This window comes from Coregonus clupeaformis, chromosome 5, assembly GCF_020615455.1.
Source record: "Coregonus clupeaformis isolate EN_2021a chromosome 5, ASM2061545v1, whole genome shotgun sequence".
Taxonomy (NCBI): domain Eukaryota; kingdom Metazoa; phylum Chordata; class Actinopteri; order Salmoniformes; family Salmonidae; genus Coregonus; species Coregonus clupeaformis.
In genome coordinates this window covers 33,660,334-33,804,512 of record NC_059196.1, presented here as the reverse complement: position 1 = coordinate 33,804,512, position 144,179 = coordinate 33,660,334, and the positions used below count along the sequence as shown (strand labels likewise).

The following is a 144,179-nucleotide window of genomic DNA, read 5'->3' as shown; positions in this document are numbered from 1 at the left end:
CGTTGCTGCCATGGCTACCATAACCACTGGAGCCCATGTTGTGGACCGGCTGTAGGAGGAAAAGTGTTGTTATAGAAACACACAGAGGATAGTGGCATGTGAGAAATAATGTGAATTGTAAGGTGTGTGTGTGTGTGTGTGTGTGTGTCTGTGTGTGCTGACCTGCAGCAGCAGCCTGTGGATCTGCTCAGGGATCTCCTGGATGTCAGAGTCCATTAAATTCCCCTCTGTGACGGCAGGAACTGCAAACACGTCTTCATTTACTGGACCCCTGAAACATCAGATACACAATGTCTAATTACATTTCATAAACACTGATGCATAACTGACACTCCAGTGATGCCTCACTGGCCTGATATATTTTTTATGTGTCACTACCGACCATTTGAGTGTGTGTGTGACTCACATGCAGACTTTGTGCCTGCCGATGACAAAGGAGACCTTGCGGCTCCAGGGTTTGACGAAGCTGGACCAGCTGGTATCTATAGTGACATACTCGCCGTTCCGCGCACAGAACCGGATAGAGTGGTCAAAAGGCTGGCCCATGTACTGCAGAACTGTTAGATAGACAGACAGAAAGAGAGAGAGAGCGGGTGTAGGAGTGTGTAATTGGATGCTTTCTACCTCTGTATGTTTTTGGCTACATAATAGGGTTGGGTCAATTTATTTTCAACTCTTATTTAAATAGACTCCAGTCCTTCTCCTCTTAAATGTGCTGCTCGGTCATTCACACATTGAGTCTAGACTTACTTTAGTTATATAGTGTATCTGTTTTGAAAGTAATCCTAATCAATCAATCAGATCGGTCTGAATCAAAGAGAGTCTCACTCTTGCGGTGGGTGGCCAGCATGAGTGGCCGGTCACTGGGGTGAAGGTGCAGCAGAACAAGGGTTCCGATCAGGTCCTGGGGGTGGTACGCCAATAATGGAACAGCCCTGATGGAGACACCAGATGTTACGGTTAAATGATCACAAACAACATCCGTACACATTATTACAGAGATCAAGAACAGAGACACTAGAAGTTAAAGATGCACATCAGCCTCACACCCAAACAGATGGGGTGTTGTGAATGACTGTTTATGACTGTTCCTCTCTTAACCAGCTTCACCTGGAATGCTTTTCCAACAGTCTTGAAGGAGTTCCCACATATGCTGAGCACTTGTTGGCTGCTTTTCCTTCACTCTGCGGTCCGACTCATCCCAAACCATCTCAATTGGGTTGAGGTCGGGTGATTGTGGAGGCCAGGTCATCTGATGCAGCACTCCATCATTTACATTACATTTAAGTTATTTAGCAGACGCTCTTACAAATTGGTCCATCACTCTCCTTCTTGGTCAAATAGCCCTTACACAGCCTGAAGGTGTGTTAGGTCATTGTCCTGTTGAAAAACAAATGATAGTCCCACTAAGCGCAAACCAGATGGGATGGCGTATCACTGCAGAATGCTGTGGTAACCATGCTAAGTGTGGCTTGAAATCAAAATAAATCACTGACAGTGTCACCAGCAAAGCACCACCACACCATCACACTTCCTCCTCTATGCTTCACGGTGGGAACCACACATGCAGAGATCATCCGTTCACCTACTCTGCGTCTCACAAATTTGGACTCATCAGACCAAAGGACAGATTTCCACTGGTCTAATGTCCATTGCTCGTGTTTCTTGGCCCAAGCAAGTCTCTTCTTCTTATTGGTGTCCTTTAGTAGTGGTTTCTTTGCTGCAATTCGACCATGAAGGCCTGATTCACGCAGTCTCCTCTGAACAGTTGATGTTGAGATGTGTCTGTTACTTGAACTCTGTGAAGCATTTATTTGGGCTGCAATTTCTGAGGCTGGTAACTCTAATGAACTTATCCTCTGCAGCAGAGGTAACTCTGGGTCTTCCTTTCCTGTGGCGGTCCTCATGAGAGCCAGTTTTATCATAGCGCTTGATGGTTTTTGCGACTGTACTTGAAGAAACTTTAAAAGTTATTGAAATGTTTCCGCATTGACTGACCTTCATGTCTTAAAGTAATGATGGACTGTCATTTCTCTTTGCTTATTTGAGCTGTTCTTGCCATAATATGGACTTGGTCTTTTACCAAATAGGTATATCTTCTGTATACCAACCCTACCTTGTCACAACACAACTGATTGGCTCAATACATTAAGAAGGAAAGAAATTCCACAAATTAACTTTTAACAAGGCACACCTGTTAATTGAAATGCATTCCAGGTGACTACCTCATGAAGCTGGTTGAGGGAATGCCAAGAGTGTGCAAAGCTGTCATCAAGGCAAAGGGTGGCTACTTTGAAGAATCTCAAATATAAAATATATTTTGATTTGTTGAACACTTTTTTGGTTACTACATGATTCCTTATGTGTTATTTCATAGTTTTGATGTTTCACTATTATTCTACAATGTAGAAAATAGTAAAAATAAAGAAAAACCCTGGAATGAGTAGGTGTGTCCAAACTTTTGACTGGTACTGTATATATATACACACATACATACATACACACACACCAACGCTACCTCCCCCTGTTCAACACTAAATTGCTTCTTTACATCACACAGAGCACCTTAGTAGAGTCCCTGACCACTAGGTGGTGATAAAAGTCCAAAGCTGACTCCCTCATCCCCCTTCACATCCCTCCTCTCTCCATACCACTCTAATTCCCCCACCCGTGTCTGTCTCCCTCTCCCCCCTCCTCTGAGTCAGACTGTTAGAGCAGGAAACCATCGATCATAGTTCTATCTACATCTCACTCACCTGATGCGGCAGAAGAAGGATTTTTCCAGCATGTACTCTGTGGAAGACGATTCTGAGAGAGAGAGAGAGAGAGAGAGAGAGAGAGAGAGAGAGAGAGAGAGAGAGAGAGAGAGAGAGAGAGAGAGAGAGAGAGAGAGAGAGAGAGAGAGAGAGAGAGAGAGAGAGAGGATGAATATATATCCAATCAGCCAGATGAATCCAGTTGAGTGTATTTCAAACAGCCTACCTGCTGCTCATCAATATCCACAGGATATGAGTGTAGATGTGATTCCTCATGCGTATGCGTGTGTACTGTAGTAACTGCTTGTATCGTTGAGTGCGTAGAAGGGAAGAGATACAGTTGAAGTCGGAAGTTTACATACACCTTAGCCAAATACATTTCAACTCAGTTTTTCACAATTCCTGACATTTAATCTTAGTAAAAATTCCCTGTCTTAGGTCAGTTAGGATCACCACTTATTTTTATTTTAAGAATGTGAAATGTCAGAATAACAGCAGAGAGAATGATTTATTTCAGCTTTTTTTCTTTCATCACATCCCCAGTGGGTCAGAAGTTTACATACACTCAATTAGTATTTGGTAGCATTGCCATGAATTGTTTAACTTGGGTCAAACGTTTCGGGTAGACTTCCACAAGCTTCCCACAATAAGTTGGGTGAAGTTTGGCCCATTCCTCCTGACAGAGCTGGTGTAAATGAGTCAGGTTTGTAGGCCTCCTTGCTCACACACGCCTTTTCAGTTCTGCCCACACATTTTCTATAGGATTGAGGTCAGGGCTTTGTGATGGCCACCCCAATACCTTGACTTTGTTGTCCTTAAGCCATTTTGCCACAACTTTGGAAGTATGCTTGGGGTCATTGTCCATTTGGAAGACCCATTTGCGATCAAGATTTAACTTCCTGACTGATGTCTTGAGATGTTGCTTAAATATATCCACATAATTTTCCTTCCTCATGATGCCATCTATTTTGTGAAGTGCACCAGTCCCTCCTGCAGCAAAGCACCCCCACAGCATGATGTTGCCACCCCCGTGCTTCACGGTTGGGATGGTGTTCTTCGGCTTGAAAGCTACCCCCTTTTTCCTCCAAACATAACAATGGTCATTATCGCCAAACAGTTATATTTTTGTTTCATCAGACCAGAGGACATTTCTCCAAAAAGTACGATTTCTGTCCCCATGTGCTGTATGCAAACCGTAGTCTTGCTTTTTTATGGCGGTTTTGGAGCAGTGGCTTCTTCCTTGCTGAGCGGCCTTTCAGGTTATGTCGATATAGGACTTGTTTTACTGTGGATATAGATACTTTTGTACCTGTTTCCTCCAGCATCTTCACAGGGTCCTTTGCTGTTGTTCTGGGATTGATTTGCACTTTTTGCACCAAAGTACGTTCATCTCTAGGAGACAGAACGCATCTCCTTCCTGAGTGGTATGACGGCTGCGTGGTTCCATGGTGTTTATACTTGCGTACCATTGTTTGTACAGATGAACGTGGTACCTTCAGGCGTTTGGAAATTGCTCCCAAGGATGAACCAGACTTGTGGAGGTCTACAATTTTCTTTCTGAGGTCTTGGCTGATTTCTTTTGATTTTCCCATGATGTCAAGCAAAGAGGCACTGAGTTTGAAGGTAGGCCTTGAAATATATCCACAGGTACACCTCCAATTGACTCAAATGATGTCAATTAGCCTATCAAAAGCTTCTAAAGCCAAGACATCATTTTCTGAAATGTTCCAAGCTGTTTAAAGGCACAGTCAACGTAGTGTATGTAAACTTCTGACCCACTGGAATTGTGATACAGTGAATTATAAGTGAAATAATCTGTTTGTAAACAATTGTTGGAAAAATTACTTGTGTCATGCACAAAGTAGATGTCCTAAGCGACTTGCCAAAACTATAGTTGTTTAACAAGAAATTTGTGGAGTGGTTGAAAAACGAGTTTTAATGACTCCAACCTAAGTGTATGTAAACTTCCGACTTCAACTGTACGTCTGCGTGAGTAGAAGGGTGATAGGTACCTGTTCCAGTACACATGCTCCAGGAGGGCAGGCGGTAGGGTGTGGTGAAGCTGTAGAACACACTGACATCCTGAGGGGTCAGGAACTCTACAAACTTAGCGTCGGTGAACCCCTCCCGTTGGCAATGCAAGATGGTTGCCGCCTGGTCCGAGATGTACACTATCTTCCCTGTGATGAGAAAGACAGCCACGGCAAAAATATCCTATTGGACAAAACAAAAACATATTAAAGATCAAATAAAATCAAATGTATTGGTCACATACACATGGTTAGCAGATGTTATTGCGAGTGTAGCGAAATGCTTGTGCTTCTAGTTCCGACAGTGCAACAATATCTAGCAAGTAATATCTAACAGTTCTACAACAAAAACCTAATACACAAAAATCTAAGTAAAGGAATGGAATAAGGATATACAGTGGGGAAAAAAAGTATTTAGTCAGCCACCAATTATGCAAGTTCTCCCACTTAAAAAGATGAGAGAGGCCTGTAATTTTCATCATAGGTACACGTCAACTATGACAGACAAAATGAGAAAAAAAATTCCAGAAAATCACATTGTAGGATTTTTTATGAATTTATTTGCAAATTATGGTGGAAAATAAGTATTTGGTCAATAACAAAAGTTTCTCAATACTTTGTTATATACCCTTTGTTGGCAATGACACAGGTCAAACGTTTTCTGTAAGTCTTCACAAGGTTTTCACACACTGTTGCTGGTATTTTGACCCATTCCTCCATGCAGATCTCCTCTAGAGCAGTGATGTTTTGGGGCTGTCGCTGAGCAACACAGACTTTCAACTCCCTCCAAAGATTTTCTATGGGGTTGAGATCTGGAGACTGGCTAGGCCACTCCAGGACCTTGAAATGCTTCTTACGAAGCCACTCCTTCGTTGCCCGGGCGGTGTGTTTGGGATCATTGTCATGCTGAAAGACCCAGCCACGATTCATCTTCAATGCCCTTGCTGATGGAAGGAGGTTTTCACTCAAAATCTCACGATACATGGCCCCATTCATTCTTTCCTTTACACGGATCAGTCGTCCTGGTCCCTTTGCAGAAAAACAGCCCCAAAGCATGATGTTTCCACCCCCATGCTTCACAGTAGGTATGGTGTTCTTTGGATGCAACTCAGCATTCTTTGTCCTCCAAACACGACGAGTTGAGTTTTTACCAAAAAGTTCTATTTTGGTTTCATCTGACCATATGACATTCTCCCAATCCTCTCCTGGATCATCCAAATGCACTCTAGCAAACTTCAGACGGGCCTGGACATGTACTGGCTTAAGCAGGGGGACACGTCTTGTACTGCAGGATTTGAGTCCCTGGCGGCGTAGTGTGTTACTGATGGTAGGCTTTGTTACTTTGGTCCCAGCTCTCTGCAGGTCATTCACTAGGTCCCCCCGTGTGGTTCTGGGATTTATGCTCACCGTTCTTGTGATCATTTTGACCCCACGGGGTGAGATCTTGCGTGGAGCCCCAGATCGAGGGAGATTATCAGTGGTCTTGTATGTCTTCCATTTCCTAATAATTGCTCCCACAGTTGATTTCTTCAAACCAAGCTGCTTACCTATTGCAGATTCAGTCTTCCCAGCCTGGTGCAGGTCTACAATTTTGTTTCTGGTGTCCTTTGACAGCTCTTTGGTCTTGGCCATAGTGGAGTTTGGAGTGTGACTGTTTGAGGTTGTGGACAGGTGTCTTTTTTACTGATAACAAGTTCAAACAGGTGCCATTAATACAGGTAACGAGTGGAGGACAGAGGAGCCTCTTAAAGAAGAAGTTACAGGTCTGTGAGAGCCAGAAATCTTGCTTGTTTGTAGGTGACCAAATACTTATTTTCCACCATAATTTGCAAATAAATTCATTAAAAATCCTACAATGTGATTTTCTGGATTTTTTTTTCTCAATTTGTCTGTCATAGTTGACGTGTACCTATGATGAAAATTACAGGCCTCTCTAATTTTTTTAAGTGGGAGAACTTGCACAATTGGTGGCTGACTAAATACTTTTTTTCCCCACTGTATAAATATATGGATGAGCAATGTCATTATCATTATCAGAGTGGCATAGTCTAAGATGCAATAGATAGTATAGAATACAGTATATACATATGAGATGTGTAATGCAAAATATGTAAACATTAAAGTGGCATTATTAAAGTGACTAGTGTTCCATTTATTAAAGTGGCCAGTGATTTTCAAGTCTGTATGTAGGCAGCAGCCTCTCTGTGCTAGTGATGGCTGTTTAACAGTCTGATGGCCTTGAGATAGAAGCTGTTTTTCAGTCTCTCGGTCCCAGCTTTGATGCACCTGTACTGTCCTCGCCTTCTGGATGATAGCGGGGTGAACAGGCAGTGGCTCGGGTGATAGTTGTCCTTGATTATCTATTTGGCCTTCCTGTGACATCGGGTGTTGTAGGTGTCCTGGAGGGCAGGTAGTTTGCCCCCGGTGATGCGTTGTGCAGACCGCACCACCCTCTGGAGAGCCCTGCGGTTGTGGGTTGTGCAGTTGCCGTACCAGGCGGTGATACAGCCCAACAGGATTCTCCATATTGTGCATCTGTAAAAGTTTGTGAGGGTTTTAGGTGACAGGCCAAATTTCTTCAGCCTCCTGAGGTTGAAGAGGTACTGTTGCTCCTTCTTCACCACACTGTCTGTGTGGGTGGACCATTTCAGTTTGTCAGTGATATGTACGCCGAGGAACTTAAAACTTTCCAAGTTCTCATTTTACATTTACATTTTAGTCATTTAGCAGACGCTCTTATCCAGAGCGACTTACAGTTAGTCAGTGCATAAATTTTCATACTGGCCCCCCGTGGGAAACGAACCCACAACCCTGGCGTTGCAAGCGCCATGCTCTACCAACTGAGCTACAGGGGACTATTCTCCACTGCTGTCCCGTCGATGTGGATAGGGGGGTACTCCCTCTGCTGTTTCCTGAAGTCCACAATCATCTCCTTTGTTTTTTTGACGTTGAGTGAGAGGTTATTTTTCTGACACCACACTCCGAGAGCCCTCACCTCCTCCCTGTAGGCTGTCTCATCGTTGTTGGTAATCAAGCCTACTACTGTTTTGTCGTCTGCAAACTTGATGATTGAGTTGGAGGCGTGCATGGCAACGATTGAGAATCAATTTAAAAATATCCTGAACCTGGTCATAACATTGCATTCATTGTACTGTAATTGTAAAAATGTGCTATTGGCAAAAAAAACACCCAGTCACCCAGTAAAATACTACTTGAGTAAAAGTCTAAAAGTATTTGGTTTTAAATATACTTAAGTATCAAAAGTAAATGTAGCTGCTAAAATATACTGAAGTATCAAAAGTAAAAGTAAAAGTACAAATAATTAAACATTCCTTATATTAAGCAAACCAGGCACAATTTTCTTTATTTATTTATTTACGGCAAGGCACTTAACCCTATTTTCTCTGGATAAGAGCGTCTGCTAAATGACTAAAACGTAAATGTAAAATGTTAACCTCAGACGTTATTTTCTGCGTTTATCCCAAACCCTATTCTTTCCACATCAATTTTCCCCATAGGAATGGCTGCACAAACCAGAGGTAACTTAATTATTTCCGCTTCCTGTTCACCCAGAGATGGGCGTCAACTTCCCATTGTAAAGGAACTTCCTCTGCTATGTGGTCCCTTCCTGAACCCCTTCTGTTCTGTCAGACCATGTCGACAGACCATCTTTGCATTTGATGAATCAATTACCCAACTAGCTCAGTGAGAGGTACCTGGTAAACCACCTCTGTTTACTCCACTGCCAAGCTTGCAGATGTTCTGTGATAAAGTTATAGCGTCATCATCATCGCCATGGATACGGGTGCCAGAGAGAGGCGATTACACAACAGCTGACCTTCCATCTCTTCAGTCCAATAAGCCAAGACGGAGAAACCACAGTTACATCAGTTGCTCCAGCGGTACTGAACAGATCATTATGACATCCTTGACCAAAAAGATACAATGTATCTGCAAAATTGTCTATTGTAGAAAAAATTGTGGCTTGAACCAATCACATAAGAGCCCTGTGAGACGTGCCTATGATAAGAGGTACTGCCATGACCAGCCAGGGGACACAGCTATATGCACAATTGTCTGTTGCATAACATATTGTAGCCCAAACCAATCACATAAGACCCCTATGAGATCACAGGTACCGCCATGACCAGCCAGGGGACACAGCTACAGCCTTCGTATGATGGACATCTCTGTTCCTGGAGAGAAGTAGTGGTGGGGCCCCTGCTCTTCTCTGTGTCTGGTGCTCTCTAATGGAATACAACAATGACTTAGTCACTGCAAAATGACCCTCCATTACCAGCAGAACACCTCACTGCACTACCTCGAATTACCTAACAAAGCATACTTCCATTATATATCAGGGTATTTCCACCCGTGGAGGTGGTGGGGAGACACTAGTGATGAAAAAAAATATATATATAGATACAATTACATATCGCAATATTATATTTGGAAGATATTATATCAATATTTGGTAGCGATACTATAGGTAGAGTTAGCTAGCACTAGTCGGCTGTACCGGCACCAAAACTCTGGTATTTTTCATCTTATAGCTTGTTCTCCATCTTCTTTTTAAATAGTGAGCCAACATCTTTTCAGCCCTTTTATTTCCCTGTCTAATCAAAACTCATTTTCTCATGCTCTCGTCTCTCTGCAGCAGACATGGTGAGCAATATGTTTGGAACATCAAATCGTGATAATATCGGATCGTATGGTCCCTAGCAATTTCCAGCCCTAGGATACATTATATTAACCATAATGCACTGGGACAGCAAGAACTCACTTCTTGTTGCTCCCAGATGACTCCATCAGGGCAGAGTCTTTTGCAGAACTGCCGTTGGAGCTGCCCACTGACTCGTTGCCATGGGACTCGTTGCCATGGGACTCATTGCCGTGAGACTCGTTACAGTGGGATTCGGTCCCGCTCCCGGAGCCGCCCATCTCCACGTCCTCGTGCAGCTCTGTGTGCGGTCGCTTCCTGTCGTTGTGGGGCGAGCCGGGAGAGGTCGATTGATCGTGGCTGCTGTCACTCCCCTCGGAAGCCAATCCCAGCTCAGGTTCTAGTTCGGCCCTGCCCTCTCCCCCGAAGCCGGCCATGTAGTGCAGTTGGGACATTGATCCACAGGGGGAGCCACCCTCCTCTTCGGTCCTCTGGAGAATCAGCCAGAAAGGTATTAAAATGGTCCTGATCAGGAAAACCAGAGCTGTCATCAGGAGAATCAGTCAGAAAGGCATTAAAATGGCCCTGATCAGGAAAACTAGAGGTGTCATCAGGAGAATCAGTCAGCAAGGAATTAAAATGGCCCTGATCAGAAAAACTCAATACATACACAGTCGAAGCCTCAGTCTACCCTTGAAGGCCATTGAAGAGTCTAAGGGGCCTGGTCTTTCCAGGCTAGGAAAAGATGATATACTGTTTGCTTATTCAATGTTTATTTTATTACCATTCCCTGCCCTTTCCAACCAGACTAAGTCTCAGACCGGGTTCGATCCAGTTCAACCATTTCTAAAGAGAGGTCCTAAAGGTGAGACAAGATCTATCCTGTTACATACACACTAACACACATATACATCACCCACGCACTCTCACACACATTTCCGAGACTTCATTTGAATGTGAAATATGACATAGCTAGCTGCATGAAGAGAATTCTGGTCTGACATTCAGTTTAATTACCCCAACCTTACATTACATACATTAACCAGCTAGACATTAGAGCATACGTAGATGCCGGTATAACAATAGACCTTTGAAACATTACAAAACAGAGAAACATAAAACACCTTCCAAAACACAATACAACTGGGAAATCTCAGACTTCAGTGAGTTCAAGACAACTGGGAACTCTGAAAGAAATGAGCTCCGACTGGGAAAAAAACTTTTTGAACGGTCATCCAACTCGGAATTCCAAGTCGGGAACTCGGGCCTCTTTCTAGAGCTCCAACCTAAAGATCACTGACGTCATGATTCTACCTTGTTTTTTTCAGAGTTCCCAGTTGTCTTAAAAGCACCATAAATCCAGAGAATGCCAGACTTTGATGACAACGTTTGATGACAAATGCCACCTTCCTGTTCAAGTGAGCACAGCACAACAAGGTGAGTCCAAAAATGTATTGTATGCTGCTGCATAAATGATGTAATATGCCAGGGAAATATGTATACTGTAGCTAAGAAAGTAATACTAAGTGTATGTTGTGTAGTAAGCTGTTAGTAGCCCATGTGCCTCACCCTAATAATTTGGTCCCTTTCCAACCACATAACTTAGCCTACTATTCTGACTTGGTGGTGCACATGTAGCCTATAGCCTGTTTTAGAGAAATGTAATCATATAATATTGTAAGAGCTTTCATTGTCTGCTTATATGCCCCCTTCATTTATCCTACGGTTCTGACTTGGTGTACAGGGAGAACACTATAAGAACGGCCCATGTTCTCAATTCTGTCGCTGTACATTTCAAAAGTGCTGAACAAATAGTTATATTGACTACGTCTGTCCTAGCTCGCTCATTATTGTCTTAATCAAAATTAGTTTGTACATTTGTTTAAGCAAGTCAGCCATATCAGCTTTTTAACAAAGGCGGTAAATGAGGCTGAATGAACTGTTTCGGTGCCAGACAAGGCTCCGCTGGTTAGCCAGATGTGTAGCAGTGGTAAGGTGTTGGGACTCTGCTGTTGGGACTCTGCTGTTGGGACAGCTTTAATTAGGCCCTAACAGCACAGTTTGTCACCGTTATAGTGCAATTATTGTATTGTTTAGTGTTGTGTTGTGGCTTTGCTGGCATGCATCTTGCTTTATTGCTTAGGAGTGACAGACAGAGTGACAACAGAGGAGCACAAGGAGACGCAAAGACAAACAGTGACACACAGAGGTCAACAAGGAGAAGCACAGACAGACAGACGGACAGCTAGAGACAGTAGAGAAGATGCAGCAATAGGGCTGTTGCAGTGACCGTATTACCGCCACACCGGCGGTCACGAGTCATGAAGGCAGTAAAATTACATGTGACCGTTTAGTCACGGTAATTAGGCTTCTCCAAGCTCTGATGCTGCTGATGGTCATTAGCAGCCTACCAAACTTGCTAACTGCCTGGTACTCAGCACTCTATTGTCCCTCTAATCACTCTGACATCAATGGAAATGTAATCGAAAATCTAATCAAACACTTCATGACAGCCCATGAGCTCATGTTGCGCAACATTTCTATAGGCTATGCAATTGCACGAGAAAAAACAGAGTGATGGCCTCTATTAAAAAGAGGAGGATCCCATCAGCTTTCTATAGGCTAGTCCTACTATATTTATTTCTCAACTTTCCTAATATTAAGCACATTGCTTCTCTTTACAACAGGAGTATAGCCTACCTGGCTGGCATGAAAATGAACCACGGGAAAAGCGTCCTCCATTCGCTATTTAAGTGCATAGATGACATGTATTTTTTCCCGCTGCCCCTGTTTCGAGACAGGTGCATGATAACGGTCCATTCTAAATCAAAACAAATTTATTATTAGTATATGTAAAAACAAGATTAAATCAAGAATAGTCTGAAGGGTGACAATATTTGCCTATCACTTGTGAATTATATATTATCACTTGTGAATGATGCCCAGCATAAGGCAAGAAACAATGCCTTTTTTTGTGACTTTTTCTAATCATAGTCGCACACCTCATGTAGCCTAGCCCATAGGCCTATATGTTTTAATAAGGTTCGTATCACAACTAAAGTGGCCAAATAATTTCTTAAAATTAAGCACAATCTGCTTTACAAGAGGTGTAGAGCCTAACTGGCATACATAAGCAGCGCGTGAGTTTCAAGTTTGGGGAAAATAATGCACCTTCATAATAAAAGCATCACATGCATAATCGCATTTTGCGGTCACTTTTGATAATGGTCTTTTCCCGCTAATGGAACATTCGTGCTTATAGCCTAAGCCATGTGCACATTGCTGCGCTTATAATGTGAAGAAATAGCCGAATAGTTTATCAACATTTTAAGCTAAACGTTCTGATCGTTTTTTTGATGCTAGTGGTTGTATTAATGTGGGATCTATTGCACCCCACAACTGTCCCAGACTATATTTGGGATATTTATTTCTTGCACAGAGTAGAATAGGTCAACTTTTGTACTATGGGGGATAGTAGATTGACAAAGGCTAGTGCTTTTGCTGTTCGTTAGACCTACTCATCTTGTTGGCTGACGGAAAGTAAATGTGGTCAGTTCTTCCAATATCTTCAATATGCACCTCGGAATTGGATAAGGATGCGTGCAGTTGCGTCCCCGATGTGTCTGTCTTCACTTGTAGCCTGTGAGAAAGACTGATCATGTGATGGAGAGCCATGTGAGTGAGAGGTGCTTCGGAGCGCACAGCACTCAGGGAGAAGGGCACAACGCAGCACTCCGGGCCAAGGGCACAATGGACACAAAAGGCATGGATTTTTTTAGGGTGCATTATAGGCACACAAAGGGAATGCCGCTGCGAAATTCGAGGCATTATCAAGTGCTTTTCAAATTGTGAATGAGAGACTGATGAAGTGTGTACAGCCTGCGCAAAAAAAACAAAGCAGAGCTCATGCCTTTCAAGCGAGTTTTTTATAAATCTTCATTAGAGTCGCATCATGCAGCCTTACAATGTATTAAAAATCAAAACATATAGCCCAACGTTTGTAGAACAACTAAAGTTACATGAATAACTCTAAATTAAGCATATAGGAGTACCTATTTCTTTGTTAACAGTTCAACACAGAATAGCCGCATGTGCGCGCTGCCTCAAATTGTTAAGAGAAAATATCCTTTCTATTTTATTCAGCTTTGTTCAATTGTATTCTTCATACTATAAAACAATATAAAATAATGCCATGGAATTCTAAGCAAATCTTGTTTGCTAAATGAACTAGTGTAGCCCACAGCCATTTGGCATAGCCAGATCAGGACCTAACATAAGGACCACTCAGAGTATGCTATTCCGTTCTTCTGAAATACATGAGTATTGTTGGTTATGACATTTATTTTTCCGTTAAACATGTATTTTTAAAAAGTAATAGAAAACCAACCTGTGCCCTCCAAAATAATGCAATATCCTTTTCTGAATATATCTTTACTCCTATTTGTGGACAAGTCCGACACATTTAATTATTTTAGCATCTACTATTCCTCAGTGAACGTCAGGCAGACGATGTGACACACTGCACTACGATTATTCCTCGGTTTACTTCTTCTTGGCCAAGTACTGGTGTCGAATCCTCGAGCTCAAAGCGTGACCTGAATTCAGACTCCTCCCCTGCATCTCCCATGCCTCTCCATCATTGGCTGCAAGCTCAGGGTTTCCATGGAAAACATTACGGTAAGACATCAATTTGATGTCATTGATCCAAAACACCAAGACTGACATAAAATAGTCAGCCTCTGTACGTGGAATCCCATGTTGCGTCATGCGTGCCAGTTTGGTAACAACTGGAGTAACTAGCAGAGTGTAACAGGCTAAGGTGATGCTCCATTAGCTGTTACAGGATAGGTACTGTTTGGCGTAGCAGAGAGTTTTTGACCAAACTTAACTTGGCCAGCCAAACATGCAGGCTATCTTCTAAAATGTCCAAGTCCAGTTGCAGGTCGTTCATTTCAATTTAGAAAATGCTCCGTTATTAAAATAAATACATGTTTTTCTCCATGAAGTAATCAAACAATGTGCATCTTGTCTATTTCAAATCTTCTCTCATTGATTGCGGCACCCCAAAGTGCCGCATGTCATGATGACACTCACCCGTCTCGATCAATGATAGAAGATTTGAAATAGACAAGATGGTGACAAGATGGGCTCCCGAGTGGCGCAGCATGCTAAGGCAATGCATCTATCCTTCCAGGCTGTATCACAACCGGCCGTGATTGGGAGTCCCATAGGGCGGCGCACAATTGGCCCAGCGTCGTCCGGGTTTGGCCGGTGTAGGCCGTCATTGTAAATAAGAATTTGTTCTTAACTGACTTGCCTAGTTAAACAAAGGTTAAAAAAAATACACATTGTTGGATTACTTAATGGAGCAAAACATTTAGAATCATAGAGAAGCAACTGGATACAGACATTTTAGAATATTAATGTTTGGCTGAATCGAGAACGAAGATATCAACAAGTTAAGGTTGGTAAAAAATTATCTGTGCTATGTCCAACAGGACCTATCCTGTAACGGCTAATGGAGCATCATATTAGCCCGTTACAATCTGCTAGCTATAACTGGAGATGGTCCAAAACAACAGTCAGTGGTGAAATAACAAATTGAAAAGTGTAAATTGTCACTAAAGTACTGATCAGACTACAATAGGTGATATAACTCAGCTTACATTTCACTTTAGTGGTCGATCATTAACTAGTTACTTTTATTTTACAGAAGTTCTACAATGTTGCTACAATGAGATGTCCATGGTAGCCTACAATGAAAACACTATAAAAAAAAGGGCTTACTTTGAGGTTTCTAAATTAACCTCATACAGGGCCGGCCCTAGATTTTTGGGGTGAGATTTGGTTTGGGGGCCCCCCACCTCGAGGGTAAAACATTTTAGTAGTCCCCATCTTGACTGCGAAGAGAAAATGTTGCAGTTATAAAGCAAGTTTGATGTAAATCTACACATTTTGCCATGTTGGGGAAAGAAACATTTGCAGTTTTACAGCCAATTTCCTGCAATTCTACATATCTTGCCAAAAAGTGGAGATAATCTTTAGCAGTTTTAAAGCGAATTTCCTGCAATTCTACACATTTTGCCATGTTAATATGATATCTGATTGAGAGTGACAAACACAATCAATGGGGTCCCCCTAGAGGTCAGGGCCCCTACGCAATTGCCTTTCATAGCCGGTCGATAATTAAACCATGATTAGATAAGTTTAGATAGCTGGCTAGACTAATGTACCAATCTAAAATGTTAGCTGACATGGGCTAATTGAGTGACTGTCAGTGTCTGGACATAACAAGAGAAAAACTGCTGATGCACAACCAAATTTTGAAATTGCACCTTGTGTATTCTACTATTCTAACTGTCAACAGTAAGTTGAGACCCAGACTGAGTTCTTAAAAAATTAAATAAATGTGTGACCGTTTATGTCGCTTATTCCCTGCCTGCATCATCACAGCCTGCACTTTAACAAAAGGCTACTGTCCATCACAAACACAATACACACCCACACTATGACATATCCTTTTCTCTGAGTGTCCTGTACCCAGAGACCGAGTGGACCTAGACCCCAGAGACCGAGTGGACCTAGACCCCAGAGACCGAGTGGACCTAGACCCCAGAGACCGGGTGGACCTAGACCCCAGAGACCGAGTGGACCTAGACCCCAGAGACCGAGAGGTGAGTCACTGCAGAAGAACAACTAGATGGTGGGTGTACTTAGTGACGGAAGTACTTAGTGACAGAACATATTTATTTAACCAGAAATCCTCACCATTTAAAGCACACTCCAATATGACTGTACCATGTTCTATTTATCTTAGATATGTGACCATCTAACCATGGGAACATTTATGGAAATACAGTGGGGAAAAAAAGTATTTAGTCAGCCACCAATTGTGCAAGTTCTCCCACTTAAAAAGATGAGAGAGGCCTGTAATTTTCATCATAGGTACACGTCAACTATGACAGACAAATTGAGAGAGAAAAAAATCCGGAAAATCACATTGTAGGATTTTTAATGAATTTATTTGCAAATTATGGTGGAAAATAAGTATTTGGTCACCTACAAACAAGCAAGATTTCTGGCTCTCACAGACCTGTAACTTCTTCTTTAAGAGGCTCCTCTGTCCTCCACTCGTTACCTGTATTAATGGCACCTGTTTGAACTTGTTATCAGTATAAAAGACACCTGTCCACAACCTCAAACAGTCACACTCCAAACTCCACTATGGCCAAGACCAAAGAGCTGTCAAAGGACACCAGAAACAAAATTGTAGACCTGCACCAGGCTGGGAAGACTGAATCTGCAATAGGTAAGCAGCTTGGTTTGAAGAAATCAACTGTGGGAGCAATTATTAGGAAATGGAAGACATACAAGACCACTGATAATCTCCCTCGATCTGGGGCTCCACGCAAGATCTCACCCCGTGGGGTCAAAATGATCACAAGAACGGTGAGCAAAAATCCCAGAACCACACGGGGGGACCTAGTGAATGACCTGCAGAGAGCTGGGACCAAAGTAACAAAGCCTACCATCAGTAACACACTACGCCGCCAGGGACTCAAATCCTGCAGTGCCAGACGTGTCCCCAGTACATGTCCAGGCCCGTCTGAAGTTTGCTAGAGTGCATTTGGATGATCCAGAAGAGGATTGGGAGAATGTCATATGGTCAGATGAAACCAAAATAGAACTTTTTGGTAAAAACTCAACTCGTTGTGTTTGGAGGACAAAGAATGCTGAGTTGCATCCAAAGAACACCATACCTACTGTGAAGCATGGGGGTGGAAACATCATGCTTTGGGGCTGTTTTTCTGCAAAGGGACCAGGACGACTGATCCGTGTAAAGGAAAGAATGAATGGGGCCATGTATCGTGAGATTTTGAGTGAAAACCTCCTTCCATCAGCAAGGGCATTGAAGATGAAACATGGCTGGGTCTTTCAGCATGACAATGATCCCAAACACACCGCCCGGGCAACGAAGGAGTGGCTTCGTAAGAAGCATTTCAAGGTCCTGGAGTGGCCTAGCCAGTCTCCAGATCTCAACCCCATAGAAAATCTTTGGAGGGAGTTGAAAGTCCGTGTTGTCCAGCGACAGCCCCAAAACATCACTGCTCTTGAGGAGATCTGCATGGAGGAATGGGCCAAAATACCAGCAACAGTGTGTGAAAACCTTGTGAAGACTTACAGAAAACGTTTGACCTGTGTCATTGCCAACAAAGGGTATATAACAAAGTATTGAGAAACTTTTGTTATTGACCAAATACTTATTTTCCACCATAATTTGCAAATAAATTCATTAAAAATCCTACAATGTGATTTTCTGGATTTTTTTTCTCATTTTGTCTGTCATAGTTGACGTGTACCTATGATGAAAATTACAGGCCTCTCTCATCTTTTTAAGTGGGAGAACTTGCACAATTGGTGGCTGACTAAATACTTTTTTTCCCCACTGTATATGATTAAGCAATGCATATCCATGCAATATGTTAAATAAAATCAGTGGTTAAATTATATATATTGAACTAAAATATAAACGCAACATGCAACATTTTCAAAGATTTTACTGAGTTACAGTTCATATAAGGAAATCAGTCAATTGAAATTAATTAATTAGGCCCTAATCTATGGATTTAACGACTGGGAATACAGATATGTACAGTTGAAGTCGGAAGGTTACATACACTTAGGTTGGAGTCATTAAAACTTGTTTTTTAACCACTCCACAAATTTCTTGCTAACAAACTATAGTTTTGGCAAGTCGGTTAGGACATCTACTTTGTGCATGACACAAGTAATTTTTCCAACAATTGTTTACAGACAGATTATTTCACTTATAATTCACTGTATCACAATTCCAGTGGGTCAGAAGTTTACATACACTAAGTTGACTGTGCCTTTAAACAGCTTGGAAAATTCCAGAAAATGATGTCATGGCTTTAGAAGCTTCTGATAGGCTAATTTACATAATTTGAGTCAATTGGAGGTGTACCTGTGGATGTATTTCAAGGCCTACCTTCAAACTCAGTGCCTCTTTGCTTGACATCATGGGAAAATCAAAAGAAATCAGCCAAGACCTCAGAAGAAAAATTGTAGACCTCCACAAGTCTTGTTCATCCTTGGGAGCAATTTCCAAATGCCTGAAGGTACCACGTTCATCTGTACAAACAATAGTAAGTATAAACAACATGGGACCACGCAGCCTTCATACAGCTCAGGAAGGAAACGCGTTCTTTCTCCTAGAGATGAACATACTTTTTTTGCGAAAAGTGCAAATCAAATCCCAGAACAACAGCAAAGGACCTTGTGAAGAGGCTGGAGGAAATAGGTACAAAAGTATCTATATCCACAGTAAAACAAGTCCTATATCAACATAACCTGAAAGGCCGCTCAGCAAGGAAGAAGCCACTGCTCCAAAACCGCCATAAAAAAGCCAGACTACGGTTTGCAACTGCACATGGGGATAAAGATCATACTTTTTGGAGAAATGTTCTCTAGTCTGATGAAACACAAATAGAAAAGTTTGGCCATAATGACCATCGTTATGTTTGGAGGAAAAAGGGGGAGCTTGCAAGCTGAAGAACACCATCCCAACCGTGAAGCATGGGGGTGGCAGCATCATGCTGTGGGGGTGCTTTGCTGCAGGAGGGACTGGTGCATTTCACAAAATAGATGGCATCATGAGGAAGGAAAATTATGTGGATATATTTAAGCAACATCTCAAGACATCAGTCAGGAAGTTAAAGCTTGGTCGCAAATGGGTCTTCCAAATGGACAATGACCCCAAGCATACTTCCAAAGTTGTGGCAAAATGGCTTAAGGACAACAAAGTCAAGGTATTGGAGTGGCCATCACAAAGCCCTGACCTCAATCCTATAGAAAGTGTGTGGGCAGAACTGAAAAAGCATGTGCGAGCAAGGAGGCCTACAAACCTGACTCAGTTACACCAGCTCTGTCAGGAGGAATGGGCCAAAATTCACCCAACTTATTGCGGGAAGCTTGTGGAAGGCTACCCGACACGTTTGACCCAAGTTAAACAATTTAAAGGCAATGCTGCCAAATTCTAATTGAGTGTATGTAAACGTCTGACCCACTAGGAATGTGATTAAATAAATAAAAGCTATTATTATTCTGACATTACACATTCTTAAAATAAAGTGGTGATCCTAACTGACCTAAGACAGGGAATTTTTACTAGGATTAAATGTCAGGAATTGTGAAAAACTGAGTTTAAATGTATTTGGCTAAGGTGTATGTAAACTTCCGACTTCAACTGTATGTGTAACTGATAGATACACACACACACAAACACACACTACATGTTAATGTTTGTTTTTATTTGGATTTCATGTAATGGACATGCACAATATAGTCCAAATTGGTGAAGTGAAAAAATAATAATATTTGTTTCAAAAAATTCAAAAAAATAAATAACGGAAAAGTGGTGCGTGCAAATGTATTCACCCCCTTTGCTATGAAGCCCCTAAATAAGATCTGGTGAAACCAATTACCTTCAGAAGTCACATATTTAGGTAAATAAAGTCCACCTGTGTGCAATCTAAGTGTCACATGATCTGTCACATGATCTCAGTATATATACACCTGTTCTGAAAGGCCCCAGAGTCTGCAACACCACTAAGCAAGGGGCACCACCAAGCAAGCGGCACCATGAAGACCAAGGCGCTCTCCAAACAGGTCAGGGACAAAGTTGTGGAGAAGTACAGATCAGGGGTGGGTTATAAAAAAATATCTGAAACTTTGAACATCCCACGGAGCACCATTAAATCCATTATTAAAATATTGAAAGAATATGGCACCACAACAAACCTGCCAAGAGAGGGCCGCCCACCAAAACTCACAGATCAGGTAAGGAAGGCATTAATCAGAGAGGCAACAAAGAGACCAAAGATAACCCTGAAGGAGTTGTAAAGCTCCACAGCGGAGATTGGAGTATCTGTCCATAGGACCACTTTAAGCCGTACACTCCACAGTGCTGGGCTTTACGGAAGAGTGGCCAGAAAAAGCCATTGCTTAAAGAAAAAAATAAGCAAACACGTTTGGTGTTCGCCAAAAGCCATGTGGGAGACTCCCCAAACATATGGAAGAAGGTACTCTGGTCAGATGAGACTAAAATTGAGCTTTTTGGCCATCAAGGAAAACGCTATGTCTGGCGCAAACCCAACACCTCTCATCACCCCGACTGGTCAGAATTGAAGGAATGATGGATGGCGCTAAATACTGGGAAATTCTTGAGGGAAACTTGTTTCAGTCTTCCAGAGATTTGAGACTGGGACGGAGGTTCACCTTCCAGCAGGACAATGACCCTAAGCATATTGCTAAAGCAACACTCGAGTGGTTTAAAAAAGGTGGCTCTACAAAGTATTGACTTTGGGGGGGTAGGCATGTTGTGGAAATCAAATTATACAACCCCCCCCAAAAATCCATTTAAATTCCAGGTTGGAAGGCAACAAAATAGGAAAAATGCCAAGGGGGGTGAATGCTTTCGCAAGCCACTGTATGCAAATTGTAAAGTATTTTGTCTGTAATATCTTTTTCGTTATGTGTCGGACCCCAGTTAGACTAGCTGTTGCCATTGGCGTCAGCTAATAGGGATCCTAATAAATCAAATCAAATCACATGACATCATACACGTGATCTGTGGTTGTGAAGCCGGTTGGACGTACTGAGAAATTCTCTAAAACGACATTGGAGGTGGCTTATGGTAGAGAAATTAACATTCAATTATCTGGCAACAGCTCTGGTGGACATTGCTGCAGTCAGCATGCCAATTGCACGCTCCCTGAAAATTTGAGACATCTGTGGCATTGTGTTGTGTGACAAAACTGCATATAGTGGCCTTTTATTGTCCCCAGCACAAGGTGCACCTGTGTAATGATCATGCTGTTTAATCAGCTTCTTGATATGCCACACCTGTCAGGTGGATGGATTGTCTTTGCAAAGGAGAAATGCTCACTAACAGGGATGTAAATACATTTGTGTATGGAACATTTCTGGGAACTTTTATTTCAGCTCATGAAACATGGGACCATCACTTTACATGTTGCGTTTATATTTTTGTTCAGTGTGGTTGCACAATCTCTCCTATTCTGCATAACTGCAGGCTTCAGAGGTTTCATTGATTAATGGACTTCTGATTGATTAGTCCGTGCCTGGAGCACAGGTGTCAACCATGGCCATGTATGAAGATCACAGTAAAGAGAGCGTTAACCAGGTGTACATGTCATGTTTATAACGTGCGTATAGATGTGTAATGTATGATTTATGAACATGCATATAGGATTTGCCATGATGCGAACTGCTGTCTGAGAGATGAGCTACCCTCACTGGAAGAGGCCTAAATAAGCACCATGGCTCCCTCTGCTGGTCATTCCTGGATGTCATAACACAGCAATAGTTGATACCTGGTCTGTCACACAACTGACTGCTTTCAACCGAAATGTGTCTACTGCATTTAACCCAACTCCTCTGAATCAGAGGTGCGGGGGGCTGCCTTAATTGACATCCACGTCATCTGCGCCTGATGAGCAGTTGTTGTTAGGGGTTAACTGCCTTGCTCAAGGGCAGAACGACAGATATTTACCTTGTCTTCTCAGGGATTCGTTTCAGCAACCTTCCGGTTACTGGCCCAACCATCCTACCCGCCAGGCTACCTGCCGCCGAATAGACAATAGATACTGTTCTATTCCAGTACCCTTAATTGTATAATACCTCAACTTGTGGACCATACCCTTGCACATGTATCAAAAAGGGTATTAGTTGATTGACAAATTGAATTTAGGGCTCTTTTTGAACACTAGATCAAAGCTCCGATAGATCTACCAAATGAATGCCAGCAACACAGGTCAAGTCCCATTTTATTTGTCAGATGCTTCGTAAACAACATGTGTAGACTAACACTAGTGAAATGCTTACTTACGTGTCCTTTTCCAACAATGCAGAGTTACAGATAAAACAATTAAATAAAACATAGAAATAGTGACATGAGGAATGAATACACAGCGAATAATGAATAACAATAACGAGTAAAAAAAGAACATGGCTATATACAGGGGGTACCAGTACCGAGTCGATGTGCAGGTAATTGAAGTAGCTATGTACATAAAGGTAGGGGTAAAGTTACTAGGCAACAGGATAGATAAGACAGTAGCAGCAGCTTATGTGGTGAGTGTGAAAGTGTGAGTGGCAGCAGAATGCATATGTGCGAGTGTTGTGTGTGTGTGGGCGTGGGCGTATGTAGTGCGTCTGTGTTGGGGTGTCAGTGTAAGTATGTGTGAGGGTGTGGGTAGAGTCCAGTGTATGTGCATAGCCAGTGCAAGAAAAGCGTCAATGCAGGTTGTCCGGGTAGCCATTTGATTAGCTATTTAGCAGTCTTGTTTAGCTTGGGGTTAGAAGCTGTTCAGTGTTTCAATATGCTTTGTGTTGTAGTCACGACAGACAAAGATATTTAGTTAAGCAAACTTTACTATGCATGTTGTCAACCAGCACATCCAGTACATGCAGACGGTAAGTAACACTTGGTTTCTGTTTCCTGTGCAACATCAATATGAGTAAAATCAATATTGCTACATGTTCTCTTTATTTTAATTTTATTTTTTACAACAAAGGCAGACTCCACCCAACTTTGGCTTGTAGTCCATGTCTGCAATACACTTGAATGTGAACTGAATGTTTGTTTAATGTCTCGGACTGTCCATTACATTATTATTTATTAATTTTTAATTCACACAAAGTCTTTCAGGTGTATAGGTCTTTGGATGGCCCTACCAGACCTTGTGTGGGGAGTGGTGATTACATCTGGAGGTGCCTGACCTGAGATGTTTGGATCTTCTTGTTGAGGTGCAGCATCCACCTCTAGGTTGTGTTCAGCACCCTGCTGGGCATCAGCTGGTGCTCTGTTTACTGGCTCTGTGCCAGGCTCCTCAACAGTGGGGAAATCCTCCTCTATTTCTCTGCTCTTCCTCAGGTGTCTCCTGTTCCTCCTGAAGACTTGTCTCTGTTCTGTCTTCACCGCGTAGGACCTTTACTCTACTGTGGCCCTCTGCCACCACTGTTTCTGTCCTGTGAGTAGCTGAACTCTCACCCTGTCATCTCGTTGCAGCTCTGTGAGATCCTTAGCAGAGGTGTCGTAGTACTTTGCCTGTCTCTGCTGTCTTTCTTTGAACTTCTCCTGCTGACAGTTTGCCATCACCGGTCCCAGCAGATTTTCACTCATGATCAGTAGTGTCTTTGTACGTCTTCTTATGAGCGCCATTGCAGGGCTGCTGTCTGTTCCTTGTGACAGGGTATTTCTGTGATCCAGCATGGCCAGGTATGGGTCAGCACCTGCTCTCTTTGCTTTTGCCATTAGTCTTTTGGCTGTTTTCACTGCCGATTCCACTTTCCCATTACTTTGCGGGTATCCTGGAGACAATGTTTTGTGTGTAAAGTCCCAAGCCTTGGTGAAACTTCGGAACTCGTCTGAAGAGTACTGAGGGCCATTGTCTGAGTAAAGGATGTCGGGTATCCCATAGCGTGAAAAGGAACCTCATAGTTTTGGAGTCTCATGAGCATGCGTTGTAGTCTTTTTGGTGCGCTGAGGAGAGGCTTTGTCATGATGCTCTCTAGAGGCTTGTGATCTGACTGCACTTCCACAGTTCGTCCATATGTGAATTGGTGTAACCTCTCCATGCCAAACACCACTGCAAGCAGCTCCTTCTCTGTGCATACCCTTTTTCAGTCTCTGTCAGGGCTCTGCTAGCGTATGCTATTGGTCGTCCTCCCTGCATCAAGGCTGCTCCTAACCCACTCTCTGAAGCATCACATTGTAGTAGAAGCTGCTCTGTTGGGTTGTAGTATTTCAGCGCAGGGGTCTGTGCAATGGTATCCCTGATTTTATTGAAAGCCAGCTCATGTCTCTCTGACCACTCCCACAGTGAGTCCTTGTGTGTTATCTGTCGCAGTGGCTCGCAGAGCTCCGTGGTGTGGCTGCAGTACTTGGCTAGGTAGTTTACCATGCTCAGGAAGCGCTGCACCCCCTGCACATCTGTAGACCTAGGCATCTGTCGCAGTGGCTGTCACTTTTCCTGGGTCCACTTTCAACCCCTCTGATGTTAGCAGATGGCCAATGTAGGGCACTTCCTTCAGCCTGAGCTGCAGCTTCTCCGGATTCAGCTTGATATTGAGATTCCTGCATCTGTCCAGGAGCATTCTCAGGTTCTTGTCATGGTCCAGAGTCACTGCTTCCTGCATCTGTCCAGGAGCATTCTCAGGTTCTTGTCATGGTCCAGAGTCACTGCTTCCTGCATCTGTCCAGTAGCATTCTCAGGTTCTTGTCATGGTCCAGAGTCACTGCTTCCTGCATCTGTCCAGGAGCATTCTGAGGTTCTTATCATGGTTCAGAGTCGCTGCTTCATCGTAGTCTCCTTCTCCCACAATCAGGATGTCATCTGCAATGATTTTGACTCCTGGAAGACCTTCCATTGCCTGGTTCAACTTTCTCTGAAAGATCTCTGGGGCTGGACTGATTCCCATTGGCATGCGCAGCCACATGTAGCGTCCCATGGGAGTAGAGAACGTGGTGAAATAGATCAATACACACTCATAGTTTTCCAGACGGTTTCTTCACTACGATCAGGCTGCTAATCCAATCTGGGCTTTTTTCAAACGCTTTTATCATCCTCCTTTTCTCTAGACCACCAAGCTCCTCTCTGGGTGGTTTATATAGTGCTACTGGCACTCTTCTCTCTGGGTGGTTTATATAGTGCTACTGGCACTCTTCTCTCTGGGTGGTTTATATAGTGCTACTGGCACTCTCCTCTCTGGGTGGTTTATATAGTGCTACTGGCACTCTTCTCTCTGGGTGGTTTATATAGTGCTACTGGCACTCTCCTCTCTGGGTGGTTTATATAGTGCTACTGGCACTCTTCTCTCTGGGTGGTTTATATAGTGCTACTGGCACTCTCCTCTCTGGGTGGTTTATATAGTGCTACTGGCACTCTCCTCTCTGGGTGGTTTATATAGTGCTACTGGCACTCTCCTCTCTGGGTGGTTTATATAGTGCTACTGGCACTCTCCTCTCTGGGTGGTTTATATAGTGCTACTGGCACTCTCCTCTCTGGGTGGTTTATATAGTGCTACTGGCACTCTTCTCTCTGGGTGGTTTATATAGTGCTACTGGCACTCTCCTCTCTGGGTGGTTTATATAGTGCTACTGGCACTCTTCTCTCTGGGTGGTTTATATAGTGCTACTGGCACTCTTCTCTCTGGGTGGTTTATATAGTGCTACTGGCACTCTTCTCTCTGGGTGGTTTATATAGTGATACTGGCACTCTCCTCTCTGGGTGGTTTATATAGTGATACTGGCACTCTCCTCTCTGGGTGGTTTATATAGTGCTACTGGCACTCTTCTCTCTGGGTGGTTTATATAGTGATACTGGCACTCTCCTCTCTGGGTGGTTTATATAGTGCTACTGGCACTCTTCTCTCTGGGTGGTTTATATAGTGCTACTGGCACTCTTCTCTCTGGGTGGTTTATATAGTGCTACTGGCACTCTTCTCTCTGGGTGGTTTATATAGTGCTACTGGCACTCTTCTCTCTGGGTGGTTTATATAGTGCTACTGGCACTTCTCTCTGGGTGGTTTATATAGTGATACTGGCACTCTTCTCTCTGGGTGGTTTATATAGTGATACTGGCACTCTTCTCTCTGGGTGGTTTATATAGTGATACTGGGACTCTTCTCTTTGGCAGCTGGACAGGTTCCACTCGCTCATCCACTTCCAGCTTCAGTTTGCTGGGTAAGCATCCACCTCCCTGGAATACTGAGGGGGAAGAGGCACTGTCATGCGCTCTTCACAACTGTGTGGACCATGTTAGTTCCTCAGTGATGTGGACACCGAGGAACTTGAAGCTCTCGAACCGCTCCACTACAGCCCCATGTGGATGGGGGCGTGCTCGCCCCTTCGTTTCCTGTAGTCCACGATCAGCTCCTTCGTCTTGATGACAATGAGGGAGAGGTTGTTGTCCTGGCACCACACTGCCAGGTCTCTGACCTCCTCCCATTGGCTATCATAGACCATAACAGACACACGTTGCACACAGATCTACAGTAGGCAGGAAAACCCTCAATATCACACAAGCCTCCTACTTACGCAGGAGACCAAGATCGAGGGCTCTAACCCCATTACCATTCAATGGTGGTGGACATCGAAAAGGAAATTGGTGGCCAAACGTCACAAACACACATCTTATGGCTTGCGATTATTAGACACCCAGGATCTGCTACTCTGGCTTGATATATTCACTAATGTCAGGGTTTAAGGCCGTCAATGACCTGGTTTGGTATTCACGGATGTCAACACGGTCTGCTCGGACTACAGTCATTCACCTGATTGTCAACTTTGAACAAGGGAAGGACACATAGGACAAAGGTAGACACAAGCCCTCTGAAGATATCTGTGTGATGGGGAAAATGGTCTTATACAGGACTCTGAAGATATCTGTGTGATGGGGAAAATGGTCTTATACAGGACTCTGAAGATATCTGTGTGATGGGGAAAATGGTCTTATACAGGACTTAGGGCCATCAACAACTTGTTTGGCCTTCACTGACATCAAGAGTGACCTACAGCTGTGTTATGACGGTGAATAGAGTACTGAGGAAGATTCAAACAGAGCGATTGGGTTCAACTGGGGTCTTGAGTGGGTCTCCATCATCATTTCCACTGGAAACACAAAGAGCAAGAGAAAATACTAGTTATTTCAACTGCAGACAGAGCATAGGGGACAAACAAAAGATTTGTAGTGTGGGAAGAAAATTCAATAGGGGAGGGAGGGGCTATTTACCCTTCCCCCTTTGAATTCAGAGTTCTTGAAGTAAATAACTATTACCCAAGCTAGATTGCTGGGGAAATGATACAATGGTAATCATTGCATAAATGCTCCATAATTAGCTCCATAATTAGCCATTGCAGTCAAAGACGACAGCACATGTAGTAGTTGAGTCAATGAGTGTTGCTGACTTGGAACAAGACTAAGTCGCTTTGGATAAAAGCGTCTGCTAAATGGCATATTATATTATTATATCACTTCCTTTTCACACTTGCGCGTGCAGTTCTTTTTCAGTTATCATTTTTGACCCAATAAAACAAGCTTGTGTTCAACTGGACAGCTCGCAGACAAACAACAACCTCTCAATCATGGCATTTGCAGGTATTAACAGCTACATAGCACTGTGACCTGCCATCTCCAAATGGAATCCTGTTAGCTGTTGACCCACAACCAAGTTCTATTCAGGATCCATATTCTGGCAATAAGGGTTATGTATGGCATCCCCACCACCACATGACATCAGCAGAGAGGCATGTTGGTCCCCTCCAGCAGAGCAGAGCTGGGCCCGCTCTCACAACCACAGTGGAATTAATCTGCATTCATCAGTGCCCCAGCCACAGGGACCAAATCTGTGCTCGTCATTGTGCCCTGCCAAATTGTTAGGCAAATATACCACATCTAATACACAGACTCGCTGGCACTGCAGTGATTGAACGGGCACACACGCAAACACACACAAAAACGTATTACAAAAGGAAAATGCAGTTAGATGGAAAATAACTTTAATAAAACTCATTTGAAAACAAAAAACAGCAAAACAATAAAAGCCTGTACATTTGACAATATTCAGTGTCTGAGAGACTTAAGAAGGCTAGCGGTGAGAAATACAGCAGCATTACACATTAACCCACAGTGACAACCATTATAGGCTCAGGCATTACGGCCCAAGGGTTCATTTACATAATATACATGTAGACTCCTATACGGATATTGCACAAAATAAAACACAGAGAACCTCATTACAAAACCAGGAAGTAGCTTTGAATCGCAGTGTTAAACCCTCTGCTGGCAAACCCCTCCCACAGGTCCTAAACACCCGCTCATTTTGGCTGATCTAAACATAAAATAAATTAAATAAAAAAAGACACATTTGCACACAAACATTCAATTTCTGAACAGATTATTTAAACAGTAAAAACAAACCTAAAATCGACTGAAGGTTCTCTCTTAGTTTTGGTCCTAAAAGGCATTTTAGTTACATGCTTTGTTTTTCTTATTGAGTTTATTCATTGTGGTTATTGTCATGTGAGCAGTTTGGTGCTTTGAAAGACTAGGTCTGACAACCATAGGCAAGTCTACGTCTAAGACAGAATCTCTATGGGGTAGTGATAATACCTCTATGGGGTAGTGATAATACCTCTATGGGGTAGTGTGGTGATGACGCACCCTTTGTGCCTGTTCTGTTTGTCCAACAACGACCATGATTTGATAAAATGGAACACAGGAATGCTAAATCCACATTCCAAAGCAGGAATACAAAATGAAGTTTTAGAAACATTTTAAGCGCTCTCTTCCTCGTATTTCAAACGGTTCCAGTATTTGATGGTCTAATTCACCCTATTTCTCAAAGGCTGAAGCTGCGCGACCGAATCGAACCGCCCCGCCCACCTGGACGCCTCTTCCCTAGAGCTAAACCACCAAATCAACCGGCGAATGTTAACTCGTCAAATGTTTTCCTACAGTTTTTTTTATTCCAAGTAGGATAGCAGCCTTCATGAGAAATATTATAATATTGGTAACCATCTGGATGTCACCGGGATAGTTTATACAGTGTGGAGCGCATGCACGGGAAATCTGTGTTTCACAACACCAGGACACAGTTTCCTTTGCCCCAGCTTGCTGAGCACAGCTTTTCCAAAGTTCTGCTAACGTTACGGCGAGGGAAATAGCTAGCTAGATACTAGGAGGGGACAGCGGCAGCGGAGTGCGTAAAGTTGAAAAACCTGCACATGCGCATAAAGTTTTGTTTAGCTATCGGGAAGAGAATTTGGATATGCAGCGATTCAGTTTCTCAAAACCTCTCTTCATCGCTCTCTCTGCAGTAGTAAAGTAGTCTGGCACATATACATCTCCGATAGAATAACATCTTAAATGGCAATAAAATTTAAAAAACTAAACAAATACAATCTTCTCGCAGTTTTTAGGCACACTTTCGAGATGAACTGGAGGCCTCGCGAGGACAAGTCCAATAAGACGCACTTCCTCTGGCCATTTGCACGTTTTGCCGTCGTTTTAAGACACTGGGTGAGATGCTTTGGTCCTCAGTCTTTACACACCCACTCTTTACGTGTGCTGTCAATCAAACCGTCTGGTGAGGGGCCTGGAGTGGGTGTGGTCAACCCTGACACAAGGCAGATCAGAAGTCTTGCTGATAGGTGGGTGAAACCACCCCCATCCCCTTCCTCATTGGTTCAGTCTAGTCCAGGCTACAAGGGGGCAGTCCATTCACAACGGGGGGGCTCTGACTCTTACTTAGCAGTGCAAAACTCGCAACCACATTACCCACAAATATGTCACATGATCAGGGAGAGGCAATGGGACTGCTGGACTGGCTGGAGGCACACAGCAGCTTCAAAAGCCAGAGGAAAGGGGTATTTTAAGCCTGTAAGAGCATGTGTGTTTGCTGTGTGTGTGTGTTTAAGATAGTCTTCTAGATTCCCTTCTTTGCGTCCCCAGGCCCAGTCCTGTCTGGTCTGGTCTTCACCCCTTAGCGTCACCTTAGCCCCCTCCATCACGGTTGTCCCAGCCCTGGATAGACCTCAGACCCTCCTGACCTCTGACCTTTAACCCTCCAGCTCCAGGTTGTGCGTCTGTCTGTTCTAGGAGCGGTTGTCTTTGACCACGTTGTGGGCCATCCAGTTGACTTTGGTGGTCCAGCTCTCTCTCAGCGCCTCGTCAAACTTCTGGCGGAACTGTTTCAGTGCCTCGTCGTCAGTCTTCCCCAGGGCCAGAGAGTCCTACAGGGGAGAAGAGGAGGGAGTTGGAGACTTAACAACTATTCTTATCGCAACATAACATCACATACATGATTTTGGACACCGTATCTTTCTGTAGCACATGTGAAGTGGCCAACTATATACTGCGTGGGTCTGTGCGTGGGTCTGTGTGTGTGTGGGTGTGTGTGTGGGTGTGTGTGTGTGTGTGCCTGTCTGTGCGTGGGTCTGTGTGTGTGTGGGTGTGTGTGTGTGGGTGTCTTACCTTTAGGTACTGTATATCCTTGACGGAGGTGAGCTCGGGCAGTCCAGCAGTCAACATGAGAGCAAACAGGGTGATGAAGAGGTTCCCATTCCGCCTCAGAATCAGGTAGGCCTGTTCACAATAATTACGGAAACTAGGGACAACACACACATTCAGTTTACTATACATTCACTCAACTAGCACGTAGACAAATGATAAAAGCTAGGCAACAGATAGTGTTCCCAGGCTGGATCAACTGAGTAGTGAAAGGGGACAGATGCTCACCTGCCAAACTTCTCAGTGTTGCCAGTCTTTCCCTGTTGGATGACGTGGATGAAGTCATGGGTCAGGATGAAGGGGACACGTTCCCTCTTGATGCCAAACTTGGACTTGAAGTTCCCCAGGATATGCCCAAAGTCTATGTGGAAGAGCTGAGAGGCACACACACACACACAGGATGTAAGAAATTGATTCTGAACTCCATAAATGAACCTTAGTGATTTTGCCTGCCGTAGAGGGGAGCACCACCACCCACCTGTCCAGTGCTGCGGACCATGATGTTGTCACTATGGCGGTCACCTATACCCAGGACATAGGTGGCCACGCAATAGCCTGCACATGACAGGGTGAACTCCTCGATTGCCTTCTCCAGAGCATCTCTGCATAGTACACAAACACAAAACAAAGTGTTGGCCAAGTGGGAGCTTTCACTGAGTTTGCACCGCCAAAGCATAGCAACTCACCAACATGTTGCCTGTTATATACATATCTATGAAATAGGTCAGATACACATTTTTTATATTAAACATCCAGAACTTTTGGAAAGTCACATTGAGAAAGAGCCCCGGTGTAAGTGTGGTCTTACCCAGAGTTCTTCTCTTTGAGCCAGTTGAGTAGCGCATCCTTGTTGAAGGCTGCGGCGGCCGCCACGTTGCTGCTGGTCAGCTGGATGTTGGCGATGGTATCCGCCGACGACACCACCTCGATCAGCCCTGATCGGTCTCCAGTTGCTAGGCAACCGTAAGGTACGATTCTGCAGACACGAGGAAAAATGGTTTTCCAATTAATGATCATCAACGCCATTGAGATGCATCCTATTTTCTTCATTATTTTTCCTCCCCGCCCACTCTGTCTCGGCACACGACCAGAATGTACGCATGATTACACTCCAACCACCACATCAGTGGTTTTTTATCCTCACCATCTTCATCATCATCATCATCATCATCCTCTCTGCAGAGTTCCCTCTCCTCTCTGAACTCTTGTCCCTGTAACCTAACGGCCTGCCCCCTAGCTCAACTGTCAAAACAATCCCACACACTGCTCAGCTCCAGATGTGTGTCTGACTGTGTTAAGAGTATGAGAGCGAGCGCTAGTGTGTGTGGATTTGATTAGGATGAGAAGCGGGGTAGTGTGTGTGTGATGCTGGGGGTATGGATGTGGGGGGGTTAGAGGTTAGAGGTCAGGCTAGCAGGGGGTGATTTAGGGTCCCCTCCCCCTCTGTACCCCCCAACACAGCTTCCCCTTCCCTACAGAGAGCAGGAACAAACAAGCCTGACTGACAGAGTCCGCCTGAGGACACACACACACACACACACACCTCTTATCATATTAATATACACACCTAAGGTCCAGATTGGCCTCCTTCCATAGCAGGTCCATCAACCTCAAGATCTGCAGTGTCAACATGTCTTGTCTCAGGTCTGGAGAGAGAAATGAGAGGAACACAATGTCTTTCATTCATCCTTCCAGCTTCAATCACCTTCCATAATACACATCCCTCCATCTTGACCTCACTATTCTTCCCTCTCACTCTCCTCCACTCCCTCTCTCCCCCTGAACTTTAGTGATCTTACATTTCCTCTGTTAGATCCACCTCCTTCCCTCCCTCCCTCCCTTGCCCCTACCCCTCGTACCGTCTCCATTCTTGAAGATGATTCCCAGGGTGTCTCCCCCCAGCAGCTTGTTGTTGTAGACGATCCACAGAGGCTTCATCTTAGAGTCCATGTACCGACACTTCTCCACACTAGAGAAAGAGGGGGAGAAGAAGAGCAAGTGGGTCAAATCAAAATCATCCAACCACATCCACTCCCAGATCACCCTCTCTACTCCCATCTAACCCTCTCCCCCCTGCCCCTTACTTGATTCCAGAGAGCAGGACGCTGGGGTTGAGAGGGGAGTGCAGGTCAGAGAGGGTCTCTGTGTAGCCACTCTGTCTCAGACAGGTCATCATGGCCTCCTTGGTGAGCATGGCCTCCTTGGTCTTACTGCGGGCGTTCTTGATGGTGCCCAGCTTGATCAGCTCGTTCACAGACTTCAGCTTGCTCAGAGCCTCCACCTAGAGGGAGATAGGGGGCGTAATGTTGTTACAACATAGAAGCAACGTGATGTACCCCCAATCCATAAAAATCCTGAACAGCTAATCAAATGGCTACCCGGACTATTTGCATTGTCCCCCCAAGCACCCCCTCTTTTACGCTGCTGCTACTCTCTGTTTATTATCTATGCATAGTCACTTTAACTCTACCTACATGTACATATTACCTCAATTACCTCGACTAACCGGTGCCCCTGCACATTGACTCTGTACTGGTACCCCCTGTAAATAGCCTCCCTACTGTTATTTTACTGCTGCTCTTTCATTATTAGTTTTTTTGTTTTTTTGTTGTCTATTTTTTACTTACCACCTATCTTTCTTAAAACTGCATTGTTGGTTAAGGTCTTGTAAGTATGAAAACGTTTGAAAAATACAATTTGATTTAATAATGAAATAATGATTCAATTATACCACAGATGTATGCGGTATTTATGCACTATAATGCAATTGCCTTCCAAATATGACACGGATGCTATGCATGACAGCATGGTCTTACTGAAACATCCCACAGGAAGGAGAGGGGGGATGGACAGCGGTGGACAGGAAGTGGGAGGAAGCTGCCAGCAGTGCGGATGTCTGGGCTAATACAGTGTAGGTCAGAGGTCAGGGGTTTGAGGTCATGCTGCTGTCATCTGACTTCTTTATAAATAACCCCACTCTGAACTGACAGAGGAACTATAGAATTAGAGGTGTTGACTGAATTAGATGTACTGTAGGGATTAATTCACGGCTTAAGGTTGGAGTCAGGGCGTGTGTGTGTGTGTGTGTGTGTGTTGGGGTCCTACCTGTTTCTTCAGGACCTCAATGTGAGGGATGCTGCCGCGACAGTAGGCCTCCAGGATGAGAGAGAACTGGACGGAGACGGCTGGCATGTGCATCTCTGACCTGCAGGGGGCAGCACAGTCACCCTACAGTTAGTCATACCTAGGGTGGGTTAACGCACTTCACGTCACTGAACTTATAACATTAATAAAATACAGCCTATATCTCTGAAAATGTATTTTTGTTCTTTGCACACATGCTCTTTCTCTCTCATATGTACACACAAACCCTTACACGCACACTGTTGCTCTTTCATGTACACACGGCTCTCTCTCTCACCTGAGATGCCAGAAGAGGAAGTGTCCTATGTTGCGGTTGCACTGGGCTCTGTTCAGCAGGAAGCGGGTGAGCGCACAGTCATAGTAGGGTTCATAACGTAACACCTGGACCAGCTGGAGAAGGTACTGAGACAACTCCTCATCACTGGGGGGAGAGAGAGAGAGAGAGAGAGAGAGAGATGGGGAGAGAGAGAGAGAGAGAGAGAGAGAGAGAGAGAGAGAGAGAGAGAGAGAGAGATGGGGAGAGAGAGAGAGAGAGAGATGGGGAGAGAGAGAGATGGGGAGAGAGAGAGAAAGAGATGGGGAGAGAGAGAGAGAGAGAGAGAGAGAGAGAGAGAGAGAGAGAGAGAGATGGGGAGAGAGAGCGAGGGGTGGTGAGTAAGTAATACAACAGTAAGTGAACTAGGAATAGGTATGTGTGTCTGCGAGTGTGTATAGACTACCTCATATCCTTCAGGCAGCCCACAGCGTACTCTCTGACGTACTGGTCTGGGTAGTTAAAGTCCAGCAGCTCCAAGGCGTCCCTGGGACTCAGCTTGGGCCAGATCTGCAGCAAGGCCTGGAGCTGAGAGACAGAGAGAGAGATATCATTCACTATGCTTTATAACCAATACAGGAGCACATCAGATCTTTGAAGGGGAATGATGAGGGGCATAGTGGTATGGGCTAGGGGTCCATTTAGAATCTGACCATTGAGGCACACTCACAGACAACATTGTCATCAGACTGGATAGAATAGTTTATTGCCCTGGAGAAGGAATTGATTGTGTTAAAAAACACTGTCAATACACAGGCCAGGTTCATGTGGCGCAGTGTGTACCTGGGCCATGTCCTCATGTTTGCTCCACTTGACGGAGAGCAGCAGTTTGGGCAGTGACTGGGGGAAGTTCTCCATGCAGTCGTAGCGTAGTGTCCAGATGAGGTCCTTCTCGTTCTCACACAGCTGGGACAGAGGGTCCCTCTCCATGATCTCCTTCAGCTCAATGTGGAACTTCTTACCGCCTCGGCCCTGTGGGGAAACAGTAGTGGTGGTCAGTCACCACTAGGTGGCAGCACAGGGCAAGGAATTACGTTATGTACAGAGGAGTCGCAAGGGGGCAAAAGGTAGAAGTGACCATTAACCACAGATCTGGAATCAGTGGACACTGCACGTAATCCTATCCCCCATTAGAGGGATAAAAATAGATCTGTACTTGCATGCATGTTTGATTGCTTTATGGATCCACAATGGAACATTGTTAGTCGACACACAGAATAAGAGCCCCCCCCCCCACCCCCCCAAGAGGCATGTTTTGGCAAGCCCTCTGCATTCACATGGTGTTACACACAAATATATATATATATATATACACACATACACACACACATACATATATATATATATATATATATATATATATATATATATATATATATATATATATATATATATATATATATATATATATATATATCCATATATATACAAGTGAGGGAAAAAAAGTGTTTGATCCTGCTGATTTTGTACATTTGCCCACTGACAAAGAATTGATCAGTCTATAATTTTAATGGTAGGTTTATTTGAACTGTGAGAGACAGAATAACAACAAAAAAATCCAGAAAAACGCATGTCAAAATGTTATATATTGATTTGCATTTTAATGAGGGAAATAAGTATTTGACCCCCTCTCAATCAGAAAGATTTCTGGCTCCCAGGTGTCTTTTATACAGGTAACGAGCTGAGATTAGAGCTCACTCTTAAAGGGAGTGCTCTAATCTCAGCTTGTTACCTGTATAAAAGACACCTGTCCACAGAAGCAATCAATCAGATTCCAAACTCTCCACCATGGCCAAGACCAAAGAGCTCTCCAAGGATGTCAGGGACAAGATTGTAGACCTACACAAGGCTGGAATGGGCTACAAGACCATCGCCAAGCAGCTTGGTGAGAAGGTGACAACAGTTGGTGCGATTATTCGCAAATGGAAGAAACACAAAATAACTGTCAATCTCCCTTGGCCTGGGGCTCCATGCAAGATCTCACCTCGTGGAGTTGCAATGATCATGAGAACGGTGAGGAATCAGCCCAGAACTACACAGGAGGATCTTGTCAATGATCTCAAGGCAGCTGGGACCATAGTCACCAAGAAATCAATTGGTAACACAATACAGGACAACTTCACCGCATCAAAGGGACGATGGACGGGGCCATGTACCATCAAATCTTGGGTGAGAACCTCCTTCCCTCAGCCAGGGCATTGAAAATGGGTCGTGGATGGGTATTCCAGCATGACAATGACCCAAAACACACGGCCAAGGCAACAAAGGAGTGGCTCAAGATGAAGCACATTAAGGTCCTGGAGTGGCCTAGCCAGTCTCCAGACCTTAATCCCATAGAAAATCTGTGGAGGGAGCTGAAGGTTCGAGTTGCCAAACATCAGCCTCGAAACCTTAATGACTTGGAGAAGATCTGCAAAGAGGAGTGGGACAAAATCCCTCCTGAGATGTGTGCAAACCTGGTGGCCAACTACAAGAAACGTCTGACCTATGTGAATGCCAACAAGGGTTTTGCCACCAAGTACTAAGTCATGTTTTGCAGAGGGGTCAAATACTTATTTCCCTCATTAAAATGCAAATCAATTTCAAAAAAATTTTTACATGCGTTTTTCTGGATTTTGTTGTTGTTTTCTGTCTCTTCAAATAAACCTACCATTAAAATTATAGACTGATCATTTCTTTGTCAGTGGGCAAACGTACAAAATCAGCAGGGGATCAAATACTTTTCCCCCCCTCACTGTGTGTGTGTGTGTGTATATATATATATATATATATATATATATATATATATATATATATATATATATATATATATATATATATATGTGTGTGTGTGTGTGTGTGTACAGTGTGGAAAAAAAGTATTTAGTCAGCCACCAATTGTGCAAGTTCTCCCACTTAAAAAGATGAGAGAGGCCTGTAATTTTCATCATAGGTACACGTCAACTATGACAGACAAAATGAGAAAAAAAAATCCTGAAAATCACATTGTAGGATTTTTAATGAATTTATTTGCAAATTATGGTGGAAAATAAGTATTTGGTCAATAACAAAAGTTTCTCAATACTTCGTTATATACCCTTTGTTGGCAAAGACACAGGTCAAACATTTTCTGTAAGTCTTCACAAGGTTTTCACACACTGTTGCTGGTATTTTGGCCCATTCCTCCATGCAGATCTCCTCTAGAGCAGTGATGTTTTGGGGCTGTCGCTGGGCAACACGGACTTTCAACTCCCTCCAAAGATTTTCTATGGGGTTGAGATCTGGAGACTGGCTAGGCCACTCCAGGACCTTGAAATGCTTCTTACGAAGCCACTCCTTCGTTGCCCGGGCGGTGTGTTTGGGATCATTGTCATGCTGAAAGACCCAGCCACGTTTCATCTTCAATGCCCTTGCTGATGGAAGGAGGTTTTCACTCAAAATCTCACGATACATGGCCCCATTCATTCTTTCCTTTACACGGATCAGTCGTCCTAGTCCCTTTGCAGAAAAACAGCCCCAAAGCATGATGTTTCCACCCCCCATGCTTCACAGTAGGTATGGTGTTCTTTGGATGCAACTCAGCATTCTTTGTCCTCCAAACACGACGAGTTGAGTTTTTACCAAAAAGTTCTATTTTGGTTTCATCTGACCATATGACATTCTCCCAATCCTCTTCTGGATCATCCAAATGCACTCTAGCAAACTTCAGACGGGCCTGGACATGTACTGGCTTAAGCAGGGGGACACGTCTGGCACTGCAGGATTTGAGTCCCTGGTGGCGTAGTGTGTTACTGATGGTAGGCTTTGTTACTTTGGTCCCAGCTCTCTGCAGGTCATTCACTAGGTCCCCCCGTATGGTTCTGGGATTTTTGCTCACCGTTCTTGTGATCATTTTGACCCCACGGGGTGAGATCTTGCGTGGAGCCCCAGATCGAGGGAGATTATCAGTGGTCTTGTATGTCTTCCATTTCCTAATAATTGCTCCCACAGTTGATTTCTTCAAACCAAGCTGCTTACCTATTGCAGATTCAGTCTTCCCAGCCTGGTGCAGGTCTACAATTTTGTTTCTGGTGTCCTTTGACAGCTCTTTGGTCTTGGCCATAGTGGAGTTTGGAGTGTGACTGTTTGAGGTTGTGGACAGGTGTCTTTTATACTGATAAGTTCAAACAGGTGCCATTAATACAGGTAACGAGTGGAGGACAGAGGAGCCTCTTAAAGAAGAAGTTACAGGTCTGTGAGAGCCAGAAATCTTGCTTGTTTGTAGGTGACCAAATACTTATTTTCCACCATAATTTGCAAATAAATTCATAAAAAATCCTACAATGTGATTTTCTGGAAAAAATATTCTCAATTTGTCTGTCATAGTTGACGTGTACCTATGATGAAAATTACAGGCCTCTCATCTTTTTAAGTGGGAGAACTTGCACAATTGTTGGCTGACTAAATACATTTTTCCCCACTGTATGTATGTATGTATGTATGTATGTATGTATGTATGTATGTATGTATGTATGTATATATGTGTGTATGTATATATATATATATGTGTGTGTGTGTGTGTGTGTGTGTGTGTGTGTATGTGTGAGGAACAGCAGAGCTGATCTTCGCCTCGGAGAGAGACATTGTGACCGTGCACCATCCTGCCAACACCATCCTGGATCAGCATCAGGACTGACTGGGTTGCCCTGGAAACCAGTCACAGCAATATCCTCCCTCCCCTCTGACATTTGGTGTCTGTATTTCTGTCCTAGAAATGCCTGCTGCTCTGGAGTAAAAGGAGCACTTGTGTGTGATGGAAGGAGTGTGCATGTGTGTAAGTGTTTGTGTGTGTCTGTCTGTGTGTGTGTGTGTGTGTGTGTGTGTGTTTGAGTGGTTGGAACTCACGACAGTACCATGGTCGAGCAATCGCTTGACCCGGCGATCTCTGCTGCTTTCTCCAGAATCTGCAGGGGTAGATCACACACATCCATATCAGTGGTAGAAATACTTCATAATTACAACCATGTTTGAATACATCAATGTGTGTGTGTGTGTCCTCACCTTGTCGAAGGGGGGGAATACGATGGGGTGAGGGTTGTAGTCAGGGAGGTGGATGTGGAGTGCTGTAGCGTTCTCAGTGTACGGGTTGGTCTGGATGGTTCCTATGGGGTTCAGCATCTCTTCAAGTTCATCTGGGGAACACACAGAAAAATCACTCATACATGCCACTAACATTTTGTTTCTAAGTATGTAGATGAGTTTCAGATATGTGTGTGTAGGTGTGAGCGTGTATAGGTTAATTCAAGTGCTTGTAAAGTGCATGAGGGTGTTTGTGGGTGCTCACCAGGGAAGGAAGACCAGCTGTGAAGGATGATATCTCCAGTCTTCAGCTGTCCTTTATAGTCAAACACCATGGTGTTCACCCAGGCTATAGGGTAGTGCTGCAGAGAGACAGACAGAGAGAGAGAGGACAGAGATGAATATTAAATGTCTCTGTGTGTATGTGTGTGTGTGTGTGTGTGTGTGTGAGAGAGAGCATGCCTGTGCTTTGTGTGTGTCATACCACTTTGCCGGCCTTGCGGATGGTCTGGTACTTGTTGATGTGGGCATTCTTGGTGGACTTCTGCTTCTTGACCTTGTCCATGATGGCGTAGACGGCGAAGCAGAGGCGGGCCATGCGCGGCAGGTCGCTCACGGCGATGTCGAAGTCTAGCGTGCGGTTCCACACGTGTTCCGAGCGTCCACTGCTCTCGCTGCTCACCGCCGGCTTGCACAGCAGCTCTGTGCCGTGGAACAAGCCTGCACGCACCTGGACCTGGAGGGAGGAGGGGGGGACAAGGGGGTTTAGTTCACCACAATATGGTGATAGTGAGAGCTAACAGTGTTCTACTGCCTATGGGTTATAACTACATCCCAGTGCAAACACCAAAAATTCAACAAAAATTCCAGGTTTGCAAGTTCACGTCATCATCAGTGGTTACCTTGGCGGTCTCCTCAGCGTTCACCTTGCTGCCTTTGATTAGGACGATCTTAAACTGGGTGGACACCTCCCATACACAAGTATGCACTTGCTACAGAGAGAGAGTAGAAGAGTAACAGAGGGAAGAGGAGAGAGAAGGAGAGGAGAGGAACAGAGGGAAGAGGAGAGAGAAGGAGAAGAGGAACAGAGGGAAGAGGAGAGAGAAGGAGAGGAGAGGAACAGAGGGAAGAGGAGAGAGAAGGAGAGGAGAGGAACAGAGGGAAGAGGAGAGAGAAGGAGAGGAGAGGAACAGAGGGAAGAGGAGAGAGAAGGAGAGGAACAGAGGGAAGAGGAGAGAGAAGGAGAGGAGAGGAACAGAGGGAAGAGAAGAGAGAAGGAGAGGAGAGGAACAGAGGGAAGAGAAGAGAGGAGAGGAGAGGAACAGAGGGAAGAGGAGAGAAGGAGAGGAGAGGAACAGAGGGAAGAGGAGAGAGAAGGAGAGGAACAGAGGGAAGAGGAGAGAGAAGGTGAGGAGAGGAACAGAGGGAAGAGAAGAGAGAAGGAGAGGAGAGGAACAAAGGGAAGAGAAGAGAGAAGGAGAGGAGAGGAACAGAGGGAAGAGAAGAGAGAAGGAGAGGAGAGGAACAGAGGGAAGAGGAGAGAGAAGGAGAGGAACAGAGGGAAGACGAGAGAGAAGGAGAGGAGAGGAACAGAGGGAAGAGGAGAGAGAAGGAGAGGAGAGGAACAGAGGGAAGAGAAGAGAGAAGGAGAGGAGAGGAACAGAGGGAAGAGAAGAGAGAAGGAGAGGAGAGGAACAGAGGGAAGAGAAGAGAGAAGGAGAGGAGAGGAACAAAGGGAAGAGAAGAGAGAAGGAGGAGAGAGGAACAGAGGGAAGGAGAGGAACAGAGGAAAGAGGAGAGGAACCGAGGGGGAGGGGGAGGAGGAAGTGAGGGGAGGAAAGAGCGAGGAGAGAAATATTTTCATGAATACGCAAGAGAACATAATTGACTGTAGGAATAACACACACATACACACTGAAGGTTGGGCGAGTCAAACTTGTCAAGCAGAGTAGATTTACGAGGGTCAGCACAGCAGGAAAAACACTCCACATGACTGGCCCTCAGCTGCAGCCCACAAACATGAATAAGCAGCACACTTCCTGCTGTCCACTAGCTGTGTGTGTGTGTGTAAACAACATTTTGTTTTTCTAAGTAAGTGTGTGTGTGTGTGTAAATGAGTGTGTTTTTGAATGTAAGAGTGTGTACTGTATGTCAGTGTTTGTGCATTTAGGTGAGTGTCTATACGACAGAGGAGTACATGTATATTTTTTGTAATGTCTGACTACAGTACACCACCACAAGAACAGTCTGTACTTCTCTCATTATCTCCTCACTACCTAGAACAATGCTCTACCCTCCCGGAGAGCTGCTGGGTATACAGGCTTGTTGTGCTTGAAGCCCTACTCACTGGTCCAACTACCACAAGACATCACTGTCTGATCAACATCTTTCTTCTTTTCAGATCAGATGCAGTCTTGTTGATGTTGACATTTAGTTGTGATGATTGACATTTGAAGTGTTAATGATTGTCAGGTGTGTTATTTACTGTCTGATGTCACCTGTCACCGTGGGACGTAGTCGTCATGGTACCGCGCAATTAAGCCATAATGAGCAATTAAACTGCACCTGACCTTTAGGACCAGACGAAACGTCAGACGAAACGTCATTAAAGACTCACTAACACATACCTGCACCTATATGCACATGCGCGAGCACACACACACAGAGAGAGAGAGAGACAGTGACTGACCAAGGGTCCCCTCCTCTTGGGGGGCAGGGGTAAGGGGGGGTTGGAGCTCTTGCGGTTGACCACAGCTCCGATGGCAGAGATCTCCTTCTCGAACATGGCCTGAACCGTGCTGACTTGGACCAGGGTCAGGTGGGGACACTCCTTAGCCTGGAGACAGGCTTTGATGTACTGGGTCAGAGAGGAGAAGAGAGGTGATGTTAACACCGAGAGAGTACTATTCTTTTTGCAGTCTTTGGTACACACACATCCAAACATACATTTTAGGGTTGAGTGCATTGCTCAAGGGCACAGACAGATTTTTTTACCTAGTTGGCTTGGGGATTTGAACCAGCAACCTTTCGGTTACGGGCCAAACGCTCTTAACCGCTAGGCTACCTGCCGCCCCTTACAAATGTGAATGGCGTGCGCACACACACACACACAGAGAGAGATGAGAGAGACATCACACAAGCCCATATGTTCTGAGGAGAGGACAGAAGAGGGAGAGTACACAAACTGAGGGATGAGAGGGTTCAAAGAGAGAAAATCAGACACACAGACAGATGGAATGTAACCCATATCTAATGTACAGACATGATGCATGTGGATCAGATGGTTCCTGGTTCTAAACACTTTTCCTGGAACGAGAGTAAATGGGGCCGGACCCACTTCTGCAGGGCGTAATGGTCAGAATGCTTCATCACGCGTACACACACACAGGCACACAGAAACACACACACACACGGATTCAGACATACACACATACCAGGTCTGTGAGTAACAGTAATGTGTTCCAGGAAGACAGTGTTATTAATGAGGCGTTATTAGGACATCAGTCAGATGACTGATTCTGGATCACGGAGTCTCGTATATGGGTAAACACAAGGAGACATTCCTCAACCCTAACCTGACCGCTCCCTACACACGCTCTGACCTTGGAACATTAACCGTTACAGTCGAGGAGAGTTTACTAGTTATGACATTAATCATTAAGGAATGGTTGAGATAAACAAGGTCATTTTCAGAGGAGAGTTGAGGTCAGCACAGCACAGAAACTCTAGAGGGTAAGAGATTGAGAAAGGGAGCAGTTTGATGGTAAGAAAGCACTCTACAGAGGGTTTGGGGGTTAAAGGTGAAGGGGTCATAGGGCATCATTAAGGTCCCTTTGCACTGTATGCACTGAGGTTTAGCCTAAGAGTAAGGGGTCACCTTGTACTGTATGAGGGGGTGGTCTCCACAGAGGAACTCCAGCTTATCGCTGACCCTCAGAACGTACTGCTCCGCCTGGCGTCCCTCCTCCTCGGGGCCGTGGGTCGTCAGCCATTTCCTCAACGCCTGTTCCATCAGCTCACTAGGACTGGTGCTGGGGCACACCTTCAGACTGGCTGTGTCCTGGAGGGAGAGAACATTAACATCAACACAACACAGAGACACACAGACAGACAGAGACAGAGAGACACAGAGACAGACAGAGACAGAGAGACAGACAGAGACAGACAGACACACAGAGACACAGATACACAGAGACAGACAGAGACACAGACAGAGACAGACAGAGACAGACAGAGACAGACAGAGAGACAGACAGAGACCGACAGAGACAGACAGACACACAGATACACAGACACACAGATACACAGAGACACAGACAGAGACAGACAGAGACAGACAGAGAGACAGAGAGACAGAGAGACAGAGAGACAGAGAGACAGAGAGACAGAGAGACAGAGAGACAGAGAGACAGAGAGACAGAGAGAGCAATGGCGTGGTGCACTTAATGGTCTATATTGCAAAGTGAAATCTCAAAGATAGCGAGGAGAGAGGACAATGGGGGGTTAGTAAAATAACAGCGAGAAAGACAGGGGGGAAAGGGATATAGCTGATCCTGCAGTGTGTCTGCTGCCTCGCAGACAAGGCTTAACACACAATCCCAGCCAGACACCGAAGGCTTACAAAGCATTCAGACAGAGAAACACACACACACACCCCCCTACCCAACCTAACTTGCCGCCTAGTACCCAACCTGGCCGTGAGGGCACAGCCTTCACCCACTCACAATGCCATGACAACCACCTGCTGCACATCGCAGTTCCAAATAGAGCGGTAATAATTCTTCAAATGATTTCACACTTTCATTACAGCCAAGACTATGGGTACTTTCAGGTAATTGCCTCAAATAAAATGGTAACTATAGCACCTTGTACCTTCAAGTGAAAGACTGCAGTTTTGCAATGTAATGTCCAAGTAAATATCATGTAAAAAGGTAGTAAAATAAGGGTTTGATATAACAGAGTCAACTGAAAACCAGGCCAACCAGCCAATGGAGTTAACAAGACTCTAGACAATAAAAGGTCCACTTCATGTACTTAATGTGGCTTACTGTGTCTGGACTCCTAAATAACACACTGACTTCATGCCACCGTCCACCTGAACAGGAGAACACAGACAGTAAGGGTTTTGGCCATTTGTGAGCAGTGAGCTAGTGACCCTAGCGTGTGTTGATCTGAGCTGACCTGTTGACATGCCACGGAATCTACAGAATCTAAACACACTTATTTGAGATAAGACAGAAGATAAAAGACAGGGGAGTATATCTTTATGTGAGATAGTTTGTTTACTAGTCTGTAGACTACTGAGTATACCAAACATTAGGAACACCTTCCTAATATTGGGTTGCACGCACGTACCCCCCCCCCCCTTTGCCCTCAGAACAGCCTCAATTCGTCGGGGCATGTACTCTACAAGGTGTTAAAAGTGTTCCACAGGGATGCTGGCCCATGTTAACTCCAATGCTTCCCACAGTTGTGTCAAGTCGGCTGGATGTCCTTTGGGTGGTGGACCATTCTTGATACACACGGGAAACTGTTGAACGTGAAGAAAAACCCAGCATCGTTGCAGTTCTTGACACAAACCGGTGCGCCTGGCACCTACTACCATACCCCGTTCAAATGCATTTCAATCTTTTGTCTTGCCCATTCACCCTCTGAATGGCACACATGCACACAATCCATGTCTCAACTGTCACTAGGCTTAAAAACTATTCTTTAACCTGTCTCCTCCCCTACATCTACACTGATTTGAAGTGGATTTAACAAGTGACATCAATAAGGGATCATAGCTTTTACCTGGTCAGTCTATGTCATTGAAAGAGCAGGTGTTCTTAATGTTTTGTAAAATCAGTGTCTGTCTGCATACTGTTGTCTGTACGTGATGGCAGCTGATTGATGACAGCCGAGGGTGTGTAGTATTGTAAATGTTACTACTGATTGATGACGGCCGAGGGTGTGTAGTATTGTAAATGTTACTACTGATTGATGACGGCCGAGGGTGTGTAGTATTGTAAATGTGACTACTGATTGATGACGGCCGAGGGTGTGTAGTATTGTAAATGTTACTACTGATTGATGACGGCCGAGGGTGTGTAGTATTGTAAATGTTACTACTGATTGATGACGGCCGAGGGTGTGTAGTATTGTAAATGTGACTACTGATTGATGACGGCCGAGGGTGTGTAGTATTGTAAATGTGACTACTGATTGATGACGGCCGAGGGTGTGTAGTATTGTAAATGTGACTACTGATTGATGACGGCCGAGGGTGTGTAGTATTGTAAATGTGACTACTGATTGATGACGGCCGAGGGTGTGTAGTATTGTAAATGTGACTACTGATTGATGACGGCCGAGGGTGTGTAGTATTGTAAATGTGACTACTCGAAGAGAGCGATAATGGCCTCATTCACCCCATTGCTGGTTATATGTTGCTGTGTGTGTAAGTATTTCTGTTATGAAATATTGTGCTCAGTGTGTACAGATACTGTAGTTACCTGGGACTGGTCGAAGTGCATGGTGACTTTGAGGCTGGCCTCGGCCTGTTTGTCGTTGACACAGTCTGTGACGGGTGTGGCTCCTCCGCCTGGCTCCAGCTGTGGAGAGAAGCAGGCCTGCAGCCACTCGCTCCAGGTCATCAGCTGTACCCGCTGCATCTTCTCCTCGCTGATACGGAACATCTTACTGCGGAAGTCCTTCACCTCCTGGTCCAGCAGAGCGTCCAGCTCGTGGAGACCTGTGAATGGTTCATGAAGCTTCATAAGCTCTTCATAAACACTCCATGACAGCATTATAAGCATTGCATAACGACTTTGCAGGTGATAAGGAGTGCATAACAAGGCCACAAGAGGTGTTACAACATTTTGCACCAAAGATGAATTTGCCGATAGTGTTCCGTTTGTGAACATCTGTGAGCAGTCATTAAGCTATATAAGCACGGTGTAACAGCTTCATTAGAGGCCACACGCAGCACCACAATGACAAAAGCACTAAAGCACGTGAATAACCAGAGTATAACTTCTGCATGAGTGGGTCTAACAGCACTGCATTAAGAGGCATCACCATTCATGTTTAATGCACTGCCTCTGTGACTGACATTTGTTTAATGCACTGCCTCTGTGAATGACATTTGATACCTGGCGTGGTAACAAGTAGCAATGGATGTTTATGAGGGATTACAAAAGACAATCCAACCTCAACAGTGTTGAACTCTAACCTGCTGTTTTCATTGAAATACAACTGTCACTGGGTATAAAATCTAGATCATAAATTCATTATACTGTATCTACCAGTTGAACAGAGCTCAGTATTTTGGGGCCGTAGAACGCTTTGAATGATAAAAACATGTTGACATTTAAAACCATTAAACATTCATACATTTATGACCCTCAGCTCTCAGAGTGTGTGTGTGTGTGTGTGTGTCTGCTTCTTTGCGTGTGTGTGTGTGTGTGTGTGTGTGTGTGTTTGTGTATGCTTTTCAGAGTGTGTGCTTTCAGTGTGTGTGTGTGTGTGTGCTTTCAGTGTGTGTGTGGCTAGCCTGCGCCTGAGGGATGTTTTGAGTACCGCTTACTGACAAAAGCCTTTTACAGATCACATCTGACAAAAGTGGAGCCAAGAGGGAGAATATCAATATGGGACGGGTCTCCTTCAATTACTATCACTGACTGACTCCCTCTCTGAACAGGCCTGGTTGGCCAGCAGCCTGGAGGACCTCCATAGACCCCTGACTGACTCCCTCTCAACAGGCCTGGTTGGCCAGCAGCCTGGAGGACCTCCATAGACCCCTGACTGACTCCCTCTCTGAACAGGCCTGGTTGGCCAGCAGCCTGGAGGACCTCCATAGACCCCTGACTGACTCCCTCTCAACAGGCCTGGTTGGCCAGCAGCCTGGAGGACCTCCATAGACCCCCACCATCACTGTCCTCACACACCCTCAGACCAACACGACGCTGTGTGTGTGTGTGTGTGTATACACATATACCTATGTGTGTATGCGTGCGCATATTTGTGTATCAATAGACTGACCTTCCCACCCAGTGGCTATATCTTCCCTACCATTACAGTGGTGGTCTGGCTTGCCTCCTCCACTCAGCACAGCATCTTATCACCATCACAGATAATAGTGAGTGACGGATGATGTAACAGACATCAGGAGCCTGTCTATTCTAACCTGACTGTTTCAGCTGATACTGGGATGATGACATGAGACCTCTGGACAAGACTCAGATCTGACAGCAAAGGCAAAGATATCAATATATTGGAGACAGATTAAACGGTGCTGGTGTGTCTGAAGAGTATATTTGTGTGTGTGTGTGTGTGTGTGTGTGTGTGTGTGTGTGTGTGTGTTATACACGTGATCACTGTCTAGGAGCATCCCTACTCTGTTCAAAACACAGGTTACATAGGTCAAACATCAGTGTGGGGGTCTACTGTTACTGTGTGCGTGTGTGTGAGTGAAAGAGTGAGTGAGTGAGTGAGTGAGTGTGTCACCTTTTCCAATGAGCACACCAATCTTGGAGTCGAGCAGGCGTTCAGCGCGCCCACAGTTGCGTGTGACCAGTTTGAGCATGGGCCAGAAGGGCCTGACATCACAGAGGCGCCTGGTTTCATCCTCCAGCTCCTCGTGCACCGCTGCCTGGTTCACACACTCAAACATGTGGCCCTCCATCTCCCCAAGAGACGGGAACAGGGGGTACGACTGGGCCTGCTTCCATAGGAGCTATGAGGAGAAGAGGGGGAGGAGGAGGGGGATACCACAGTTATTACAGAAACTATGGCAAGACAAGTTGACAATCTACCTGTATGATCACGGTCTACACAGACACAGGCTCAGCCTCTACAATACACAATCTACAACAACAAGTGGAACCTCAATTATTTGCCAATCGCATCATGACTCACATCACAATAATCCAGATTCTAAAGCCAACAGTAGTTCTAAGAATCATCATGACTGAAATGTTAAGAACCCATGGATGAACAACAACCATATGATGTCATATGATGACAGGGGAACGAACATGATGACACAGGTCCTGAATAGACCAATCAGAACATTAATCATACTTTCATGAACCCATCAGGCATGAATCATGTCTCATGGCACAGTCACAGGGTGTGTGTGTGTGCTTGAAACTAAAGGGCACTAAGAAGAGAAACATGGGGACAGACTAGAAGACAAGGAGTCATGTCACCTCTCCTCCCTTCAGACAAACAACTTGAGTCTCCTGCAACAACAGTCGTGTGTCATAACCAACTTACTGACCATAACAACAGACTAAGTCCCCTCAAAGTATAGACCTTCTTTAGAGGCTGAAACAAACATTTTTTATGTCATGCATGTTGGATGGACTTCCAAAGGTCACAAAAAAAATGTTTTCCTCTAAACCAACACTTATTGAGTACACATCACAGTAGTTCTGGTACTGTTGGCTAGCCGAGGATGAATATCAGACCAGATTTCCTTCCATTATAATAAAAGTGAAAGACGAGGTATTCTAATGGAGGTGAAGGAGTTGTGTGTCATTGTGCCCCTGATAGATGTCATGCCCACATTACATCTGAGAAGGGGAGACATCTTTATTCTCCACCCAGCCAGTGTGTTGTCTATAAATCACTATCTGTTGTTTAACATTGTTAGCTGGCTGGCAGGCCTTCCATCTGGGGACTAATATCCTCCTAAACATCTTTAGTTGAGGAAATAAATACATCTTCTGCTGGTCTACCTGAGCCTCTCCCTCCATCTCTTTCTGTCTCCCTCTCCCTCCATCTCTTTCTTTCTGTCTCCCTCTCCCTCCATCTCTTTCTTTCTGTCTCCCTCTCCCTCCATCTCTTTCTTTCTGTCTCCCTCTCCCTCCATCTCTTTCTGTCTCCCTCCCTCTCCATCCATCTCTTTCTGTCTCCCTCCCTCTCCATCCATCTCTTTCTTTCTGTCTCCCTCTCCCTCCATCTCTTTCTTTCTGTCTCCCTCTCTTTCTTTCTGTCTCCCTCTCCATCCATCTCTTTCTGTCTCCCTCTCCATCCATCTCTTTCTTTCTTTCTGTCTCCCTCCCTCTCCATCCATCTCTTTCTGTCTCCCTCTCCATCCATCTCTTTCTTTCTGTCTCCCTCTCCATCCATCTCTTTCTGTCTCCCTCTCCATCCCTACCCCCCTTATTGCATTCTGCCGTCACACACAGATGCTTTTTAATTTCTATGAGCTTCATATCTCCTCTTCACTGGCTCCACAGAATAGATTTCCACTGAACAAGCCCTCAATACTGCTCCCTGAACCTAATCCAACAACAGGTAGCCAGACTGTAGCTAGCCTACACACCAGGACATAACTGATAAGACTGCATAACTGTCTGCATAACTGCAAGACAGATCATAAGTCATTGAGTCTGTTAGTTTTGTTTTGTAGACATATGGAAAAGCAGAGAGACAAACAAGCACTTCTGTGAATTGGAGTGTTAGGTTACTCCTCATTAGGAACACTGGAGCCAAGGGTGATTCAGAGAAACAGACATTACACACTGTTGTTCACACTCACAAAACAAACGTCTGAACTCCAGGCGCTATGCAACAAAGCCTGTCTGAGAAAAACATGCTGTGTCTGTATGTGTGTGTCAGAAATTGTGTCTCAGACTGGAGGAAAACATGACATGAGGAGAACACCATCAGGGAGAGGGATCTCACCACAGGGTCAAATAAAAAACGAACATCCTCCAAGGTATTTACAATTTAAAAGGTCAAAACTAAAATCTTAAAAACATTCATAGTGACTGAAGTATGACACCTTCCATAATGGTAAAGACTACAATGCATTGTTACATTCCTGACCTTTGGAAGTCCATCTCACCCCACCTGTACCCACTAGCTGGGTCACGCATGATGTCATAGGATATTTGCATGCAGTGAGGCTGCAGTCAGAGTGCAGCTCAGAGACAAACAAACAGCCGCCAGTGGTGTCATAACACCCATTAGAAAGCGTCTGTCTGGACTGGAGAGGAGACAACAGTCTACAGCAGCCTACTGCTTGTTATAGTTGTTATGATGGCTTTTAAAATGGCTCAGAACCAGAACTTCAGCCAGGCAGCACCCAGAGTCATTCATTAAAACAATCCTAACCAATCTGCATAATGTTAAACTAATATATGTTGTAAACTAATGTGTTCCTTGAGGGTTGAGTCTAATTGAAGAGATAAAACAACCTGAAAGGTTGAAGATGCTGTAGTGCAGGGAAGGCAATGTGGATAGAAATCCATGTAATTAGAATTGTACGGAATTCTCATGATCACAATAAGAAGAATGATAAATAAAAACATTGAGATTCCTATTATAGGCCTCTAGGCTACACTTTCCAATGCTGTTCTAAATTGCAACTGCACTGTTTTGACTGCTGTCTCAAATGATTAACCTTAGGCTACAGGCAATCCTGTTAATTACAGAATACCCAGCAAAATATCATATAATTACACTTTTCACACACACACCCCGTCCTACTCTCCTACCAGTTTGATGTGTTGTATGGTGGCCTCTCTGGGGACATCCATCTGGATGTAGATGCCGGTGGGTAACAGGAAGTCCACAGTGACCAGGTCCTCTCCAGACAGCTGGGAGTGGGCCGCCCACAAGTCCAGGAGGTCTGTCATGGCGGGAGGCATCGCAGGGACCAACACCCAGCTCAACCATAAGGACCTGGGAAGAGGAAAGAGGACCGTTAAGGAGAGTAACCATGAACTGCTGAAGAACCACACAACCACATGCAGAGAGTATAGAACTGTGACCGTGAATGGCTGAACCACACCTCACAGAGTTCTTCCAATTCCTATTATCCTATTGATATGCAGCCATAGTCTGATGCTCTTTAGTAATGACTGAAGGTTGGGTGGTGTCTGGCTGAGGAGACTGTAATACTCCATCTTTACCCCCAGGGGTAGCCCTGTATAACACAGACTGGCCATGGTTGGGTGAGCACCAGCCTTCAGAGGAATGCCCACTAAGCAAACACAGGAACAAAAAGGTCACCAACCCCTCCCCTCACAACCTTCTCTGGTTTCCCCCCCTTGCATGGACCTGAGGCCGTTGCCAAGGCAATTATCAAGTAAACGGAGAGTCGAGGTACAGTGGCTTGCGAAAGTATTCACCCCCCTTGGCATTTTCCCTATTTTGCTGCCTTACAATCTGGAATTAAAAAGGATTTTTGGGGGGTTTGTATCATTTGATTTACACAACATGCCTACCACTTTGAAGATGCAAAATATTTTGGGGGGTGAAACAAACAAGAAAGACAAAAGAAACCCGGAAAACTTGAGCGTGCATAACTATTCCCCCCAATTACAGCTGCAAGTCTCTTGGGGTATGTCTCTATAAGCTTGGCACATCTAGCCACTGGGATTTTTGACCATTCCTCAAGGCAAAACTGCTCCAGCTCCTTCAAGTTTGATGGGTTCCGCTGGTGTACAGCAATCTTTAAGTCATACCACAGACTCTCAATTGGATTGAGGTCTGGGCTTTGACTAGGCCATTCCAAGACATTTAAATGTTTCCCCTTAAACCACTCGAGTGTTGCTTTAGCAGTATGCTTAGGTTCATTGTCCTGCTGGAAGGTGAACCTCAAATCTCTGGAAGACTGAAACAGGTTTCCCTCAAGAATTTTCCTGTATTTGGGGCAATCAACCTTATTTCTTTCTTTAAGCAATGGCTTTTTTCTGGCCACTCTTCCACAAAGCGCAGCTCTGTGGAGTGTACCGCTTAAAGTGGTCCTATGGACAGATACTCCAATCTCCGCTGTGGAGCTTTGCAGCTCCTTCAGGGTTATCTTTGGTCTCTTTGTTGCCTCTCTGATTAATGCCCTACTTGCCTGGTCCATGAGTTTTGGTGGGCGGCCCTCTCTTGGCAGGTTTGTTGTGGTGCCATATTTCCATTTTTTAATAATGGATTTAATGGTGCTCCGTGGGATGTTCAACATTTCTGATATTTTTTTATAACCCAACCCTGATCTGTACTTCTCCACAATTTTGTCCCTGACCTGTTTGGAGAGCTCCTTGGTCTTCATGGTGCCGCTTGCTTGGTGGTGCCGCTTGCTTGGTGGTGCCCCTTGCTTAGTGGTGTTGCAGACTCTGGGGCCTTTCAGAACAGGTGTATATATACACTGAGATCATGTGACAGATCATGTGACACATATTGCACACACTTTATTTAACTACTTACGTGACTTCTGAAGATAATTGGTTGCACCAGATCTTATTTAGGGGCTTCATAGCAAAGGGGGTGAATACATATGCACGCACCACTTTTGTTATTTATTTTTTAGAATGTTTTGAAACAAGTTATTTTTTTAATGTCACTTCACCAATTTTGACTATTTTGTCTATGTCCATTACATGAAATCCAAATAAAAATCTATTTAAATTACAGGTTGCCATGCAACAAAATAGGAAAAACGCCAAGGGGGGGAGGAATACTTTTGCAAGGCACTGTAAATTTAGCTGCCATTTCTTAAATCATCCTGTGAGTGTGCAATGACCGAAGTTAGTGTGGGACTGGAGTTGCCAGGTTAAAAAAATTCCCTTCAAAAATGTACCTGATGTGTTGTTACGGGTTTAGGTGGTTCAAGTACACACACACACTACAGTAAGTGCTTCAGCAGCTTTGGTAAAGAACCACATGCCGCCCAGTTTCCATTCTGGCTCAGTGTTTCACCACAATAGACCATCCACAATCGCAGTTGCCTTTCTGTAATGACCTATTCCTGAAGAGCATGTGTTTAAGTGCTCCAGCAGGCCACAGTTCAATCTCCATTTTGGCTCAATATCACCAGGCCATTAAATCCAGCAGCAGCCCCATTGTCTCTAATGGTGTTAAGTGCTTGGGTCCATTTTGGCTCTGCAGCGAGTACAGTATCATGGCCCATTTGGAGCCACTATCTTGGCCACTTAACATGATCAGCTATGCAGATACAACTGCTCTTTGACTGCCATTCAACACTCCCAACTAGAACATTCTCTCTTAAAGGGACTGTACAATTACTGAGCCACCAAGACGGGGGTAAGGAAACATACTGAACACACACACACACACACACACACACACACACACACACACACACACAGGTGAGTGGTGGAACTAAGCACTAGAGCTGGGAAGATAAACCTAAAATGATCAACACCGACCATATCGATCACTTCTCAGGCATTTTGCTGATATCGTTCATTACGATAAGTAGCCTTCCATTTTGAATAAGGCTGTAACGTAACAAAAGGTGGAAAATGTCAAGGGGTCTGAATACTTTCCGAATGCACTGTAAAGGATAATTTTAAAAAACTGTGGTGCACATTAATGTTATAAACGTAACATTCTATTTATTGTTATCATATCAATTCAGGCTATTTATCACAATGTTTGTCTATATCACCCAGATCTACTAAGCACCTTGTCAAATGTGCAGTTCAATGCCTGTCTCAGATAAACAACGCAGGGAGCCAGAGGGTGATGTCACAGAGGAGCCCAGTTACACATGAAAGGAAACGTGAGACCACAGTGCATCTGTCTGTCGCAGTTACAACTAACATGAGGAACACACACTGAACATCCCCCCCCCGCATCACAATGGGATTTGATAAACTATTAGCGTCCGTTGCTATATCAACGGTGTGATGACCTAATGCGTTGCATTGTGGAGATCATTACAGCAAAAATGACGTTCTTTTCATCCCCGCTATGTAAACAAAGCTGATTTTCGCGACAATTTTGCTGTTTAAACAAGTTTGGTTTAGCTAATAAGATTACACGCATGACAGGACCACCCACCTCACGGGCAAAACCTTGTAGTGGCCCCCCCCTTCACGGTGGAGAGAAAAATTATATATTTTAAAAGTTAATTTTGCCATGGGCTGTAGAGAAAATGCTGCAGTTTTAAAGCAAGTGTTCTGCAATTCTAAACTTTTTGCCATGGGGTGGAGATATGTTGTTGTTGCAGTTTTAAAGCAAAACATTCCCGATATTCTGCGCTTATACCTGGAGCCAGCCCTGTGTGTGTCTAAGGAATTAAACAGTGCGGACTGAATCCAATACATGTGATACGTGTGTCCTGAACATACCTATATGCAAATCTCACATTGACATCCATGTAGGATTTGCACATAAGGTCAAGTTAACCGTACATAGCTGATGAGAATATTTCCCCTGGAATAGTGAGTTAATGAGTGTGTATGAGACGTACAGGTGTGATTTCATCATGACAGTGTAAAGGGTAGGGGAGAATGTATAGGGTTTCTGTGATAGCAGAGGAGTCACTGCAGAACTAGGACATCCTAGTCCATATTAATGACACGTATTCCACTGTCACACTTAATGAAATAATTCCATCATGGTCAGTATGGAAAGAAAGGACTGTTGTCATGGTAACACACCATTGTTCTATTGAAACAGTCTCTCCAACGACTGACAAATACATTATGATTAGGATTATTAACAAGTATGTTCTTTGTAAACTGTCGCGGAGTGTCCCTCTAGTACTCTAGTCTACAAATGGGGCAGTGTGTGTGTGAGGAGGGGGGAGGTATGAGGTCATGGTCAGTGATTAAGGACCCTGTGACACTTCTAAAAATACTACAGTGAGTTCACAAAGAGGAAGAACCCCCCCTCCTCCTCACTATAAATACAGTACTCTCTCACACACACACAATCTATACTAGGGCATCCTGAGTCAGCTTTTCCACTAGCTCACTAGCTGAGTGGGTGTTGTTCAGGGGGGAAATGGGGACTTAGGGACTGTACTGACCACATCCAGTCATATCGGCCCACATGGTGCAATATCATGCCCCTTCCCTCTCTGAACATGTTAACTCCCCTTGTGAGTGGGGGGGAATAGAGTGTGAGTGGTCAGTAGGGTGGTGAGTGGGAATAGTGTGTATGTGTGTGTGTGTATGTACAGCGGCTTGCGAAAGTATTCACCCCCCTTGGCATTTTACCTATTTTGTTGCCTTACAACCTGTAATTAAAATTTATTTTTTGGATGTTTGTATCATTTGATTTACACAACATGCCTACCACTTTGAAGATGCAAAATATATTTTATTGTGAAACAAACAAGAATTAAGAAAAAAAAGAAAAACTTGAGCATGCATAACTATTCACCCCCCCAAAGTCAATAATTTGTAGAGCCACCCTTTGCAGCAATTACAGATGCAAGTCTCTTGGGTATGTCTCTATAAGCTTGGCACATCTAGCCACTGGGATTTTTGCCCATTCTTCAAGGCAAAACTGCTCCAGCTCCTTCAAGTTGGATGGGTTCCGCTGGTGTACAGCAATCTTTAAGTCATACCACAGATTCTCAATTGGATTGAGGTCTGGGCTTTGACTAGGCCATTCCAATACATTTAAATGTTTACCCTTAAACCACTCAAGTGTTGCTTTAGCAGCATGCTTAGGGTCATTGTCCTGCTGGAAGGTGAGCCTCCGTCCCAGTCTCAAATCTCTGGAAGACTGAAATAGGTTTCCCTCAAGAATTTCCCTGTATTTAGCGCCATCCATCATTTCTTCAATTCTGACCAGTTTCCCAGTCCCGGCCGATGAAAAACATCCCCACAGCATGATGCTGCCACCACCATGCTTCACTGTGGGATGGTGTTCTCGGGGTGATGAGAGGTGTTGGGTTTGCGCCAGACATAGCGTTTTCCTTGATGGCCAAAAAGCTCAATTTTAGTCTCATCTGACCAGAGTAACTTCTTCCATATGTTTGGGGAGTCTCCCACATCGCTTTTGGCGAACACCAAACGTGTTTGCTTATTTTTTTCTTTAAGCAATGGCTTTTTTTCTGGCCACTCTTCCGTAAAGCCCAGCTCTGTGGAGTGTACGGCTTAAAGTGGTCCTATGGACAGATACTCCAATCTCCGCTGTGGAGCTTTGCAGCTCCTTCAGGGTTATCTTTGGTCTCTTTCTTGCCCCTCTGATTAATGCCCTCCTTGCCTGGTCCGTGAGTTTTGGTGGGCAGCCCTCTCTTGGCAGGTTTGTTGTGGTGCCATATTCTTAAATTTTTTAAATAATGGATTTAAAAATGGTGCTCCGTGGGACGTTCAAAGTTTCTGATATTTTTTTATAACCCAACCCTGATCTGTACTTCTCCACAACTTTGTCCCTGACCTGTTTGGAGAGCTCCTTGGTCTTCATGGTGCCGCTCGCTTGGTGGTGCCCCTTGCTTAGTGGTGTTGCAGACTCTGGGGCCTTTCAGAACAGGTGTATATATACTGAGATCATGTGACAGATCATGTGACACATATTGCACACAGGTGGACTTTATTTAACTAATTATGTTACTTCTGAAGGTAATTAGTTGCACCAGATCTTATTTAGGGGCTTCATAGCAAAGGGGGTGAATACATAGTGGGGAAAAAAAGTATTTAGTCAGCCACCAATTGTGCAAGTTCTCCCAGTTAAAAAGATGAGAGGCCTGTAATTTTCATCATTGGTACACGTCAACTATGACAGACAAAATGAGAAAAAAAAATCCTGAAAATCACATTGTAGTATTTTTAATGAATTTATTTGCAAATTATGGTGGAAAATAAGTATTTGGTCAATAACAAAAGTTTCTCAATACTTTGTTATATACCCTTTGTTGGCAATGACACAGGTCAAACGTTTTCTGTAAGTCTTCACAAGGTTTTCACACACTGTTGCTGGTATTTTGGCCCATTCCTCCATGCAGATCTCCTCTAGAGCAATGATGTTTTGGGGCTGTCGCTGGGCAACACAGACTTTCAACTCCCTCCAAAGATTTTCTATGGGTTGAGATCTGGAGACTGGCTAGGCCACTCCAGGACCTTGAAATGCTTCTTACGAAGCCACTCCTTCGTTGCCCGGGCGGTGTGTTTGGGATCATTGTCATGCTGAAAGACCCAGCCACGTTTCATCTTCAATGCCCTTGCTGATGGAAGGAGGTTTTCACTCAAAATCTCACGATACATGGCCCCATTCATTCTTTCCTTTACACGGATCAGTGATCCTGGTCCCTTTGCAGAAAAACAGCCCCAAAGCATGATGTTTCCACCCCCCATGCTTCACAATAGGTATGGTGTTCTTTGGATGCAACTCAGCATTCTTTGTCCTCCAAACACGACGAGTTGAGTTTTTACCAAAAAAGTTCTATTTTGGTTTCATCTGACCATATGACATTCTCCCAATCCTCTTCTGGATCATCCAAATGCACTCTAGCAAACTTCAGACGGGCCTGGACATGTACTGGCTTAAGCAGGGGGACACGTCTGGCACTGCAGGATTTGAGTCCCTGGCGGCGTAGTGTGTTACTGATGGTAGGCTTTGTTACTTTGGTCCCAGCTCTCTGCAGGTCATTCACTAGGTCCCCCCATGTGGTTCTGGGATTTTTGCTCACCGTTCTTGTGATCATTTTGACCCCACGGGGTGAGATCTTGCATGGAGCCCCAGATCGAGGGGAGATTATCAGTGGTCTTGTATGTCTTCCATTTCCTAATAATTGCTCCCACAGTTGATTTCTTCAAACCAAGCTGCTTACCTATTGCAGATTCAGTCTTCCCAGCCTGGTGCAGGTCTACAATTTTGTTTCTGGTGTCCTTTGACAGCTCTTTGGTCTTGGCCATAGTGGAGTTTGGAGTGTGACTGTTTGAGGTTGTGGACAGGTGTCTTTTATACTGATAACAAGTTCAAACAGGTGCCATTAATACAGGTAACGAGTGGAGGACAGAGGAGCCTCTTAAAGAAGAAGTTACAGGTCTGTGAGAGCCAGAAATCTTGCTTGTTTGTAGGTGACCAAATACTTATTTTCCACCATAATTTGCAAATAAATTCATAAAAAATCCTACAATGTGATTTTCTGGATTTTTTTTCCTCAATTTGTCTTAGTTGACGTGTACCTATTATGAAAATTACAGGCCTCATCTTTTTAAGTGGGAGAACTTGCACAATTGGTGACTGACTAAATACTTTTTCCCCCCACTGTATGCACACACCATTTTTCCTATGTTCATTACATGAAATCCAAATAAATATCCAATTAAATTACAGGCTGTAATTCAACAAAATAGGAAAAACGCCAAGGGGGATGAATACTTTTGCAAGGCACTGTATGTGTGCGTGGGGAAGTGTGTGTGTGTGAGTGAGTGGTCAGCAGGGCACTGAGTGGGGGGGAATAGAGTGTGTGTGTGTGTGTGTGTGTGTGTGGTCAGTAGGGTGGTGAGTTGTGGAAGTGTTGTGGTACACAGTGATAACACTTCTATGTGAACAGAACCCATTTTGATGTAGAACTAGCTTCCTGCCATCCAGGACCTCTATACCAGGCGGTGTCAGAGGAAGGCCCTAACAATTGTCAAAGACTCCAGCCACCCTAGTCATAGACTGTTCTCTCTGCTACCGCATGGCAAGCGGTACCGGAGCGCCAAGTCTAGGTCCAAAAGGCTTCTTAACAGCTTCTACCCCCAAGCCATAAGACTCCTGAACAGCTAATCATGGCTACCCGGACTATTTGTATTGTCCCCCCCCCACCCCACCCCACCCCCTCTTTTACGCTGCTGCTACTGTTTATTATCTATGCAGTCACTAACTCTACCCACATGTACATATTACCTCAATTACCTTGACTAACCGGTGCCTCCACAAAGTGACTCTGTATCTGTACCCCCTGTATATAGCCTCCCTACTGTTATTTTATTTTAATGCTGCTCTTTATTTTTGTTATTTTTTACTTACCTAATTTTTACTTACTTTTCTTAAAACTGCATTGTTTTTTTTGTTTAAAAATAAATAAATAATTAACTTCCCCTTTATTACTTTTCAACCCCACCATCCTTTCCCTACTTGGAGTAAATTAGTGAACAACAATGCCCAGGCCTCTACTTCCGGTCTATACTTACTATCTACACCTTATGGACAGAGTTAATTTGACAATAATTCTATTATATATATATATATATATTATTTATTTATTTTTTGCTCCTGAACTTCTTCTACTCTCAACCTCTCCGATCATTTTCATGATGTCCATCCGGTTTGCTTCTATATGCCATATCTTTCTAACTGTGCTCTTTCCCAAAAGCTCCCAACATACAACCTATATACTTATTATGGACACAGTATGCTTACATTATTAGTTATCTTTGTTATTATTTGTTGTTATTTGTTATTAGTCCCATCCTTCAACTCTATTCAATACCTCCCATCTATCTCTTAACACCATCCATATAGGATTTCTATTTGCCATATATATTTCAACCGTACTGTGATGTTTTACAAAAGTTCTGAACCTTTCTATTGTCATTGCTTCTACAGATTGTGAATTAAAAATAAACATTTTTGCTAAAAGTATTATTATATTATTGATTGATTGACTATGACTTTTCAGATCACCCAGTAATGCTATCTGCAAGGTTAGTTCCAGGTAAATATTGCAATCCTTTAGCCATTCCTGGACCTGTGTCCAAAAACAAGCTACAAATGGACAGAACCAAAACAAATGATCTAATGATTCTGTCTCTTCACAGCAAAATCTGCAGAGCTGGGAAGATTGTATCCCCAATATAAATAACGTTCTATTGGTAGCAATAATTTTATATAATAATTTAAATTGAAAGATTTTAATTTTTGAATCCGGTGTCGTTTTGCGTGTCAGTTCATAAACACTATGCCATGGGATCGGTACGTCAAAGATCTCTTCCCAACTATTTTGCAATCTATATGGGACGGCTGTCAATCCTTTGGTCCTTAAGTGAAACTGATATACTTTTTTATTTATCACAGTTTTCCTTAACCAATTATGTTCTTTAATGCAAGGCCGACAGACAAGTTCCTTACTTTCTCCCCCTTCCACTTTCCTCTTCCACTTTTGCGGTAAGGTTGCAATTATTTGGTTGTAATTTTGGGTAGAGCAGACATTTCCATATGTTTTTGTTAGCTGCATGTGCGACATAACTCCACCAGTCCTACCGATGATATCATTTACGAAGATTATACCTTTTTTAAACATTCTGTCAAAAAATAAAGGTTTTTTGTCAATTAGTTTATTTGAATTTAACCACAATATTTGTTGCATTATTTGTTCTGTCGTTTCTGGAGGATTAAATTGAAATTGCAACCAACTTTCTATGGCTTGTTTTAGAAATAGTGACATTTGGGAGATTATTTCCTTTTCAAATAACTGAAAGTGAGAGGTTGTAATCTGAATAAAGGGAAAAAGGCCTTTCTTGAACATTGGGTGAGACAATCTTACTAATTTGCTTGAGAACCAGTTCGGATTTAAGTATAACTTTTGGATGACTGAAGATTTTAGTGATAGGTCTAATGCTTTAATATTTAATAATTTCTGTCCTCCGAATTCATATTCATTATATAAATATGCTCTTTTAATTTTGTCTGGCTTGCCGTTCCAAATAAAATTGAATATTTTTTTCTCATATAATTTAAAAAACGGTTTGCTAGGCGTAGGCAAGACCATAAGCAAATAGGTAAACTGGGATAATACTAAAGAGTTAATCAGGGTGATTTTTCCACAAATTGACAGGTATTTTCCTTTCCATGGTAGTAAGATCTTATCTATTTTTGCTAACTTTCTATTAAAATGTATTGAAGTGAGATCATTTATTTCCTTTGGGATATGTATTCCGAGTATATCCACATCACCATCAGACCATTTTATTGGTAAACTACATGGTAATATAAAAATTGTATTTTTTAGTGATCCAATACGTAATATAGTACATTTGTCATAATTTGGTTTTAATCCAGAGAGGTTAGAAAATGTATCTAGATCAGGGGTGTCAAACTCATTTTAGCTCAGGGGCCACATGGAGGAAAATCTATTCCCAAGTGGGCCGGACCGGAAAAATCATGGTATATATAACTTAAAAACAACAACTTCAGATTGTTTTCTTTGTTTTAATACGATCAACATACAACATAAAGCTGGAGCCTGAGGACAGTGTGTCCAAAATAGTACAAGCACAACATCACTATTAATCATAAAACACGTCAAGTTTATTTGAAAATTCTAAAGAAAAAGAACACACAAACACACAATGCCTCAGTGATTAACAGAACTGTTTCACAGATCACAGAACTATATCAGGGTGTCATTTCTCAGGCAGAAATGTAGATAAAAATAATGAAATCCTGTTCCCCAAACAAGTGCAAGAACCACCGAGTCAAGAATAGGTTAAATATACAAATAAAATAAAATCAATTAAAAACAATAGCACATCAACATAAAAACATATAAACATAAAGCTGGAGCCTGAGGACAGTGTCCAAAAGCACAACATCACTATTAATCATAAAACACCTCAAGTTATTTGAAAGTTCTGAGGACAAAGAACACACAAACACACAATGCCTCAGTGATTCACAGAAGTATATCACAGAACTATATCAGGGTGTCATTTCTCAGGCAGAAATGTAGATAAAAATAATGAAATCCTGTTCCCCAAACAAGTGCAAGAACCACAGAGTCAAGAATAGGTTAAATATACAAATAAAATAAAATCAATTAAAAACAATAGCACATCAACATAAAAACATATAAACATAAAGCTGGAGCCTGAGGACAGTGTCCAAAAGCACAACATCACTATTAATCATAAAACACCTCAAGTTATTTGAAAGTTCTGAGGACAAAGAACACACAAACACACAATGCCTCAGTGATTCACAGAAGTATATCACAGAACTATATCGGGTGTCATTTCTCAGGCAGAAATGTAGATAAAAATAATGAAATCCTGTTCCCCAAACAAGTGCAAGAACCACAGAGTCAAGAATAGGTTAAATATACAAATAAAATAAAATCTATTAAAAACAATAGCACATCAACATAAAAACACATCAACATAAATCTGAAAGCGTTGCTCAAACTCCCGTAACAGTCCCGTTATTTTATCTTTGAACCGCTTCATGTCTGCCACATGTTGGGTCGCGCACACATTTTTCAGACAGGGGAAGTGAGCTGCATCACCACCGGCAAGTTGCGTCTCCCACAATGACAGCTTCAACTTGAAAGAACGTATGCTGTCATAATACTGCGTGACAACTTTGTTGCGCCCTTGCAGCTGTTTGTTCAAGTTATTCAGGTGCTCTGTAACATCCACCATAAATGCAAGGTCCTGCATCCATTCTGCGGAATGAAATTCTAACACTGGTTTGCCCTTTTCTTCCATGAACTGTTCAATTTCTTCTCGTAAATCAAAGAAACGTCTCAGCACAGCACTTCGGCTTAACCATCTTACCTCAGTGTGGTATGGCAGGCCATAGATGTGGTCTTTCCCTCTGAGAAGGCTGTCAAACTGACGGTGATTCAGGCTTCTGGATCGGATGAAATTAACAGTTTGGATGACCACCTTCATGACGTTATCCATCTTTAATGACTTGCAACACAAAGCCTCCTGGTGCAAAATACAGTGAAAAGTCAAAAAATCACATCCTCCATTTGCAGATTGCACTTTCTCTCTGAACTTTGTCACAACGCCTGCTTTTTTCCCCGATCATTGAGGGCGCACCATCTGTAGTCAGGCTGACAGCGCGGGACCAGTCCACTCCGACCCTGTCCAGCGCGCCGACGAGTGCGGTAAAAATATCAGCTGCTGTCGTTGTATCTGTCATTGGCACCAACTCCACGAACTCCTCGGTGACGGTCAATGTGTCATCAACTCCGCGGATGAAAAAATTGCCAGTTGTGCAACATCTGTAATGTCCGTGCTTTCATCAATTGCAACCGAAAACGCAATAAATGACTTTACTTTTTGCTTCAACTGGCTGTCCAAATCCACTGAAAGATCGGAAATCCTGTCTGCAACTGTGTTTCTTGTCAGGCTGATATTTGCAAAAGCCTGCCGCTTTTCAGGGCACACAATCTCGGCTGCCTTCATCATGCATGTTTTTACAAATTCACCCTCACTAAATGGTTTTGAAGCCACTGCGATTTCATTAGCAATGAGGTAGCTAGCTTTCACTGCAGCGTCACTGATGTCTCGGCTGTGAGTAAACACAGACTGCTGTTTCTTCAGACCCGCCAACAGTTCATTCACCTTCTCTCATCTCCGCTGTCCTTGAAATTTGTCATATTTGTCAGCATGAAGACTCACATAGTGGCGACGAAGGTTATATTCTTTCAGCACTGCAACATGCTCTGAACACACCAAACATACAGCTTTCCCATTCAATTCCGTGATTAAATAGGATGACCATTTTTCTTGGAACACTCTGCGTCCACTTTTCTCTTTTTTGACAGAGACATATTGGGGCAATGAGGGTGCCAAAGCACATAATGTTAAAAGTAGAAGCCGTAATAAATATCGCGGGCAAAACAAAGTAGCTCATTGGCTGCACGTGCTTGACCTACTTGCTCTGCCCCGGTATAAACGGTTTGCTTGCTTAACACAATTGCTATTGCGCCATCCAGTGGACGCAATTGGAACAGCAGTTTATTTTATTGAAAAATTGCAGCGCATTTTTATACTTTACAAAAAAAAAATATATATATATATATATATTTTTTAAATCATCTCGCGGGCCGGATTAAACCCGTTTGCGGGCCTGATCCGGCCCGCAGGCCGTACGTTTGACACCCCTGATCTAGATCCTCTATGAGGCTGTGGAGGGATTCTAGTTGTGGATCTAAAAGAAAACATGAATCATCTGCGTACAATGACACCTTTGTTTTTAAGCCCTGTATTTCTAATCCTCTGATATTATTATTGGATCTGATTTTAATAGCTAACATCTCGATGGCCACAATAAATAGATATGCCGATAGTGGACAACCTTGTTTCACTCCTCTTGACAGTTTAAAACTTTCTGAGAAATAGCCATTATTTACTATTTTACACCTAGGGTTACTATACATGATTTTGACCCATTTTATAAGAGATTCTCCAAAATTGAAATGCTCCAGGCATTTATATATAAACCCCAGTCGAACTTTATCAAATGCCTTTTCGAAGTCTGCTATGAATAGCAGGCCTGGTTTCCCATATTTTCCATAGTGTTCTATTGTTTCCAATACTTGCCTTATATTATCTCCAATGTATCTTCCATGTAAAAAACCTGTCTGATTAGAATGAATAATATCCGACAATACCTTTTTTAATTCTATGCGCTATACATTTTGCTAGGATTTTTGCATCACAACACTGAAGTGTAAGGGGCCTCCAATTTTGTAAATGGACTGGATCTTTATATTTTCCACTTGTATCCTGTTTCAGTAATAATGAGATCAGACCTTCTTATTGAGTGTCAGATAATCTACCATTTACATAGGAGTGGTTAAAACATGCTAATAACGGTCCTCTTAGTATATCAAAAAAGGTTTGGTATACCTCGACTGGTATGCCATCCAACCCTGGAGTTTTCCCAGACTTAAAGTCTTTAATTGCATCCAGAAGTTCCTCCTCTGTAATTTCACCTTCACATGAGTCTTTCTGTGTGGCTGTTAATTTGACATTCTCAATAGAAAAAAAATCTCTACAATTAGCTTCAGTTAGAGGAGATGGAGGCGACTGAAAAGAAAACATATGCTTAAAGTACTTTGTTTCTTCCTTCAAAATATAATTTGGTGAATTATGGGTGACTCCGTCAATTGTAACCAGTTTCATTAAGTTATTTTTGGTAGCATTCCTATGTTGAAGATTAAAAAAGAATTTAGTGCATTTTTCCCCATATTCCATCCAGTTTGCTTTATTTTTATAATATATTACACTTGATCTTTCTTGAATAAGTTTCTCCATTTCTTTTTGTTTTTCCTCTAATTTATTCTGAGCCTCTATGTTACAGTTTTTATTGCCATCTATCTGTTCAGTTAGACTTTCTATTTCCTTTTAGTATAAACTCTTTTGACCTAAATTGCTTTTGTTTTCGAGATGAGTACTGAATTGCATGGCCTCTAAAGGCACATTTAAAGGTGTCCCATACAATAAGGGGATTCGCTGTACCTATGTTATGTTGGAAAAAGTCAGTTATAAATTCCTTTGTTCTAATTATAAATAAATTATCATCCAATAGGCTTTGATTAAATTTCCAATATCCTCGCCCACGTGGAAATTCAGTAAGAGTAATGTATATGCCTATTATATGATGGTCCGACCGCATTCTGTCCCCTATCAACACTTTTTTTTACTTTTGGTGCCAACGAGAATGAGATAAGAAAGAAGTCAAGACGACTAGCTTGATTCAGTCTCCGCCATGTATATCTCACTAGATCAGTATATTTAAGCCTCCATATATCTACTAGTTCTAATGTATCCATGACATTCACAATTTCCTTAAGAGCATGTGGGTGATTGTTTGTGGTGTGAATTCCTTTTCGGTCCATTGAGCTATTTTGGTGCATTGTTGGTTAAGGGCTTGTAAGTAAGCATTTCACTGTAAGGTCTACATCTGTTGTATTCCGCGCATGTGACAAATACAAATTTGATTTGATTCAGTGGTCCTGTTGGCTGTGAATCACAGTAACCCTGAGGTTCTGACTCAGTGTGAGGCCTGACCTAACAGGCGTGTTAGGAGTGTGCATGTGGGTTGTGAAGGGTGTGCTTGTGAAACAGTCACACCCTCACTGCTGATCAAACATGACAGAAATACAGAAAATCACTAGATACTCCTACTTCTGGATTTAGAGAGTGGCTGTGGGCTTGAGACAGGATATGAGAGAATACAACTGAAGGGGATGAATAGCCTTTACTGTAGTTCACATGTAGGCCTACTGTAGCAAAATCATAGTTGTGGTCTGGTCTGTACAGTCCAAAAACAATCAACTGGACACAGTAGGCCTACTATAGAGGACAGGGTATTGAGGCTTTATATTGTATATGGTGGAGATAACATATTGTATGTGCAAAGTTTTGATTGTATTTACTCAACACACACAGACACTGTGGTTTTCCATCTGTTCCTGCCTCTGTGTTAAACATCAGTGTCATATCTTGTATTTGTCCATTTGGGGGGGAAAGTGGCCCAGGATATTGGATTTAGTGCTACGCTACAACTCCCCCTCTACCGCCCATCTCTCTGCTCTGTCCCTCTCCCACTGCTCTCAACCCTGTATCAGTGGGTACTGATGTGGCTAGGAGTTATGGCCAGGCAGACATCACAAATCATTGTAACATAAAACCCAACAATTGTGAAAACCTAAAATCATCCATAGTGATATCGTAAAGGCTTTTTGCGACGTCACAAAGCATCCATGTCGACTCCATAATGCATCCATTATGACGTCATAAAAGCCAGTTATAAAAACTCTCCTCCCCCCTCACTTATCACCCTGTGGGTGGAGGGAGGGAGGGAGAGAGGGAAGGAAATGGGAGGGAGGGAAAAGGGGTGAGAGGGAGGGAGGAGTAAATGTCAACAGATTTATTTCATGCTCAGCACAGCCCACTCAGAGTGCACCACTGCTTAATCCTCCAGATAATAGTGGCTAATGGCAGCGATGGATGCAGGGTGGCTGTGTGTATAACTAGTTCTACTGAGATTGCGGATAGAGATGCAGGTTCTGATTGTATGCATGTACGTTCCGAAGGGCATAGAGGGAAGGGGATAGGATAAACCGTTGGAAGGCACAGCACAGCCCATAGTCAGATACCACTGTGTTAATGAGGGTTAGGCTCAACACATTACTAAGCACTGTACACACCTGGATACTGAGCATGCCTCAACCATTCATCTCCCACTCTTTGAAACTGTTCTGACACTGACAGTTGTGTGATGCAGCATCACTAAAGCAGGGAGTTTGGTGGTGGAGTGTTCCAGTGTGTCATATTCGCTCCGAGACCCGTCTGGCACACCCCTCCTTCTGGGCATGCGAACACACACAAGGAGCCGTCCACTGACGGCAAGGACACACAGATACAGTAGTGATATACTATACCCAGATACTCTACACTATTTTCTCTCTCACACAGACCGTTCTTAATCATGTTTTTTTGGGATTCCACTCAGTGTGCAGCGTGGCTGCACTTGACTTGAACCTGAGGCCTCTGGGAGAACATTTGGGTGGAGGCAGAGAACTCACTCCTGCCAAACATAAATGGAGAGAGAGAGAGAGAGAGAGGAAGAGAGAGAGAGTAATGATGTAACGATGGGGAAAGAATGAGACGGAGAGAATGAGGAGAGAGGAAACAGCGAGAAAGAAGACGTGTATGATGTTAATATTTATTGATCTCTGTGGCTGCAGTGTTAGATGGGTTCAACTGGATGCCCCAGCCCTTCTGTGCCTGTGCCATAATTCTGACCTCGTGACCCCAATTCTAATCCCTCAGATTAAAAGGGGCTTTAAAACATGGCTACTGGCAAACATACTGTAGAGTATAACACAGAAAGAGTGTGTATTAAACCCTGGCAGGTTGACACACAGCGGCTGCTGGAAGTCACCTTGGATTATCAACACATGCATTACAAAAAGGCCATTGGTGTTAAAAACAAGCTACACCTACATTACAATCATAGGAGCTATAATGAGAGACGCTAATGTTTTGCTGATTGTCAAATTCTTACTCAAATTACACACTGTAAACACAACGAAATAGTCATACTGCTGTACATAACACAGCTGTACAAATTACACACTGTAAACACAACGAAATAGTCATACTGCTGTACATAACACAGCTGTACAAATTACACACTGTAAACACAACGAAATAGTCATACTGCTGTACATAACACAGTTTGCCTCCTTATAAAGAAAGGTCTCTGTTGGAGGAGAAGTGCCTAATTGTCCTTTTATCCACTGTACTTTGTTTTGTTTATGCATATACAGTACCAGTCAAAAGTTTGGACACCTACTCATTCAAGGGTTTTTCTGTATTTTCACTATGTTCTACATTGTAGAATAATAGTGAAGACATCAAAACTATGAAATAACACACATGGAATCATGTAGTAATCAAAAAAAGTGTTAAACAAATCCAAATATATTTTATATTTGAGATTCTTCTAAGCAGCCACCCTTTGCCTTGATGACAGCTTTGCACACTCTTGGCATTCTCTCAACCAGCTTCACCTGGAATGCTTTTCCAACTGTCTTGAAGGAGTTCCCACATATGCTGAGCACTTGTTGGCTGCTTTTCCTTCACTCTGCGGTCCAACTCATCCCAAACCATCTCAATTGGGTTGAGGTCGGGTGATTGTGGAGGCCAGGTCATCTGATGCAGCACTCCATCACTCTCCTTCTTGGTCAAATAGCCCTTACACAGCCTGGGAGGTGTGTTGGGTCATTGTCCAGTTGAAAAACAAATGCAAGTCCCACTAAGAGCAAACCAGATGGGATGGCGTATCGCTGCAGAATGCTGTGGTAGCCATGCTGGTTAAATGTGCCTTGAATTCTTAATAAATCACAGACTGTCACCAGCAAAACACCCCCACACCATCACACCTCCTCCTCCATGCTTCACGGTGGGAATCACACATGCGGAGATCATCCGTTCACCTACTACATCTGATGACATAAAGTACTGTTGCAACATACTACAATTTCAATGATTTTACTGAGTTACAGTTCATATAAGGAAATCCATCAATTGAAATAAAAAATTAGGCCCCAATCTATGGATTTCACATGACTGGGCAGGGGCGCAGCCATGGGTGGGCATAGGCCCACCCACTGGGTAGCCGGGCCAAGAGGAATTAGTTTTCCCCACAAAAGGGCTTTATTAGAGAGAAATGTTACTCAGTTTCATCAGCTGTCCGGGTGGCTGGTCTCAGACGAGCCAGCAGGTGAAGAAGCTGGATGTGGAGGTCCTGGGCTGGCGTGGTTACACGTGGTCTGCGGTTGTGAGGCCGGTTGGACGTACTGCCACATTTTCTAAAATGACGTTGGAGGCGGCTTATGGTAGAGAAATGAACATTAAATTCTCTGGCAACAGCTCTGGTGGACATTCCTGCAGTCAGCACGCCAATTGCACACTCCCTCAAAACTTGTGGCATTGTGTTGTGACCAAACTGCACATTTTAGAGTGACCTTTTATTGTCCCCAGCACAAGGTGCACCTGTGTAATGATCATGCTGTTTAATCAGCTTCTTGATATGCCACACCTGTCAGGTGGATGGATTATCTTGGCAAAGGAGAAATGCTCACTAACAGGGATGTAAACAAATTTGTGTATGGAACATTTCTGGGATCGTTCATTTCAGCTCATGAAACATGAGACCAACACTTTTGTTCAGTATATATTTATTTTTCGATCATATTTTTGGGAGTGGAGGCAACAATTTGTTGCCCACCGCTGCTTAATGGATATAGGGGAAACACTGCACACACACACTCACAGGAAATGTCACAATAACAAGCAGCTCTTCTAACAATTACAGAGAGTTTGAGACTTTTCACACCTCCCTCAGGGAATAACAGAGGGAGGGAGGGAGAAAGAGTTAGAGAGAGAGAGTGTGGGAGGGAGTGGAGGACAGAACGAGAAAGAGGAAAGGGCAAAACAGGACTGTAGAGTAATAGTTTTATTAAGCAATATTATTTCAGGATTCAAATTGCAACAGAAAATCAGAGATAGAGGGAAGAGGAGAAAAAGTTGTTTATGGATGAGGGAGAGAACAAGAGGAAGAGATTGAGGGTTAAATGGGGATAGATGGTGCTGGCAAGAGAGAGAGAGAGAGAGAGAGAGAGAGAGAACAGAGAGATGGGAAGAGGGAGATGGGAGGCAGAGTTACAATGTTTGCCTGTGGCGGGTGGGCTGGCCTGGGCCGGGTCTCTACAATAGTCCTCTGTCCCCGCTCAACCATCTGCGTGTGTGTGTGTGTGTCATTCAGAGTGTCAGTGAAGGCAGTCCCGTGCCCGACTCCACACAAACACTGGCCTTGTGTCACCCTGGCCCCCACCCCCGTCAACTCGTCAGACCAGTTGCATTCCCCCTGCAGGAAAAACAGTTGGGCCACAAAAGCCCAACAGGCCATTACGACCCAGAAAAACACAAGGGCCACAGAGGTCACACGGCACTGGGGCCCACACTGGACTAGTGTAATGTGTGTACAGTATATGGTCTATTTTGGTATTGGAGCTGTCAAACTCTTCTCCTGCTGCCACAAACACTCACACCCAAGTATGTGTATTTATATAGCAAACACAGGCTACAAATACTGCATGTAGTCCAGCCCACCAGACATAACCACAACGGTCAAAGTAAAGGCACACACAAACAGACATAAACAAACCCTGGTTTAGATAACCAATGAGGAGAATCATGGTAGTCTCTATAAAAAGAAACTCACTGCTCTCTGTTCTTCTAATCGAACACATACAGCTCCTCCAACTGACCCGCCTACTACTCTCACAGGTCAAAGGAGAGAGAACGAGGTCTACGTAAACTTTTCATTTTATAATAGTCAAATATAATTATTCAAAGCATCCTCCCACACACACACACACTCCAGGGAAAAACCACACACGCAAAGTAGTCATGCCTCATCAGATTCTGTGAAACAGGGCTTGTAAAAAAAGATCGAAAGAAACATCTCAGCTCAGACACCACGTTCCCATCTCTCACTGACGCCCACTGACTGGACGTGGCTGCTATGGTCCTTCCTGTTTTAACCATTGACGCCGTGAAGACGCAACCGCGATCACAACGAAACACGTTCAGCGCCGTCCTCTCTGACACAATCAGCTCATTTAACAAATACAAAACATTGAGGAAGTACCCCTCTATGAGCAAATGAGGAAATATGATAAGTGTGTGTGAGCCATGAGGAGGAAGGGTGATAGTTCAAAGTTCCTCAATAATCTAAAGGCATCCTATCCTCTCCTCTCCTCCTCTTAATCATATTCACTCATCTGAAAAACAGGGTACGTGTGCGAAATATGACGGTTGCCTAAAGGTGATCAAGCCCCTACAGTGGCTTGAGAAAGTATTCACCCCCCTTGGCATTTTTCCTATTTTGTTGCCTTACAACCTGGAATTAAAATGGATTTTTTGGGGGGTTTGTATAATTTGATTTACACAACATGACTACTACTTTGAAGATGCTAAATATTTTTTCTTGTGAAATAAACAAGAAATAGGTTACAAAAAAATAAAAAATAAAGAGTGCATAACTATTCACCCCCCCCCAAAGTCAATACTTTGTAGAGCCACCTTTTGCAGCAATTACAGCTGCAAGGCTCTTGGGGTATGTCTCTATAAGCTTGGCACATCTAGCCACTGGGATTTTTCAAGGCAAAACTGCCCCAGCTCCTTCAAGTTGGATGGGTTCCGCTGGTGTACAGCAATCTTTAAGTCATACCACAGATTCTCAATTGGATTGAGGTCTGGGCTTTGACTAGGCCATTCCAAGACATTTAAATGTTTGCCCTTAAACCACTCGAGTGTTGCTTTAGCAGGATGCTTAGGTTCATTGTCCTGCTGGAAGGTGAACCTCCGTCCCAGTCTCAAATCTCTGGAAGACTGAAACAGGTTTCCCTCAAGAATTTCCCTGTATTTAGCGCCATCCATCATTCCTTCAATTCTGAATAGTTTCCCAGTCCCTGCAGATGAAAAACATCCCCACAGCATGATGCTGCCACCACCATGCTTCACTGTGGGGATGGTGTTCTCGGGGTGATGAGATGTGTTGGGTTTGCGCCAGACATAGCGTTTTCCTTGATGGCCAAACTCAATTATGTTTTGTTTGGGGAGTCTCCCACATGCCTTTTGGTAAACATCAAACGTTTTTTTTCTTTAAGCAATGGCTTTTTTCTGGCCACTCTTCCGGCTTAAAGTGGTCCTATGGACAGATACTCCAATCTCCGCTGTGCAGCTTTGCAGCTCCTTCAGGGTTATCTTTGGTCTCTTTGTTGCCTCTCTGATTAATGCCCTCCTGGTCCATGAGTTTTGGTGGGCAGCCCTCTCTTGGCAGGTATGTTGTGGTGCCATATTCAATTTTTTTATAATGGATTTTAAAAATGGTGCTCCGTGGGACATTCAAAGTTTGTTATTTTTTTATAACCCAACCCTGATCTGTACTTCTCCACAACTTTGTCTCTGACCTGTTTGGAGAGCTCCTTGGTCTTCATGGTGCCGCTTGCTTGGTGGTGCCCCTTGCTTAGTGGTGTTGCAGACTCTGGGGCCTTTCAGAACAGGTGTATATATACACTGAGATCATGTGACACTTAGTTAAATAAAGTCAACCTGTGTGCAATCTAATGTCACTTCTAAAAGGTAATTGGTTGCACCAGATCTTATTTAGGGGTTTCATAGCAAAGAATACATATGCACGCACCACCTTTCCGTTATTTATTTATTTGAATTCGTTTCAATTCACTTCACCAAGTTGGACTATTTTCTGTATGTCCATTACATGAAATCCAAATAAAAATCAATTTAAAATTACAGGTTGTAATGCAACAAAATAGGAAAAACTGTATGTCCAAAACTTAGCCTATATGTCCGTCCCATTTTACCAGGAGAAACAGACAAAGAGAGTGATACCTATTTCTATATAAGAATAGTAGGCTGAGGCAGGAACAGGGATGTTGAGCTATCCTCTTTCAAAGCAACACTGTGATTGATGATGAAGAGGTATTCTAATGTTGAAGCAGAATGCTAAGAGTGTCTTCTAAACAGGTCGCTGGCTCCAGACTAGCGATAAAGAAGTCCCAAACTGTCTCCGCTCCCGATAATGCTCAGACAGACTGAAGTAGCATTTTACATTTTTTACATTTAGGTCATTTAGCAGACGCTCGTCTCCAGAGCGATTTACAGTTAGTGAGTGCATACATTTTTATTTTATTTTATACTGCCCCCCCCCGTGGGAATCGAACCCACAACCCTGGCGTTGCAAGCGCCATGCTCTACCAACTGAGCTACCCCGTGTAGCAGAGACAGAGAACACCAGGAACAAAAAATAACACCAAGCTGTCTTGAATGTAACACGATGTACGCGCACACACACACACAATCTCTCTCTCTCTATCTCCCTGTGTGCGTCTCTCTCAAACAAAGGGGCGCATGCACAAGCACACACAGGCTCTAACACTATTGAGGTGACTGTTGCCAGGGACACTGCTCTTGTAAGCGATACTTCAGTGTCCTTCCGTTCGTCTGTCTGTCTGTCTGGCTCTGCAGGTTGTAACTCTCCAGCTCTCATTCACTCAAGTTATTTTACATTAGCATTTAAACCAATTTCTGCAATCTGCACTGTTGCTGTACATGCATTGAATGGAGTACAATAACATGCATCAGCAATAGGCTCCCATAGTATCACTATAATGTATGTATAGTAATAGATCTACCATAGTCCTTTATAAATACTGGCTAGTCTCACAAGCAGTACAATAACCTTATAAAATGGGTAGTGGCACACTGTAGTGGAGTGTTAATAATACCACATCAAGAATAGGCACCACAGAAGGGTTTCCTAGGATTGTATGTGAAAGGGTTCATGGTAACACGCCACATATCAACCAAAATCATCACAATGAAAAGAATCCAACTAAAAAAAAAACTATTCCTGAGAGAAACCAAGTTTGAGCTCCATTTCTGTGAATGGAGAGTGCCATGCCATTCCAGAGCTTGGACGGTCAAAAAAGGTTTGTGCCAGCGTTGTAAACATTCATTGTGCTCCGGGGTGATGGCCGAGGTAGGAAGATAGGAAGAGCGACAGGATCAAAGAGACAGGCTGAACTAGAGATAATTGAATCAGGGTCTTTTTCCACATTATTCTGATTGGAAACAGATGAACAGAGCTCAGCTGAAGAGAGGGGGAGCAGGTTAAGAGAGAGAGAAAGAAGGAAGAAGAGAATGAAAGATAAAGGGAGAGAAAAGAAGGTTGACGACATTCACTCCTCATTCACTCAGCCTACTGAGTCCATTGGTGCCACTCACACAGAACTACCCTACGCATTGACCCCTTCTCCCCAGATGAAATCCTGTGACTAGTGAGGTCCGGCAGCCCGACAACCTGCCCGCTCGACCCCATCCCCTCCTTCCTTCTTCAGACCATCTCTGGCAAGCTCTTATTCCTCACTTCCCTCAACCCCGACCACAGGCTGCGTCACCTCTGACTTCAAAATGGCCAGAGTCGCTCCCCTCCCCAAGAAACCAACACTCGGCCCCTCTGACTTCAAAAACTATAGACCGGCATCCCTTCTTTTTTTTCTTTCCAAAACACTTGAGTGTGCCTTCTCTGACCAACTCTCTTGCTATCTCTCACACAACTATCTTCTTGACCCTAACCAGTCAGGCTTCAAGATGACTCACTCAAACGAGAATGCTCTCCTCTGTGTTACGGAGGCTCTCCACACTGCCAAAGCTGACTCTCTCTCCTCTGTTCATATCCTCCAAGAGAGGATACAAGCATTTCGCTACACCCGCAATAACATCTGCTAAATATGTGTATGTGACCAATAACATTTGAAGATCCACTTCCTTCAACACCGTGAACCATCAGATTCTCCTCTCCAACCTCTCAGGGCTGGGCGTCTCAGGCTCCGCACACTCTTGAATTGCATCCTACCTGGCAGGCCGCTCCTACCAGGTGATGTGGAGAGGATCTGTGTCTGCACGACATGCTCTCACTACTGGTGTCCCCCAGGGCTTGGTTCTAGGCCCTTTCCTCTTCTCTCTATACACCAACTCACTCGGCTCCGTCATAACCTCACATGGTCTCTCCTATCATTACTATGCGGATGATGACACTTTTCTCCTTCCCCCTTCTGACTCCCAGATGGCGACACGCATCTCTGCGTGCCTGGCAGATATCTTAGTTTGGATGTCGGCCCACCACCTCGAGCTCAACAAGACGGAGCTGCTCTTCCTCCAGGGGAAGTCCAACCAACTCCAAGTCCTCTCCATCACGGTTGACAACTCCATGGTGTCCCCCTCCCAGAGTGCAAAGAACCTTGGCGTGACCCTGGACAACACCCTGTCGTTCTGCAAATATTAAAGCAGTGACCCTCTCATGTAGATTCATGTTCTACAATATCCGTAGAGTACGACCTTCCCTCACAGAGGAAGTGGCACAGGTCCTAATCCAGGCACTTGCCATCTCCCTTCTGGACTACTGCAACTCACTGTTGGTGGTCTCCCCGCTAGTGCAGTCAAACCCCTGCAATTTATCCAGAATGTTGCAGCCCGCCTGGTGTTCAACCTTCCCATGTTCTCCCATGTCATCCGCTCCTCCACACACTCCAATGGATTCCAGTCGAAGCTCGCGTCCACAACAAGACCATGGTACCTGCCTACGGAGCAGCAAGAGGAACTGCCCCTCCCTACCTTCAGGCTAAGCTCAAACCCTACACCCCAACCGGAGTACTCTGTTATGCCAGCTCAGGTCTCTTGGCATTCCCACCCCTATGGGAGGGCAGCTCCTGCTTGGCCCAGTCAAAGCTCTTCTCTGGCCTGGCACCCTAATGGTGGAACATGAAGCTAGGACATCCCTGCCCATCTTCCGAAAACATCTGAAACTCTACCTCTTCAAAAGAGTATCTTATACAATCCCACAGCACCCCCACCCCCTAAAACTTGCCTTTCGTGAACTAGCACTTGACTCTTCTCCCACTTGATCATTTGTAATTTTTTAAGAAATCAACAGAAATACCTTTACATAAGTATTCAGACCCTTTGATATGAGACTCCGAAATCAAGCTCAGGTGCATCCTGTTTCCATTGATCATCCTTGAGATGTTTCTACAACTTGATTGGAGTCCACCTGTGGTAAATTGAATTGATTGGACATGCTTTGGAAAGGCACACACCGGTCTATATAAAAAGGTCCTACAGTTGACAGTGCATGTCAGAGCAAAAACCAAGCCATGAGGTCGAAGGAATTGTCCATAGAGCTCCGAGACAGGATTGTGTCGAGGCACAGATCTGGGGAAGAGTACCAAAACATTTCTGCAGCATTGAAGGTGCCCAAGAAGACCGCGGCCTCCATCATTCCTACATGGAAGAAGTTTGGAACCACCAAGATTCTTCCTTGAGCTGGCCGCCCAGCCAAACTGAGCAATCGGGGGAGAAGGGCCTTGGTCAGGGATGTGACTAAGGCTGTTGCAGTGACCATATTACCGTATTCCACGTGACCGTTTAGTCATGTAATTAGGCTTCTCCAAACTCTGCTGCTGCTGGTGGTGGTCATTAGTAGCCTACCAAACTTGCTAACTGCCTGGTACTCAGCACTCCATTGTCACTCTAATCACTCTGACGTCAATGCAGAATGTAATCAAAAATCTAATCAAAACACTTGAGCCCATGAGCTCATGTTGCGCAACATTTCTATAGGCTATGCAATTGCGTGAGAAAACAGAGTGATGGCCTCTCCTAAAAAGAGGATCCCATCAGCTTTCTATAGACTAGGCCTACTATATTTATTTCTCAACCTTCCAAATATTAAGCACATTGCTTATAATTTACAACAGGAGTATAGCCTACCTGGCTGGCATGAAAATGAACCACGGGAAAAGCGTCCTCCATTCGCTATTTAATAGATTACATGTTTCCCCCCCCCGCTGCCCCGTTTTTTTTAGTATATGTAAAGACAAGATTAAATCAAGAATAGTCTGATGGGTGACAATATTAGCCTATCACTTGTGAATTATATATTATCATCACTTGTGAATGATGCCCAGCATAAGAAACAATGCCTTTTTTGCGACTTTTTCGAATCATAGTCGCACACCTCATGTAGCCTAGCCCATAGGCTGTGATTAGGTTTGTATCAAAACTAAAGTGGCCAAATAATGTGCTTAAAACTAAGCACATTCATTCGCTTTACAAGGGGTGTAGAGCCTAACTGGCATACATAAGCAGCGCGTGAGTTTCAAGTTTGGGGAAGATAATTTTCACTATAAAAATGCACCTTTATAATAAAAGCATTAAATGCATCATTGCATTTGCGGTCACTTTTGATAAATGGTGTTTTCCGCTAAATGGAACATTCACCCTTATAGCCTACTACCATGTGCGCATTGCTGCGCTTATAATGTGAAGAAATAGCCTAATAGTTTATCAACATTTTAAGCTAAAAGTTCTGATCTGTTGTGTCAGCCACATTGCGTCAAAAAAAAATTGGGATGCTAGTGGTTGTATTTATTTGGGATCTATCGCATCCCACAACTGTCCCAGACTATGTTCGGAATATTTATTTTATCACACAGAATAGGTCGACTTTTGTACTATGGGGAATAGTAGATTGACATAGGCTAGTGCTTTTGCTGTTCGTTAGGCCTACTCATTCTGTTGGCTGACGAAAAGCAAATGTGGATAGTTCTAAATGCTAAATGTGTTTGTTAATTAACTGTCAATTACTGTGAGACCGACAGTTATTTGCTTGACAATCGCCGGCTGACGAAATTTCGTGACTGCCACAGCCCTAGAGGTGACCAAGAACCCAATGATCACTCTGACAGAGCTCCAGAGTTCCTCTGTGGAGATGGGAGAACCTTACAGAAGGACAACCATCTCTGTAGCACTCCACCAATCAGGCCTTTATGGCAGAAGCCACTCCTCAGTAAAAGGCACATGACAGCCGACTTGGAGTTTGCCAAAAGGCACCTAAAGACTCTCAATGAGAAACAAGATTCTCTGGTCTGATGAAACCAAGATTGAAGTCTTTGGCCTGAATGCCAAGCGTCACATCTGGAGGAAACCTGGCACCATCCCTACGGTGAAGCATGGTGGTGGTAGCATCATGCTTTGGGGATGTTTTTCAGCGACAGGGACTGGGAGTCTAGTCAGGATTGGGGGAAAGATGAACGGAGCAAAGTACAGAGAGATCCTTGATGTAAACCTGCTCCAGAGCACTCAGGACCTCAGACTGGGGCGAAGGTTCACCTTCCAACGGGACAACAACCCTAAACACACAGCCAAGACAACGCAGGAGTGGCTTCGGGACAAGTCTCTGAATACTTTCCGAATGCACTGTATTTGTGTCCAAGAGGATATAAACCCTGACTTGAATGTCCACATGTTTGGCTTCACGTTACATATTTCTCTCTCACACACAAAGCTCTCAGAGACAGAACATTGCTTATTGAGTTCATTGGACTCAATAGAGCTTTCTAGGATCCAGAAGCAAAGACCCTTTACCACAGAACACTACTTTGGTATGTGTACATGCGTCTCTATGTACACTGTACACACATAAGCACGCCACACACACACCATGAGTCAGCCATAGCTCCATAGTCACAGACTCAGTCATAGCCCCATGTAACTTCAGAATATCATATTTGTCGATCATAGTAGTCTGGTGGAGAGCCACTATAGTTTTCTTCCATCCTGGTCCTGGGGATTTACAAAACAAACATCTGAACACAGGTAAAAACTAAGGATGGAGAATAGCAGAGCAGTAACTTACTTAATCATTTATTGCCCTCCAGGTTCCCTTGGAGAGTTCATCAATGAGCTTGACGCCTTTTTTAGTCATTTTAGCAGACACTCTTATCCAGCTCTTTTTACAGTTAGTGAGTGCATACATTTTCATACTGGCCCCCCGTGGGAAACGAACCCACAACCCTGGCGTTGCAAGCGCCATGCTCTACCAACTGAGCTACAGGGGACTTGATAAGTTCCTTTCCTGAGAATGGCTCACCCCTCACAGTTCTGGGTGACTAACCTCCCTACGTCTGCCTTTGACTCATTTCTCTCTGCCTCCTTCTTTCCACTCCTTTCCTCTTTTGACCTCACCCTTTCACCGTCCCCCACTACTCACAAGGCAGGCAATACGCTTGACCTCATCTTTACTAGATGCTGTTCTTCTACTAATCTCACTGCAACTCCCCTCCAAATCTCCGACCACTACTTTGTATCCTTTTCTCTCGCTCTCCTCCAACACTACTCACTCTGCCCCTACTCAGATGGTAATGTGCCGTCGCAACCTTCGCTCTCTCTCTCCTGCTACTCTCTCCTGCTACTCTCTCCTCTTCCATCCTATCATCTCTTCCCTCTGCTAAATCCTTCTCCCTCCGATCTCCTGATTCTGCCGTCCTCCCTTTCTGCATCTTTTGACTCTCTATGTGTCCTATCCTCCCGGCCGGCTCGGTCCTCCCCTCCTCCTCCGTGGCTTGATGACTCATTGCGAGCTCACAGAACAGGGCTCCGGGTAGCCGTGCGGAAATGGAGGAAAACTAGACTCCCTGCGGACCTGTCATCTTTTCACTCCCTCCTCTACATTTTCTTCCTCTGTTTCTGCTGCTAAAGCCACTTTCTACCACTCTAAATTTCAAGCCTCTGCCTCTAACCCTAGGAAGCTCTTTGCCACCTTCTCCTCCCTGCTGAATCCTCCTCCTCCTCCCCCTCCCTCTCTGTGGATGACTTCGTCAACCATTTTGAAAAGAAGGTTAACGACATCCGATCCTCATTTATTAAGTCAAATGACACCGCTGGTCCTGCTCACACTGCCCTACCCTATGCTTTGACTTCTTTCTCCCCTCTCTCTTCAGATGAAATCTTGCGACTTGTGACGGCCGGCCGCCCAACAACCTGCCCGCTTGACCCTATCCCCTCCTCTCTTCTCCAGACCATTTCCGGAGACCTTCTCCCTTACCTCACCTCGCTCATCAACTCATCCTTGACCGCTGGCTATGTCCCTTCCGTCTACAAGAGAGCGAGAGTTGCACCCCTCCTCAAAAAACCTACACTCGATACCTCCGATGTCAACAACTACAGACCAGTATCCCTTCTTTCTTTTCTCTCCAAAACTCTTGAGCGTGCCGTCTCTAGCCAACTCTCCTGCTATCTCTATCAGAATGACCTTCTTGATCCAAACCAGTCAGGTTTCAAGACTGGTCATTCAACTGAGACTGCTCTTCTCTGTGTCACGGAGGCTCTCCGCACTGCTAAAGCTAACTCTCTCTCCTCTGCTCTTTTCCTTCTAGACCTATCCGCTGCCTTTGATACTGTGAACCATCAGATCCTCCTCTCCACCCTCTCCAAGTAGGGCATCTCCGGCGCTGCTCACTCTTGGATTGCGTCCTACCTGACAGGTCGCTCCTACCAGGTGGCGTAGCGAGAATCTGTCTCCACACCACGTGCTCTCACAACTGATGTCCCCCAGGGCTCAGTTCTAGGCCCTCTCCTATTCTCTCTATACACCAAGTCACTTGGCTCTGTCATATCCTCACATGGTCTCTCCTATCATTGCTATGCAGACGACACACAATTAAAATGTTCTCCTTTCCCCCTTCTGATAGCCAGGTGGCGAATCGCATCTCTGCATGTCTGGCAGACAAATCAGTGTGGATGTCGGATCACCACCTCAAGCTGAACCTCTTCCTCCCGGGGAAGGACTGCCCGCTCCATGATCTCGCCATCACGGGTTGACAACTCCATTGTGTCCTCCTTCCAGAGTGCAAAGAACCTTGGCGTGACCCTGGACAACACCCTGTCGTTCTCCGCTAACATCAAAGCGGTGACCCGATCCTGCAGGTTCATGCTCTACAACATTCGCAGAGTACGACCCTATTTTACACAGAAAGCGGCACAGGTCCTAATCCAGGCACTTGTCATCTCCCGTCTGGATTACTGCAACTCGCTGTTGGCTGGGCTCCCTGCCTGTGCCATTAAACCCCTACAACTTATCCAGAACGCTGCAGCCCGTCTGGTGTTCAACCTTCCCAAGTTCTCTCATGTCACCCCGCTCCTACGCACACTCCACTGGCTTCCAGTTGAAGCTCACATCTATTACAAAACCATGGTGCTTGCCTACGGAGCTGTGAGGGGAACGGCACCTCCTTACCTTCAGGCTCTGATCAGACCCTACACCCAAACGAGGGCACTATGTTCATCCACCTCTGGCCTGCTAGCCCCCCTACCTCTACGGAAGCACAGTTAACACTTGAAACCCTATCTCTTTAAGGAATACCTGGAATAATCTAACAGTAATCCTTCTACACCCCCCCCTCCCCCAGTGGTGGTTGTCCCACTGGCTATCCTAAGTTGAATGCACCAATTTGTAAGTCGCTCTTGATAAGAGCGTCTGCTAAATGACTTAAATGTAAAATGTTAATAGAGCAGTTAACTAGGCCAATAATCCAGGTTGTGGTTAGACAGCAAAGCGAAACCCCATGGAGGCTAGGCTACGTAGCGTTCACCCAGCAGCTTTTCCCAAACTGTGCTGGCGAATATCCAACATTCCTAGCCTGTCAGGACACCACCCTCCCAGATTCCAGCGCACTCAGCGCAATGCATTGATGAACACGCACGCACACACACACACACACACACACACCCCCGCTGGTGTCCTTTACAATAATATTTTACAATACAGTGCATTCGGAAGTATTCAGACCCCTTGACTTTCTCCACATTTTGTTACAGCCTTATTCTAAAATGGATTAAGATTGTCCCCCCCGGGGGGGATTGGAGGGACGCCATGTGCGACTGACGTGTTTTCCGTTTGCTCCCGTGGTATTTTTAAAGTTTATGTGAATTTTGCAGCAAAACCGTATTTATTTTCATATATTATTTTGGTGATCCCTTCCCGTAAAAACCAAGACTACTTTACTTCCAAATATCAGCATGTCGACGAAACATAAGGCCAAAAGCATGACTTTGAGAAAACCCGGCCTACAAGACACACTCTCATCACCGCCCTCCCCTGAGCCTGACGACCCGGGGACTGATACTCTACCCGGGGGCGGCTTATCTGGCGGCGCTGAAGTGAACATTCTCGAGGCCATCAAACTACTACGCTCTGAGATAGTTGAAATGAAAACGGAGGTGGTTGCTACGATTGAGGCCCGAATAAAGGAGGTTTCTGATACTTTAAAAGCAGATCTAACCATCCTGCGGAACGAGACGGTGCCGGCAATCGCATCACTCAAAACAACAATGGAGTCGCACACTACAACGATTGCAGCACTGGAGACCTTCGCTACAAATGTCTCAGACTTAACTACATCCCTGGAGGCTGACGTGAGAAACGCCTAGCTGCGGACTTGAAAAAGGTGAAGGAGAGCTGTGTAAGTTTGGAGGGATTCTCTCGCCGCAATAACCTGAGACTTGTATCAGTCCCAGAGTCAGCGGAAATGCCTCGCGCCACGGATTTCGTTTCTGGGCTGCTGAAAGATGTTCTAGCCTTAGATGAAAAGCCCCTGATTGATCGTGCCCACCGGTCGCTGCGCCCAAACCCCGGGATGGGGAGAGGCCCCGTGACATAATTCTTCGAGTGCACTTTTTCCATGAGAAGATGGAGATTCTCCGACGAGCCCGCAATACCACTCTGAGCTTTCAAGGACAGAGCTTCTCCATCTACCAGGACTACTCCCCCACTGTTTCCAGGCAGCGCGCAGCTTTCGGACAGGCCAAACGACTACTTCGGGACCATCCAGGTGTGAAGTACGGACTGCGATTCCCGGCCCGTTTATGGCTATCTCATGATGGTAAAGACTACACATTTGAATCTCCGGATGAGGCTCTCTCTCACATTCAACGTCACATCAAGAAGTCTTGAACTTGCTCATAGTTCAGCAACTGTTGCTAGCGAACTGTGGATAGTAAGTAACCCACCTGTGGTACAACTATGTTTAGCTACAACATGCTAATTTTGTATAGTTGGGGGTTGGCGTACCCATTCAGGCTTATTTGATGTGATCTAATGTTTTGATCATCTAGTGTGCTTGCCTTACAAGCATTCAGTCATTTTAATTTCATTGTATTGCGGTTTTACTATACTCCTGTGTTTTCTAGGCTGTCTTGCTCACCTATTCAGTTTGTTTACATAGTGTCTCAGTGACTCAAAATATTCTTGGTTATTTGCTTACTGCATCCGTTTGCATTGACCCAGTAAACAGTAAATGCTTCCCGAGGCGACACGTTTTTTTGGGGTCTTCCCTTAAATTTTAAGGCTCTGAGCGTCATTTATGCCCAGCAAGCGTTAAACGTTGCGCACACGTAGTTTTTTGGTCTTGGTTGTAAGCTGACTCAGCATTCAACTAGACAACTATTATAATAATAATAATTATTATCATTTTTGATTGTCTTACTACGATTTCCTTACTTCAAATTAGGTTTTCGGCTGAGAGCCGTTACACATTCTATTTATTTTCTTTATTTTCTCTCTCAAATGCCTGTTATAAGACTGGGAATATAATTATATACATCTACAAGTGGTGCTTTTGTAATTTCGTCTGCACAAGGGATTCACCTTAATTTCTTTTATTTAAAAAATGATTATCTCTTTTTGCTGTTTGATCCACTAACAAAACACGACTTTAAAGAGCGGGACTGTGGGTTTAGGTTTAAGACCGCACTCTCACAGACATACTGTGCGAAGAGAACATGCTCTATTTAGGCTTGTACCTCGTTTGGGGAGGTACTGTCTGGGATGGGGGGAGGGGGGGGGGGGAGGGGTTGAATTGTTCAGTTCTAATGTTGTCATTCTGTCTTTTTTTTTTTTTTCTGGTACTTTTTCTCAACATCTACCACCGTACATTATTACTCTGAGACAAGTTATTCTGGGGTTTCTGAGCGCTCATTGCTTTTCCATTCTATGCTCTAATGACGGGGTTGTATAACGGGAATGCCCAGAGGGGCCGAAACAATGCGATCAAATACATTTCGTGGAACACCAAAGGGGTTAATAACCCAGTGAAACGTAAGAGGGTGTTGACACACTTAAAGGGTTTGAATGCAAATGTTGCATTTCTACAAGAGACTCACTTGAGGACTGGTGAGCACTTTAGGATGCGTAGGGACTGGGTTGGTCAAGTGTTCCACTAACTTTCATAGTAAATCAAGAGGGGCTGCCATTTTGGTTGATAAAGTCACTCCCTTTGTAGCTTCTGAGGTTATCGCTGATCCTAAGGGACGATACGTCATAGTAACCGGTAAACTGTTTTCTACCCCTCTTGTTTTGGCTAGTGTTTATGCTCCCAATTGGGATGACACAAGTTTCATTTCTTCCTTTTTGTCTGCTATACCCAATTTAGATTCTCATTTATTGATTTTAGGGGGGATTTCAACTGCAAAATGTCCCCAGTTCTTGACAAGTCCTCACGAACAACTACAGGCCCATCTAAATGTGCCCTACTTATTCAAGCCTTTCTTCAGAAATATGCCATGTTTGAGGCCTGGCGTTTCCTACATCCTACAGATAGACAGTATTCCTTTTATTCTCATGTTCATCAAACATACTCCCGGATTGATTACTTCTTTTTGGACAAAAAACTTTTGCCTAACCTTCGGCAGTGTACTTACAAGAGTATTGTTATTTTGGACCATTCACCATTAGTGCTTGAACTAGAGTTTCCCCAGCGACCTCCTATGTGTTATCAATGGCGTCTTAACCCCATTTTACTCTCAGATAAGGAGTTTGTCAATTTCATTTCTTCTGAAATCACCTTATTCCTAGAAACTAATTCAACACCAGGTATGTCCTGCTCTACCATATGGGAGTCTCTCAAAGCATACCTACGTGGCCAAATTATTTCTTATACAGCCAACCAAAACAGAGTTCGCTCTCAGCGACTTAGGGACCTGAGCGAATCCATAGCCACATTGGATGAGAAGTATGCCACGGTTCCTTCCTCTGATCTGCATAAAGAGCGCCAACTACTCCAATCTGAATTTGATGAGCTTTCTACCAGGCAAGCTGAACAGCTACTCTTGCGAGCTCGGTACAGAGTGTATGAACAAGGCGACAAGGCCAGTAAACTCCTTGCACATCAGATCCGTAAGTCTGAGGCCTCACGTTTAATCCCACAAATAAGGACCCCGTCTGGTGCCACCACAGTTATACATAAAGAGATCAATGATCAATTCAAACAATTTTATTCTGCGCTATACACCTCTGAATCCCCTCAAGACCCTTTGCTGATTGATTCCTTCTTTAATGGCCTGAATATGCCTTCAATTGATACAGACACCCATGACTATCTAGAAGAAGAATTTACACCTGAGGAGATTGCAACAGCAGTGTCCGCAATGAAAAGCGGTAAATCACCGGGTCCGGATGGTTTTCCAACCGAATTTTACAGGACGTTTTCTGGTCTGCTTTGCCCATTCTTGTCTCGACTATTTGCAGAGTGCCTTAATACCTCAAAGCTACCGCCTAGTCTTTATCAAGCTTCAATTTCATTACTATTAAAGAAAAACAAAGACCCCCTGGAATGTGGATCCTTTCGCCCAATCTCGCTTTTAAACTGTGATTACAAAATCCTAGCCAAGCTTTTAGCCATCCGTATGGAAGGCTCGCTGCATCAAGTAATACACTCTGACCAGACTGGCTTTGTGAGAAATAGGCATTTGTTTTTCAATATTAGGCGCCTTATGAATATACTGTACTCCCCTGCGTCGGAGGACCCAGAGGTGGTGGTCTCACTTGATGCAGAAAAAGCGTTTGACCGCGTTGAGTGGGATTACCTAACAGCCACCCTTTATAGATTTGGCTTTGGCCCCAAATTCATTGCGTGGATAAAGATTCTTTATTTTTCCCCCATGGCTTCGTACGGACTAACAACTTGTCCTCTGACTATTTTCCCTTGCACCGCGGATCCAGACAGGGCTGTCCACTCTCCCCCTTGTTGTTTGCTTTGGCAATCGAACCTCTCGCCATTGCATTACGCTCTAATGATGCCATTCAAGGAATAATCCGGACGGGCTCAGAGCAGAAAGTCTCGCTATATGCGGATGACCTCCTTTTGTTTATCTCTAACCCTGATACCTCATTGCCACGCGCCTTATCTGTTCTTAAAAGGTTTGGATCAATCTCAGGGTACAAGCTGAATCTAGGCAAGAGTGAGCTTTTTCCTGTAAACAAGGCTGCTTTAAAGTGCTCTTTTACAAGTTCTCAGTTTAGGATTGTCCGGGATCAATTCACCTACTTGGGAGTTAAAGTGACAAGGAAATATTCAAATCTGTTTCAGGAAAACTTGGTTGCTCTAGCAGACAGTTTGAAACAATCTTTTGCTTTTTGGAATGCGCTACCTCTTTCTCTTATCGGAAGGATTAATGTCATTAAAATGAGTGTGTTGCCCAAATTTCTATATTTATTTCAATGTCTACCCATTTTTATTCCAAAATCTTTTTTTATTTCACTGGATCAAACATTCATGCATTTTATTTGGGATGGCAAGGTACCACGGATTGGTAGAAAACATTTACAGAAGCCTAAGTCATTGGGGGGTTTAGCTCTACCAAATTTTCAGACATACTATTGGGCTGCAAATTTCAGAGCCCTTCTGTACTGGCTGCAGACTGATCCTACTGGCCCTAGACCAATCTGGGTCCAGATGGAGTCTGAATCGTGTAAACCTGCTGCACTTTCTTCTGTGTTGTGCCTGCCTCTCCCAGTGTCCCTAGGCAAAAGGTGTGTCAACCCAATTGTAAAGCAGTCTCTTAAAATTTGGAATCAGTTCCGCTTAGCCTTTGGCCTCCGAGGCTTTTCTCTATCAGGCCCAATCAATCAGAACATTTTATTTCCTCCATCTTTGAATGATGGGGCTTTTGACATCTGGCACTCACTAGGCCTCTCCTCACTAGCCCAATTATTCTTTGATGATACATTTGCCTCTTTTGCTCAGTTACAGGAAAGGTTCAACCTCCCCCCAATCCCACTTTTTCCGCTATCTCCAGACTAGGAACTTTGTCAGAGCTAACACACCTGAATTTCCCCATAGGCCTGTGAATACAGCTATAGAGAGCATCCTGGAGCTGAACAAGCTTCCTAGGGGCGCAATTTCAGATGTATATGCAATCATTCATGACTTACAGAACCCTTCTTTGGTGCCTTTAAAGACTCGATGGGAAAAGGATTTGGGGGAGGAACTTGGGGAAGACACCTGGGAATCTGTGCTGCGCAGGGTGCATTCGTCCTCTTTTAGCACTAGACACAGCCTCATTCAATTCAAGGTGGTTCACCGTATCCACTGGTCTGGGGCCAGACTTGGAAGAATATTCTCTGATTTTGATCCTACCTGTGTCAGATGTAAAATTGAACCGGCCACACTGTTGCATATGTTCTGGGGCTGTCATAAACTGTCAGGTTTCTGGGAATTAATATTTAAATGTTTCTCTGATATATATAACACTGTTATAGATCCCTCTCCCCTTACAGCCCTTTTTGGAGTACTGCCCATAAGCACCCCCTGTCAAGAATCCAGTCGGACACTGTTGCTTATACAACTCTTTTAGCTAGACGGCTAATACTACAGAACTGGAAGATGGCAGCTCCCCCATCTTATAAATATTGGGTGAGAGATGTGTTGTGCTCTCTGAAACTAGAAAAAATTCAATTCAATTCACGTGGGAACCCCAAACTGTTTAATGAGGCTTGGGCTCCATTCCGGTCTTACTTTAAACAGTCCATCCTCTGATGGCATTCCTATTAAAACCAAAATAAGTCTGTATTTGACCCCCCTGTGACTTAGGGGTTGGATGAGCATTTCTCTGTGTTTTTTTCTGGGGTGGGGGGGGGGGCATTAAGGTTGATGTGCTTATTGATTGTGACCTGCGGATGCCTTGTTCATCTCGCCCGGGCAGAGACTAAGGTGTGAGCTTGTTTTTCCCAGTTATTTTTATTTTTTAATTCTGTTCACGCCTACATAAAATTATCAATATTAATTTTTTATTTTAAAGCATTGTAAACTTTTTTATTTTTGGTCCAGTGGATGATTGGTCTGTGGCCTTGACTGTCTGTGAGTGGTTGCATTTCTCCACCCCATCCCTTAACTGTTTACAGGAACAATGGTGAGGTGTTTGCTCTGTCCCTATACTATAGATTGCCCTTTAACCTTTTGTAGCCTTCTGCCTGGTGTGTTTAACTTGTCTAAAGTATGGTATCTTTAAAGTTATTTTTTTTAATATGTATTATTTGTATTTTTGTCTAGTTGAGTATATTATTTATATTGCTTTGTCTTGTCTGTGTGTGTGTAAAACTTAATAAACAGAGTTCTCAAAAAAAAGATTGTCCCCCCCAATCTACACACAATACCCCATAATGACAAAGCAAAAACAGTTCTTTATACATTTTTACAAATTAAAAAAATAAACTTTACAAACTGAAATATGACATTTACATAAGTATTCAGACCATTTACTCAGTACTTTGATGAAGCACCTTCGGCAGGGATTACAGCCTCAAGTCTTCTTGGTTATGACGCTACAAGTTTAGCACACCTGTATTTGGGGAGTTTCTCCCATTCTTCTCTGCAGATCCTCTCAAGCTCTGTCAGGTTGGACGGGGAGCGTCGCTGCACAGCTATTTTCAGGTCTCTCCAGAGATGTTCGATCGGGTTCAAGTCTGGGCTCTGGCTAAGCCACTCAAGGACATTCAGAGACTTGTCCCGAAGCCACTCCTGCATTGTCTTGGCTGTGTGCTTAGGGTCGTTGTCCTGTTGGAAGGTGAACCTTCGCCCCAGTGTAAGGTCCTGAGCAGGTTTTCATCAAGGATCTCTGTACATCTTCCCCTCAATCCTGACTAGTCTCCAAGTCCCTGCCGCTGAAAAACATCCCCACAGCATGATGCTGCTACCACCATGCTTCACCATAGGGATGGTATTGGCCAGGTGTTGAGCGGTGCCTGGTTTCTTTCAGATGCTTGGCATTCAGGCCAAAGATTTCAATCTTGGTTTCATCAGACCAGAGAATCTTGTTTCTCATGGTCTGAGAGTCTTTAGGTGCCTTTTGGCAAACTCCAAGCGGGCTGTCATGTGCCTTTTACTGAGGAATAGCTTCCGTCTGGCTACTCTACCATAAAGGCCTGATTGGTGGAGTGCTGTAGAGATGGGAGAACCTTCCAGAAGGACAACCATCTCCACAGAGAAAACTCTGAAGCTCTGTCAGAGTGTCCATCAGGTTCTTGGCCACCTCCATGACCAAGACCCTTCTCCCCCGATTGCTCAGTTTGGCCGGGCGGCCAGCGCTAGGAAGAGTCTTGGTGGTTCCAAACTTCTTCCATTTAAGAATGATGGATGCCACTGTGTTCTTGGGGACCTTCAATGCTGCAGACATTTTTTGGTACTCTTCCCCAAATCTGTGCCTCGACACAATCTTGTCTCGGAGCTCTACGGACAATTCCTTCAACCTCATAGCTTGGTTTTTGCTCTGACATGCACTGTCAACTGTGGGACCTTATATAGACAGGTGTGTGCCTTTCCAGATCATGTCCAATCAATGGAATTTACCACAATGGAAACAGGATGCACCTGAGCTCAATTTCGAGTCTCATAGCAAAGGGTCTGAATACTTGTATTTTATGCAAACATACCTAAAACCTGTTTTCACTTTGTCATTATGGGGTAGTGTGTAGATTGATGAGGGATTATTTTTTTAATCAATTTCAGAATAAGGCTGTAACGTAACGAAAAAGGGGTCTGAATACTTTCCGAATGCACGTGGGAAAAGCACCTTCTAACTTGCCAACAATTTGGCTATGATATACAGACAGACAATCTTTCCCACAGGTCATATATACAGTGCCTTCAGAAAGTATCCACACCCCTTGACTTTTTCCACATATTGTTGTGTTACAGCCTGAATTTGAAATTGATTAAATTGAGATTTGTCGTCACTGGCCTACACACACACACACACACACACACACACACACACACACAATACCCCATAATGTCAAAGTGCAATTATGTTTTTCGAATTTCCAAAGCAGAAATGTCTTGAGTCAATAAGTATTCAACCCCTTTGTTACAGAAAGCCTAAAGTTCAGAAGTAAAAATGTGCTTAACAAGTCACATAATAAGTTGCATGGACTCACTGTGTGCAATAATAATGTTTAACATGATTTTGAATGACTACCTCATCTCTGTACCCCACACATACAATTACCTGTAAGATCCCTCAGTCGAGCAGTGTATTACAAAGACCTGGAAGGTTTTCCAATGTCTCGCATTGGTAGATGGGTACAAATAAAAAAAGCAGACACTGAATATCCCTTTCAGCATGGTGAAGTCACTACAAAGATACAGGCGCCCTTCCTATCGCAGTTGCCGGACAGGAAGGAAACCGCTCAGGGATTTCACCATGAAGCAAATGGTCACTTTAAAACAGTTACAGGGTTGAATGACTGTGAAAGAAGAAAACTGAGGATGGATCAACATTTTAGTTATTCCACAATACTAACCTAAATGACAGAGTGAAAATAAGCATTTCAATTAACAGGTGTGCCTTCTTAAAAGTTAATTTGTGGAATTTCTTTCTTAACGCGTTTGAGCCAATCAGTTGTGTTGTGACAAGGTAGCGGTGGTATACAGAAGATAGCCCTATTTGGTAAAAGACATTTCATTTCATTTTCATTTCATTTGAGTCATTTAGCAGACGCTCTTATCCAGAGCGACTTACAGTTAGTGAGTGCATACATTATTCTATTTTATATATATATTATATATATATATATATTATTTTTTTTACTGGCCCCCCTTGGGAATTGAACCCACAACCCTGGCGTTGCAAACACCATGCTCAACCAACTGAGCTACATCCATTCCCTCCCCTATCCTGGACAACGCTGGGCCAATTGTGCGCCGCCCCATGGGTCTCCCGGTCGCGGCCGGCTACGACAGAGCCTGACCAACTCCATATTATGGCAAGAATAGCTCAAATAAGCAATGAGAAACAACAGTCCATCATTACTTTATGACATGAAGGTCAGTCAACACCGAACATTAAGAAGTTTGAACGTTTCTTCAAGTGCAGTTGCAAAAAACCATCAAGCGCTATGACGAAACTGGCTCTCATGAGGACCGCCACAGGAAAGGAAGACCCAGAGTTACGTCTGCTGTAGAGGATAACTTAATTAGAGTTAACTGCCTCAGATTGCAGCCCAAATAAATGCTTCACAGAGTTCAAGTAACAGACATCTCAAGATCAACTGTTCAGACTCATGGTCGCATTGCTGCAAAGAAACCACTACTAAAGGACACCAATAATAAGAAGAGACTTGCTTGGGCAAGAAACACGAGTAATGGACATTAGACCGGTGGAAATCTGTCCTTTGGTCTGATGAGTCCAAATTTGAGATTTTTGGTTCCAACCGCTATGTCTTTGTGAGACGCAGAGTAGGTGAATGGATGATCTCCGCATGTGTGGTTACCACCTTGAATCATGGAGGAGGTGTGATGGTGCTTTGCTGGTGACACTGTCTGATTTATTTAGAATTCAAGACAAACTTAATCAGCATGGCTACCACAGCATTCTGCAGCGATACACCATTCCATCTGGTTTGTGCTTAGTGGGACTCTAATTTGTTTTTCAACAGAACTATGACCCAAAACACACCTACAGGCTGTGTAAGTGCCATTTGACAAATAAGGAGAGTGATTGAGTGCTGCATCAGATGACCTGGCCTCCACAATCACACGACCTCAACCCAGTTGAGATGGCTTGGGATGAGTCGGACCGCAGAGTGAAGGAAAAGCAGCCAACAAGTGCTCAGCATATGTGGGAACTCCTTCAAGACTGTTGGAAAAGCATTCCTCATGAAGCTGGTTGAGAGAATGCCACGAGTGTGCACAGCTGTCATCAAGGCAAAGGGTGGCTACTTTGAAGAATCTAAAATATATTTGGATTTTTTAAAACACTTTTTTGGTTACTACATGATTCCATATGTGTCATTTTATCGTTTTGAAGTATTCTATAATGTAGAAAATAGTAAAAATAAAGAAGAACCCTTGAATGAGTAGGTGTTATAAAACTTTTGACTGGTACTGTAGGTAAATGAGATATTTCTGTATTTCATTTTCAATACATTTGCTCAAATTTCTAAAAACATGTTTTCACTTTGTCATTATGGTGTATTGTGTGTAGATGGGTGAGAAAAAAATGATATTTAATCAATTTTGAATTCAGGCTGTAACACAACATGTGGAATATGTCAAGGGGTATGAATACTTTCTGAAGGCACTGTATCTGCCTTGGTGCTTTCCCTAGAGACACAAACACATGCAGGTCTTACCTGCGGTCTCCTGGAGGCTCTTATTCCCTGTGGCTCTCCTCCATGCTGGGGGTGTCTGAGGAGGTGGAGGGACACTGCATCTGGGGGGAGAAGGAACAACATCAGTGTGTGTGGCGCGAGGGAGGGAGGGATTGGGAGTGCTAGAGGAAAAGAGAGATCAGTTACAGAGAATCAATGGGAGGTATCAAATAACACTGTATTTGTCACATGCTTCGTAAACTAACAGTGAAATGTTTACTTACGGGTCCTTTTCCAACACTGCAAAGTTAAAGATAAACATATATATATTTTTAATAGTGACAGAGTAATAAATACACAGTGAATAACAAGTAACAATAACAAGTAAAAATAACATGGCTATATACAGGGAGTACCAGTACCGAGTCGATGTGCAGAGGAACAAGGTAATTGAAGTAGCTATGTACATATAGGTAGGGGTAAAGTGACTAGGCAACAGGATAGATAGACAGTAGCAGCAGTGTATGTGGTGTGAAAGTGTGTGTGTGTACGCGAGTGCGAGTATGTGTGAGCATAGAGTCAGTGCAAGAGAGATGGTGCAAAAAAAGAGTCAATGCAGGTAGTCCAGGTAGCCATTTGATTAGCTATTTAGCAGTCTTGTGGCTTGGGGGTAGAAGCTGTTCAGGGTCCTGCTGGTTCTAGGCTTCGTGCACTGGTACCGCTTGCCATGCAGTAGCAGAGAGAACAGTTTATGGCTTTGGTGGCTGGAGTCTGACAATTTTATGGGCCTTCCTCTGACACCGCCTGGTATAGGGGTCCTGAATGGCAGGGAGCTTGGCCCCAGTGATGTACTGGGCCGTACTCACCACCCTCAGTAGCACCTTGCATTCGGGTGCCTTGCAGTTGCTGTACCAAGCAGTGATGCAGTCAGTCAAGATGCTCTCAATGCTGTTGAACTGCAAGGGCCCATGCCAAATCTTTTCCGCCTCCTGAGGGGGAAGAGGCGCTGTCGTGCCTCTTCAAAACTGTGTGGGTGTGTGTGGACCAAGGGTTGCAACCGGTTCATCAAACAGAACTGGAAAATAACGACATTATTTGAGGAACAAAGCCCAAAGTATTATATTTTTTAAATTTAATTTACGTTCCGGACATTTGTTTCCAGCAACAAAGCGCCTGTGCAAAGCTCTGTCACTCTGAAACGTATTCCAGCGTCTGCCTGCCAGTGTGTGGGAGAGGTGTTTAATTAGAGAAGAATGGATTCATTTAATGCTAGTTAAGGATACTTTAGTTATCACGTTTCACATTGGATTTATTAACTACAAAGAAGGTAAAACCCTTTTTAAATTCTAGTGCTGCTCTGCACACACACTATTGTTAGCTAGGTACCTATCATTTGCTCTGGTCCAATGTTAAAGACATTCAAGGTGAAAGACTTCAAAGTTCCTCCATAATTCAGGACCTAATTCAGATAACGCATGTCATAACAAGACACCCAGTGCTTCAAGGCAAGCTTCCTCCATCCTCTCTCGCTCCTCACCTGCAAAATGTGGCGCAGTGGTCTAAGGCACTGCATCGCAGTGCTAGCTGTGCCACTAGAGATCCTGGTTCGAATCCAGGCTCTGTCGTAGTCGGCCGCGACTGGGAGACCCATGGGGCGGTGCACAATTGGCCCAGCGTTGTCCAGGGTAGGGGAGGGAATGGCCGGCAGGGATGTAGCTCAGTTGGTAGAGCATGGCGTTTGCAACGCCAGGGTTGTGGGTTCGATTCCCATGGGGGGCCAGTATGAAAAATAATGTATGCACTCACTAACTGTAAGTCGCTCTGGATAAGAGCGTCTGCTAAATGACTAAAAATGTAAAAAAATACATCTCGTGCCCTACACTCTAACTGGCAGCACAGTGTGTGTGTTTGTCATTATGATTAAACTATGCTGTTACGGCAAAATACAACTTTCCTATAGAGATAAAATATCTTCCCCCCCCCCATCGAGTTCAGAAAGGAACGATATAAACCAGTACTTTTCTTTTCTTTGTTAGAATCAGTTCAGAACTTTATGTTGCTGGTCGAAACAGTACAAAAAACAATTACGGTTCCGTTCAAAATAAAACGATTGGGAAATAATTTCGGTTCCAAACCCCTAGTGTGGACCATGTTAATTCCTTAGTGATGTGTACACAGAGGAACTTGAAGCTCTCGACCCACACCACTACAGCCCCATCGATCAGTTTCCTGTAGTCCACAATCAGCTCCTTTGTCTTGCTGATGTTGAGGGAGAGGTTGTTGCCCTGGCACCACACTGCCAGGTCTCTGACCTCCACCCTATAAGGCTGCTTCATCGTCGTTGATCAGGCTTACCACCTTCGTATTGTCGGCAAACTTAATGATGGTGTTGGAGTCGTGCGCGGCAATGCAGTCATGGGTGACCATGGAGTAGAGGAGGGGACTAGGCACACACCCCTGAGGGGCCCCCGTGTTGCGGGTCAGCGTGTTGGAGGTGTTGTTGCCTACCCTCACCGCCTGGGGGCGACCCGTGTGCAAGTCCAGGATCCAGCTGCAGAGGGAGGAGTTCAGTCCCAGGGTCCTGAACTTGGTGATGAGCTTGGAGGATATGGTGTTGAATGTTGAGCTGTAGTCAATGAACAGCATTCTTACATAGATAGGTATTCCTTTTGTCCAGGTGGGTGAGGGCAGTGTGGGGTGCAATAGAGATTGTGTCATCTGTGAATCTGTTGGGGCTGTATGCGAATTTGAGTGGGTCCGGGTTGTCAGATGATAGTGTTGATGTGAGCAATGACCAGTCTTTTAAAGCATTTCATGGCTATATATGTGAGTGCTACGGGGCGATAGTCATTTAGGCAGGTTACCTTGGCGTTCTTGGGCACAGGGACTATGGTGGTCTGCTTGAAACATGTTGGTATTACAGACTGGGTTAGGGATAGGTTGAAAATGTCAGCTGGTCGGCGCATGCTCTGAGTAGGCATCCTGGTATTGCGTCTGGCCCCGCGGCCTTGCGAATGTTGACCTGTTTAAAGGTCTTACTCACGTCGGCTACGGAGAGCGAGATCACATAGTCGGTGAGTGTTTGAGCGAGAAGGAGTGAGAAGAGAGAGATGATGGGGTCCTTCTTCTCGGAGTGTGAGACCGTATTATGTATGGCCCTTCAACCCAAGTGGCATTTCACTCCCTCAAAGGGGCCCCTCTTTCCTCTACATTCAAGATAAGACAATGGATATTGCAAGCACTACAACTCAGAGATTTCTGCGGCTCACCCTCCCTCTCTCCCCTCCTAGCTCTCGCCCCTCTCCAGGGAAGGTCGACGTGAATATAATATTTTCAAACATAGCTGAGGCGTCAGATTTCTCATAAAAGGGTACTTAGAGCTATGGTACACATAATATAGTGGTAGAGGCCTACTGACAGAATATACCACAATATTACCCTGCTGTTTACATAGAGCCCTGTATCACACCAGCTCCCTCACTTCAAAAGGGCTATATCCACTCAATGATGGCAGAGGAAACGTAAACTCTGCGGTATGGTAGATAAACATACTGCGGCCACACACACACACACAGTCCGACTCCAAATACTGAAGACAGACACGTAACACACACACACACACTCGAGGAGGAAGGCTGCCGACTTCCTGTTTTTTCCCAATGGCAAAGATGGCCCATCTTGTTTAGGAGGGCGTGACCCAGGAAAACAACACCAGAGTTTAAATTGGGTGTGTGTATCCATGTTCACTATCACAGTGTCACTTAGGATGGAGCACATCACCCACCTATAAAGGGAATGGATAAATTCACAGAAAGAGAGAGGAACTGAGCGTAATCAAATATACTGCACACAGTCACACACACCGTCCATTCTGAGTTTCCATTCTGGACAGCTAAACATAGGTCACACAAACAAGCAGACACACACACACACACACTGCAAAAAACCCTACGAGCGGCAGACTCATGCTCATTCCAGGAACTGTGTGGCTGTAGCAGTACTGATAAGATGTTGTAGTCTGGAGAGTCAATGTTTAACTGACTGGATGGATTCACAGGGAGCTGGGCTTATCAAAGCTCTCACATTATCACATGATCCAATACATCCAATAGCTGTGTGTTTCTCTGTTTGTCTTGGAGTTTGCTTTTATGTGTGTGTATCTGTCTAAGTATGCGGTTCACTCCTGGCTGTACCAAGAAACCCTGATGCTAAACGCTAACCAACACATCAAACCCCTAGCAACACAGCCTACAAATCAAATCAAATTTTGTTTGTCATATGCTTCATAAACAACAGGTGTAGACTAACAGTGAAATGCTTACTTAAGGTATGTGACCAACAGATGCATATCTGTATTCCCAGTCATGTGAAATCCATAGATTAGGGCCTACACAGTGGCTTCCATCATTCTTAAATTGGAAGAAGTTTGGAACCGCCAAGACCCTTCCTAGAGTTGGCCGCCCGGCCAAACTGAGCAATCGGGGGAGAAGGGCCTGAGTCAGGGAGGTGACCAAGAACCCGATGGTCACTCTGACAGAGCTCCAGAGTTCCTCTGTGGAGATGGGAGAACGTTCCAGAAGAACAACCATCTCTGCGGCACTCCACCAATCAGGCCTTTATGGTATAGTGGCCAGTCGAAAGCCACTCGTCAGTAAAAGGCACATAACAGCCTGCTTGGAATTAGCCAAAAGGTACCTAAAGGACTCTCAAACCATGAGAAACAAGATTCTTTGGTCTGATGAAACCAAGATTGAACTTTTTAGCCTGAATGCCAAGCGGCACGTCTGGAGGAAACCTGGCACCATCCCTACGGTAAAGCATGGTGGTGGCAGCATCATGCTGTGGGGATGTTTTTCAGTGGCAGGGACCGGGAGACTAGTCCGTATTGAGGGAAAGATGAACAGAGCAAAGTACTGAGAGATCCTTGATGAAAACCTGCTCCAGAGCGCTCAGGACCTCAGACTGGGGCGATGGTTCACCTTCCAACAGGACAACGACCCTAAGCACACAGCCAAGACAATGCAAGAGTGGCTTTGGGACAAGTCTCTGAATGTCCTTGAGTGGCCCAGCCGGAGCCCGTACTTGAACCCGATCTAACATATCTGGAGAGTCCTGAAAATAGCTGTGCAACGACACTCCCCATCCAACCTGACAGAGCTTGAGAGGATCTGCAGAGAAGAATGGGAGAAACTCCCCAAATACAGGTGTGCCAAGCTTATAGCTTCGTAACCAAGAAGACTCGAGGCTGTAATCGCAGCCAAAGGTGCTTCAACAAAGTACTGAGTGAAGGGTCTGAATACTTATGTAAATGTATTAATTCTTTATAAATTTGCAAATATTTATAAAGAACTGTTTTTGCTTTGTCATTATGGGTATTGTGTGTAGATTGTCGAGGGTAAAAAAATGATTTAATCAATTTTAGAGTGGGGCTGTAGCGTAGCAAGGTGTGGAAAAGGTGAGGGGGTCTGAATACTTTCCGAATGCACTGTGTATGAAGAGAGCCTTGGTCCTCCTTTCTTTTTGATGAGAAACATGTAAAGTGTTGGTCCCAGAAATGTACCATCCAAATAAAAAGCTTATTTCTCTAAAATGTTGTGCACAAATTTGTTTACATCCCTGTTAGTGAGTATTTCTCCTTTGCCATGATAATCCATCCACCTGACTGGTGTGGAATATGAAGAAGCTGATTAAACAGTATGATCATTACACAGGTGCACCTTGTGGTGGGGACAATAAAAGGCCACTCTATAATGTGCAGTTTTGTCACACAAAAAGCAAACAAAAAAACAAAAAACATGTATGCATTCACTAACTGTAAGTCGCTCTGGATAAGAGCGTCTGCTAAATGACTAAAATGTAAATGTAAATGTAATGAATTTATTTCAATTGACTGATTTCCTTATATGAACTGTAACTCAGTAAAATCTTCGAAATTGTTGCATGTTGCGTTTATATTTTTGTTCAGTGTATTTAGCAGTCTTATGGCAGGGACACAGTTATTGATCCATCCCTGTCTGAAACAGCACACCCCTCTACTAGAGATGAGACTTAGAGAGATCCATCTCAGTGGAACGTCACCGGCTGAAAAAACCCTTGCCGAAGTCCAAAACGAACAAAAAGTCATCATAATATATGCACAAACTGTTCCGAACTGTTTCGGCTGGGAAGCACGCGGACGCCTTTATCCAATTTTTATCCAATTTTCTTAATTAGGACAATTTTCTAACTTTTTCTCTTCGAAAATGTGGAGTAGGTTGTGTAGATCTGTAGGAAGAAAACCTAATTGAATCCCTTTTTAGATGGAATTTTAATGCAGCAAAATGTGAAAAAAAAGTTCAAGGGGGTGTAGACTTTCTATAGGCACTGTACGTAACAGACCCCTTCACCTTGTCTAGAGAACACTGTCTACATGACATGCAAAGACAGACACTTATCGCTCTCAACTGACTTGATCTTCAGACCCAACAGCCAGGGACAAACACCACAACCCAATCTGCCACCTTTACAGAACTCCCAAACCGTTCCACCCTTATCACTGTACCAACACCACACTGGCTGCCTGGCTCAGGCACAGACCCTTTCTCCCTTTCCCATTCCACACACACTTCCTCTCCTCCACCCATCCCCTCTCTGAGGTATGCAAGGAATATAGATTCTGAGGGGTGTATCACACCAACACCACCCAACTCTGTTTCCCTCTCTCCATCCCCCCCACCTAAATTAGCCCCCTTATCCATAAAACTCCCTGCTAGTGCCCCTCACTGATCCCACCTCTTCCCTATGTCCTGCTACCCCCCACCCTTATATAACTATACCCCCCCTTCCACCAAAGGAGGGGGGTGGGCTTCCTATTCCTATCATTCCATTCCAAAATGGCACCCCCTGAGGTGCAGTGTCCCCATCTCGACACAGTAGAATTGTCTTCTTACATCACAGGAGGCTGCTGAGGGGAGAACGGCTCATAATAAATGTCCAGAACGGAGCAAATGGAATGGCATCAAACACCTGGATACCATGTGTTTGACGTATTTAAAAATGCTTCACCTACAACAGTCTCCCCATTGAGGATGCTTTTAGACCAGGACTAGGCTTCATCTGGGTCTGGGAAACTGGCCCTAGTAGTTGTACTCTTCACATCCTCTCAGTAGTTGTACTCTTCACATCCTCTCAGTAGTTGTACTCTTCACATCCTCTCAGTAGTTGTACTCTTCACATCCTCTCAGTAGTTGTACTCTTCACATCCTCTCAGTAGTTGTACTCTTCACATCCTCTCAGTAGTTGTACTCTTCACATCCTCTCAGTAGTTGTACTCTTCACATCCTCTCAGCAACAAACTCAGAGGCTCCTTTAGTCCTAAACACACACTGATCTCAGTGATCAAGTGATCAAGAACCCAGCCACAAAGGATTGCAACAAAACACACACAGGTCCTCAAGGGGTCATTACAGAGGATCCTGCGTCATCACAGCCTGGAAGTAAACAAAAGACCTCTGTCTGTCCATCACCAACACAATACACAGCCACACTAGCACACTTATGAACCCAGACACACATTTATTACAGTTCTACTCAGAATAACACACAGTACACAATTACCCACTTAAAGTCCATACACTTTAATTATCTAAGAGAACTGTGACGATGATGTTGTGTGAGAGGAGTGTCAGTGTGTGTGTGTATCCCATGGAGTGTGTGAGACAGCCTGTGACCTTTCTCCATTCTTCGGTCTAATTTTAGGGCCCATTGTAAGACTGCCCCCAGATGGGAGGGGGCTGTGTGTGTGTGAGGGGATATAGTTGTCATAGTTCCCCTGGATGCTGTAAATCAGCTACCTACTGCCTGCCTGACTGAACAAAGGCCTGCCCCAGCCTATGGCATGGTTCCCCAGACACACACAGAGGGTGAGATGGAGGAGTAGCAGACAAACAGTAACAGAACATTTCCATGATGTCTGCTCACCTGGCGCACAAATACTCCCACAATATACTGGAAGTTTACCTTAGAATCCACACCTGCACGTTTTTGTGTAGGTGTCACACAAACAACCTAACCTATAGGAGTGAAGTACAGTATTTGGCTAAGAGCAGGTCAGGTGATAAACAACAGGCAGAGGAGGGAGAGGAAACGCAGCGAGAGAGAACCAGCCCAGACTGACCAGAGGGTCCGTCTAATGTAACTGGGGGTCTGACTATCTCACAGCAGGACAGGGGAGAGAAGGTCATGGGGTTTCTTCACCTTACTTAATATAATGTTGAGATCCATGTGGTTTTCATGAAAACATTCCACTGTCATCAACTGAATGTGTCCCTGACTGTATATAGGTTAACCTGTGTGATTGCATGTACACAAACCACTGCATGGAGGTAAGTAGGTAAGACACTACTTGACGGCACAGCATAATGCTACGTAGGTATGTACACATCCATGCATATAGTATGGCATACACTGTATTTAAAGCTACTGCATGGACACCAGTAGGTAGGCGGCAGGTAGCCTAGCGGTTAGAGCGTTGGGCCATTAACCGAAAGGTCGCTGGTTCGAATACCCAAGCTGAAAAATCTGTATATGTGCCCTTGAGCAAGGTACTTAACCCTAATTTGCTCCAGGGTCGCTATACTACTACAGCTGACCCTGTAAAACAACACATTTCACTGCACGTATTTGGGTCACATATGACAGTATGTTTTGTAAGGTTCACTAAAAGTACAGCACATACCTATGTAGAACAGCATCTGTGTGTTGTGTGCGGAACTGTAGCAGTGTCCAGCCTTATTAAGGTAGTGTTGCCATGGTGAGGAGGGCAGAGTCCCTCCCTCAAGTTACAGAGAGAAGAGTCTAAACCTCCAGGTTAGGACCACAACACATCCCTCTTTCTCTACCTCAGTCTACCCTGGCCTGACGACTCAAACTGAATTCTTTCTCTTCCTCAGTCTACCCTGGCCTGACGACTCAAACTGAATTCTTTCTCTACCTCAGTCTACCCTGGCCTGACGACTCAAACTGAATTCTTTCTCTTCCTCAGTCTACCCTGGCCTGACGACTCAAACTGAATTCTTTCTCTTCCTCAGTCTACCCTGGCCTGACGACTCAAACTGAATTCTTTCTCTACCTCAGTCTACCCTGGCCTGACGACTCAAACTGAATTCTTTCTCTACCTCAGTCTACCCTGGCCTGACGACTCAAACTGAATTCTTTCTCTACCTCAGTCTACCCTGGCCTGACGACTCAAACTGAATTCTTTCTCTACCTCAGTCTACCCTGGCCTGACGACTCAAACTGAATTCTTTCTCTACCTCAGTCTACCCTGGCCTGACGACTCAAACTGAATTCTTTCTCTACCTCAGTCTACCCTGGCCTGACGACTCAAACTGAATTCTTTCTCTACCTCAGTCTACCCTGGCCTGACGACTCAAACTGAATTCTTTCTCTACCTCAGTCTACCCTGGCCTGACGACTCAAACGGAATTCTTTCTCTACCTCAGTCTACCCTGGCCTGACGACTCAAACTGAATTCTTTCTCTACCTCAGTCTACCCTGGCCTGACGACTCAAACTGAATTCTTTCTCTGCGCTATGTTCGCTACATACTTCAGTCAGACTGCCATCGTTGAAGGTGAGGTCAAAATGAAGGGTGTTGTACAAAACAAAGTCATCAGCGATTGGATCATCTCTAACCAATCAGAGTATCAAAGCCAACAACACATTTTCTAAACGTCGCTTTACCCACGGGTGTTCTAGCTCTGGCCCAACCCATCGGTTTCTGGGACCAATCAGAATGATTAGAATGTGTTTGCGTTCTAGAAATCGTCAGGGATCTACTTAGATCCAAACTCATTGCGGAGAAGAAACTAACGTCCGTGGGCGTCGTAGTGTTTGGCCGGAACAAGGAGTTTGGGTAGCCAGGAAAAGTCTACCCCTCCTCTCTTCTTTCTCTATCAAACCCTTCTTTTCTACCGCTACTTGCCTCACCTCTCTTTCTCTATATCAAGCAAACCCTCATTCTATACCAAGCCTACCTCAATCCAACCCTCATTCTACACCAAGCAAACCTCAATCCAACCCTCATTCTATACCAAGCCTACCTCAATCCAACCCTCATTCTACACCAAGCAAACCTCAATCCAACCCTCATTCTATACCAAGCCTACCTCAATCCAACCCTCATTCTATACCAAGCAAACCTCAATTCAAAACTAGATATTCTCTTTCTATGCATCTACTTTGTCTTTCTTTCCTTCCATTGACCTCTCAACCCCTGTTAGTATAACACAAACTAACACTGTATAATGATCTTCCTTTCTTTTCGTTTCAATACCTCCCCTTCTATCCTCCTTTATTCTGCCCTGTATACTGTCCCTTTCCTTTCTTTCTCCCTGTGTTCATCGCTCCTCCTCTCTCCGTCTCCCCTCTCTGAATTCCTTTGCAGGTCTTGGCTTGTGAAGCAAGAAAGTGGAGAATTCCATGAGGCTGCTGTTCTCTCTGGTTCAGTCACTGGACATGTCACACTTCCTATATGTCTGCATGTCCTGTATATGCTCATTATTATGTGAAATCTACCTACTGTAAATCTACCTACTGTAAATCTACCTACTGTATATCTCTGTATGTATGTGACCTCATCTGAGGGCATGCTAGTGCTTTGTGCATATTAAGCCACAGAAGGTAATTGGCTCAGGGGATGCGACTGTTCGATGGGGCATGACAACCCCCCCACCCCTAAACACACAGGAGCACAGCTGCTCCTACACACTCCTGGCTTCCCTTCAGATTTCAGAGAGGATGTTACACAAGCCATCAACGGCTGAGGGGTGATTACATTTGACTGTGACAGCAGGAAGTGTGTGTTTGCACGTGTCTGTCAGAGAACCAGTTAGGGAGCGAGAGGACAGTTGAGGAGGATGGTGGGTGGGTGGCAGCAGTATTAGAAGATGCAGGTGTCTCATTCATTCAACAAGAACACTGACTACTGTAGAAACACACATGACCTCAACTATATTGTATAAACAGGCAGGTGGGGACTATGTCCCTGAAGAGAGTGTTTCAGTACAGTATATGTATTTGAATGAATAGAGAGAAGGAAAGAGAAAGAAGAGGGGAGGAGGAAGAGAGGGGGAGATAGCAGCACACCAGCAGACAGCAGGTGTCATTGAGATGGAGGGGATGTCAATCACAACCCAGCTGGATTGGAGGATGGGGTCCAGATGAGAGAGAGACACCCAGTATGACTGGCTAATTTAAAGGTGTAGGAACCAGTCCTTTTAGCTATCACTTTTCACCAAGAGACCAGGTCATTTTACAACAATGTTTTCATGGGACGCAGATACTTTAATAACATTTACTCCGTCATTTAGCTTCTTAGGAGAGGCCTGGTTTTGGAGTAAATAGCAGGTTGTCTAAAGGGCTGAATTGTTAAGTTGACTGGAGACTGACGTCAGCAGCGTTATCAGTGTCCCCCCCCCCACTACCTCAGAGGGGGCTTGAGAACAGCCCCGCCCAACACGGGGCAACCTGGCCCGCTGCCTGATTAAAAATATCTCAGTTTCCCACAGGGCTAACACACCAACTCAAAATAACATTATCCTTCAAGAGAGAACTAAATAGAAATTAATTTGATTAGTAGACGTTTATTTCAATGAGAAGCTACAGTAAATGGCAAATACTTATAATCATCTGTGTACAATCAGTGATCCAAATGTCAACTTAAATCATGACGCATTCGCTAATAATCCTCGCTTTCTGCACTATTGAATACAGTGCAATCATGAGGCTGCACACAAAAACACACACTTACAATAGTCTACTGCCATCAGTCAGACAGACAATTCAGTTCTGACCTTTCTTTCCAAGTACATTAATGCTCTGAACAATAATTAGTTCTGCAATCATGGCCACCATCTTGGCGCACTCTTAATATAGTGTGTGTATGCAGCATGGCTACTAGATCATAACTGTATGTCTGTGTGAGAGGGCCATAGATAACCATACATGATTGCCATGTACGAATTAATGTGGTGGAAGTGTGTTTCTGAGGTCGGTGAGTGTGTGTGTGTGTGTGTGTGCTTGTGTAATGTATCTGTAAATAAGTCAAATGTGTGAATTAAGTGTTTATGCAAACAAATTGTCCCCCCGGAAGCACAGAGTTCTCTCTCACATGACGGAGAGAATTGCTCCATTCATGGCTCCAGTCACCACCACCTCTCCCCCAGAACCCGTGTGTTAGTGCTCTGGGGGGCTGTGTGTGTGTGTTGTAACTGGCTCTCATAGCCACAGATACACTGTAGTAGACACACACACAATCCTGTTTGCGTCCCTGACGGTCCCCTGACCTGTGACATCATGACTCCCTCGTCTCGCCCCGCTGGGAAGCTTACTGACTTACTGTCACATGGCGCTTGGGTCTCAGCCAGGCACTGATTCACAAAACCACCACCGCTGCGCACACACGTCTGAATCCAATTATTATTTAGACAATAATAGAGGAATGGGGATTGTGTGTGTTGGAGTGAGATGGTAGCCCCGTGTAGCTCAGTTGGTAGAGCATGGCGCTTGCAACGCCAGGGTTGTGGGTTCGATTCCCACGGGGGGGGCAGTATGAAAATGTATGCACTCACTAACTGTAAGTGGCTCTGGATAAGAGCGTCTGCTAAATGACTAAAATGGAAATGGTAAAAAGAAAGAAACAGAGACATGTCTGAGTTGTAAGAAGTGTAATTTCCATAGTCTTATGTTGAAAGGAGAGGAAAGAGTGAAACCCCAGAAGGGTGTGTGGACCACAAATGTACACATCAGTCATACAGTGAAGAGATATATATATATATAGACACCTCTTCAAACTAGAGGATTCGGCTATTTCAGCCACACCTGTTGCTGACAGGTGTATAAAATCGAGTACACAGCCATGCAATCTCCATAGACAAACATTGGCAGTAGAATGGCCTTACTGAAGAGCTCAGTGACTTTCAACGTGGCACCGTCATAGGATAGGATATTGTGAAGCGGAAACGTCTAGACCGCGAAGTGGTAGGCCACATACGCTCACGGAACGGGACTGGCGAGTGCTTAAGCGCTTAGCGAGTAAAAATCGACTGTCCTCGGTTGCAACACTCACTACCAAGTTCCAAACTGCCTCTGGAAGCAAAGTCAGCACAAGAACTGTTCGTCGGGAGCTACATGAAATGGGTTTCCATGGCCAAGCCTAAGATCACCATGCGCAATTCCAAGCGTCGGCTGGAGTGGTGTAAAGCTCACCGCTATCGGACTCTGGAGCAGTTGAAACGCGTTCTCTGGCGTGATGAAGCATGCTTCACCATCTGGCAGTCTGACGGACAAATCTAGGTTTGGTGGATGCCAGGAGAACACTACCTGCCCCAATGCATAGTGCCAACTGTAAAGTTGATGGAGGAGGAATAATGGTCTGGGGTTGTTTTTCATGGTTTGGGCTTGGCCCCTTAGTTCCAGTGAAGGGAAATCTTAACGCTACAGAATACAATGACATTTTAGCGATTCTGTTCTTCCAAGTTTGTGGCACAGTTTGGGGAAGGCCCTTTCCTGTTTCAGCATGACAATGCCCCCATCCACAAAGCGAAGTCCATACAAAAATGGTTTGTCGAGATCGGAGTGGAAGAACTTGACTGGCCTGCACAGAGCTCTGGCCTCAACCTCATCGAATACCTTTGGGATGAATTGGAACGCCGACTGCGAGCCAGACCTAATCACCCAACATCAGTGGCCGACCTCACTAATGCTCTTGTGGCTGAGTGGAAGCAAGTCCCTGCAGCAATGTTCCAACATCTAGTGGAAAGCCTTCCCTGAAGAGTGGAGGTTGTTATAGTAGCAAAGGGGGGGACCAAACCCATGTTAATGCCCATGATTTTGGAATGAGATGTTCGACAAGCAGGTGTCCACATACTCTTGGTCACGTAGTGTAAGTCACACACTGTTTGCATCCACTTTAACCACTATAGAATATGCTGCCAAATAATTAGATCCGACTTGCTTAAAGATGTACTACGCAGAAATCGTCCGCAATTTCTTGTTTACTTAAAGCTGCAATTCTAATAGTTCTCCTAATTTCAGTTTGTGACAAAACAAGCAAGTATAGTGTAGAGAATCTTTGTACCATCTAAACCTCTGAAATATATTTTCCAAAACTATTGTATTTTCAGCTGGTTTACAAAACCGAAAGAAAGTAAAAGATGCAGAAATGAAAGTTAAGACCGGGAAGCATAGAAATAGTGCACATAGAACAGATTTACCGCTTCTTAGAATTGCTTTCAATGAGAATTACAGATCTATAACTTACATTTCTATGTGAATTTGGTCAGGTCACCCAAAAAGTAACATATTGCAGCTTTAAAAGAGAGAATCTGCAAGAGAGAGATGCTCAAACTTGCATGAACATTAGAATTTATGAAATATAAGTGAAACTGCATCTAAAATTGTGTCACTTTTATTTCACTAATATATCTAAGGACAGGTAAGGTGAGTTATCACATTGGCTAGGCAATAACTATATCAAAGTCTCAAAGACATAGCCCCCTTGGAATCATTGTCCTAGACCAAGGCATATGTGGTCCTCTGTAGCTCAATTGGTAGAGCACGGCGCTTGTAACGCCAGGGTAGTGGGTTCGATCCCCGGGACCACCCATACACAAAAATGTATGCACGCATGACTGTAAGTCGCTTTGGATAAAAGCGTCTGCTAAATGGCATATTATTATTATTATATGTTGTTTGTCACCAAGTGTGCTTGGATGGTAGCCTATCCAAGTGTAAGCAGGCCTACTAGCTGACAAAGTGGGGCAAAAAGCAAATAAACTATTCATTAATTCTTGGGGATATGGCGAACAGTCATCTACAACCGCACTGACAGGCAGGCAGTCACGACTCAACTCCCGAAATGCCGGTTAACCGCTCATTTCTACCCGTCCTCTCCAAAAACTTCCCGGTTCTACCCATCAAACGTCATGTCTGAGTTTAAATATAAACTACCGCGAGGCAAACGTCGATGTGACTGACGTGCCTTATTTTACCACTGTCAATGTCAATGTTGGCATCGACCACATCCCCTTCAGTTTGAGAACATGGAGGCATCGATGACATACAAAATAAGTGCTGACATAACCGACCGCAGAGAATAGCAATGGTACCAAGTGTAGCCTAAACATGTCCCCACCGTGTCATCCGTAGCCTAGAGTCAACCCGTGGTTTTTTTATAGGCTGAGATAGAGAGGGGAGCAGCAGCAGCGGAATACACCAGCAGTAGGCTACACCGGGTGCAGAGGGGTGAGCGAGTGCGTCAAGCCCGAGTTTTAATTAATGGCAAGTCACCAAACAAAATTATAAAACGACACCCAACATAGCTGCATCGTAAATAAATTGCCTAATAATTGTGAGACCAAAACATGTCGCTGCTTTCAAAGGCCTATATTTAAAAACCACTACAATCCGAGGATCTTTGGCATAGCCCACATAACTCGGAGGGTTTGTAGTTCACATGGTCACAGGTGTGGACGATACTTAGAGATGAGACAGAATGTAACCTTGGGTGCTCAGAGAGTAAACCGATCATGAAAGTCGTTTTGAAACGTTGCCTATTGTTTGACAAAATTAGGAAACTAATATTTTCAAACACGACAAAAGTGGAAACGTAGCCGATATCTTCAAACAACCACCTGGGTGAGGTGTAGATACAATGTAGCACTTCAAGTCCACCTCGGTCGAGGTGCTCACTGACTCCACGTAGGTTAGCCTACTAATTCGAGATAGCGACGGAATTGTGCCAGGGACTTACCTTGAGTTACACTCCTGTTGGGAATAGGATAATATCGACCGTACGAAAGAGGAAATAGGCCTAGTTAAGTTGTTTTTCTCTCGATTGAATCCACAATAACGATATTTCGGCTTTAAAATAAGAGTATGCCTATGCGTGGCAAGGAGAGCCGTGAGATCCCGCTGTCTTCTCCACGCAGGACAATGCGGCCAGGTGGGCTGATCAGCGTTGGCTTCCTGTTTTTCAGAAGGTGAACCACGCACAGCTCGTGTGCTGTTCGTTTTTTTCTTCTTCTATCCCTCGGGTTCCCTCTCTCCCGCTCCCTGCGTAGCCTACACTGTTCTTGCAGTCGCCTAGTACTCAGCCTCAGCCGGCTTTGCTTCCCCTATCTGCATAGCCCCGGCATGAAACTTCGGCCCCGAGATTTCACCCGGAAACACAAATTTCTGAAACCTCTCCAACTAATTGAGATGAAAGAAAAGAAACGCGAGTGGAATTTGCCAGTTGAAACATTCCTACGTTGCGGAAGGGGCGTTGATTATCCCCGGTGCATTCTTTTGGTGAGGGGGTCGCGTGTTGACTTGAGGCAGTCATTATACAGGGTTTTCTCTGCCTGCCAGTGCCTGCCTGGTTGTGATGCTGTGTTAAAAACAAATAGGTACACTATGCCTTATTTTGTATGTTAATAACAGTAAAGGCAGTGCATTCCATCTATAGGTTAGCCTATTGTGAATGCATAACCACATGTAGCCTCCTAGGCTAATGGTTCACATCAAATTAGGCTACATGATTCATCATAGTTTTGACCTAAACCGTATCATAGAAAGTAATGATAAGCCATAGGTATTGATGAGGTATTAATAATGTTATAATAATGCCTGCACCTTGCAACACAAGTCAGTTGCCTCATCATCAATTGAAAGGGCAGCAAGTTAACCACGTTGACCCTTTGGCAAGTTGGTCGTATGTTCTCTGATCCATCATATTTTGTCAAGCACAGTGATAAAACGCAGAAATAAATATGTATTTGGTCAGATACAGCAGTCCACTGTTGCGGCAGAGAGAAATGTAACCGATTAATGAAAGAGCTGTGTCGCCCCCTGGTGACCTGTTTATATATGTGAGGACATGTTCTTACGTCATTCTTGACTGAGAACAGGGGGGCGTTCGGTTCGATTGAAGATTTGCTACGTTGCGTGACAGTTTGTACTAAACGACACGTTTCCCCAAAACGGTGCGCACCGTTCTTCAACAGCCTTTGAGGTACGTTTGCTCCCGTTTGGTACGTTTGCTTCGAGGTGTGGCCTGATTTAATATGGGTGTGACCATTTGAAATAGCAAAACTCATGCAGCACACCATACAGTATTCACCCTCTGTGCCACCATAATCACAACACTTTTCAACTGGTCATTCAGTACCCTTTCCGTTTATTTCAACGTTGCACACCGTCATACTGAACACACACCATGAGTGAGTTTAGGAAACTTCTAGTTAACCAGGGAGGAGATGATGTACTGGCTGTCTCAGAACTGACCAATAGTGTACCAGAGATGACCAAAACAGTGCACTGTATGGGGGATAGGATGTAATGTATGGGTGACTATAACACTGATTGTGAAATAACATTACTAAACTCATCTGACCCCAGATTTGATAAATATGTGGAATATGTGAGACATTTCTACTAGAGCTTTTATCTGATGGATGGAAATGTTTACATGGAAACCATGTTTGATATATTTGATACCATTCCACCAATTCCGCTCCAGCCATTACCACAAGCCCATCCTCCCCAATTAAGGTGCCACCAACTTCTTGTGGTTTACCAATTCCAATGCCACTCCACTCTCTATCCCTCTCTATCATTCTCTCTCTCTCAATTTCAATTCAATTCAATTTAAGGGCTTTATTGGCATGGAAACGTATGTTAACATTGCCAAAGCAAGTGAAGTAGATAGTAAGCAAAAGTGAAATAAACAATAAAAATGTACAGTAAACATTACACTCAGAAGTTCCAAAATAATAAATACATTTCAAATGTCATATTATGTATATATTCAGTGTTGTAACAATGTGCAAATAGTTAAATGACAAATGGGAAAATAAATAAACATAAATATGGGTTGTATTTACAATGGTGTTTGTTCTTCACTGGTTGCCCTTTTCTTGTGGCAACAGGTCACACATCTTGCTGCTGTGATGGCATATTGTGGTATTTCACCCAGCAGATAAGGGAGTTTATCAAAATTGGGTTTGTTTTCGAATTCTTTATGGATCTGTGTAATCTGAGGGAAATATGTGTCTCTAATATGGGCATACATTTGTCAGGAGGTTAGGAAGTGCAGCTCAGTTTCCACCTCATTTTGTGGGCAGTGTGCACAGCCTGTCTTCTCTTGAGAGCCAGGTCTGCCTACGGCGGCCTTTCTCAATAGCAAGGCTATGCTCACTGAGTCTGTACATAGTCAAAGCTTTCCTTAAGTTTGTGTCAGTCACAGTGGTCAGGTATTCTGCCACTGTGTACTCTCTGTTTACGGCCAAATAGCATTCTAGTTTGCTCTGTTTTTTTGTTAATTCTTTCCAATGTGTCAAGTAATTCTCTTTTTGTTTTCTCATGATTTGGTTGGGTCTAATTGTGTTGCTGTCCTGGGGCTCTGTGGGGTCAGTTTTGTGTTTGTGAACAGAGCCCCAGGCATCTTACTTAGGGGACTCTTCTCCAAGTTCATCTCTCTGTAGGTGATGGCTTTGTTATGGAAGGTTTGGGAATCGCTTCCTTTTAAGTGGTTATAGAATTAACAGCTCTTTTCTGGATTTTGATAATTAACAGGTATCGGCCTAATTCTGCTCTGCATGTATTTTTATTTTTATTTTTTGTACACAGGATATTTTTGCAGAATTCTGCATGCAGAGTCTCAATTTGGTGTTTGTCCCATTTTGTGAATTCTTGGTTTGGGAGCGGACCCCAGACCACACAACCATAAAGGGCAATGGGTTCTATAACTGATTCAAGTATTTTTAGCCAGATCCTAATTGGTATGTTGAATTTTATGTTCCTTTTGATGGCATAGAAGGCCCTTCTTGCCTTGTCTCTCTCTCTCTCTCTCTCTCTCTCTCTCTCTCTCTCTCTCTCTCTCTCTCTCTCTCTCTCTCTCTCTCTCTCTCTCTCTCTCTCTCTCTCTCTCTCTCTCTCACACAGATCACTGAACTTGAAGAAGCGCTCTAATTTTTAGGTGCAATATCATATTTAATTCCACAAGAGGGCGGTACATAGCAGCCTAGCATGTGCATCAACCTTTATCCCAAAGACCTCCAGATATGTTTTAGGGCCAGGTTCACAGCCAGGATGTAAGCTTCGCTCATTGTCTGAGACCTAAATGGAATTTACCCCTACCCCTCATTATTGTAAAAGAGTAAGCCTAATAATATAAATATGTATACATGCATGAATAAAACAAGTATTATGAAGTCACTTGGAGACTTTGGTTCCATCACTTCAGCATGGGAGACAGGAGCCTACAGTAGGAATGTAACACATGCCTGTAAAACACTATAATAAAAAGGCAACCAATCTGAGGACAGACCCACTTAATACAATACCCCAATTGAACACCTGTTGGTTGATTAAGTGGTGGATATATACAAACAAACCTCACAAGGATTTCCAAACCATGCCCAGCCTCTGAGCCAAGCTGGGAATATGACTAATGAACAGTGGTGGAAAAAGTTCCCAATTGTCATACTTGAGTAAAAGTATAGATACCTTAATAGAAAGTTACTCAAGTAAAAGTGAAAGACCCCCAGTAAAATACTACTTGAGTAAAAGTCTAAAAGTATTTGGTTTAATATATACTTAAGTATCAAAAGTAAAAGTGAAAGTAAAAATCATTTCAAATTCCTTATATTATGCAAACCAGACGGCAACCTTTTCTTGTTTTTAAAATGTACGGATAGCCAGGGGCACACTCCAACAATCAGACATTATTTACAAAAGATAAATTTGTATTTAGTGAGTCCGCCAGATCAGAGGCAGTAGGGATGACCTGGGATGTTCTCTTGATAAGTATATGAATTGGACCATTTTCCTGTCCTGCTAACCATTCAAAATGTAACGAGTACTTTGGGTTGTCAGGGAAAATGTATGGAGTAAAAAGTACAATATTTTCTTTAGGAATGTAGTGAAGTAAAAGTAAAAGTAGTCAAAAATATAAATAGTAAAGTAAAGTACAGAACCTGAAAAACTACTTAAGTAGTACTTTAAATTATTTTTACTTAAGTACTTTACACCACTGCTAATGAAATAGATAATCTTTCAAAGGAAACCCTCTGCTCCGTGAAGCAGGCCAGAGCCAGGGACAGGCTGTGTCATGTGTCATATGGCCTACATAGGCAGGGGTGTGGGGTACTCCCTCCTAGCCCCCTCATAACATTCTCATTGTCTTAAATTTGGTAAACATAAGGCGGCTCAAAGGGAATGGCCAGAGTGCTGTATGGCTGACTCCAGCATGCTTCTATTACAGAGTTATTCTCCTCTTATTCAATGAAATGTACCCTAACTCAATCCAAACCTGCTCGCTGCATAATCTCATAACACGAGATAAGCGTGTAATAAAAAGCACATTGGACTTGAAAGGAGACCTCATGCGAATGCGTATAATTACGGGTATCAAAATATAATCATTTGTTTAATTGTGAGCCCTTACCAAGAGGTATGTAATTGCTTGAAAGGAATACATTGTTTCTGGGGCTGAAATTGGATTGTACTGTGATGTGATCTGGGATATGACGAGGCTACGCTTGATTGGAGAGGCGGAGACCCAGGGTCAGGCCCAAGGCAAACTTCCTGTTTTGTGCCCATACACAGCCAATGGAGAGAGAGACTCACTGGAGAGACATTCTGGTCCTTTCTCAGGGTACAGCACATAAATAAATAACATAACTAATAACTTATTATAACATGAAAATCATGTTGTAATCAACATGCAATAATATCCATCATCGTATTTTTACTCTGCTAATTAAGTCACCTGTATAGTGCCATGTCACTATATCCTGGTCCTATACCTCTGGCCTGGATATGCTGGTCACCTCATCATGAAATAATAAAGAAATAATAATAACATTATTTTTCAAAATAATTCCTGTATCAGTGAGGTTTAATGAAGCATTTAATGAACACAGAATGGAACCATGCAAAGTGTAATGGTTTACAGGGGTGTGCCCCTAGAGAATGAATGTGGACATAAACTGGCATGTGTAAACAGACTCTTTCAGGGGTACTGAGGGAGTGAATTGGAAACATTGACCAGCACCCCAGCCCTAGGACAACATCATTTAAAGTCAAGATATTATAATTGTTGTGGTAATGGTAAAGGGGCATCTAAGGATATGCTTGTTTTAGTCCGTTTTATCCTTATTCAAAACCCCAAGTGAGCCAATGTAGCCTATTATTTGCCGGGCAACCCATCCACATTGCCCCGGCCAACTGACTTTTCTTCTCAATGATGAGTCTCCCCAACAGTTCTAGAATGCATACACATTCTGTCCTTTCTGATTGGTCCCAGAAACCAATGGGTTGGGCCAGAGCTGGCCTACATTTACATTTACATTTTACATTTTCGTCATGTAGCAGACGCTCTTATCCAGAGCGACTTACAAATTGTGATCACGTTATTAACTTTGATACTCTGATTGGTTAGATTTGTTAGAAATTATCTAATCGCTGATTAATTTGTTTTGTACAACACCCCTCATTTTGAATTCACACAAACAACTTCTAGAATGGCAGTTTCAGGCTGAATGTAAAGTATGAAGGCTAGGATCGATAGAGCAGCGGAATTCAATTCAGGGTGAGTCGTCAGGCAATCATATTTCCCAATCAAAATGGATATAGACAAATACCGGAAACGAAACAATAAAAATATGTAATTCAAATTCTGTTTAGCAGGTGTTGAGCCTTAATGGGCCCCAAGGGTCCCAGGTTTCCCGGTTAATCATTGGAAATGTGAAAATGAGAAATGGCCCCAGAGAGCTGCTTAGCCTACCCTTGCCAACTCACCGGAAGTTTTCTCGAAGCACAAGGAGGGGAAGAGGTTAAAAATAGCTTTCATCAACAGGCACTATGGGAAAAGGACTCGCATTTAAAAACCGACAAAGCAATTTAGAGCTCATAATCAAGAGAAGGGGAAGTGCTTTTGTAGAGTGTATCGCATTTCCCTTTGCAGAAGCGGCCAGCCAGTTCCGCCATTTAGAGGTAAACTACTGGTAACTCAGCAGGTTGTGTGAAGGTAAAATTCAAGCAGTTTGAACATGATGATACATTGATTTACCCTAAACTAACCTATATTCCATTGGATTTCAGATGGTCATTTAGCCTAGGCCCAGGTACAGTGGGGGAAAAAAGTATTTAGTCAGCCACCAATTGTGCAAGTTCTCCCACTTAAAAAGATGAGAGAGGCCTGTAATTTTCATCATAGGTACACGTCAACTATGACAGACAAATTGAGAAAAAGAAATCCTGAAAATCACATTGTAGGATTTTTAATGAATTTATTTGCAAATTATGGTGGAAAATAAGTATTTGGTCACCTACAAACAAGCAAGATTTCTGGCTCTCACAGACCTGTAACTTCTTATTTAAGAGGCTCCTCTGTCCTCCACTCGTTACCTGTATTAATGGCACCTGTTTGAACTTGTTATCAGTATAAAAGACACCTGTCCACAACCTCAAACAGTCACACTCCAAACTCCACTATGGCCAAGACCAAAGAGCTGTCAAAGGACACCAGAAACAAAATTGTAGACCTGCACCAGGCTGGGAAGACTGAATCTGCAATAGGTAAGCAGCTTGGTTTGAAGAAATCAACTGTGGGAGCAATTATTAGGAAATGGAAGACATACAAGACCACTGATAATCTCCCTCGATCTGGGGCTCCACGCAAGATCTCACCCTGTGGGGTCAAAATGATCACAAGAACGGTGAGCAGAAATCCCAGAACCACACGGGGGGACCTAGTGAATGACCTGCAGAGAGCTGGTACCAAAGTAACAAAGCCTACCATCAGTAACACACTACGCCGCCAGGGACTCAAATCCTGCAGTGCAAGACGTGTTCCCCTGCTTAAGCCAGTACATGTCCAGGCCCGTCTGAAGTTTGCTAGAGTGCATTTGGATGATCCAGAAGAGGATTGGGAGAATGTCATATGGTCAGATGAAACCAAAATATAACTTTTTGGTAAAAACTCAACTCGTCGTGTTTGGAGGACAAAGAATGCTGAGTTGCATCCAAAGAACACCATACCTACTGTGAAACATGGGGGTGGAAACATCATGCTTTGGGGCTGTTTTTCTGCAAAGGGACCAGGACGACTGATCCGTGTAAAGGAAAGAATGAATGGGGCCATGTATCGTGAGATTTTGAGTGAAAACCTCCTTCCATCAGCAAGGGCATTGAAGATGAAACGTGGCTGGGTCTTTCAGCATGACAATGATCCCAAACACACCGCCCGGGCAACGAAGGAGTGGCTTCGTAAGAAGCATTTCAAGGTCCTGGAGTGGCCTAGCCAGTCTCCAGATCTCAACCCCATAGAAAATCTTTGGAGGGAGTTGAAAGTCTGTGTTGCCCAGCGACAGCCCCAAAACATCACTGCTCTAGAGGAGATCTGCATGGAGGAATGGGCCAAAATACCAGCAACAGTGTGTGAAAACCTTGTGAAGACTTACAGAAAACGTTTGACCTGTGTCATTGCCAACAAAGGGTATATAACAAAGTATTGAGAAACTTTTGTTATTGACCAAATACTTATTTTCCACCATAATTTGCAAATAAATTCATTAAAAATCCTACAATGTGATTTTCTGGATTTTCTTTTCTCATTTTGTCTGTCATAGTTGACGTGTACCTATGATGAAAATTACAGGCCTCTCTCATCTTTTTAAGTGGGAGAACTTGCACAATTGGTGGCTGACTAAATACTTTTTTTCCCCACTGTATGCAACTATTTGAAGCACTATAATTTCAACCCATAGGCCAATTATTTCTGTAAATGACAAATCGGAAACATTAATGAAATGCACATCTATTAATCACCTATAAGTATTCCGTTACAGTGTTACCCCACTTTTCTGGAGCGCCAGACTTATTTGGAGACACGCCATAGCCTATAAACGATCCCCTGTCCCTTGGCAGTGGTGCAAGGTGATATTTTGGTGGCCCCATTGTGGCGGGGGCAGAGAGAGGTCGGTGCGTGATGTTACCCTGGGCACACGGTCAGCCATTCTCCCTGAGTGGCTGACAACACATCCTGCATATTTATAGTCACGTATTTATATACGTTTTATGAACTTCTGTCTTCTTTTGGCCGGGGGTCCTGTCAACAAACCCGTGTGTGTATTTCCTATTTATAAACTATCGTGGTGTATCAAAACACGTCGTCATTATTATTTTGGTTGATTAGGGAATTATTTCATGTAATCTATTGTTTCTCTGGGTTTTCATTAAGATAAAAATCCACTGTAACTGAAAACATCACGTAGATCAGTGTGACAAGTAGATTACATTGGAGATCCACCAAGGGATGTTCAGAAAAAAATAAAATCTGTGTTTGCAATGTCATACAAATAGGACAAAGCTTTTGGACCGAATTAACTTAGTATTTCTGGTACAAGGGAGGGAAAAACTCACTGATCCTAACAATTGCCGGATTTTCTGCGAATCAAATCTTTGCATATTTTCCTGTTTCGAGTTGGTGTATACCAAACAGTGATGACCCCACTCTCCTTTTCAATGAGTTTGGGGTGATGTGCGCTGCGTCCAAATGGAAACGGTTGCGCTTAAATCTCAAACATTCCTAAGAATGCCATGAATTCAATTGTGTGAGAGCATTGGGAAACCGGCAACCTGTGTGTGACTCGGGCGTCCGGGTTGCCCTAGCGTGCGCAGCTGCCGCACTCGCCTGTCACCTTACGAGCCACGGATGGACGCACGCACACACGTGTTCCCAAAACGAGTTCAGGTACGCCTGGAACTTGCGGGTCAAATGTGTTCTGTGAGAATGATTTGACCTCATTCGTCTTGTTGATTATAATCTGTCATCTCTGAGAGCACAACAAAGGATACAATCACGGTTATTCACTGCGCGCTCAATGGAAAGACACACAAAAACAAAACCACACAGTGTGCAAAACCTTTTCACCTCATCATGAAATAATAAAAAAATTATAATAACATCCCTTCGACGGCCCCCCCCTCCGGCACTGACATACACCTAGAATTTTGGATGCAAGGCATGTGTGTGCCTCCATTCCTCTCACCCCGACACACATACCAGTGGTGTAAAGTATTTCAAAGTGTCCTACTACTTAAGTATTTCTGTACTTTACCATACTATTTATATTTTTGACAATTTTTACTTCACTACATTCCTAAAGAAAATAATGTACTTTTTACTCCATACATTTTCCCTGACACCCAAAAGTACTCGTTACATTTTGAATGCTTAGCAGGACATGCAGGAAAATTGTCCAATTCGCCACCTATGAAAAGAGCATCCCTGGTGGAGTCACTAAACACAAATGCGTTGTTTGTAAATGATGTCTGAGTGTTGGAGTGTGGCCCTGGCTATCCGTAAATAATATAAAAACAAGAAAATGATGCCTTATGTTTTGCTTTTATGATTTACATGTTTACTTTCACTTAAGTATATTTGAGCAATTACATGTTGATACTTAAGTATATTTAAAACCAAATACTTTTAGACTTTTACTCAAGTAGTATTTTACTGGGTGACTTTCACTTTTACTTGAGTCATTTTCTATTAAGGTATCTTTACTTTTACTCAAGTATGCCAATTGAGTACTTTTTCCACCACTGACACACACACACACCCACAGACACACACACAGAGACACACACACACACACACCATTTACCCACTCTCGCTTATTATATTGTGCTTTTTGAAAAGAAAATTATCTGCATGCGCTTATACTTCAGTTATACACCACATATTATACAAATATTTAATCTGTAAAGAGGAAGAAAAAAAACATCTAATGCTGTTACTGTTCTTGAAATGATTCACAGAGTTAGATTGTTGGGACCAGTCTCCGATTTAGCAAACTACAACCCAAACTCTGAACACGCAGTATGCAGATGTTACATTTATAAACTTGTAAAAAGGGATGGAATTGAGCGACTGATCACGACTGACTATTATGGAGGGATTGTAAGGAGTGGAGATGCATTGCAATGATTAATAAATATGTTTTTATAAGTATTCAACCCCTTTGTTATGGCAAGCCTAAATAAGTTCAGGAGTAAAAATGTGCTTAACAAATCGCGCAGTAAGTTGCATGGACTCATTCCTTGTTCAATAATAGTGGTTAACATGATTTTTGAATAACTGCCACGTCTCTGCACCCCACACATACAATTATCTGTAAGGTCCCTCAATCGAGTAGTGAATTTCAAGCACAGATTCAATCACAAAGACCAGGGAGGTTTTCCAAAGCCTAGCAAAGTAGGGCACCGATTGATAGATTTGTAAAAATACAAAAAAAAGTAGGCGCTGAATATCCATTTGAGCATGGTGAAGTTAATAATTTGGCATTGGATGGTGTATCAATACACCCAATCACTACAAAGATACAGGCGTCCTTCCTAACTCATTTGCCGGAGAGGAAGGAAACTGCTCAGGGATTTCACAATGAGGCGAATGGTGATTTTAAAACAGTTACAGATTTTTACGTTTGTTATATGAGAAAACTGAGGATGGATCAACAACATTGTAGTTACTCCACAATACTAAACTAAATGACAGAGTGAAAAGAAGGAAACCTTTACAGAATAAAAATATTCTAAAACATGCATCCTGTTTGCAACAAGGCACTTAAGTAATACTGCAAAAACAATAAGCACAGGCAAAATCCTAGAGAAAAACCGTATTCAGTCTGCTCTCCAACAGACACTGGGAGATGAGTTCACCTTTTAGCAGGACAATAACCTAAAACACAAGGCCAAATCTACACTGGAGTTGCTTACCAAGACGACATTGAATGTTTCTGAGTGGCTTAGTTACAGTTTTGACTTAAATCGGCTTGAAAAGCTATGCAAGACTTGAAAATGTTTGTCTAGCAATGATCAACAATCAACTTGACAGAGCTTGAAGAATATTTAAAAGAATAATGCGCAAATATTATACAATCCATGTGTGCAAAGCTCTTAGAGACTTACCCAAAAAGACTCACAGCTGTAATCACTGCCAAAGGTGCTTCTACAAAGTATTGACTTAGGTGTGTGAATACTTATGTAAATGAGATATTTCTGTATTTCATTTTCAATAAATGTGCAAACGTTTCTAAAAACATGTTTTCACTTTGCCATTTTGGGATATTGTGTGTAGATGGGTGAGAAAACAATCTATTTATGATAAGTCAAGCCCTATGAAATTTGAATGCACTGTTTCAAGCTAAGGTTGTAAAAAGCAGATTGGATGTGCCTGGCTTGAGAATGAGGCTCTTCATAAAAAATAAAAATAAAGTTTAACTTCATGATAAAGACTTGTGATTTAACTAGATTCCATACTGAAATGTAGGCTACATTGGGGGCCTACTCAGAAGAGCACACTCAATAGCCTTGTTTTGCAGAAAGTTCAATATTAGGCTAATTTACCATTTGGACCAATATGGTTATTTATTTTTGTTATTTAATAGTTTTCATCTCTTATTATTATCATATCATAATTAGCGTAAAAGCGTGCGTAAACCATGCGTAGCCTAATAGGTTTACACATTTTTTATGTATGCTAATTATATTCGATTCAACGCTCCATAATGCAGGGAAAGACCCTCCAGGTAAGATACAGTGAACTGATATAAGCAACTGTTTTGAATTAATGTATATGATAAACTTACATGAATAATATGTACTGCATTGCAATTAAATGTATCGTAGGACATGTGGACATAATTTGGACTCTGTTAGGCCTATTCAAATGCTATCCTCTCAAGTGAAGTGATGCAAGCATTATTGTGATAGTTTTACACGTGCCACCATAATTGTTTTTGTACTTGGCAAATGTTTTATTGGTAATATGGATCAAATGTTTATAAATAGTTATTGAAAGGACAGGCTACTATGGTGCCTAATGTAGGTTAGCTTATTCCGTAACCCCATGTTTCAGGTATGACATTTTCAGGACATATTGTAGGCCTAAATATCTCTACTAAATTATTAAATCAATGAGCTTCCAAGACAGATTGAATAGGGCTGCTAATTGCATTCAAGGAGTGCAGTCAGATAGCCAACAGTATATTCCAGTCATGGCAATGACCATAGAGATCCTATTAAATTACTCTATATTAAATTACTATATACAGTTGGAGTCGGAAGTTTACATACACTTAGGTTGGAGTCATTAAAACTAGTTTTTCAACCACTCCACAAATTTCTTGTTAACAAACTATAGTTTTGCAAGTCGGTTAGGACATCTACTTTGTGCATGACACAAGTAATTTTTCCAACAATTGTTTACAGACAGATTATTTCACTTATAATTCACTGTTTCACAATTCCAGTGGGTCAGAAGTTTTCATACACTAAGTTGACTGTGCCTTTAAACAGCTTGGAAAAATCCAGAAAATGATGTCATGGCTTTAGAAGCTTCTGATAGGCTAATTGACATCATTTGAATCAATTGGAGGTGTACCTGTGGATGTATTTCAAGGCCTACCTTCAAACTCAGTGCCTCTTTGCTTGACATCATGGGAAAATCTAAATAAATCAGCCAAAACCTCAGAAAAATAATTGTAGACCTCCACAAGTCTGGTTCCACGTTCATCTGTACAAACAATAGTACGCAAGTATAAACACCATGGGACCACGCAGCTGTCATACCGCTCAGGAAGGAGACGCGTTCTGTCTCCTAGAGATGAACGTACTTTGGTGCGAAAAGTGCAAAAAAATCCTAGAAAAACAGCAAAGGACCTTATGAAGATGCTGGAGGAAACAAGTACAAAAGTATCTATATCCACAGTAAAATGAGTCCTATATCAACATAACCTGAAAGGCTGCTCAGCAAGGAAGAAGCCACTGCTCCAAAACCGCCATAAAAAAGCCAGACTACGGTTTGCAACTGCATATGGGGACAAAGATTGTACTTTTTTGAGAAATCTCCTCTGGTCTGATGAAACAAAAATAGAACTGTTTGGCCATAATGATCATCGTTATGTTTGGAGGAAAAAGGGGAATGCTTGCAAGCCAAAGAACACCATCCCAACCGTGAAGCACGGGAGTGGCAGCATCATGCTGTGGGGGTACTTTGCTGCAGGAGGGACTGGTGCACTTCAAAAATTAGATGGCATCATGAGGAAGGAAAATGATGTGGATATATTGAAGCAACATCTCAAGACATCAGTCAGGAAGTTAAAGCTTGGTCGCAAATGGGTCTTCCAAATGGACAATGACCCCAAGCATACTTCCAAAGTTGTGGCAAAATGGCTTAAGGACAACAAAGTCAATGTATTGGAGTGGCCAGCACAAAGCACTGACCTCAATCCTATAGAAAATGTGTTGGAAGAACTGAAAAAGTGTGTGCGAGCAAGGAGGCCTACAAACCTGACTCAGTTACACCAGCTCTGTCAGGAGGAATGGGCCAAAATTCACCCAATTTATTGTGGGAAGCTTGTCGAAGGCTACCCGAAACGTTTGACCCAAGTTAAACAATTTAAAGGCAATGCTACCAAATACTAATTGAGTGTATGTAAACTTCTGACCCACTGGGAATGTGATGAAAGAAATAAAAGCTGAAATAAATCATTCTCTCTACTATTATTCTGACATTTCACATTCTTAAAATAAAGTGGTGATCCTAACTGACCTAAAACAGGGAATTTTTACTAGGATTAAATGTCAGGAATTGTGAAAAACTGAGTTTAAATGTATTTGGCTAAGGTGTATGTAAACTTCCGACTTCAACTGTGTTAGTATTATAATTCCTAATTCTATGGCAATGACCGCCTCTGCATGTTTTATATAGTGTGTGACCCTCAACTTTTTAAAAACTATTTTGCGGAAGGAGCTTGTCTTATCTCCCGCAGCCCTGGGGACATCCTGCATGCAGGACCATTGTTCCCGCGCGCCCGGCTCAGCTCAGCTGAACTGGCAACCTTTCTGCTCAAATGCACACCTGCCGCACCCCTACACTGAACAAAGACATGCATGCGCCCCATGCACCGAAAATGTATGGTTTGTGTGTGTGTGTGTGTGTGTTCAAACAAGATCTCACGGTTTTACAAATTTGACTTCAGATTCTGACGTTTATCCACGTTTCTGTAAACATCAATTTTTTTAGTTGCTCCAAAAGTGAAAGTGTTTTTGACACACCAGGTTGACGACTCCTGCTCAGCATCATTCTATTTCTCCAAATGTCAAATTTCGAAGTTAAGGGTTAAGGTTTCGGAAATGGTTAAACCATTAAGTTTAGGCATTCATCAGAATGGTTAAGTTAAGAGTTAAGGTTTGGTATAGGGTTAAAAAAATAATTTTAAAAATTATTGTCTACCACTGGGATTGAACACACAACTTTCAGATCCGGAGTCATGGGACAGTCTTTGACACCCAGTGTTGACTCCTCCTGCTCAGCATCATTCTGTTTTGTCAAATGTCACATTTCTAAGTTAAGGTTTGGGATAGGGTTGAAACATATGAGTGTCTACCACTGGGATTGAACACGTGACCTTCCAATCCGGAGGGTTAAAACATTAAGTTTAGGCATTCATTCCAAATGGTTAAGTTAAGAGTTAAGATTTGTCAACAACTCCCTAGCGAAACCCAAGCCTACTTGATGCCCCTAGTGGCCTGTTTTGAAGGCATTTCCAGACGACTTCAGGACATGGACAGTTGTCCAATTTCGAAATCAATCTTGAACGATCTGCTTGGTGTGTCATATCTGTGCATACAATTATATTGGGTCTGGCTTTATGCACAGGCATACAGTGCCTTCAGAAAGTATTCACACCCCTTGACTTTTTCCAAATGTTGATGTGTTACAAAGTGGGATTCAAATGGATTTTAATTGTCATTTTTTTGTCAACGATCTACACAAAATACTCTGTAATCTCAAAGTGGAAGAAAAATTATAATATTTGCAAAAAAATATATACAAAACATGAATATATCTTGATTAGATAAGTATTAAACTCCCTGAGTCAATACATATAGAATCACTTTTGGCAGCGATTACAGTTGTGAGTCTTTCTGGGTAAGTCTCTAAGAGCTTTCCACACCTGGATTGTGAAACATTTGCCCATTATTATTTTCAAAATTCTTCAAGCTCTGTCAAATTGGTTGTTGATTATTACTAGATAACCATTTTCAGGTCTTGCCATAGATTTTCAAGCAGATTTAAGTCAAAACTGTAACTCGGCCACTGTCTTCTTGATAAGAAAGTGTAGATTTGGCCTTGTGTTTTAGGTTATAGTCCTGCTGAAAGGTAAATTAATCTCCCTAGTGTCTGGTGGAAAGCAGACTGAACCAGGTTTTCCTCTAGGATTTTGCCTGTGCCTAGCTTAATTCCATGTATTTTTTATCCAGAAAAACTTAACAATTACAAACATACCCATAACATGATGCAGCCACCACTATGCTTGACAATATGGAGAGTGGTACTCAGTAATGTGTTGTATTGAATTTCCCCCAAACACTTTGTATTCAGGACAAAAATTTAATAGCTTTGGCAAATTTTTTTGCAGTATTACTTTAGTGTCTTGTTGCAAACAGGATGCACGTTTTGGAATATTTGTATTCTGTAAATGCTTCCTTCTTTTCACTCTGTCAATTAGGTTAGTATTGTGGAGTAACTACAATGTCGTTGATCCATCTTCAGTTTTCTCCTATCACAGCCATTAAACTCTATAACTGTTTTAACGTCACCATTGGCCTCATGGTGAAATACCTGAGCGGTTTCCTTCCTCTCCGGCAACTGAGATAAGAAAGACGCCTGTATCTTTGTAGTGACTGGGTGTATTGATACACCATCCAAAGCGTAATTAATAACTTCACCATGCTCAAAGGGATATTCAGCTTTCTTTTATTTTTTAGCCATCTGCCAATAGGTGCCCTTCTTTGCAGGCATTGGAAAACCTCCCTGATCTTTGTGGTTGAATCTGTGTTTGAAATTCACTGCTCGACTGAGGGACCTTACAGATAATTGTATGTGTGGGGTACAGAGATGAGGTAGTCATTCAAAAATCATGTTAAAAACTATTATTGCACACAGAGTGAGTCCATGCAACTTATGTGACTTCTTAAGCACATTTTTACTCCTGAACTTATTTAGGCTTGTCATAACAAAGGGGTTGAATACTTACTGACTCAAGACATTTCAGCTTTTCATGTTTAATTAATTTTTACAACAAAAAAAAAACCCAAGTCCACTTTGACATGATGGGGTATTGTGTGTAGGCCAGTGACAAAAAAATCTCAATTTAATCAATTTTCGATTCAGGCTGTAACCCAACAAAATGTGGAAAAAGTCAAGGGGTGTGAATACTTTCTGAAGGCACTGTAAACTAAAAGTAAACTAAAACAGAAAGAGCTATTGCAACATCTAAAGTAGGCCTAAAATGCATTGGTCATGTCTTTGTCAAATAATATAATCAACGAATGTAAATAAACAAAACGCAACTCTACCATTGCATGTGCAAGGCCATTTTTTACGCGACGTGTTCGGCTCCTCTATACCTATACTCAAACGTACTCAGAATCCTGTACCTGCTCATATCATCAGCATGAATGTTGTCTGTAGAATTGTAACAATTAATAAATATGGTGCTTTGAATATTGAACATAGCTATGAGAATAATAATAATAATTGTAATTAATCCGCTGTAGCTCACTTGGTAGAGCATGGCCCTTGCAACGCCAGGGTTGTGGGTTCGTTTTTCCACGGGGGCCAGTATGAAAAATGTATGCACTAAATAACTGTAAGTCGCTCTGGATAAGAGCGTCTGCTAAATGACTAAAAATGTAAAAATGTAAAAAATGTAATTATTATTATTATCATGTGCTAATATAGGCTATCATAATCATAATATAAGAATTTCATAATTTCACATGTTCACATGTTCAGTTGGTTAAATAGACAAAGCAAGATATAGGCTACATGTCCATCGTCGGCTAAATGTAGGCTAATCTCCGAAAATGGCTACCAGCTCGCTGACAACATGCCTTATTTTTCGTGAAACGTTGTAGGCTTATTTATTATTTTAAGAAGCTTGTTTAGAATACACTGGCCTTTCAAACGCGTCCTTATCTCCTCGTTGTTTACAAAACATTAATGTGAGGAAGCAGAAAATATATACAGCTAGGCCTACGTTTCAACCTTGCATTGTCGCTCCCTCTGCGCAGCGCTGAACGGTGCTGCACGCGCGCTGCTCAATCCAGCTCGTTAAACAGAGAGACAGACCATTCACAGTAGAAGACGGGATGGAGCGCCAGTTGGCTTCGCGGAGCTTGAATGAGTGCACAACTAACAACTAATGTCTTTCAACTACTGTTTGTTATTTTTACTCTTTGCTGAGGTAGTTTTATTCCCCAAGTTAAATAAAAATATGAATTAGAGTGCACAGCATTATGCAATTTGATGAATTATATATAGGTTAATTTTTAGGCCTAATTAATTTGGTCTTCTATTATTAATAAGAGTACATTGAGTTGAATTCTTCCTCATGTTAGGCTACCTGTTTTATTATTTATATCCGACAAAGATTTGTTGAATTTAGCTTCTGCTAAAACAACATGCTTCAGTCACTAATGAAATGTCACATTTCGCATTTTTACTCCATTCTAGGCTATAGCTAAATGCATTGACTTTCGTTTGTGGGTCCAAGCGATTTGTTCTCTGATATTCACAAGACATTAAAGGACTATTTGTTTAGGTTAAAAAATAAGAAAATGTATCCTTACACAAATTGGTCGCTTGGTCGTCTATGCTTAAACGAGGGATGCTACAGAGTTCAACACTCCATATAGGCTCTTATGCAAATCTAGTCTCAAGTATGAAAATGTATGCACTCACTAACTGTAAGTCGCTCTGGATAAGAGCGTCTGCTAAATGACTAAAATGTAAATGTAAATGTAAGTCATGGAATATGCCCACACAGAAAGCCAAAACCTTTAACAATTATGGTTTCTGTTGGGCTGCATGTATCTACAATTTGCCTCATACACGTGATTACAAAGGTGGGCTAATACATTACACCATTCAACCAAGGCCCTTCAGCTGCAAGTAAAACAATGCAAAAGTGGCACTAGGCCTATTGATAAACATGCACCTGATGAAAGTAGGATAAAACGGCTTTATATACATGGCATAGACTTTAAGGCATAGACTATAACGGGGAAAACTATATACTGTAGGTCAATAAGTCATGCGTTGCATTCTCATCATAATCATATTCTCCAAGCATACAAACGACAAGGACAGGTGCTCTTTCCGTGACTCACCGTGCCCGCACAATGAATAACGAATTAAGGAAAGGGTCGCAATATCCTCTGTGCGCGCCACTTTTGCATCCATACAAGCATATAAAGCAAACAAGTATTTGCTTATGATATATGAATGGCAACTTATGTTAACTTGTATGCCACTAAAAATCCTACCAACCATTGTTTTTTTATGCTAGGAATTAAATACAATTGCATTTTCTTGAACTTAACTGAATAATGCACATATTGCCAAAGTGACTAGCCAATTTAGTTTAGTAAGAAAGCATAATTATTTTGGGATTCATCCACAAAGAATATTTACTATTTAAACTGCTGCAAACACTGCTGGACTTACCACTACTCCATTTCTCACCTATAGTTAGTGTAAAATATGTATGTCATGAATGACGCTGCGATGGGGCCAAGGACGTTGTTTGACAGTTGCTATGGAGCGGAGGGTGGATCAAGGTGAATGATATACTGTTGCAAGATTGCTGTCTACGGTCACATAAGGATCTTGTCAGTCTAAAATAAGGCACGAACTCAAACTCACTGAAAGTGGACATCACATTCAGAAGAGCCTAATGCATGACGAAGCCTATGACCCCATATGAGAAAACCTAGAATAAAGCACAAATGGGTTCTGGTAGTGTGCTATCAGCAGCCTATCGTAAAATAATGGCAGAATTGTTGAAAAGGAATTCGTTTCAGAGCTGCAATAGTGATATGAATGATATTCATAATAATCAAAACAATTAAAATGCTATTATGAAATGGTTAATCCTTATTTAAAAAAAAAAAATTGTCATTGGAAAAACGTTTTAAACCGTACAATAGTCACCCGATAGCTTTGTGAGTGTGAACCTGAGTGTTGTGAAAGTGATAATAGGTGGAAGAGAGTTGAGAATAGACGTGTATTGAAAGCGTTTCACTCGTCACCACGTCTCTCTTTTGAAGAGCGTCACTGCCCCCGGGTTCGGAACGGCTCGTCTAATTCGAGCCGTCTAATTGCACGTCTAATTCAGCGCGTTCAGACAAAAACGACAAGGAAAGACGTGTGTAAAGCTGTAACATCATTCTCCAGTGGATAGACTACAGCAATTTAGGCATCAACATGAAACATCGTTTCAACCTAGACTGATGCTATTGTTTTGTAGCCTGTAGGTTTTAAACCTTCATGACACGACATATTGCCTATAGGCCTACGTTTTATTTTATTTTTGATGGTTCGTTTAGCAAAATATGCTGGAAAACAGTATGGTGTCATCTATTACTTTATGCTCAACTCAGCCCACTCACACGTTGCTTCTCTTAGCTCATATGTAAGAATTGTCTTAGCTAAAATGAATACAAATATTGATTTCTTTGCTAGATTTCCTGCAGGTAGGCCCATACAGGTCTAGGCTATTCAAGTTGAAATTATTTGGCCAAAATGCATTAGGCTAATTTATTCGAATATCTGGACAACCCAACTGAAGGCCTAGCAAGGTGTATGACACGTCAGTCCACGTCAATCTTTAGATAAGAATCCTGCAGTAAAGGTTAAAGGTCAACTCCATAGTGTAACCGAACATGTTTTGGGTGGATGGCAAAATAATTTCGAATCCATCCATGGCCAAACTCCTTGGTTCACCAAATTCACCTTATTGTGAATGATAATAACAGGCCATAATAATAATAATTTATAATAATAATAATAATACAATATAAATAATCAAGTGCCACTGTGCAATTATGCATGAGCAGTTGGTAAACACACAGAGAAAACCCCCCATGCTCCTTGGAAAAGCCCACTGAACTGAAGCCAATTAGCTTAAACACATAATGTAAGTTCGTTAGCCTACATCATATGGGGATAATGATTAAATGGAATGACTGTGATGGCGACCCTTAACTTCTGCAGCATCTGTTTCTCCTAAGCATTCGGCCTCGGAGCAACGACTGCCAAAAAACCCTCTAAGAAGTTCACGTCTTCCTAAACACGCACAGCTTTTTCTTTGATTTTCTCTCTTCCATTGTTGCACTCTGCTGACAAATGAGATGCCTTAGACGTATTTGGTAACTCTAATTAGGCAAAAGTTCACTGTTTCATTTGGTAATGCATGCAAGTCCCCAGAGTAGGCCCTGCTGTGTTTTCATTTCATTAAGGTCTAATAGCTCAACAGCTCTAATAGTTTATAATTAAATGGCATTTCCCAAAACTACTTTCGAATGGAAGAATATATATTTTGTGTATAAAACTGAAATATCCAACCAACTCCCCAGTAAACTAAACTTTAGCTAAACTGTACAAAAGTATTAGGCCTTATTACGCATCTGCTAGATATTTGGAGACGTTTTACGCAAAGGATTTACATGTCAAAAATAATAAAATTAGTGAAATTTAACATTAGCATTTTCAAGACAAAAAATACACACTCGGGTTTAGGCCTAAGTGAAGAACATTCACGGACAGAATTCCAGTTAACTTCATCTGTGGAATATTTAGTTCCAAGCCTACGTTGCAAGCCTAATACGTTTATATAATACCGTTTTTGCACAAATAAGGCTTAATTCATGACCAATGTTTTACTTTGAAAGAAATACAAGTTTATTAAGAAATTCACAAAACTAGAAAAAGAGGGAAAAGTGCTAATTTAACATGGTCCCAACATGTATGAGACAAAAATAATTACGTTTGTAAAAAACAAGAAAGGTAAAAAAAAAACTGGCACTGGACTGAATGTTATCGGAAACTAAACCATCTCTATCAGAGGCCACGAAGCCTATAACGTCAATGACCCCAGAAGTAACACATCTTTGGTATTGCTCCTTCTGACTGTGCCCTCTCTCTTCACCTGCACCCAGATTAAGAACTGTGAAACGGTAAAAAAAAAAAAACTAAAGACAGGCTAAATAATCCACATTTCACATGGTCTTGGTGTCCGCTCAGTACACGATACTGGTTCAAATACGTAGTTCTAATTCAATTATCACTCATTCAGGTGATGTTTTGAATTCCAAGACAGGGGGGAGGGTTTTGTGTATTTTGTTTTCAATTAATTGTATTTTTTGAATTTGTATCCCCGTGAATAGGGAACTGGTTGGATTTTACAAATGTTTCTAACATATAACAGTGTTTATAACACACTGTTGCCTTCTGGCCAAGGCAACAATTGGCGCACGAAATGGCCCCAAAAGCTCTGCTATACCTCGTGCCAAATCGTGACCTCTTACTCTCACAATTTCCAGTTTTTGAAAATCCTCTCAGCATCCCCACTTGTATATCTTTCCATATGGATTTTCAGTACATTATTTGGATCAAAAGAGCCCGTCATAGTATTGTCTCTTCAAAAATACTTTTTTTTCTGGTTTGAATACACAGGAATAGACTTATTGTCTTTCTCTCACAAGAGTCCATTTTACAAGTGGCCCTCTGGTAAACTCTAAATGTCAATCCTCGTGTGTAACGCGGAGTGTTTGCTCTCGTGATCCCAATACGAACAGTGCATCATGGAGAGCTCGGTAGGCTGGCGGGAGCAGGCGAACTGCAGGCCCGCTCCGTTGCTGGAGGAGACCGGGGGCGGCGCAGCGGTCGCCGGGCTCAGCTGCTGGGCATGGTGAGCGTGCGGGTGGTGGTGATGGCTCATGCCGTTATAAGAGTTCACCATGCTTGGGAGACCCATGCTTTGCACCCGGGAGTACGGGTTGTATGAGGAAGGAGCGGACAGTCCTTTCACATTGACGGGACTCACGTTGCCACTGGCCATCTGACAGGAGGTGTAGGACATCGGGGTGGGCGGCTGGCCCAGCGACCACGAGTTGTTCATGAAGCTGGATTGCAGGTACTTTGGAGGGGACAGGTAGCCGTACCCATCACCACCGAAGAGGGATTTCCCGGGCTGGAAATGGGTCGGTGGAGGTCTGAAGGGACGTTTCATTCTACGTCTCCTCCTGTAGTTTCCCTTCTCGAACATGTCCTCGCACGCCGGGTCAAGGGTCCAGTAATTCCCTTTTCTCTCGCCGCCTCCCTCACGAGGAACCTTGATGAAACATTCATTCAGACTCAAGTTGTGCCGGATACTGTTTTGCCAGCCTTTCTTGTTTTTCTCGTAGAAAGGGAATTTGGTTATGATATACTGGTAAATACCAGACAGAGTGAGGCGCTTCTCAGTGCTCTCCCGGATGGCCATGGCAATGAGAGCCACATACGAATACGGTGGTTTTTGAGACGGGTCCGTTTTCTCCGAACCCTTTTCCTGGACCGGTTCCTCTTTGGGTCGCTCCTTATCCTTCGCCATGTTGGTGTCGTGGACCATCAGGGCCATTGCGTCATCGTCGGGGTTTTGGTAAGTGGCCATCATTGCGCACACCAAAACAAAAACAAATACAGCACAAATACAGAACAACAAACGCGATTAACTACACTTGCAGAAAATTATATTAGCCGTAGCACCTCAAAATGGACTTCAAAACAAAACTCTGAGGCTGCCTCCTTAACGTTTACCGCGCAGAGAAATCCGTGTTTTGAGCCACAGTTGGTGACTTGTTAGGCACTAGACTCTCCTCTAGAACATACTTTCTTCCAAACTGGTTTGTGATGGAGGCGCAGCCCAGGTTGTGGTTTGATTCCTCTCTAAGCCCAGCCCTTTTCTATTTTTTTTTGTCCACAGGCAGACGGTAGGCCTACTAGCGGCCGTGGCTCTCCAGTGCGTCGTGCGACGTACTGCTCTTTGATTTGTGAGCATTGGACGAGTTCCACGGCTGCGTGGTGAGGAATCTCTCGTCTACCCACTTCACATGACCAAATTAATTTTTCTGTTCACACACGTTGCAAAAATAACACGTGTTAGAGTGGGGTTTAGACAAGATAGCACTCATTGCAAGTGAATAGGAAAATAGCTTAGAGAAAAGTTTGTGTCAAAAATAAATTATTAAGAGGAAGAGAATTTCAAGGTACTGTAATTCATTTCGTGAATTTCAATGCCACTAAAAAGCACGTGCCAATGTTGCATGGGACACAGTTATGATTGACAAAATAGCCAATTGTTACATCCTGTATTTATGTTGACTTATAGTTTGTACAAAATAATAGCCTATAGTCTATTCATAACTGATCTTTTTTTTTGTTGCATTGACTGCAATTTTCAATATCGTCCAATGATAAAACAAGATAGCCCTAATATAAATAGTATTTTCAGCTATTTTAAGTAAATAGCCTCGGCCTATACACTCAGATTTACCTCAACATGTTATTGCATTCCGGCTGAAGCCTCATTAGCTACTGACCGCTTGTCCGCAGCAGCCGCAGAAAACCTGGATTGATAGTGCCGCTTAATTAGCAGGCATTGTGATGGAGGTGTATGAAGGGGGTATACATTTCCCTGGCCACCCATGTGGGTCCCATCGGCATTCTCCGGGATGGTATTTCCGTGCTATGAGAGCTGACGCAGGTGGAACAGCATTGGCATGTGTGTCATCACCCGCCACCGGCCCACAGTCTGAGGCCCGGCCGGCGGCTGTAGAGAAGCCCCGGCTCTCCTTGCGGAGGAACAGCTGAACAGCCGTGAGAGCCAACCGTCTCTCAGCGCGCAATTACTACAAGACACCGAGTGGGCCGTTTCCAGCCCTAAAATAAATAATTTTCTCAGGTTCATGATTATCTTTTTCACATAGCCTATGTTTTTGGACTGAAAAGCATATCCTGAAAAGATATTACTCTGCTTAATTGTGTCTAGTTCAGATAGCGTCGATAGAATACATTATGTGGTTACTTTTTAAATGGGTGTCAATTTATACAAATAGCAAAGATATAAATAACAATAATAATGACTTATCATACATAGCCTATCATAGGCTTACAATGCATAGATAGGCCTATCAAATTTTAGATTTGTGTATGAGTGTGTCAAAAGGCACCAAATGTAGTTACTAAGTGTAGGAACGTATTTTGTAAATAATTATGCTTTCAAAATCATGCTAAATATGCTATAAACGTCCATGGAGTGCTGCATATTTTGGAAGTGTTGTATGGTCAGTTCAAATGTGTCTGGGGATATAATTTGACCAAAATGCCCAAACATTCGTTTTCACAAAGATTAAAAATATATATTTTGGATAGCAAACACACATGAAAAGTCAAGGATACAGTTTGTTGGTTTTATTTTTGTTTTCAAAATCGAGGTGAATACAGGCCTATACTTCAGTGACATGCTACTTGAACAAAGCGACACAGATGCGGTGATGTGGTCTTTAAGTGAGCGAAAACAAAGACGACACCACAAACCCAGAGCCTTTGTTGGGCAGTGATGACAGTGCGCGTGTGTTTAGTAATACCTCGTGATTTGGGGAGTTGTTTACTCTTTATTGTTGCGGAGAAAGTCTGTGGTCTCTTCATGATCCAATGCGCCCAAGTCCATGAGGATTAGAATATGGAACACGAATAGAGAGAGAGAAGAGGAGTTGCTGAACGGTCAACAATCATAGATATTATCAGTCAATAATTGTGTTATTATCATATTGTTATTTAACAATCATTAATAACAACAGTGGCAGTAATGCCTATTGCGCAATAACATCAACGACTGTAATAACATCATTCGACTACCAGTAGGCCTACTCATATGGCTCAGAAAGTTGAATAAATCGAAAAGAAAACGAAAAAACAACAACATTTGGAACAACTTGGGAAGGAAAACAAAACGATGTTCAAAACGATGCTTAAAAGGCAACAAAGTCTCAAACTCAAGGCTAAAACTGCAGATCTGTTTCAATAACTTTTCTTGTTAAAACTGGAATATTTAATAATAATAATATGCCATTTAGCAGACGCTTTTATCCACTTACAGTCATGCGTGCATACATTTTTAGGTATAGGTGCTCCCGGGGATCGAACCCACTACCCTGGCGTTACAAGCGCCATGCTCTACCAATTGAGCTACAGAGGACCACATTATTCAGCATTCCTGTGACATAAATCATGTATGTTGCCTAGGTCAGGACTTGTCTATGCCCTGCATGGATACAAGGAATCTCTTGGCAAAATAGGTTATATTGTATTGGAACCACGTGCTGGCCTATAGGTATTTATCAGCCATTAATGCCATTTAATATGCTTTCTATTTTCAACTACATTTTTCTGAATAACACAATATTATTTTAATCAATAATACATACCTTTTATTGACTGAAACTCTGGACGCTTTCTTGAGACTCACTCCAAACGACTGCAGGAGCGGTCGACTTTTACCCGGGCACACCTCGCTCACCTGCGCGCTGCATCTGGCCCGGGCTGCCACAGTCACGCGCGTCACGTCACAACAAGCTGTAAATAAACATGTTAAGAATCTGTAAACACCGCTAGCGCGAGGCCAATGTGTAACCTGAACTATAGCTTGGCTTTAGAGCGCGCTGAAGAATGTTAATTCGATTGTCGCTTGTTTTCTTTATATCACGTTTTAAATTGGATAAAAGAGAACGAAGGAAAAAGTTGTTGGTTGACAAAAGAAGGTGAAGAATTTTAATCCACCTATTATAACCTTTACAAGCCATGGTTTAGGCGCACTGGCAAATTAACAGTGTCATTGAACCAAGATTGCACCAAAGGGATCATGCGTAATTTTTTATTCACAATACCACGTGCAGAAAGAGAATAGTTGTAGAGGGCAAGATGGGTATAGCTTCTGGATATAGTATTGAAGCTAGGCTATACTGTCTAAAACACCAGGCCTCATTTTTCTTCAACGACTGACTTTTCAACGGGAGTTCTCAATACCAATGGGTACTCGTCATTTGGTGAGGGATATGTTCAAATATTAAACTTAATTATGTAACATCAATACGAATTAACTAGGCATAATACCAAATGTTTAAGCAAAAATAACAATTCAATTGGTATTGAACAAATTGATCTGGACAAAAAAAGCAGACACGCAATAAACCATAGACAAGGAAGGCATATCACTGACGTACAACAGAGAGAATACGAGAGAGCCATGAGATAGACACAGGGTAGCCTATGTTTTGTTCTTAGATAAATACACACCCTCTACAAATCCCTCTCAAATTCTCGCTTGATCCCCAACAATCATCGGCGAATAAACGCTTACTGTAATAAAAAGATACAATGTAAAACAACTCCACAGCTGACAGGGTTCTGTTGCGGCTTTGCAGACACTTTAATTGCAGTAATGATATATCACCTCGTAAATGCACCGAGGTTGTTACAGTTTTCTGTAAGTATAAAAAATAGTAGTCAAAATAATAATATGAATAACGATAATAATAAACTATCCGATTATTAGTGGCAACCACCACAATGATACAGAGAAATAACAATAACACCCAAAATGTACAGAGCCATGAATTCGTCTCTCTCTCTCTCTGTGCGTGTGTGTGTGTGTGTGTGTGTGTGTGCGTTTCGCAAAGCCCGTTTGCAGGTCTACTATAAGATAACAAACCGAACATGGCAGCAACATCTTTTAATGGTCCCTCAGCTTTAATGCACTTTGAAAGACTTAAATTCCTGTCCTCGCGCACTTCCTGCCCTCGGTCTAGGCGAGGATGTTTATGATAGGGTGCGCGGGAGGAATGCGGAGGACGAGATCCGCCAGGTCAGGCCGGGGACCGGGCCGGGGCGAACCCACCGAGTCACAGCCCACGGAGTGAAGCCATGCACTGGTAGCAGTGTATCCAGTTGAAGAGAACAGGACATACATTAGGGTTAGGATAGGGTAGTCTATAAACATATGTATTTGTAATTGTGGTTAACAATACCCATAATTTATTAATTATGTTAATTATAATTATGTTCTCATTAATAATAATAATAATATGATTTATAATAATAATACGTTTTCACTCATTCTCGATCAATATTTGTTATACTAATTTCACTGCTGCAATAACATTTCCCCCCCACAGTGGGGTTATACTGCATCTGGCCATCACATTCAGACCTGGCCATGCGTAGCCGTTATTGCTAAGCCTATAAGAATAGAAATGTCGAGCATTATTAGGCTATGCGCACTGTTTGGTATTTAATCTAACCTGCAAACATTATTATAAACATGTGACAAATTGTTGAACCATTGAAGAACAGATATTTTAAATATATAATTTATGCATTTCTATACATCTTATGTCGAATAAATCCCTCACAACTTTTACTATCGGATCAGTTAAAAACCAAGACACAGATCCCCCTTTCCCCTTTTACCGTTTAAGCGTTAACTGTATTGGTGTGTGACCAGCCAAAGCCATATCTCTGTTGCGGCAGTTATGGCGAGGTATGATGTTTTCTTTGGATATTGAGTTGCGTGTGACAAACTTTTTTGGCTGTTCCTTGAGCCATGTGGGAGAAAATATGCATCATTCTGTAAGGAAGGAGGATGCGTAACAGTGCTGCTCCATCAGGGTTTCTAGGCTGTACCGACCTGAACAATATACATTTCAGTTAGTCCAAATTCTGTCAGCTATTCATGTAGCCTATTGAAATATAGATAATGTACTACGTCTCTCTTGCAAAATAGTTTCGTCTGTTCTTTACCTGGAAACCTAATTAGAATGTTTGGGGAATGTTCTGTGGTTGCTATAGATTTTAGCGAATGTTAGGAGAACATAATAATAATAATAATAAATAATAATATGCCATTTAGCAGACGCTTTTATCCAAAGCGACTTACAGTCATGCATGCATACATTTTTGTGTATGGGTGGTCCCGGGGCTCGAACCCACTACCTTGGCGTTTCAAGCGCCGTGCTCTACCAGTTGAGCTACAGAGGACCACATTCCAAGGATATTTCAGTCAAAGCATTTTCACACAAAAAAAATACATTTTGTTATCAAAAACATTCTTATTTTTCCATCCTATGGTTAGATAAAACACCAACTAAAACTTAATGGGAATCTTAGCTGATGTTCTGAGAATGTTCCCAGTTTGCTGCGATAACTGGTGAGTGAATATCATAATGTGGTAAAAAATAAAATGAAACCAACCCTGATCTGAACTAACAAGAAAAGCACTCTCTTTTAATGATCATTGTTTACTAAATGTTTCTCAGTCTGAAATGAGAAAAAACACATTTCGAAACGTTATGTTGTTGTATTATATTTCTATTAGAGACTGATAAATACCGATATGAAGTGAAGTAGGTCACCTCAGGTCATTGGTGCTTGAGTGCTTTTCATTTGTTCAATCAGGCCTTGTTGCTGGGGTCTCTGGAGTAATCTGTACCAAAAACACACCCTGCAAATCACATCATATAAAGCATGAATGAGTTCACTGTTTGATGCAGGTATGTGTGGATTTGAGAGTGCTTGTGTGTGAAAGTGTGTTTTTGCATGCATGTGTATGTGTGTGTGCCTCGTATGTGTGTGTGCACACAATAATTTTTACTATGACAGATATAAGAAATGAACAGAAATTACTCAAAAAAACCTGCTCCATCAGCCCCTCCAGGGTAGGGGAGGAGGGTCACCTGGTCCATCACAGTGTCGGTGCATCTGCACAGGGTAGGCCGAAAGGGGAGGAGAGCCCCCCTGGTTCTCCCAGTTTGATCTCATTGGGTTACTGTGGATCATTTGTAGCTGGCTGGCCTGCATTGATATATCAGCAAAATACTGCCTCCTTTCGGGCCCTTATGTAGGACAGGAGAAGGGGATGGGATGAAAAAGAAGGATGTACCCACATGCAGCGCCTCAAATGTGTCTCTTCTTCCTCCACAGAAAGAAGAGAGAGAGGATAGAGCAAATAAACAGGGACCCTCCCCCCAGTTATCCTCCCTCTACACCCCCTCTAAGTCCCCCCTGTTATCCTCCCTCTACACCCCCTCTACCCCCCCCCTGTTACCCTCCCTCTACACCCCCTCTACCTCCCCCTGTAATCCTCCCTCTACCCCCCTCTACCTCCCCCCTGTTATCCTCCCTCTACCCCCCTCTACCTCCCCCTGTTATCCTTCCTCTACCCCCACTCTACCTCCCAACTGTTATCCTCCCTCTACCCCCCTCTACCTCCCAACTGTTATCCTCCCTCTACCCCCCTCTACCTCCCCCCTGTTATCCTCCCTCTACCCCCTCTACCTCCCCCCCCTGTTATCCTCCCTCTACCCCCTCTACCTCCCCCCTGTTATTCTTCCTCTGCCCCCTACCTCCCAACTGTTATCCTCCCTCTACCCCCTCTACCTCCCCCTGTTACCCTCCTTCTACCCCCCTCTACCTCCCAATTGTTATCCTCCCTCTACCCCACTCTACCTCCCCTTTGTTATCCTCCCTCTACACCCCCTCTACCTCCCCCTGTTATCCTCCATCTACCCCCCTCTACATCCCCCCTGTTATCCTCCCTCTACCCCCCTCTACCTCCCCCTGTTATCCTTCCTCTACCCCCACTCTACCTCCCACCTGTTATCCTCCCTCTACCCCCTCTACCTCCCCCCTGTTATTCTTCCTCTGCCCCCCTACCTCCCAACTGTTATCCTCCCTCTACCCCCCTCTACCTCCCCCTGTTACCCTCCTTCTACCCCCCTCTACCTCCCAATTGTTATCCTCCCTCTACCCCACTCTACCTCCCAACTGTTATCCTCCCTCTACCCCCCTCTACCTCCCCCCTGTTATCCTCCCTCTACCCCCACTCTACCTCCCAACTGTTATCCTCCCTCCACCCCCACTCTACCTCCAAACTGTTATCCTCCCTCTACCCCCCTCTACCTCCCCCCTGTTATCCTCCCTCTACCCCCTCTACCTCCCTCCTGTTATCCTTCCTCTACCCCCACTCTACCTCCCAACTGTTATCCACCCTCTAACCCCCTCTACCTCCCAACTGTTATCTTCCCTCTACCCCCTCTACCTCCCCCCTGTTACCCTCCCTCTACCCCCCTCTACCTCCCAATTGTTATCCTCCCTCTACCCCACTCTACCTCCCCCTTGTTATCCTCCCTCTACCCCCACTCTACCTCCCAACTGTTATCCTCCCTCTACCCCCCTCTACCTCCCAACTGTTATCCTCCCTCTACCCCCTCCACCTCCCCCCGTTATCCTCCCTCTACCCCCCCTCTACCTCCCAACTGTTATCCTCCCTCTACCCCCTCTACCTCCCCCGTTATCCTCCCTCTACCCCCCACTCTACCTCCCCCGTTATCCTCCCTCTACCCCTCCTCTACCTCCCCCCTGTTATCCTCCCTCTACCCCCCTCTACCTCCCCCCTGTTATCCTCCCTCTACCCCCTCTACCTCCCCACATGGATTAAGCTTTGGGAGGTTGAGGGGACGGGGGCATGAGAGGAGTAGACACACAGTGCGTACACACTGTCTAGTAGACACACACACACACACACACACACACACACACACACACACACACACACACACACACACACACACACACACACACACACACACACACACACACACACGCTATACCCCGTTTCCACCTCAAAACTCAAATAACTAGTGTCTGTGTGTGTGTTCTTGTGTCAGTCTGTTTTAAGAGAGAAAATGTGTTTAAAAAAAGGGTGGGGGGGCTTCCTTACTTTGTAAATCCCCCTTTCCAACACACAGATCATTGTCAAAAATGATGAAGGAGCCCCCCTCCTCCATGCCTCCTCTTTCCCCTGTCCTTCACCCTGAGCGGAAGGTGGCTGTGGTGTATTATAGTGGCGTTGTGTGTTTGTCTTTCTTATCGCCCAGGGGGAGCCAATGGGAAGCACTAAGCCCCTCTCCCCTGCTCTGCCTGCTCTCCCCTGCCCTGCTGTCTCATTAATATCATCCATCACTCTCTTATTAACTAACAATTCTGTAGTCTTTATAGTAACCTGACAGTAATGCCGCAAAGGGACTGCTGCTCGGACAGTAAAGTATCTATTCTATTCTATTGGTTGACCTCTGCCTAGGTCTATGAGCTGCATTCCTATTCCTCTATGGTGTAAAACAACAGATGATCGAACCATTGTGACGGACGAGAGGAGAAGAGAGGAGAGGAGGGGAGAGGAGAGGAGAGGAGAAGAGGGGAGGGGAGAGAGACAATGTGTTCCTGCTAACCTCTGCTGAGAGGTGAAGCGCTGGAGCCTCCTGCCAACAAGATTCTCTTTGAGGCTTTCTTGAACCGGGGCCAGGGCCTAAATGACTCACAGGAGCGAATGTGTATGTGTGTGTGTGTGTGTGTGTGTGTGTGTGTGATGTGTATATGTGTGTGTTTGTGTGAGAGAGAGTAAGATAAGGTTATGTTTGAGGAAATCATTGTGAGTGTGTGCATTTGTGTGTGTGTGTGTGTGTATGTGTGTGTGTTAGATGTGTGTGAGGTGTGTGTGTGTGTTAGATGTGTGTGAGGTATGTGTGTGTGTTAGATGTGTGTGAGGTATGTGTGTGTGTTAGATGTGTGTGAGGTATGTGTGTGTGTTAGATGTGTGTGAGGTATGTGTGTGTGTTAGATGTGTGTGAGGTGTGTGTGTGTGTGTGTGTGTGTGTGTGTGTGAGTGTGTATGAGAGAGAGAAGCAGCCTCACCTTCCAAAAAAAAAGCTAATTACAATTTAAAGCATTAAAACTCACCTTTCACAAGGCTAACCTTCCAAACACACCCGTCAAGTCGGAATAACATTCAAATCTTCACAACCCAACAAGAGTTTAAAAAAAACTCAACACTTTTCCTCATCATATCCGATGGAATTAGATTCCAGACCAAATCAAAACAAGCCACTTTGTTAGAGGTAATTACCCAGGTAGCACTACTTCTCTGACCAAACAAACATGGCTGCCGACAGACACCCTGAAGACAGATTAAAGCTACTGTTTGACAGGAATCAGCCGACAGAACTCAAACAACGGCAATTTTACAACCCACACAACTCACTCCCTCTCTCTCTGGCTTAGTGTCAACACAAACTACAAACTGACCACATTGTTCTGACGTCTCAATGCAAAAACACACAGCTAAAAACTGTTCAATCCCCGTGGATTGATGAGGAATTGAAAAGAAAAATGGTATGGTTGAGAGGGATGAGACAAAAGAGATGGCAAATAGGTCTGGCTGTACAACCGATTGGCAAACGTACTGCAAATTGAGAAATCATGTGACTAAACTGAATAAAAAGAAGAAGAAACTACACTATGAAATAAAGATAAATTACATAAAGAATGATAGTAAAAAAGCTTTGGAGCATCTTAAATGGAATTTTGGGCAAAAAGGCAAACTCCGCTCCATCATTTATTGAATCAGATGGCTCATTCATCATAAAACCCACTGATATTGCCAACTACTTTAATTATTTTTTCATTGGCAAGATTAGCAAACTTAGGCATGACATGCCTGCAACAAACGCTGACACTACAATTCCAAGTATATCTGACCAAATTATGAAAGACAAGCATTGTAATTTTGAATTCCGTAAAGTAAGTGTGGAAGAGGTGGAAAAATTATTATTGTCGAACAACAATGACAAGCCACCGGGTTCTGACAACTTGGATGGACATTTACTGAGGATAATAGCGGACAATATTGCCACTCCTATTTGCCATATCTTCAATTTAAGCATACTAGTGTGTGCCCTCAGGCCTGGAGGGAAGCAAAAGTTATTCCCCTACCTAACAATGTGGGCGGCAGGTAGCTTAGTGGGTAAGAGCGTTGTGCCAGTAACCGAAAGGTCGCTGGTTCTAATCCCCGAGCCAACTAGGTGAAAAATCTGTCGATGTGCCCTTGAGCAAGGCACTTAACCCTAATTGCTTCTGTAAGTCGCTCTGGATAAGAGCGTCTGTTAAATGACTAAAATGTAAATGTAAAGCCCCCTTAACTGGCTCAAATAGCAGACCAATCAGCCTGTTACCAAACCTTAGTAAACTTTTGGAAAAAATGGTGTATGACCAGATAAAATGCTATTTCACAGTAAACAAATTGACAACAGACTTTCAGCACGCTTATAGGGAAGGACATTCAACAAGCACAGCACGTACACAAATGACTGATGATTGGCTGAGAGAAATTGATGATAAAAAGATTGTGGGGGCTGTTTTGTTAGACTTCAGTGCGGCTTTTGACATTATCGATCATAGTCTGTTGCTGGAAAAATTTATTTGTTATGGCTTTACACCCCCTGCTATATTGTGGATAAATAATTACCTGTCTAACAGAACACAGAGGGTGTTCTTTAATGAAAGCCTCTCTAACAAAATCAAGGTAGAATCAGGAATTCCCCAGGGCAGCTGTCTAGGCCCCTTACTTTTTTCGATCTATACTAATGACGTGCCACTGGCTTTGAGTAAAGCCAGAGTGTCTATGTATGCGGATGACTCAACACTATACACATCAGCTACCATAGCAGCTGAAATGACAGCAACACTTAACAAAGAGCTGCAGTTCGTTTCAGAATGGGTGGCAAGGAATAAGTTAGTCCTAAATATTTCAAAAACTGAAAGCATTGTATTTGGGACAAATCATTTACCAAACCCTAAACCTCAACTAAATCTTGTAATGAATAATGTGGAAATTGATCAAGTTGAGGAGACTAAATTACTTGGAGAGCTAACATTAATAATATGCATGTCAATGTCTCCTGGCTCAAAGTGGAGGAGAGATTGACTTCATCACTAATTGTATTTGTGAGAGGCATTGACATGTTGAGTGAACCGAGCTGTCTGTTTGAACTACTGGCACACAGCACGGACACCCATGCATACCCAACAATACATGCCACCAGAGGTCTCTTCACAGTCCACAAGTCAAGAACAAACTATGGGAGGCGCACAGTACTACATAGAGCCATGACTACATGGAACTCTATTCCACATCAAGTAACTCATGTCAGCAGTAAAATTAGATTAAAAAAACAGATAAAAATACACCTTATGGAACAGCGGGGACTGTGAAGCAACACACACATAGACACATGCATACAAACACACAATAAAATACACACTATACATACATGTACACATGGCTTTTGTGTTATAGATATGTGGTAGTAGAGTAGAGGCATGAGGGCACACCCTTAATATGTTGTGAAATCTGTTGTGAATGTATTGTAATGTTTTTAAACTGTAAAACTGCCTTAATTTTGCTGAACCCCAGGAAGAGTAGCTGCTGGGGTTTATTTATTATGGATCCCCATTTATTAATGGGGATCCATAATAAATACAAATACAAAATACAAAAAGAGGATTAAACGTTGAATGACATAAGGGAAAAGATGTCTGGAATCAAACTTGAATGTGTTGACCTTCACAGTTGAGATGTGTGTGAACAGTTGAGCGTTAATGGTGCAGAACCAGAAAGATACAGTCAGGTGGGTAAGACTGGGTTCATTCTGCATAGGTGGTCTGTCTGTCTGTCTGTGGCTGGGGTTAGTGAGGATATTGGGGCCTGCCTCTAGCTCTACCCTCCGAATCAGAATACCCCCCCACCTACCCTTCATACTCACTTTCCTCATATCCCACCCACTACCTTGCCTCATTGTTGCCAAGTTACAAGAGTTACTCTACAATGTTATACTTTATCTGTGCTCTCTGCTTATACTCTGTGTCTACTATCTCTCTCTCTCTCTCTCTCTCTCTCTCTCTCTCTCACACACACACACACACAAAACCTGGGGTTGCCAGAGTAACCATACTTTTTTTCTCTCCAGCATGCTACCTTGCCACTGTACAATAGCTCAGAGTGCATGTGGGTGGCTGTGAATAAGGTAAGAGATGTTATCTCCCTACTCCACTGATAGAGACCAACGAGAAACACAGCCTCTATAAGTCCTGACTGGGTCCACCAGCTGGCCGGCCGGCCCGCCCTCCCTCCCTCCCCCCTCCCTCCCTCCCTCCCTCCCTCCCTCCCTCCCTCCCTCCCTCCCTCCCTCCCTCCCTCCCTCTCTCTCTCTCTCTCTCTCTCTCTCTCTCTCTCTCTCTCTCTCTCTCTCTCTCTCTCTCTCTCTCTCTCTCTCTCTCTCTCTCTCTCTCTCTCTCTCTCTCTCTCTCTCTCTCTCAGACTATTTCTCTGTCTCTCTGTTTCTCTCTACCTCTCTCCTCGATTGACAGGTTATTCATCCATCGTTCATTATTCATTAACCCATCCTAATTTAGTAGGTAGGGGAGGATGCTACGCTACTCTGCTAATGATAGTCGTTTTGATTGACCCACCACACACTGCAGCATTAGTTAGCATCTGTTAGTGCTGTGCTGCCAGCAGATAAAAAAGTATTTTTTATTTTACCAGGTAAGTTGACTGAGAACACATTCTCATTTACAGCAACAGCCTGGGGAATAGTTACAGGGGAGAGGAGAGGGATGAATGTGCCAATTGGAAGCTGGGGATGATTAGGTGGCCATGATGGTATGAGGGTCAGATTGGGAATTTAGCCAGGACACCGGGGTTAACACCCCTACTCTTACGATAAGTGCCATGGGATCTTGAGTGACCACAGAAAGTCAGGACCCCCATTTAACGTTCCATCCGAAAGACAGCATCCTCCACAGGGCAATGTCCCCAATTACTGCCCTGGGGCATTGCAATGTTTTTTTTTAGACCAGAGGAATGAGTGCCTCCTACTGGCCCTCCAACACCACTTCCAGCAGCATCAGGTCTTCCATCCAGGACCAAGCCTGCTTAGCTTCAGAGGCAAGCCAGCAGTGGGATGCAGGGTGGTATGGTGCTGGCTCAAAAACAATGATGTAACTGACATTTGAAGTAACTGAAAAACACACAGAGAGGGGAAACAGTGTGCACTAAGAAAGCACATTGACAGGCCTTCTCAAGTACTCAAGAGTAAACAATAGTGAATTGCTAAAATCAGCCCAACAGAAATATCAGTATATATGTATACCAGCCAGGTCATCCGTGATACAAGTCAGTATTCAACGTCCATCCATGTCTGAGGACGTCGGGAGATTATGTGGAAACCGGCCACTAGGGGCAACAGTGAGAGCTGTTACCTTCAATTAGGTTTCGGTTTTGTTAGGGCATTGTGGACGGGGAATCCAGATGGGCATAAGCATCTGCCTCTGGTGCCAAAGGTTGCATGTTCAAATCCAGTGATAGAAAGTTGTTCTTGATATTTTTGTTTTAAGCCTATCCCAAATCTTAATCCTTACTTTAACCATTCAGAGTTAATGCCTAACCTTAATAATTTCGGAGTTAATGCCTAAACTTAA

At 43.4% G+C, this 144,179-nt stretch overlaps 2 protein-coding genes and 1 pseudogene across 2 annotated transcripts; all 3 read right to left on the bottom strand.

Moving 5' to 3' along the window:
- LOC121567001 overlaps positions 1-9,901 on the bottom strand; it is an 11,719-nt pseudogene extending 1,818 nt beyond the window's left edge.
- An 18,127-nt stretch (positions 9,902-28,028) lies between these two features.
- Positions 28,029-108,073, bottom strand: LOC121566901 (phosphatidylinositol 4,5-bisphosphate 3-kinase catalytic subunit beta isoform). Its single transcript, XM_041876812.2, has 24 exons — positions 107,622-108,073; positions 91,872-91,951; positions 50,546-50,732; positions 47,544-47,772; positions 45,551-45,789; positions 42,934-43,116; positions 41,746-41,913; positions 39,959-40,048; positions 39,541-39,792; positions 39,322-39,418; positions 39,039-39,169; positions 38,891-38,941; positions 34,803-34,991; positions 34,426-34,547; positions 33,984-34,127; positions 33,668-33,767; positions 32,647-32,843; positions 32,422-32,531; positions 32,130-32,208; positions 31,371-31,538; positions 31,041-31,164; positions 30,791-30,936; positions 30,527-30,659; positions 28,029-30,285 (listed from the first exon to the last, which is right to left on the bottom strand). Exons 3-24 carry the CDS (start codon positions 50,696-50,698, stop codon positions 30,148-30,150), a joined length of 3,243 nt encoding a protein of 1,080 aa, XP_041732746.1. The 5' UTR covers positions 50,699-50,732; positions 91,872-91,951; positions 107,622-108,073; the 3' UTR covers positions 28,029-30,147.
- Positions 108,074-128,659: 20,586 nt separating this feature from the next.
- Positions 128,660-130,667, bottom strand: LOC121566900 (forkhead box protein L2-like). The gene has a single exon (XM_041876811.1). It carries the CDS (start codon positions 130,423-130,425, stop codon positions 129,508-129,510), a length of 918 nt encoding a protein of 305 aa, XP_041732745.1. The 5' UTR covers positions 130,426-130,667; the 3' UTR covers positions 128,660-129,507.
- Between the last annotated feature and the right edge of the window lie 13,512 nt (positions 130,668-144,179).

Excerpts from the sequence above, each read along its gene's own strand:
- LOC121566901 (XM_041876812.2), bottom strand. The coding sequence starts at position 50,698 with ATGCCTCCCGCCATGACAGACCTCCTGGACTTGTGGGCGGCCCACTCC. Across the intron at positions 40,049-41,745 it reads CCAAGAGGAGGGGACCCTTG|CAAGTGCATACTTGTGTATG; the intron begins GTCAGTCACTGT and ends CTCTCTCTGTAG. Across the intron at positions 34,548-34,802 it reads AACATGAGGACATGGCCCAG|CTCCAGGCCTTGCTGCAGAT; the intron begins GTACACACTGCG and ends TCTGTCTCTCAG.
- LOC121566900 (XM_041876811.1), bottom strand. The coding sequence starts at position 130,425 with ATGATGGCCACTTACCAAAACCCCGACGATGACGCAATGGCCCTGATG.